This window comes from Oenanthe melanoleuca, chromosome 1A (genome assembly GCF_029582105.1).
Source record: "Oenanthe melanoleuca isolate GR-GAL-2019-014 chromosome 1A, OMel1.0, whole genome shotgun sequence".
Lineage (NCBI taxonomy): Eukaryota > Metazoa > Chordata > Aves > Passeriformes > Muscicapidae > Oenanthe > Oenanthe melanoleuca.
The window spans coordinates 13,049,929-13,194,107 of record NC_079334.1 but is presented as its reverse complement, the minus strand read 5'-3'; the positions used below and the strand labels follow the sequence as shown (position 1 = coordinate 13,194,107).

Genomic DNA, 144,179 nt, shown 5'->3' with positions numbered 1-144,179 from the left:
TTGCTATTTGCAAGAAGCATAGCAGGCAAGCAGAGGGGACTCAGGGCCAAGCAGTGGGGCAGAGGGATGGAGAGGGGATGGTTGATGCGATTACACTGTGTCTTTTTTCTAATTACTTAAGATCAGACAAAGTATCGCATCATGGATGGAGAAGGATACAAAGAGGCTCTTTCAGTCTCAGTTTATTTCAGGGCGATGGCGTGGCCAGAAAGAGGGCGAGCTTCTCCCCGAACCAGGTATTCCGGAAAAGGGAATGGGAGTGGCTTTTGGCTGGCTGCCAATGGGATGAGGACACAGAGGGGACTAGGATCAGCATGCCCGACCCCCGGTGGGTACAAGGACACAGGGGAAGGTCACAGGACCGGAAAGGAAGACATGAACTGGGGTTTGCAGGAAGGAGGTTACAGGGTAGGCTGATATAATTTTCTTATACCTCAGATACTGAATTACAACATCTCCCCGTTTTTTTGTTTTTAAGTAGGGGGATGATATTAAACTAATTTTAGTCTGAATTTATTATTTTGCCCACCATTTGTGATAAGCAGGAGAGTTAGATTGTTTTATATTTGCCATCTCTATATGATTGTCTACTGAGGTAGAAGAAATTATACCATTAATGGCTTTAAATATTAAATGACGAAGGATACCAAATGCTATTGCTACAAGGAAAAGAATAACAACAAATAACATAATGGTTTTGACTATGGAAGTCCACCACCCAGAAAACCCCCAGCCCTTGAACAGTTCATTAAACCAGTCTTTTGTTTCTTGCTTCACTTGTCTAATCAGGTGGTTCATATCTCGCAGAGCAGCGTGGACATTAGGAGCTTTTGAAGTCAGGTTCAGGCAGCAAAGTCCTTCCAATTCCTGGCATTTATGTCCATGTAGTAATAGGAGGAAATCTATAGCAGCACGATTTTGGAGTGTTGCCTGTCTAGTTACCACCTCATCTTCTAGGAGGGAGCTGATGGCAATTGAGGTTAAATTTGCCTGTTTAACCACCCAACACTCCAGGTGACCTAATTCACCCAGAGCTTTAGCTGCTGCAACCCATGGAAGAAATACAGACACAGCAATTCTTTTTGATTTAGCCCAATGGAAAATTTCTGCATCACAATTTGGGTCCAGATTTTCAGCACTTCTCTTTTGTATTTTATTACCTAATTTGCTTTTGTGTGTCCAATTACTAATTAATGTTTTGTTGGGTGCTAACAGGGACAACCGCCCTATAGTACATGGTCCTCCTAGCAGATTAAAAGGAATTCCAACCCAGGCCCGGTCCCCACAAATTAAAAACAATCCCTTTGGTAGAATTTTGGGACTTGAACGAACTGGATCTGTAGCTGGAATATGGCTTAAACTAGTACACCACTTGGTGGCCACAAATTCCTTGCGAAATTGTCGGATGTGATGGAAACCCTTAGTGTCAGCAGGTGTTGGATAATCTTTAAAATGAATGCAGTATGTTGCTGGGTAGGAACCAAGCAGCTCTAGCTCTTGGGGTTCCTGGTGTGCTTTGGGCAATTTTGGCAGCAGCTCTTTTATAGGATTACCTTTGACCTGTGTTGATTGCCTAGGTGATATAGTGAATAATTCAGGTGTTTTATTAGGCATGTGTATGTCATAGCTGCCTAAATACTCACTAACTTTTAGTGGAACTACCAGACAGGTGGTCATAGGGTCTGTTGCTGCTGCAGTGGACAAGCATATGTTTTCCTGCTTGAGTGTCTGTGCCAAGGTTACCCAGATGTTTTGATGTGGCTGACGGACGATCCATTCCGCTGCCAGACTGTTCAGGGCTAACAGGAAGACAACTTGGATGGGGTTCTTCACAGGGTTAACTGGAGGGTAGCTTTTTTCTAAAAGGGAAAACAAACATTTTAAAACATGTTATAAGTCTCTTTCTGCCGAAGGGTATTCCTTTATGAAGTTTTTGTTTCCTTTTCCTCTGCGGCGTCTTCTTCTCGAAGCAATGGTTACTTGCTTCTCATCTCCTTCTGCTGTAGCTGGAGTTTTGGGAACAAAAGGTTTAACCCACTTTTGAGGAATCCATCGGGGGCCTGAGGGAGTTGATACACATGCATAGCCTCTTCCCCAGGTTACTAGCTCATAGGGACCCCTGGTTTCCCATGTTTCTGGATCCCTAATCAAAACAGGTGGATGCTGAGACAATTTAAACTGTTTACTGCTGTTAAAATGACGGACCACAGGAGGACTCATATTTTCAAATGAACAATTCAAGAAATTGATTGTGAACAGAGCTTTACAGAGCTTTTGCTGGGGAGACATCCACACAGTTGAACTGCTTTGCCTAGCTAGAGCTTGTTTTAGTGTTTGGTGTGTGCGTTCGATCACCACTTGGCCTGTAGGGGAGTGGGGGATGCCTGTCTTATGTCCCAGTCCCCACTGCTGGACAAATTCCAGGAACTCCTTGGATGTGTATGCTGGTCCATTATCTGATTTTATTTCTTTAGGGATCCCCAACACTGAGAAGGCTTGCACTAGGTGTTGTTTTACATGTACAGCCTTTTCCCCTGCATGTGCGGATGCATAAACTGCACCTGAATATGTGTCTATACTCACATGAACATATTTGAGGCGTCCAAAACTAGGAATGTGTGTGATGTCTGTTTGCCACACCTCACAGCTGCCTAGGCCCCGGGGATTAACCCCCACACCCAGCGATGGCATGGCCTGGAGCTGGCAGCTGGGACAGGTGGCTACAATAGCCTTGGCCTGACTCCATGTTAGCTGGAACTGACGGACCAAACCTGCTGCATTCTGGTGGTATTGCTGGTGGCTCAGCTTTGCCTGTTGGAAAATGTCAGGAAGGCGTGCTTTTTCAGCTGGAGCTGCAAGGGTGTCTGCCATCCAGTTCCCTTCTGTGATCTCACCTGGCAACTCCGTGTGTGACCTCACATGCATCACATAGAAAGGATGTTCTCTGTGTGAAATCAAATAAATTAGTTTTGACAGCAGCCTAAAGAGCTGCTCATTATTGATATCTTTGAGCACTGCCTGCTCCGCCCTGGATACTATCCCAGCAACATAAGCTGAATCTGTTACCAGGTTAAAAGGCTCTGAAAACTGCTCAAAGGCTCTCACAGCTGCAGCCAGTTCTGCAATCTGGGGTGACCCCTCCACAAACTTAACATCAGCTTCCCAATGCTGAGTCTGAGGATTTCTCCAAGTCATCACCGACTTATGGGAGGCCCCCGATGCATCTGTGAACACTGTGAGTGCCTGAAGCGGTCTCCTGCTTCTCTTTTCACGAGGGATGAGGTGGAATTCCTCATTAAACAACTTATAATCTGGGTTGTTAACAGATATCTGTCCAGTGTAGCTATCCAGAGATATCTGGAGGCTGGCATTGCTCTGTAACAAATGCTCGAACATTTCTTTTGTTAGCCTTTCAGGAGAGTTTTTTCCCTCCATAGAAAGTTTAATTGGCAGGTGAATACATGTGAAGTCAGACCCAGACAGTTCACGTAGCCTCATTCTTGCTTTTTGAATCAACTGAGCAATAAGCTCCTGTGGTTGTGGATCTTTGGTGGGAGAGGAAGACCCATTCTATGATTAAGAGTGAGTCCCTCTGCCCCTCAATCCACTGAAATATTAAACCATGTAAGTGTGGCAGTTTTCCCAAAACAATGAATTTGAAAGGTAGTTCAGGTTGGTAGGGGTGAGCCTGCCTCTTAGACAGAGCTTGCTGTACCTTTTCAATTGCAGCTTTTGCCTCAGGTGTCAGCTCCCTGGGAGACAGTAAGTCCCTTTCCCCTTTCAATAAATTAAAAAGGGGTTGTAAGTCCTCATTAGTGAGGCCTAACCAAGGTCTTACCCAGTTCAACGACCCACACAGAGAGTGAAGATCTGCAAGAGTTTTAGGGTTACAATTAATTTGTAATTTCTGTGGAACAATGGTCCTGGCAGTGATCTGTAGGCCCAGATACTTCCAAGGTGGCATCCTTTGAACCTTGTCTTCCTGTAATTGAAATCCAGCAGAGGTTAAAACTTTAACTACTAGGTCAAGTGTGTGTTGGAGTATGGAGTTATCAGGAGCACACACCAGCACATCATCCATGTAGTGCAGGATTATAGCTTCCCTGCTTGGTGCACGCACAGGAGACAACAATGAAGCTACATACCACTGACAGATAGCAGGACTACACTTCATGCCCTGTGGAAGCACTTTCCAGTGGTATCTCTTCATTGGAGCCTCTCTGTTCAATGATGGTACTGAGAATGCAAACCTGGGAGCATCTTCAGGGTGTAATGGAATTTGGAAAAAACAATCTTTGATGTCTAATACTGCCAATTGCCAATCTCTAGGTAACATACTTGGACTAGGCATCCCAAGCTGAGGAGACCTCATGTCCTGAATTACTTTATTTATTTCCCTAAGGTCATGTAACAATCTCCATTTGTCTTTCCCTGGTTTTTTTACTACAAAGATTGGAGAATTCCAGGGGCTTATTGTTTCTTCTATATGATTTTTCGCTAATTGTTCCTCTACAAGTTTTTCAAGTGCCAGTAACTTTTCCTTTTTTAGCGGCCACTGTGTTGTCCAGATAGGTGTGTCACTTAGCCATGTTAGCTTTTGGACCCGGCACTCGACAGTGGCTGCTTCCAAAAATCCTGAGGGGTTTTTGGAATTATCATTTTAACTCCCCATTGTGACATGGAGTCTCGGCCCCACAAAGGACACTTATAATCTATTACAAACGGACGAACACTAGCCAATTTGCCGTCTGGTCCCTCAATTTGTACAATGCGTTTTGATATTTTTGCCAATTTAACTCCTCCTATACCCTGAAGTTGCCCAGCTACAGGTTGCAATTCCCAGTGTGAAGGCCAAATTTTTTCAGGGATAATTGTCACATCTGAGCCAGTGTCCAGAACACCCTGCACATGTAAGTGATCTGATCCATGTGTCATGTTGCATGCTAGAGAAGGTTTTTCCTCCTTTACTGTTTCTGCCCAGTAAACCTCTGGTGACTTATCATCTGCTGTGATATCTGCTGGAATAGGAAAGGCTTGTGCCCCTCACACAAATAGAAAGGTGCTTGAGGGCAATGGGCTAATATTATAACACTGGATATTTTCCCCTTCATGATCATAGGAGCTATTTCAATTTCTAAAGGTGTGTGTGCTGTGTCTCCCACAACAAAATACTCACTCTCCATGTGGCAAACCATCATGTCAATTAAGGGGCTTGAGATGTCCACTGTAATGATGGTCCACTCAGCAGACCTGAAATGAAAACCTCTGGTAGTCTGGAGCCTGACACGGCCACAGGACTGCCTGACCTGGTTAAGAGAACATTTAACATTTATATCATCTGTTATCCCCACATTGTCCCTTCCACCCTCCCCCTTTGTTTTTAAGAGAGAGGCTTTTGCTACAGTATAGCCTGCAGAATTTATATCCTGGCGCTCTATGGTGTTTATGGCAGGCCAGCGCCTCAGTTCTAGTTTTTTGGTTTGCTGAGTTTCTTCTGTTTCCTGTTCTGAGGACAGTCCCTAGCAAAATGTCCTTCCTGCTGACACTGGAAACAGGTGATCTTCTTTAGCTGCTGTGATGACATGTGCTGCTTCTTCATCTGTGGTGGTTGAGGTGCTGGAAGCTTAGGAGGTGCTGGACTCGGGTTTCTCTCAGGAGCACTGAACAGTTCTGCTTTGCGTGTGCATGCTTCTATCATCTGTGCCAGGGTCGGTTCTGGGTATAGTGGCAGGCTTAGGATGACTCTGTGACATGCTTGATTGGCATTCTTTTCTGCTAATTCTTTAATCAGTTCTGCACGCATGGCTGGATTCTGTACCTGGCGTTCCACCTGTGTCTTTAATCGATCTATAAAACTTAAAAAACTCTCAGAAGAATATTGTTTAATATTAACATAACTAGTAGTTACTTCAGGTGTTGGCAATTTGATAAAGGCCTTTTCAGCTGCATCACAAACCTTATTCAAAATAAATTTAGATAATAACCAAGTTTGTTTTTCAGGGCTGTGTATTTCCCCCTCCCCACATAAATGATTTAATGTAATTTCATTATCATCCGAATCTTTGGAATGTTCAGGATTTTTGTGAAGCTCTGTTAAAAGACTGCTTAAAGAACGTTTCCAAATATTAAGCCATAATTCATATTCAGCTGGGGTTAGCAAATACATGAAAAGGTCCTTTATATCCTGGGGAACTAATTCACTAGACAAAAGAGTTGTTCTTAGCATCCCTTTAAATATTTCACTTTGCCTCCCAAATTCCCTTTGCACCTTACAAATTTCCTTTTTATCTTGGTATGAGAATGGTTCGTAGCTTCTTCTACCATTCCTTCTACCCACATATTGAACTGGTGCTACATCAAAGAACTGAGGAGGGTTAGTCAGCAAGTTAGGGGTTAAGTGGTTCTGTGTCTCTGCCTGCGTTCCTGAAACACATGCTGCCCCTCCCCCTCTCTCAGCCCTCACGGAGTTTCTATTGTTTTCTGTCCCTGTGTTAGAAAGAGGGTTACAAGGCGGTATAGAAACAACAGCTTGGAGAAATGGATTGAAATAGCTATGAAGATATTGAGCAGAAATGGGAGTTGGATGCAGGAATGGATTATTGGAAGAAAAAGGCATATTGTTAGGAGTTAGTACAGGTTTTCCCCCTTGCACTGAAGAAAGGTGATTTTCTAAATTAGAATTTTCAGGCGGCAAGGCTGGAAGGCAGGGATACCCCAGCAAGTTTGTAGCAGCTTGTTTAGAAGGATCTAAGGCTGTATAACTCGAGGGATTTTTAGAATCAGTAGTTTCTTGAGGTATTTCTGATTTCTCTTTTAATTCAGGGACAGACGATTCCGAATCTAATTGTGATAAGTGTTTGTGAATATTTAGAAATATAGGCAAAAATAAAGCAGCCGTGATATCGCCTTTCTGTATTTTAGAAGTTAATAAATCTCCAACACTGTCCCAAAATAAAACTGAAGTGACATCTTGCTTTTCAAATTCTATAACTTCTCGAGACAACCAGCTAACAAACTTTCTAATCTGTTTTTTAGAAATTACAACATCCTGTGCATCTAACATTTCTTTAAGCTGAGAAATAATACTCTTTTGTTGTGCAGAAAATTTCCCCCCCATTCCGATGTTATAAACACAAAATGCACGATTCCCTGACTGTTGCAGAAAGTTACACAATAGCAGTTCGTTGCAAACCCAGGTGTGAGGGTGCTGGGCTTTGTTGCCACACGCAGCTGACGCTATGGCAACACGGGCGGTCCCGGGGAACTCCTCCTAGGGGAAAACCTTGCGCCCGTGCTTACGCCAATAGCGCAACACACGCTGGTAGAGCGGGCCGAGCACGTAAATGCCGGCGGAGTTGCGCAACACCGCCCACGTGCTCGCCGCTCCACGCAGGAACTGCCGCAGCTCCCAAGCCCGCGGGATACAAACCTCCCCACGCGAATTTGGGGCTATTCCGCCTAAACCTCCCCCCCCCCCCCCAGTACCTCGGGGCTAGATAGGGGTTCCCGCCTCCCCGAAGGGATATTTTACCTTCCTCAGATGGAGTGCGGTCGCCGTAACTCTGCAAAAGTTCCAATCCAGAACCGGCTCCCCCGACTTCGCGGAGAAGTTATCCGATTCACCCTCCTATGTTCGGGGCTGGCAAAAAGCAGCTCCGACCCACGGAGGTAGCTGAACAGCCCAACGGGCCTTTTAAAGTCCTAAAACAGGCACTTTAGCCAAAATGGGGTCTAAAACTGAAGTCCCGACGATTGGGCGCCAACTGATGCAATTACACTGTGTCTTTTTCCTAATTACTTAAGATCAGACAAAGTATCGCATCATGGATGGAGAAGGATACAAAGAGGCTCTTTCAGTCTCAGTTTATTTCAGGGCGATGGCGTGGCCAGAAAGAGGGCGAGCTTCTCCCCGAACCAGGTATTCAGGAAAAGGGAATGAGAGTGGCTTTTGGCTGGCTGCCAATGGGATGAGGACACAGAGGGGACTAGGATCAGCATGCCCGACCCCCGGTGGGTACAAGGACACAGGGGAAGGTCACAGGACCGGAAAGGAAGACATGAACTGGGGTTTGCAGGAAGGAGGTTACAGGGTAGGCTGATATAATTTTCTTATACCTCAGATACTGAATTACAACAGATGGTGGCACAGATGACCTGCAGGTTTCCTCCCTTTCCACATGATAAGTCACTATAAATGAGACAACACAAAGGCCTGCCTGAGCTCTCTGTCACCCACGTTCCTGTGGACATAGGCTCACCCAGGCAATGGGAAGACACCTGGTACAAAGGTTCCCCAGTCAAGCCTTCTCCAAGACATTCCAGTGCACAATGGGAGGCACTTAACCTGAGCAACCTCAGACCTATCAGCACTTTGCTAAGAAGCCCATGTGAAAGGCAGTTTCACACCTGAGTACAGCACACACAGACACAAAGGATGCTATTTTCCTCCCTCTGAACTTCAGTCAGCCACTGCCCACAGCAGATACAATACCTACCCCAGCAGGTAGAAGCTGCTTGCAGCTTCTCACACCTTCATCACAACACTTGGTAGGACCAGGGTAGCCCCACATTAGCTCCACCATAATGGACTGGCAGATAGCAGCTCCTTGAGAGAGCCCAGGCTTGTGGCTGTCCCCCATACCCTGCTGGCACAGGGCTGCATGGCCCCTTCTTCCTCTCCAGCTTTGTGATCCTGAGTAATTTCACAAAAATCCTTACCTAGACAGTAAGAATAGTGCCTCTCTCCTTCCTCTGTCATCTGGTTGATGTTTCTGCTCACTAGATTGCAAAATCCTATTTTCACCATCTTCTGCCCAATGACACTGCAATGCCAGCCACTGATTGAGGCACATCTGCCTCTCACTGCTGCTCCTTCCCTTCACCTGAACTGGCTGGGCCAGTCTCACACACAGCTGCCCCGGGGAGCAGAACAACAGCCTGGCCTTCACATGTACCAACAAGAGAGCTAATCTGGGGGGTGGTGTCTGGGTTATAACTTAATTGAAACCTCTCCTTCCTCACTGCTCCCTGCTGAGGTCTCCTCACCTGCTTCAACTTACACCTGAAGCCCCTCAGGAGATGCAGTGCCCTGGTCCTGCTGCTGAAGTGTTCCTTTTGAGGCTCAGGAACACATAAGCAGCAGGACCAGCTGTCTGGTGTGGGGGAATTTAATTTCTTACTTCTCTTCTTTGTTCTCTCTTTGTGGCGGGACATCTACACCCCCTCACACACAGATAATTGATGCAGAAAGAGATAACCTGGGCTGAAAAGGCCAGCAGGGTGTAATCTCTGGTGCCAAAAGGCACCTGCTCAGCTAAGAATCAACATCTCAGTCTGCAGAGCAGATGTGGGAAGAGATAAAAGAAATATTATTGACTGAGATACACTGTTTTGCAAACTATAAAAGACACATGAGTTACCACAGAGGCAGAACCTCTAACACACATGCCCTGAAGTATTTAAGATTCCTCAGTTTGGATACAGATTCTATGGTAACTTCCCTGGGGATTGAGGGAAAGGATCCCAATGTTTTTCCCCATCAGCAATTGGATGGTAAGATACACTGAATCCTAAATTATGTTATTTCTTCTCTAGCTGGAATATTAACAGGTACCTTTAACCTTGTGCTGTATATACCTACTAGTAGTCTCTTTTTGTCCTTATTCCTGTGTAGTATTAGTTTGTTTTAAGTCTTATGTCTGTTAATCTTCTGTCTATTAAATAAATAATTCATTCTATAATAAACCAAATCAGTCATTATTAAAGAACTTGTGAATGAGAGTGGGTTCTGGGGTGCTGGCTACCTCAATAAAACTGTTGCCAGAAGCCTGGGCAAGGAGCAGCAACTTATCTAAACCTCCACATCCATTTGTAACACTCTTCTGGAAAGTGTTGCATGGTTTTTTTAGAATCATGGCTTCCTCGAGTTGGAGCCAAGATGGTGGAACTGCCATTCAACAACTTTGACTCATTTTTGTTTTATTTACTGAATCAACTTGCTGGTTACAGATTCCTGCAATGATGAACTCACTAGGAAACTAGGAAAGGAGAAACATCTATTATTCCTAAGAGCTCCATTTCCCATCCCTGCAGTGCCCCTTCATGGCTGTAAGCAGGATGTTGCATGGTCACCCCTGCCTTACAACTCTGCCTCCTTTCAGTGCTTGAACAAGAAAGTATACAATGCAAAAATTTATTTAAAAACGCAAAACCAGTAAAAGACATTTCCTGTGGCTGCACACCTTGTTTCTCAGGCAGGCATGCTGATCTCACAAATCACAGAATCACTTAGGTTGGAAAGACCTCTAAGTCATCGACCAACCTTTAATCCAACACTACCCTTATTCACCACTACCCCACAATCATAAGTGCCACATCCAAATGTCTTTTGAAAACTTCTTTGGACAGCTGGTTTCAGTGATTTACCAAAATTTCAGCACAGGAATTTTTCCTAATGTCCTATCTAAAACTCCCCTGGTGCAATTTAAAGCCATTACCTCTCATCCTATCACCTGTTACTCAGCAGAAGAGACTGATTTTTTCAGTCACACCCAGCTCCCCTGCTTTTTTTTATGGGCTCCTTCCAAGGAGCTGTAGAGAGCAATAAGGGCCCCCTCTGAGGCTCCCTTTCCCCAGAGTAAACACTCCTAGCTCCCTCAAATTCTCCTCATAATATTTGTCCTCCAGATCTGTCCCCATCTCTGTTGTCCTTCTCTGGACACACTCCAACACCTCAATGTCTTCCTTGCAGTGAAGGAACCAAAACTACAGACAGGATTTGAGGTGCTCTGACTTCCTCACAACCCAGGGAGAGGTGTGAAAGGACAGACTTTAGATACTATGCTCTGACCTGTGCTGACCTCACTAATCAAGGCTAAGAATTTCTTCATTAATGCAGTTGGTGCTCCTGGGTTATCAATTAACTGTGTAGCCCCTAAAAGTGAAACATGTCACTTCTGAGCTGCTACATGCTACTGGAGCAATTCTAGTGATTCACTAATGAAAGTTTTATCGACCTGCCCAAGCTGTAGGAGCTCATTCACTTTTATTGACACATCCCCTTAATTCCTCTTTTGAGAACATTAGTTAACTGACTCAGATTAAAACAGGTGACCCCATAGAAGCAAGTGATTTCTAAATTTCTTTTCTCTGGTCACAGCTGTGCCACAAAGGTGTTTCCCTTTCTTCCACATATTATTTCCATTCCTGCTGGATGTATTCCAGGGTTGTCCAAAAGGTCCTCTTGCACAGAGCATGGGCAGCAGCTCTTTGCTACCAAAGACTGATCTCTACCCTAGCAGTGTAAGCAAAATTATTCTTAGCTCCTCTTTTTTTTTTTCTTTTTTGGCTGATAATAAGACCCAAGGGTAGATTAATACTTAGAGAATTAAAGTTTTGGATGGCTAAATGAAAAACTCAAGCAAATAATCACAAATGAAGTAAGAAGAATTAATAAGCCCATGAGGTCACTGCTCGTGATCAGCTCATGTCAGGAGGCAGGGAACTTGCAGTCATGCACACAGCAGCTGTCACCAGCCATGGAGAAAGGAGGGTGGAGTCCATATCCCATCAGTGAGTTCACCTCCATTCTAATCCTACACTTTCCATATTTTTGGAGCACAACTGCTGCTGTTTTAGCAGGAACTGAGCTCAGCCCTGCCAGCCAAGGGGTATAGGGGGTCAGGAATTTCCAGGCTGCTCTTCAGTCCAGTCCACCCCCCTAGCTGATGTCATTTATAAGTCCCTGTACTCTCTCTGCTTAAAGAGAAATCTAGATCCACCTACTCTCTGCACTTTCTGAGCTGTTGATGTATCACAGAGCTGAACTCAGCCAGCCTGGGAATCTGTCCCACAAACACTGATGCATGCACCAGTAAAAACTGGTTGTCATGGGTTAGGAGTCTGTGGGTGACTAAACCAAAGGGCAAATAAAAAAATCAGTAATATTTCTCAGACCCAAAGTGTATTAACCTGAAATGGAGAAACACTTACTCAGTATTCAGGGAAGCTCCCAGTTCTATTCCCTACTACCAGCCAAAGATAAAATGTTTAATATGCATTGTGCATTGCACTGAGTCTGGTTTGGACAGCAGATATCAGAGGGAGCTGTTTTTCCCACCTGCATAAGCAGTGGAAGAGCTTGTCCCCATGCACAGATGAGGAAGACCAGCTTTTTGCAGCAAAGTGTACAAAAGTGGGATTGGTGTACAGAAGTGGGCACAAGAAACAACACCCTCTTCCCATGTAGTTTTTTGGGCTGGTTTGGGGGGGATGGTGGGGGGTTTTGGTTGGTTTGGGTCCAGCAGTTTTCCAGCCTTCAGAGCTTGTCAAGTTTGGAAAAAGAACAGCCAGGATCTGAACAAAATTGTCCTTGTTCTTTCTTAGAGCCCCCTGCTTATTGTGCTGCTGCAGCAATGGGTGAGAGTACATGGGCACACAACTGCACTTGTGTGCTGCAGGTTTCCTTCAGCTAATTCAGGTTTTGCAAGTCTTGATGTGAGTTTTTCTCCCTGAAAGAGTAAAATAAAAAAAAGTCACTGATGATTTGTTCTTTGGTTCTATTTTGGTGCCAATGCATCATTTAGCACTACAGCAATCATCAATATCCATTCAGCCACCATCACACAACATTTCCCTGACATTCACTGCATCATTTGGAAAGTGATAAAAATCCCAGCTTAGAGTAGTATATTCTTTTGTGGTCCCCTAGTTCCAGCAACTTTTTAAGGTACTGGAAAAAATTAGCAACAAATTACTCTATGAATACCAAGGCCTTTTGTTGCAGTGTCCTGAAAGTTTGTAATACAGTCAGATTTGAATTAAATATGACAAAAATTAAGGTGCCCTGTGTGACTGCTTGCTTAGACGGTGAGGTAATTATAGATGATAAGGAGATCTGTTTAGCAATCACGCCTAGTCTCAGGAACCTCACACCACTATTGTGCTTAGCAAGAAGACACAATTGTTATATTGTTTTGGAATGTGAGAAACCAGAATTAGCAGTGGCACACCATAAACTTAATACATAGAGTAGCATTTTTGACATTGTAAGTATCAGTGAATTAATTGTTACCAATATTTTATTTTTTCAGGGAGCATGGTTTTGCACATGGGTTAAAAAACTGTAAAACTGCTCAGTAATTTGTACACTGTTCCTTCAGCAAAAATACCATTATGTCTAAGTTTTTGTTGACCAAAATAAAAATAACTTTATGGGTACTGGTTTTTTCTTGTTTTGAAAGGAGACTACAGCACAAAATAGTCATTGTCCTATCTGTACATCCCAGTGAGATGTGATGGCAGTAGTAACAACAAACATCCTGGAAGAGATATCTTCACCACGGAGTCCTGCCCCAGCAGCTCCCAGTGCCTTCCTTTAAGCCACTATGCTGTGGACTAAGATAAGTGGAGTGTATACTCCAGTTAATTTACAGTGACAGTGATTTTTTTATTTGGGCAGACTAATAGAAATGGAGAGTTCAAACACAATATTTCACACATGGCACAAGGACTTTTGTTCCCTCTGCCTGAGCAGCCCTGAGGGCACACACCCTATTTATCCCAAAGGATGAAAAGGGAACTTTATAAATAATACTTTAATTTTTTTCCTGTGTTGGTAAAGTGTCTTGTCCAGGGTTAGAATAAGCGGATCTATTTTGAGACTCTCCTTCACAAGCACATGGCATTTTAAACTCAAGGAAGCAGCTGGAAAAAAAAATGCCACATTCAGTTCTGTTCAAGACTGAGTTTTGAATCTTGGCTAAGTTTAACCAGCCAATTAAGGAATGTAAGTCAGCTTGCTGATCTGTGCCTTTGAAAAGGAAACAGCTCCAGCCTAACCACCTACAAAATAAACAGCCATGCTTTTCAAAGGGGGCAATACACAAAGCTGTGAAAGCCTCAGCAGAGCAGGAGGGAGGCAGCACCAGGAAGAACTCATTTGGTTCTGAGTGAGGGACTTCATGAAACATTTGAGACACATTTCAAAATTGAGAGTGAAAACACAGCAGAAACCTCTCATAGGGCAGCAGCAGCCAAGTCAAGCTCCCAAACATCTCAAGTGCAGCTCCCACGCTGGAACTGTGACACAAACCAGCAGCAGAACTATTTGGCATAGGCAGCATCTTGGAAATCCAAAGGTCAGTCTGTGGGAGAAAGTTATTGTGTGAGGAGGTGATGAGGTAGCCAGGAAAAGCACAAGAACACCAAGAAAAGAATTTCACTCAGGCACAAAGTCACTACTTATCATGCAGGAAAGAATTTGGTGTCACTGCATAGTGCCACTGGAACGTCGAGCCTGTGCTTCAGGAAGACTGAAAAAGCAAATAAGACACGGAGAACATGGGGAAAGGAAGGGCAGAGAGAACAGAAAGGAGAATCACTGTGGTTGTGTCTACTTCAAGGCCCTGTTGTTACACTCAAAAATGACACAGCACAAATAGAAATAATGCAGGAACAGCTGGATCACAATTCAAAGTAATATTTGTGTGGGGAACAGAGGCACCCTGGGACTCTTCAGCCTGGAGAAGAGGGAACTTGTTCTTCCATGTGCTGGTGGCTGCAGCAAAGGGCAGGAGGAGGAGATTCGTGGCTTCTTAGTATCTAAGACCTAAGGATATGAAATGAATTATCTTGCAACAGAACCAGAATGAGCGGAGGAAGCACGTTTCCATGTGGCACATAATTAAGCTCAAATACCGATAATTCTGGAAGCCAAAAGTATAATATGGTTGAAAATGTAATTTGACAAATTCATGGAGGAAAATCTATTATGGGCTGTGGAACACAAAGCCACAAGTCTCCAGCTCAGAAAATCCCTTAGTAACAGGGAGGGGAAAGTTTTATGACACATTAGACCCCTTCCCGCACTTCTTTTTTCATTTTCATAGGAAGCAGAAAATGTTGTCTCATCTGACACACTACTGCTATTCCAGTATTTCCAAATTAGCTGCCCAACATGCTGTCACTGGAGTGTCCTGAGACCCAGCTGTTTGGCTGGCTGTACCCTGCAGGATCTGTTGGGAAAGCTTCCTATCTCCTATCTGCAACTACTCTCCCAATGTGTAGGGTATGCCCTGTGCCTTTAATATCCCAGTTATACAAAGATTTTTCTACTCCATGAGGAAAATTATATAGATTATATTATAGAGTGGAATAAAATGTTTGTTTGAAAAGCTTGATCAGGGTCACATCCTAAATTAGATGAAAGGAAGATTCCTGTCCAAATCTTACAGATGGTTGGGGCTGGCATCCAGTCTGCCTCAGGTTTTAGTCCTATTTTCTTCAAGAGCACACTGAACTCATCATCTCATAGAACAAGGTTTAGCAGTGAGCAACTGCTCAAAACTCAGAGAAGTCTGCATGGATAGGAGGCAAAATGCAGTGTTCTTCCCCTGAGAGCAGAGCTATCACGAAAAAATGTAGAAGTAATTTAGTCTTTCTCAAAAACAAACAAGGAAACATAAAACCCTCCTCTTTTCTTCGATCATAGTGATCTTTATATAATCAGCTTTGGATGCAAAGCTGGCATGGAAAATTCCAGTCCAAATGGTGGAAGTTTGAGAAAGTTAGACACATGAAATAGATGTAACCAAGTTTTCAACTACCTCAGGAAGATGCAGTCTTCTAATTGAAGGGTGTGAAATCCATTTACTGAGAAGACAGCACAGCTGAAAAACCCCTGTTCTTGTGCACAGCACCCAGAATATGCAAATGCACCCTATCTGACACAAACTGCTGTGTCCACCCTGCTCTTCATCACATTTCACAATTGCAGGGTCTTATATATGGGTGTAATAAATATTTCAGATGGATTGAACTAAAAATGTCCTCTGAGGAACTTTTCACAATGGCAGGTAGTGATAGAACATGGGGAATAGTTTTAAACAAAAAGAGAGGAGAGATGTAGATTAGATGTTAGGAAGAAGTTTGTTACTCAGAGAGTAGGGAGGTACTGAAAGGGTTTACCCAGGGAAGTTGTGGATGCCCCATCCTTGGAAGTGTTCAAGGACAGGCTGATGGGGCTCTGAGCAATCTGGCCTAGTGAAAAGTGTCTCTGCCTATGACAGGGGGTTGGAATGAGATGATCTTAAAGGTCTCAGCCAACCCTAACCATTCTTTCACTCTGTGATTCTATGATTTGTAACTCCTCTCTTCTGTGTTCATCTGAAAATATCTGTTCTGCTTTTACACTGCCCAGAGACCAAGGGAGCACCTGGCAGACTTTCTACTTAGAATTAATTCTATATTACTGTTTCTCACTTTTTTTTTGCACTCCTTGGGCAGATTCAACAGGCTGAAAGGCAGCAGAAGCACTGTTTCTAAAAATACAACTGATAGATAACTGTGGTCTCCACAAGCTTTCTGTTGGGTCTTCTCCGATGTAGTAATGAACAGAATGGCCTTGCTGTAGAACAGCATTCTCCTGAAGTTTCTCCTGAATAAAAGAAGGAAATTGCATTTACCTGGTCATGTTACAGTGAGGATAAAGCACAGACTGAGTAATAAAAGAGATTCATATGTTTAATGCTTCCAGGTGTTGATGTGGTCTTCCTGCTTGAACTTCTTATATTTCTTCAATATCTCTTGTTACTGACTTGTTTTGTTTAGGTTGAATGTTTTCCTGATTCTCTTCCACTCTTTGCTTTCTTTAAACTTGTTAGGTATTGCTCCAGGACACAAAATAAGCAGGAAATCTTGTGAGGCATCTTTTTTATCTATTTCTGTAAAATGTAGTTTGAAAAACAGAGCTTGTGTCCTCATTTGATAGAGGAACCAGAGAAATGGTAAGTGGCATTTATAAACTGCACAGTTTGTCACTTAGCTCATGTATTCTGCTACCAGCACTGAATATGCTATCTTAAACACAAAAATTCAGGCCCCTAATCTCAAAATCTGTAGGTACTTGAATAAAAATCTAATCACTTTTCCTGTCAGTGTTCTTTGCTGTCTGAGTGCTATAAGCAAAGCATCTTCCTTATGCACCACTGGCATTAAAGGTCCTTCAAGAAAAAGTTAGGTTCTCCATTAAAAATGTGATTTATTTAATTTCCATGGGGGACATAAATAAAGTTTAGTACAATTCTCTTCCTGAATCAAAAGAGCATCTAGGTCAGTCATTTCTACTGTTGCTCTGTAGTGTTAATGTTTTTTATCACTTGGAATATGACTCAGAATTAGAGACAGATGATCTACTGATTAGGAAAGGGGGAGTTGCTAATTTAAATAAGGAGTCACTTAATGAATTAAAATGGTACTTTAGATCTAAGTATCTAAGCCTGTAAAAATTTTAGGAACACTATAAACTCTTGTATTTTAAAAGTAGGTTGGGTTAAGATTATTTATCCTTAAGGGATGGTATTTCAGCTATGCAGATGGAGAGAGGACTTTGAGCTCTAGAGAGATTAGTCACTGCCAGTAACATCACCGCTATACAATAAAGAAAGTATATTTTTGGGTATAATGTTACTGCTACACAGAGAGAGCAGTTCCATAGCTGAGGTAAAAGTTTGTTATTTTAATCAAAAATATTGACAGGGTAGGCAATCAAATATTTTTTCTTAAATATTCTTTTGTCCAAAATTTCGAACCATAATGGTTTGGACATGTGCAAGCTGAAACAATGAAGCTGAATATAGCATGTGCAATTTTTTATCCAAATATTTCTTCAGTCTGGATACTTGGTGACTATTATTAAAGAGTTTTAAAGTTTAACTGTACTTTGGAAATAAAATTTTTCTTTTTAAAGAAAAAACAAACCAAACACTTGCTAAAGAAAATATTTTTTGTTGAGAAAACCAAAACAGTAACAGATTTAAGCCTTGGTGCATGATACAGAATTGAAAACAGACATTTTCCCTAGGAATGTCCATTTCATCAAATTTTCCACTTTTACCAAGCTGTCGTTTTTCTACACACAAGGTGGGGAAGGACCATTTTCATGACCATGTTTCTATTACCTCTATTATAATTTCCTACTTTTCATATTAAGCCTGCCTTTGAATTGTGTTACAGAACTGCTGGCTGCCTCACCCCATCAGGTTTTTGCACCCGCCCATTGCTGGGAATCACAGAATAGTTTGTGTTGGAAAGAACCTTAAAGATCATCTTGTTTCAACCCTCTGCCATGGGCAGGGACACCTTCCACCAGACCAGGTTGCTCAGAGCTCCATCCAACCTGTCCTTGAACACTTACAGGGATTGGGCTTCTCTGGGCAACATGCCACGGCCTCACTACCCTCACAGGGAAGAATTTCTTCCTAATTTCCAATCCAAATCTACTCTCTCTCAGTTTGAGGCCATTCCCTCCTACCCTGTCACTCCAGGCCCACATAAATAGTTTCCCTTTATCTTTCTTGTCAGCTCACCTAAGGTACTGGAAGGCCACAATGAGGTCACCCCAAAGCCTTCCCTTCTTCAGGCTGAGAAATCCCAATTCTCCCAGGGTTTCCTCACAGCAGAGCTGCTCCAGCCCTCTGATCACCTTGGTGCCTCCTCTGGACTCACTCCAGCAGCTCCATGTCCCTCCTGTGCTGGGATCCCAGGGCTGGAGGCAGCTCTGCAGGTGGGGTCTCACCTGAGCGGGGCAGAGGAGCAGAACCCCCCTCCCTGCTGCCCATGCTGGGGGCTCAGCCCAGCACAGGGGGGTTCAGGGTCCCAGTGCACATGGCCTGGGCATGTCCAGCTCTCACCCTCCAGCATCTCCAAGTCCTTCTCCCAGGGATGCTCCATCTGTCCATCCCCAGCCCGGGTTAATAATGAAAAGGCTTCACTTGGAGCTTATTTATAACTTACTAGTTTTAAAGCAGGCTCTCTTCCACCACAGCTTGATACAAGCGTTTCCTTCACACATTTATTAGAGAGCAGATGCCTTCAGCTCCTCTGCAAGAGCAAAATCTTCAGTCAACTCTTAACTCCATTTGGCCACTTAAAATGCCACTTTCTTCAGAGAGGCAGGTTCTAGATTGCCTCTCATCCCCTCAGTGTGCTTTTCCACAGCACCAGGTTCTTATGCAGAAAGCTATTATATGAGGGGCTTAATCTGATTTTTTTCCAGCCATTCCTTGCAGTGCTGTGTAGCAGTAGAAGAGGTGACTGGGGATTCTTGGGCATCAACTACACCTGGTTCAGACTGGGATGTCTCAGCCCTATGAGGGGACTCAACAGTGGAACTATTCCTTTGTCATGGGCACAAGCTCAGCCAGGCTGCAGCAGGGACAGGAGGAGGGGAGTGAAAGAGAAAAGACAGGGAAGGCAGAAGCCAAAATTAAGAACCTATATGATAGCCCAAAACTGCAGTAAAAGACAGGATTGTGCCTAGCAATCTATTTTTAAATCAGCTGACAAGAATCCAATGTGTTGTTTGGGTAAGGACACTGTGCCGGTTTATAGCGGAGACAGTCGTGGGAGGGGAGAACAGTTCAAATCCCCAGTTTTTCTTCTGCTCATCTCTTCCACTCAGAATCCCAAACAGCAACACTGGCCTCCAGCTGCTGCACTGGGACTGAAGTGTCAGGTATTGGAGCCTCAGCTAGTCTGAGCTGGCCAGTCTCCAGGGATTTTTGGTGGTTGAATACAAGCTGAAGACTTGGCCCTTCATTACAAAAATCACTATGCTCTGTTAGCAATAAGGGGAGAAAAGGCATCCAAAAAAGAGGGAGGGCTGAGAGCGGATGTCAAGCAAGCCAGGCTGTCTAACATCATCTGGAGTTTTGACACAGGCTCTCCATTGTGCCAAAATGTCTTTTAATTTGTAATCATTCATGAAATGGGCTTTGGAAAATCACCATACATTTTTACCTCTCCTTACCCACATTTGAACTGCAAAATGATAAACATTGTTTAACTTTGAGGTCGAGGGAAGCCTGCAACTTTTATCATCCACCTTGGTTTGAAAGGTTTTCACTCTGTCACACATACACAGATTAACAGACCTGAGGTATTTGAGATGTCAGTGGCACTTCAGTGTTTCTGTGTCCTGCACATGATGGGTGTGCAGTAGAACAGCCCTAGTTACACCTGGGAATATGGACTCAGAATCGTCCTGGTTCTGGCTATTGCTGTTAACTGTGTCAACAGAGGCTGTGCTTGGAATATTTTGATATTTTATCTCAGTAGTTCCCAGGAATACTGCCACCTTAGATAAACGAGTATCTCTGTTTCTTCCCATGAGACTTTCATTGAAAATGAAATCACTTTTCCTGACCTGAGCAACTGAGATGAATCTCAGCAGGAATTTCTGCCAGGGATGACTTTGGCTCACAATGTCACTACCCATGTCCTACTCAGAAATCACAGCCTATTGTTGAAGCCTGTAAAAATGTAAGATGTTCAAACTCCTTGGAACATTTCTACCAATTTTATTCAGATCAGGTCCATTTTGTAATGCTCAAAGTGGAAATACACCGTAGAATATCTGACAGATGGACAGAATGGGAGCATGACACACAACTTCATCATGGTCCACATCACACAAGAACCTTCCCAAAGCCTGTACCTGTTGTCAAGTAAACACACCTGATGATTAGCACATTGCAGATTTCTCCTTGAAAGGTAAGTCTCAAATTAATTATCTGCAAAGGAGAATATTGGAACTTTATCTTTGGCTTCATGTATGACTCTTTTTCCATCTATTTTCCTTCGTTCCTCCATGTTTAGTTTCTTTACTGTTATTCCTTCCATTTACAAGCCTATTTTGAACTCCATTCCTCAGCGATTCAATTTATTGTCTCTTTTTTCTTTTCCTCTTTCCTTCTGGCCATGGACAACTTGGAAAAATAATTTTTGGACAAGTCTTTCTCTTATTGCCCAGCTACCCATCAGAGGATACCTGACTTTGCCACACTGCAGTGTTTCATATTTTGGTGGCCAGGAAGCAGCACAGCACCCAAGTTACAGCCCAACTCAGCCAGAGACTGCTGCCCAAGAGCCAAGCCTCACACCATGGCTTCCAGTTTGTTGGGTCCCTTTGCCATATGATAAGCTGGATCAAGAAATGCTCTGGCTGAAAATGAAATGCACTCAAAATTTGACTTTTGAGGGTCAGCCTCCTCCTGCCCAGGCCTGCACCAACACTGGGAATCTCCTTTGCTTGGTAGGCTCCTATTGATGGGAAGTGGTGAGTGGCACAGCTCAAGCCTCTGCTGCACATTGTTCGTGTGTTTGCCAGGAAATCTGGGAGAGAGCTCCAGGGTTTTACTGCTGTGTTTCACTGTAATGGCCCTAGTTTTGCAATACCTGGTGTGTAGTAGGCTGTGTAGTGTCTGTAACGTGAGGCTACAGCTTCAGCCTCTACAACCATGACCCTTCAAGAGGAAGAACTGTAAGAACGCAACTTGAATTACTAGAACTTAAGAAAAAGAACAACCAAAACTATAAAATATATATTATTACAAAGTCACAACATGAGCTTACTTTAGTATATGGAGCAATGTTATTATTGTAACTAAACCACTGTTACTGCTTATCACTTACAGAGTGGGTGTTAAACAGATCAAGATTGCAAACTTACCTTGCAGAAAATTCAGGGCAGTGGAGAGGAGCTGAAAATGTTTCGAAATCAGAACAAAATCATGTGACTTCAAAAATCAGTAATGGATTAAAATTTTCTTTCAACTTAATTTAGAACAGTGAACATATTTCCAATAATCCATTTGGATAATGTTTATCCATCTCACTTGAGCTTCTCTTATGTTAAATGTGATGTGTTAGTGGTTGTATTTAATATGAAACATGTTAAAGATACTTGAATATAGAAAGAAAATGAGATGAAAATGTGATAAAATCAAAACAATTTTATCTTATATCAAAAAATGTTTTGATATTATTAAAATAAATCAAGAAAGTAAAAATGAAATGTTTTGACTTTTCCTTGTTAAAAATATTTGTTGAAATTGACACGTTCTTGCAAAACATTTGGATTTCGACAAACAGAATTCTTTTTTATAGAAGAATTGTTTCCCTGAGCTTTAATTAAAAGCTGGCTAACTCACAGATCTCAAAAAATAGTTGTCAGTGGTGAATTATTACTGTGAGTCAACTACATGATGAAAGGGATTTGTTCATTGAAGAGTGCTATTTAATATTCTGATCTGTGATCCTGAAATAAATATAAAAACATTTCTGAAAAATTTCTTGGTGCTAAGGAGTTTAGCAGGGTGACCAGGGCCATCACATAACTGAGCAGTAAATGAAATGCTGGGAGGAGACCAATGGAGGAAGGTGGTGTCCTGCTCTGATACCAACATCAAAAACTGTGAGAGTGGGAAAATACACCAAGGAAAGGATAAGTCAAGTTAGTGCCCTTTGTTATTTTCTTCATGAAAGACTGAAAAGCGATGAGGGAAATGAGGATAAAAGGTTACTGGGGCTTTTTTAAGGACAGATTTTTAGAAAGGAGTTTAAAGCAGACAAGCTCAGGGCAAAAATGAAGCAGCTTCTTTTACAGATGAGTCTGACTGACTGTAGAAAAATGGTAATTATCAACATGGTAAACTCATCATTTCAGGATGTGTTTACTGAAGGCACAAGTTATTTTGGTTCAGCCCAGGAGAAGAAGAGGAAAAATTATCTAACCTGAGTTAGAGAAAAGAACAGAATAAGTGCTTTTAAAATATCCACTATATTTATAATCTATGGGAGTCTACACATCAATTATTTGCATATGGTGAGTAATCTGTAGATAGCCAAGATTTTTTAACTGAATCGAATTATGCCAAAAATCAGGAATTTATTATCAACACTGTCAACAGTTGTTGAAAGTGGATGCTTGGATTAAAAACATCCTGGACATAGTTTCACAAAATTATTTCTAACTCAAAATTTTGGTACTAAATCTAATGAGACTGAACTTTTAAGCTTTGTTTTAGGAATAGAAAAAGAGAGCTGATCTAGAATCACTGCCCTGGTGGCAGGGAGACTCACACAGATCCAAGAGGGATACATGCTTTCTTTCCTGATTCAAAGCTTCCTTGGTGCCTCCTCCATTGCCCAAGACCTCAGGATGTTTTCAGCAAACAGAACATTTCTGTAGAAACATTTCACTCTCAGCAAGCACTGTTTCCTTGGGAAAGAGATTAAAATATTGATCAATATAATATCAGCGTTTAATTCCTGATCATGCTGCAAAACTAATTGTGCAGAAATAGGCTTGCAGTTTATATTTCTATTATGTTCTTCTCTACATGTAAAATGGGAATCTGATCTTCTTCTACCTTTATACCCATTCTAAAGTCCTTAGGTGGAAGATTTCTCCCTGTGTGTGTGTACTTATGCACAAAGTAAGAAGCATATCAGTTCATTTGTAACGTAGAAGATGCTTGTCCTTCTACTGTACTCTATTTAAAAAAAATGAAGCCAACAGGAAGTGCAAGTCAGAGATCTTATCTGCCATCCATGTCTTGAATATTATATATTTAAATAAAATATTGAATTATACGAAGAAATGAATTAATTGTATGCTATATGTTTCTTTGCAGGACAATGTGACAGTGGGATAACATTTTGTAATTTCAAATAATTTCCCATAGCAAGGAAATTTGCCAGCCAGTTGGCTTCTTTTACTCCATTTAATGCACTCGTGATGGATACTGGTTAGTGTGTGAGACAAGAAATCCTGTTCTCTCTAGCTCAACAGAAAGCACTCTGGGAAAGGCTCAGCTGGCAGCGAGGTAAAAAGCAGGTCCTGTAACCAGACAACAGGTTGTAGAGCTGGCATGTGCTTGCCTTGTGCTTTTGGTTTGCTACAATCAACTATCTTCTTTGGAACCAGCAAGAAGATTTTGTGTGTCTTGGTTCCCAATTGCTACAGGTTAGGACTGAGGTTTTCACTAAAACACTGTCAACAACTAAGTCTAATAACAGATAAAGTGATAAAATTGTTGTACCATCTTCTGGTATTTTCAGTCTATATTTATAGATAGGTTTACATTGTATTTATTTTTTGTGTTATAGTTGTTAAACAGAATTGTATCTCCCATTTTTTTCTCAAAGTCCAATTAATCATTTGCAGCAAACCTCTGATTTAATCTTGCCACTTTATTCAATATCTCTTCCCCATCACCTTGGGTGCTCCCTTTTATTTTATGCTCCTGTTTTTAAACTCTCTACTGTCTCCTGTGTCAGAGCACCTTTTCGTTAATCCCTTTTTTTCCATTACCTGTCCCATAATTCTTTCTTTGTCATTCTCCTCCGCTGTGCTAGCTCCTCTTCCCAAAAGTGAGACACATTTTTCTTTTGGAACCTTGCAAAATGAAGATCGCATATTTCAATATCCCTTGATACTGTTATTATTATCATCTGTGATATATTAAGAAATGGCTTGGCACCCTGTACTCTAGTTTAGTTGACAAGGTGGTGTCTAGTGAAAGTTCGGACTCAATGATCTTGGTAGTCTTTTCCAATCTCAGTGATTCTGATTCCACCATTTTAGTCTTCCTCCTATACAACACTGCCTTAGACAACTCCTCTGTTTTAACCACAATCATTAGTATTCAGATAGGCCAAGATCAGAGCAAAACATTTTCTTGGTCTAGTGGATAAGTTATAGAAAATGGTTTTTCCTTGTGCAGAATTATTAGACAATATTCCATTAGTTTTCTTTGGTTTAATCTGTTTCTGAAATCTTGCTTCTACTCAGCAGTTGCAGTGAGGGACTGCACCTTTTGGGTCAGACTTAGAATCACAGGACTATTAAAGCGGGAAAAAGCCTCCAAGATCATGGAGCCCAACTTTTGACTGAGCACCACCTTCTCAACTAAACCATAAGTGCCATGCAGTCATTTCTTGAGCACTTCCAGGGATGATGACTCCATTACTTCCCTTGGCAGCCCATGCCAGCACTTGACACGCCTGTTAGTGAAGAAATCCTTCCTGGTGTCCAACCTGAAGCTGTCCTGGTGCAGCTTGAGGCCACTTGCTCTTATCCTCTTGGTGGCTGCCTGGAAGGAGTTGTGAGTCATCATGCATCAGTAGGACACACACAAAGGAAAAGCTTTTGTTTCCTGTGTAGTTCTACCTGCATGACAACTTAACTTGCAGAGGTGGGTGAATCAAGTTAGCTCTGTTTTATGCAGAAGAACCATAAAGGAGCTGCCAGACAGTTTGGTGCATATAAAACTCTGCCACTTGCTTGTTACCGGAATTGCTAAATCTGGACAAGTGTGCTGGGACAGCCACTGTTCCTTCTGCAGCTCTTAAACACAACCTGTTGCACAATCCAAAAGAGTAAAGACCAGCCTGTAGACCTCCAGACATCATTTTTCCAAACTTATTTTCAAGTTTTACCTTCAAAGCTTTACTGAATTTTGTAATGAGCCAAGGGAGCCCAGTGAATCCACGTGCAGAGGCTGGATTAACACTGAGACTTAGAGCAAGTTCAGAGTTCTCACATTGCCACCACAGCCCAGAGAAAAGTGGAGCAGCAGCTGCTCACAAGCTGAAGCTTCAGCCCAACTTTTAGAGAGTATCTTAAGTATTTAAAAGTTTTTTGTGTCTCCCTATCTCCAGTCTTTTCTTGTTATTTCACTGATAAAACCTGGGGAGGACATTCTGTTTTTATAGTGCAACAGGATTGGCAAAGCCCCACTTTAGAAAAGTGTAGGTTGTAGCATGCGTGACTAATGATTAATGATGCTCATTAAAAAATGAAGTTCTGATGAAATTCATTAATGCTTGGCTTAAGTCTTGCTAAGTTATGCAACATTAAGAGCAAGGCAATTACAGATCTTGGCTGCAACTCATTGAGAGATAAAAGAATACCCTTTTTCCTGTTTAACTCAATGTATGACACACTGTGCTACAGAAAAGTGCTGTCTTAAAAAAGCTTCTCCAACAATGAGACACAGCCTGCAGCTCCATTGCCACCTGCGGGTAAATGCTGGAGTCTATCATTCTGCTTTATTTCCTTGAGCACAGGGGAAAAAAAGATATCCACGGAAAGGAAGGATGAAAAATAAAAGCCATGCTTCTAACTTGCCCTGGGCAGCATGCCTCAGCCAGAGTTGATTTACAAGATGAATCCTGGGTATTGTGTGACTAATACCATTATTTAGCTAAAAATAGATTACAAGATGCTTATGCTAGCTCTGTATAACCTTGCATAGTTATCTGCAAGAAATGTAGCATTTTAAGAAACTTTCTCAACTGACATGAACAGAGAGTTGTTTGTAAGGTATTTTAGGGGAAATCCTCCCATTCAAGGTCTGGGCTCTGGCCAAGTCCTGGCCCCTGCTGGGCAGGAAGTGTGCCATCAGACCCAGGAGCTTCTGAGCTAAAAATACAATAAAGTCACTTTGACTTGCTGATTGGGGCCTATAAAAGCTGGACCCACTTTCTGGGTGAATTTGGAGACCTCACCTATGGGTGGATGCACTGTGTAGGATTTTCCCAATTGCTGGGAAGGGTTCTCCAGGTCCTCACTGTGAAACAGGGCTCCCCAGTGACTGCACTCAGGATGATGGTAAGGTATTTAGGCAATTGGTGATGTACCTATCTTTCTCAATCACTACCCTCTCTCTCTAATACTAATGATTAGGTGCATTACCTTGATTAATTGTTGAGAAAGCCAAGTGTGTAGTTTTATAGGATCTATCATTTTACTTTTGTGTTGTCTTTACATTCATAGTAAAATAAGACCATTCTTTCCATTGGCATCTGTGCTCTTTAAATCACTCTCATTAATTAACAGAACACCTGGTCAGCCAGAAAATAGTTTCAAGTAGACATCAACTTTGGCCTCTCAGGTAAGTACTATTACTTCAACGATTTTATATATTGATCCTTTCACACTCCTAAAAATCTAAAAACCAGATGAGCAACTTTATTCTAAACAGCACAGCAAGAGACCAGGATGAGGGTAAACTGCTGATTGGTCGTAGGGAATATTAACAAGAAATGGGAAGGAAACATATATAGATATAATTACTGTATCTATGTATGTTAAATACATTAAACTAGTCGTAGATAACATCCTAAATAACCAAAATCAGCTTTGTATTGTTATTAAGGCTAAATGTGCTATTTTGAATCCACTCAGGAAGACTCCTGGGAGCGCACAACTTTATTTAGCTGACATTTAAATATGCTAGGCACTGAAGTCCACTACACATGCCATTGTTTCCCCTCCTATTTCATGTCTTTACTTGGTTCTTCATCTACAGAAGAACTAAAAACTTATTCAGGACCCTATTTTCTGAGGTGGCCTTAAAAAACCTCATTACTTCCCATGGACAACTTCTATATCAGTCAGAGCTTACTCTGAATTTTCTGGTCAAACTGTGAATGAAGGATTTTTACTTACGAAAGAAAAGAAAGATTGCAGGTTACTTTGGATTGACTCATGAGCACAGATCTCCTGTCCACTGAACTACAAAAGTGAACAATGATTAGCCACAGCTTAGCCCTCTCCATGGAACTTTGAGGATTTGGGCAGTGGATGCCAGAGATAAACCATCTCTTGGCTCTAAGCAGCAATTCAGTAACCCCAGAAGCCCAGTCATAGTCTGAGTGTTTTCTAATAAATTGAAATCATAGAATGGTTTGAAGGAATCCTAAAAGGCCATCCAGTTCCAACTCCCTGCCATGGGCTGGTACACTTTCTACTGCCCCAGGTTGCTTGGAGCCCCATCCAATCTGGCCTTGAACACATTCCAGTTGATCTGCAAGCAAGTATCCAACCCTGTGCCACTGGCACTGGATGCAGAGCTTATTTTCACATTCAATCAGCCTATAAAATGGTCCCCCAGAGTTAATACAGCACTTATGAGGCATAAATTAAACTTCAGTACAGCCCTAACTTTTCATGCTTTCCTCCTTTTCCTCAATGACAGCGATCCCTCCTGACAGCCATGTTCCATCTAATTCCTGTCTCCTACACTAAATTTCAGCAGACAATGACCAAAGCCTATTTAATATGCAAAATTGTTAACAGATTGATTTGTGCAAGCCAAATTCTGGCTCAAAATATTTATTTTCAGCTGCATTGTCAATCCCATGGAGAGGTATGCATTTGGACACAAGTGAAAGCCTTTAAGAAGTCTTGACTATTCTGTATTGAGAGTTTTCAAACCTGGGGAAAGCAAAGTCATCACAATATATACTAACAGTGCCATTAGAAACCAACTTTATTGTTGCAGTTTGAAATTATTTACACAATATAAATCCCTTTGAAAGGTACATTACTTCATTTAATCAGTGGTAGAAGGCCTTAGAATAGTTTCAATCACATTTAGCTCAAAAGAAAAACAATTCACTCCAATGAATAAATGATGCACCTAAACACCACAACATACAAGAGGCATGGGGACTCTTGGGGGATGATAGTGCTAGAAGATGACAAAGGCTCTTTTATAAACTGAGCTTAGTTTACTCACAGGGCACAAGTGGACTTGTGTTTAAAAACACTGAAAAAATCTGCACTAACGAAGAAAATGACACAAAATGGAATATATTACTAATATGCTGTGGCCCTGTGTCTGCACGTGTTCAAAAGGTTTTGGTGAAGAGGCTTAGAACCAATGGCTCTAACTTGGAGTCAGACTTTAGAAAGATTGGATACATTCTCTGTGCTGAGACTATTCGAAGCACTTGTGTACAAAGCTGCAGCATTGACTACCACACTGTGATACAAAATGGTAAATGGAAACTTGCTACCAAAAAAACCAAAAAACAACTCCTTTACACACTGAAGACTGAACACTTTACTTTCTGAAAACACTTAAGAACTATTACGACCAAAAACTTAGAAACATATACTTTTTCTCCAGTTCATGCTGTATTTTCTATGATATTTTTCATGTTTCTCTTCCAAGGTCTCTTTCATTTTGCATGGGTCTCTACATGGGAAAAAAACCAAAACCACTTAATAGAAGAAAAACACAGTTGTAACGCCACAAAAATAGGCTGGTGCAGGACCCTAAGTTATTTCAGCATTTAGTGTCAAAGTTTGCTTGTTAGACTTCAAGTAACTTGTTTTACTTTCCTTTTTATTTCATTTCCATGAAGTTTCCCACAGTGTTATCTCTCTATCAACATCAAATCAAAGATATTTGGGAAGTCCATGAATTAAATTTCACATGACAGGGAAACTGTGATAGCAGCTTGGCAACTTTAGAAGGCTGCACAGAGTGCGAAACCTTGAACTAAAAATTTGGTCATCTGGTGACATCTGGCCATCTAAGATCCCAGTGGTCTTCAGAGCCATCCCAGTCAGTTTTCTGACATTTCCCACAGTAATAAAACCCTTTATGGAAGAATTCAGTGCAGACCACCATCCACACTATTAAATACTCAGAAAAGCCCAAAATACAATGTATTGCAAACTAATCAGCTACAAAGGTGCTTCCTTTTGTAGAAATTATTTTTTAACAGTCTCTTCCCTCTCTTCCCAGGTTGACAGGTTTCCTAATTACACAATCTCTACAGATCAGACTAACTGTAAAAGTCACTTTAAAAGAAAAAAAAAAAAAAAAAATTAAAAATCAAACAATGCCTTTTCCAGTGACTCAGCACTTCACTTGGATGGAGCACCTCCTTCCAATCAGCCTGTGCACACAGAGACCTTCAGTGGGAAGGAAAATAAGCCACAAAGTCTGGTGAAATCCAACACATTCCATCTGGAATGGTGTGATTTCTCACTGTTGAGAGCCCCTTTCCTAAAGATCCTGTGTTTGGCTAACAGAACATCTACCTTGCACAAGCTCAAAGGTTTTGGTTTTTCCAATCTTTCACAGCTATTGAAAATCATTAGTTTGCCCCTCAAAGTCATAAAGAGGGAGGAAAAATCATCTGCAAGACTGGTCCATATCAGCTTTGCGTTTCCCTTAAGGGCTGAAAAAAACGCTTTCTGCTCCACTACCATAATTACAATTTCCTTGGTGTGGAAGTTGACAGACAGCTGCCAAGTGCAGCAGTCTTAGAACACAACAAATAACAAAAACCATGAAAACAAGGGACACACAACCACACAACAATAAAACAGACGTGAGACAGGGTCAACCTGCTCTGTTAACTACATGAAGGACTGCCCCAAACACGAGATTGTAATGTCACTGCAGTTTAGAACAAAGTTTTATTTAGTCAAAAAGTTACCCAATTTTAAGATTTATTTTGGTATGAATAACAAGAGTATTTGTAAGCTTCTGTTACCTACCAAAGGCTTTAAAAAAAAAAAATCTGAACTTCATTCTGAAACAAACTTTAACCTTTATAATTCACTCTTGTCCTTAAACCATGAGAGTAAACAAGCATATTCAATACCTTGCTACAGCAAAAACTTGAGCTACTGAGTGAGTGATTTCCTTTTACTTACATTTACCAAGCCCATCCCTCCTCTTGACTAGTACTTCTTGGATAAACTCACTTCCCATGACCTTTGTAACCTCAAGTATCACCACAGGTAAGGCTGAGAGGTTGTACAAACTGCATCAAGATCAATTTGTCAGATGGAGAACAAGATTTACAAACCAGAATTTTCCAGCTGAGGTATTAAATACACCAGTGAGAAGAATAAACTAACAGCTTGAAGGACACTATGGAGTTCATAACAGACAGTGAAAGGCAACAGTGATGAAATTCAGTCAGGGAAAAAACTAACCTTCATTATGTCTATGTTTCCAAGGTTAAATTAAAGGCCTCTTCAGAAAGGGAGTTTTTATACAAAAAAAGAGAAGTCATGTACTGACAATGCAGAATATAATTTTAATCCAAAAGGACATAGTGATAAACCAAGTATGGAAAGGAAGATTTTTCGATTCATGTTAATCCTAAAAGAAGTAGGGTTGTGGGCACAAGGAGGAAGGGGAGGGAATCACACATAAGGAAAATATCTCAGCTATAAGTTTTAAATATTCTAAAGGGGTACCAATAGTTCTAGTGTTGAGGTAAATTAATTGACAGAACCATATGAGTGATTTGGGCACAGTATAAGCACTTACAAATTAGCAACTAATCCTATTAGAAGGCTATATTCACCAAGAGCATTTGAAAGACTCCTATCACAGCTAGCTCAAGCAGTGTCCCCATGGCAGCACACACTTCAGGAGTGCTTCAATCCAACACCCTTAGTTTAGAAATCAACAGCATTCAATAATGTATAGGAAATTTTTGGAAGTTTAAATTAACAATCTTAACACCTTTCCCTATCCCACTGGTACTGCATATACCTCTGACACATGGTTTGCCCTATTATGAGAACAGATTTTCTCTTATTCTAAATCCTGTATAAATCTCTTTATTCCCAGAATCATTCCCAAGAGCAAAATTTCAAAAAACTAATGGGGGAAAAAAAGACACTGGGTGTCTAAGGCTATAAATGAATATCTTAACATGAAAGTACTATGCTCCATTATAAATCAATTTAACAAAAGGAGTCTGCACACAGAGTTAGATTTCTTCTTTACATCAAGATTTCTACAAAATAGGAGAGAATACAATGCAATACACAAGTCCATAAACGCAAGGTAGAGTACAATTCACACTAATTTACAAATGGTTATTTACACTGTTGTATATACACGTTCAGTCAGACCTGGTTAATGCAAATTTCGTACGTTCTTTTAAAAAGCAAATCAACAAGTGTCAAGAAAGGTATTTAAAATTATGTGACAGAAGACTAGTGACCATTCAGAAATCTTCAGTGCTTCGGCAACCTAAGAAATTAGGCCTGGATTAGCCAGATCTGACTGCAGAAAAGAGGAGGAAAAAAAAAAAAAATTACACTATTCTGCTTTACAAAAGCAACCAGGCCACTACAGTCTATTGACTTGATGCTATTTCTGCAAGAATGCCCAGATTAATAATCCTCTACATATTTACAATATAGCTTTAACTACAGAAAGAATTAATAATTTTGGCATTCATGCCCTTAGCTTAACAAAGGCAACAGAGTATCTTCTTGGCAAGTCACAGTCAAAACTACTACAGGATGTTTCTAGAGCTCAGTCATTTTTTTGTCCTACTTCAAATATCTTCATGTTGCTATTACAGAGACAGAGATAAATTAAGTGAAACAAGTACATGTTCTCTAGTACTTAACTTACATTCAGAATGTCCTGTATTCACAGTTTCAAGCTACCTTATCATCTGCAATGCAAATCACTGCTTCCAACTTAATGCATCTGCAGATATTCCTCAGGAAACAAGGATATCCGAGTGCTACTGGCTCAAACAGATGTGGAACAAGGCTCAGGGTAACTGGCATTTCATTTTGGGAGATGTTCTACAGTATTTCCTTAGAGCTGATCACAAATGGATTTAACCTGCATTTCTCTTGAGAGAAAGCTGATACAGAGCAGTTTTGAAGTGACTGAAGTGAATTCCAACGTGCAAACTTAAAGCCTTGACCAGTACTGCAAAGTCAACCACTGTAACCTGTGACAGTCCTTGTGCTCCTTCAAAGTGGCTCAGGAAAAACTTGGACTATTTGCTACCTGCTTCAAAGTGCTTTTACAGGATTCACTCCACAAGGATAAGACTGAGCTGCACTCAGAAAAAGCTTTGGTTCTGCGGAAGCAAACTTCCACTCCTGCAGTTATTGCTACTTGAGCTATACAAACAAAAATACTACTGACAAAAATTACAGTAACTCCAAACCTAAGTAGTACTGGTACCTGAAAAGGGAATGTGTTTTGCAAGCCAATGGGAAACTTAGGATCTGTCAAATGTTGGATTTCCCAAGACCAAATGAACTTCACAGCCTTCTTTCAAAGTATTTTGTAAGTACAAAGCAATGCTGTCAGAAATAACGTCACTCCTTGGAAGAAAATAGTAACAAAGAGTTCAAAAATCTTTAGCAATCTTAGTTCCAAGGACATCTTGCTGAACTTAAAGGAAATACAGGACAGCAGGGTATTATTCATCAAATATCAATAAAGTTCATAGGGAGAAAGTACAAAAGGTTAAGGGTCTTCAGCGCCTTCATGAGCTCTAGCAACATCCTTGATAACTGCTACAAAGTAAATTATAAATGTCTATTTTAGCTATTTGTTTCAAATCAAAGAGAGTTTGTCCTGTATAGTAGCCTCCAGCTAATGAAAATGGTTACCTCATTTCAAGTTACAAAAAAAAAAAAAAAAAAAATCCCAGTTTTCCCATTTGTATAAAGATTCTAAAGGTTTTGACTGAATAAAAATAAAATTGAAACAGAGATTAATATAAACAAGAAGAAAAATAAATCCTAAACCGTGCTTTTGTAAAACAACAGGATACCATTGGAAATGGTCTTTATTGGTGAAGATCTGTCATTCACATTAATTTTCTTAGTCTTGAATCACTCCAAAGCTTTCGTAAAGCACATATGTATGTACTTGTGTACATACTATACACACATACACACACTCCCATGTGCCATAAAGCAATTTTGAATAAATATCTTTGCTGGAGTCTGTACAACAGACTCCTCACATAAGTTTGGGTTTGCATGTGCTCACGCACATGCACAGACTTTGTACATGTGGGCACTTATGTGACCAAAGTGCAGTTTTTCATCAGTCAAGTTCATGCCTGCCTAGCCCCAAACTGCACCGCTGGGCTTGAGTCTTCTGCTATGGGTTCCTTCCCATCTCCTGCCCTCCAATCCAATCCTCCCTTTCGGAGTTAAAGCCTCTTTTCCACACAAACTTTTGCATTGTACCATTAGGTAAACATGTTCAGTTAACATTTTGCAATCCAGACCATTCTTGGTATAACAGCTTTAAGAAATAAGAAGTGTGTGATAATACCAAAGCCTCATTGCTCAAATCATACACTTTTCCATACTGTCCTTCAAACTGGAGGCTTTGAAAAGCAATTTGCTGACAGAAAAAAAAAAAAAGAACCACCAGACATACCACAATCTGCACAACTACAGGACCAGGCATTTAAGTCTTAAGAGTCCAAGGTTAGAAGATGACAAAGAAGAAAGTTGTCATCAATACAGGAACTGTAAACCTGTGTCTTGCTCCCCAGTGCAACAGGATCTCTGCTCTCCTATCTCCAGTCCAACAGTCCATTCTGTCACTGGAGCACAACAGACAGACACCAGAATAGTATCCAAATCTAGAATCAAGTTTCAAAAAAGAAGAGAGATTTGGAATAGTGGTCTTTTGATTTTAAGAGTACACTTAATAAACAAGCAGCTTTCCTACAGAAGTTAAAGATGGCAGGCTGTCCACCTAACACCAGCAATTGGCACAATATCCTCAGAGAATCTTGTGGTCACAGAACCTGAACATTTCTACAGCTCAATCTAGACCAAAAAAAAAAAATCAAAATGTTGTTTATCATTTCAACAAGCTGCTTGATTCTTGTGCAAAAGAAAAGTACCATCATATGGAAAGCTACCTTTAAAAAAAAGGGGTAAAAATAAAGATCATCCTAACCCTTCTCCCTAGCTATACCACACTAGAGATCTCACAAGCCTATTGTCACTCCTTTTGCTCATAGGCCTCTAAAATAAGAATTGTCTCTGACATGTCTTCTTTAGCGTAAGTGAATGCAACTTGAATAAAATAAGTTGTTAAATGAATCCTTTGGAACAACTTCACTGTCTGCACCCAACTTTAACAAAAACTGATGAAAGCAGCAACGGAATCATGTTAAACGTATAATAAATAATTCACATACAACATATGTTAAATTACAAAGAAGGATTAATTTGCCATTTCTACAACTTTTTATAGATTTAGCAAGTTTCTAATCTGTTTTATATCAACAGCAGTACGTATGTTCTTCATAATAAATTTAACATTGAAGGACTGTCTAGAGGCATTATTTATAAAGCAAGAACCACCAAGTGAGCATTACAGCACTTCAACAAATGTTTAGCTTTTTTTCCAGTATCTGTTCTCAGAAAAGATTCAGGGGTTGTCTATCCACTTGGTAAGAGTCCTCCTCTTCATTACTCAGGAAGAGTTAACGTCATGACCTCCAGTTTCATTTTGAAATACTGGTTAAACCGAACAATTGCATACCTGGTCAAAGGGAGAGAGATATTCCAGGTTAGGAACAGCTAACTCTTCACATGACAACAGCAATGCTAAGTAGGACAAGTCAAAATTCCACTGACCCCAGCAACCTGTTTCCAAAACTGACTCTTAGCAGCTGCCAAAGGAGAGCAATGATATCACCGCCACAACCCCAGCTTGCAAAAGAAATGATGCTCCAAGATTATCAAAGGTAATAGTGGTGTAGTGCTTAATTGTTCTTAATGGACTGTCCAACAACTACAATGCTACAGAAATTTTATCTTGATGGTTAAAATAAATGTGCCAAAGCTGACAATTTTTTGGGGTTTATCACTGGTGTTTTCACTCCATCTAGTGGTGACTGCCAGGCTCTGTAGCCTGAGATAATTAAGAAATCCACATCGCTCTTATTCACAAAAATGACATAATTAAGCCCAGTAAACTGGCTTAGTCAGTGCAAAAATTCTGAAGTGGGACCTTTTGCCAGGTAAAATAATGTATTTTATCACCTTTTTCAGTCCCCAACAGAGAAATTAATTCCTCTGCTTGTTGCCATGAAAGACCATTTTAAAATGGCCAAAGACACAGGTATCTACCTGAAACAGAACTTAACATTCATTGGAGTCACAAAGACTCTTTAAAACAAGAATAGCAACTTCCAGGATCAACACTCCATGCAATAAGTAATCAAGCTCTTTTATACTATCTTTGATTCTCACTGATGGAAATGTAGATCTTGCATCTGATAGGCAGCACAACTCACTGACCAACTTTGGCTTATATGCCTTTGTCTCCCAAGAAAAAAAAAAACACTTAATACCCAAAAAGTATTATGCTCCTTGCTTGCAAACCATGTGTTTTAGCACAAGGGCACATAATTTAGAGAACTTACAGCAACAAAAAACACTGACAGACAGCTTTTACTGCCTTGTTTTCCCTTAAAATTGAAGGGTTTTATTGTATGATCAGAGAGGTCAGGTGTGTTGCTCAGATCTCAGTTTCTGATAGCTGGGGCTTTGGACTAAATGGCCCCACAAGTCCATTCCACCCTCTAGTATTCCATGACTGCACATAGCAAGCACACTTACCCTAGAAAATCAAAATCAATGGTGGAATATTTGGCTTGAATAAGAGCCCACAATCCCCAAAAGAAGTGTGAAGCCTGAAACAAAAAAAATTAGCAGCAAAAAATTAACCTTGTCTTAAATCTAACATGCAAACATATTCTCACAGACACAAAACTTTAGCTATAACAGAACATCAAAAGCCAATCTTTTTGTAAAGTTATTTGATCTCTCTTTACCAGAGAGATTTATAAGCAGTATTATAGAATAAAATACTCACAAGCAGACAAAGAAATCCATTGAAGTGTAATTCCCCATGTGTCAAACAATGTTGGATTTATAAACTATGTCACCTATTAAGTAGATTGTTGTATGACTATATACACCATGCTAAAAAAGTGCACAGAAATGTAACTACCACCTATGGCTGCTAATTAAATTTCTATTATTCCACATGTATTGAACTCTACTGCAAACAGGAAATTCCTTTTGAATTTTCAATTACACCCTTAGACCTCTATAATTATACTCACTTTCACTGCTGACTTGGACAAAGAGACATGTAATGTTCTAAGAAAACCTCTAATTCATCAGCATTTACACAAATTGCTCATCTCTTCCAGACTTGCTTCCATTAAGAGTCCAGATAAGTAGTCTGGAGGCCTCTGTGCACTTTCAGTTTGGAAGTATGGATTGTATAATGAAGCTATATAATGATATGGCTGTTAACATCCTTCAAAATGAGCATGTAATGGCCATAAGCCAAGCTTCTTTGTGGAAGACATTTCTGGACATCCAGGTTGCAAGTGACAGACTTGGAGCTTCAGGAAATGACTGCTCATATTAATTACCAAGCTTCCTGAAGCTTGCATGCAACACTTGACCAGGAATTTAGTAGACATCCACGGACACACCTGAAAATAACTCAAACAGCAACTAATCTGTGTCCATGTGAATCTTGTATCTCTAGTTCAGATAACTTTGCCAGAGAGTTGCAGTTCATCATTTTACATCAACAGCCACTAACTTTATGTCAAGTTTTCCCTTAACAAAGTTTCCCACATGAGCTGACAAGAGCCACACAGTGTTTGTGCATCAGGGGTAGTCTACAGGCAAGTCCTAACCTGTTCTCTAAACACAACTCTATCCTCTTAAACATTACTATGACCATTGTTTAAAACTGACAAAATAGTGCTATATATTTTCAAACAGACCACCAGCCTGCTTAATCACAGCTCTAACTTTCCTAAATGAATGGGACAGCTGAATTTAACAGTAATAACTAACATTTTAAGAGAATAGCAGCACACAAGCAATTGTTTTTAAAGCTTAATAATCATCTTCCTGTTAACTATACTTCCTCACTACAACCAGCAGCTTTTGCCAGAAAACTGAGGGTATTACAGTAACAGAGGTGTGCTTGAATTAATAGGAAAGAGGATTAAAATAAGGCCAAAGTAGCTACTTTAGCCTTAGTCCTCCTACAAATAACTGGGAATGTTATTCTTCATAAGAAAAAAAAAAACCACAAGCCCTTTTGCTGTAACATTTCCCATCATGTCATCTAGGCAAAACAAGGTCAGCAAGAGACTCTAGAGTGACCTATTGATCTGCAAAACAAAAAAAAAAAAAAACAAAAACAAAAACAAAAAATATTCTAGTTTAACAGAATGTTATCATCTTATTTTTAAAAAGGTTAAAGCTTATAACTCTTCATGAAGCACTACCTTGTTCTTCCATCTTCCTACCACAAGCAAAAGTTCAAAGACACACCATAAGCTGTGGCCAACTTAAACTTTCCTGACCAAGTAACAGCCAACAGAAATCCTCACCCAAAGCTCATCTCCTTGTTTTCTGAATGTGCAGTGCCTCCTTCACTAGGACTATTCTACAGATAAGATTTAATATACAACAGAGAAGCAAGTTTCCACAGAACAGCAAAGTTTTATTTCTTACGGAAGTTTTCTTTACATGACACAACATTTAAACTCAAGAAAATAGCAGCTACATTTGTTCAAAGAATATCAGGTTTCCCTGTATAATTTAAAATATTCTAATCAAGTGTTTGTTACTTACCAGTGCAAACTGATTGACTTGGACATACAGAACTTCAACCTCTTTTTCACTGACTTCTGTGCCAAATCCTTTATATTCTTTGTAGGCCTCAAGGTAAGATCTCAGCCACTGCTCCTGTAATTTCCTGTTGGGATAAAGGCTGTAGTCTACCTCATTTACTCCTAGCAAAAAGAAAATAATCCTATTAGAACCTCATGTTGCATAAAAAGACCATTAGAAACCCTTTAGTACTACCATTAGTAGCCTTTTACTGTACCCCTTCCCAACCCAATACACAGTCACAGAGTGATGTGGACAAATAACCACACTTTTTCCTTGGACCTGACCTTATAAATTATATGTTGGCAAGAATACACATACAAATCAGTGTTCCACCTTGCAAATTTATGTGTTTGGCCTGATAGAGTCTGCTTGCATATTGGGATTCAACACCTTGGGCTTTGAGAAAAAGCTTAAGAAAAAGTATTTGCTTTATGAAACAAAAACCCTCACAAATAGATCAAATATTACATACTTTGTAAGGTAAGAGACTTGTATGCCACAACATCCCAAGCCAAATTCAGATGCATATCCAGTTATCACTAAGCTCACATTTGAGAAAAACTTATTATGAGTCTGCTTCTCTCCTTCAAGGACATTGGTAGAATTAGGAGCTCATAACCCATTTTTATCCTGTTTTTCTTCCTATATTGGAAGTGCTTGGTCACAAGGCTTTAGAGAGTCTGCTAGAAGCCCCAAACCTGGATGACAGTTCACTTCCATTATCACTCCTAGTGACTTTGGGAATTCTCATTAATTCTTATATTACGAACATTGCAATCCCCTAGCACCTAAACTCTTCAGTGTGTTAGATACACATAAATTTAGCTTAAAAAAATAATTCAGATTTTTACTGGATAGACAGAGAATAAAAGTGAAGCACAACTAGTCTTCATATGCAAAAAATGTATTAGTGTATTTATTCTTCATATTTATGTAGTTACATTTCAGAAGTATAGGATGAAAAAAAATCAAGCTTTCAAATATTATTTTGCTAAATAATTTAACTTGCTTTCCAAATATTTAAATTGCCAATTACACAACTCAAATTACCAAGCACACTTTTTTTTAAAGTTATCTAAACTTAATATTTTTTGTGAAGGAACTGGTAGAATAAGGCTCTTCATTTCACCACACTGTGCCTTCTACCTGCTCTAATCATTATGTAGGTTTTCCCTGCTGGCTCTGAAATTATACAGCATACACTTGAGGTAATTTCTCCCTTATGGACAAAGTGGAATGGGCATTCACCATAAAAATTTGAACTAGTTAATAAGTTAATCTAAAAACATCATACTCCCAAAATCCCACCTTTTTCCTATAACACAATCTTAGCCTTTATTTTCCATTTTAAGACAGACCAAGTACTTGGCACACATGTTCAAAACCACCAAGAAACATAACCCTGCCTTTTGGCACTGTGGAACCACACAGAATATTGTCAATACATATACCTCTAGTGTGATACCCACAGTATTTCACTAGAATGGGCTCTCTCTGCTGTGTCACTTCACAGAAGGACAGGGTGAAAGCTGCGTGTTCTTAGAACTTATCTAATTATATTAGAACTTAGGTCATGATGTTTCCATTTCTGTGTTGGAAGACCTGTAAATGAAGGGCATAACTGGCCTGCAAAATAAGACACCAAGATATTCTGATACCGTGAGCTGACAGCTGTAAGCATGCAACTAGATATACAAACAAAAAAAAAGAATGCACGAAAATTGGTTTGTGTGGGCTTTTAGTTAAAACCAGTCAACTTTTGCCTCAGAAACCCAATTCTTACCTGCAAATTCATTGAAGTGATTTCCAATGTCATAAGCCAAGTAGTTGTACCCAGAGTACTCATAGTCTATGAACTGCACATCACCTATGTGAGAGACAGCAGCAACATTAGAGTCCAGATCAAAGCAAGTAACAGCCCTAATCCTTTGGTGTCCTTTGAAGATTTTTGGGAAAAACAAACCACAAACCCAGTTGTGTGCACTCAGACATTTCAGGGTATGGCTGTGACTTCTACAATATGAGATTTTTATGAGTAAATATTCATTCAGGAAAGCTCTTAAATTTAGATCTTAAAATTATCTCTGCTTCAAGTCTGACTAGGAGAATTTCAATTTTAACTTCTACCACACGAGGGCCTCCTTTGCTCTCAAAAGGAGAAGTACAGTAGCATAATCTTTATTTAAACTTCATGTAGAAATAGCAGATCAATTTCTCCTGACATAAAAAAATAACAGTCCTGTTAATTCTTACACAAATACGCAGCCACAGTGAACTAACACATCACAACATGCTGATACTTCCTGCTTCCTCAGCCATTCCTACAAAGCAAGATTATTCTTAATTGCTGTTTTGTTAAGCTGGATTCAAGTAGCCTTGAGAAACTATCAGACAATCATGTTCATGTAATAAGGTTCCCAATGCTACCAAACTATGTAGCATTCTGTAAACAAGGGTTGATAAAGCAGCAAAACACAGCTTCAAACGTTTCCAAATTATATTTGCCTGCAGTGAAGCTGGGGAAAACGCATTGAAGCCGTTCAAGTATGTCTACGGCACATAAAACAGTCAAAATATAAACAAGATGGATTAGGTAAAACTAGAGCTCTTGTATTTTAAGGGAAACCAGCAACATTACTAAAAAAAAAAAAAAAAAAAAAATCAGAAAATTGAGCAATGAAATGCTTCAATGAATCTTAACATAAGATGGGTTTGCATTAGAACATTAAAAAGTAAAACGTTACATTCTCACAGCTACACTGAAATATCTGTCACCATTGCACTCTCTATACTTTTCTTTTATTACTACCTGCATTATTAAATTAACAAAAACAGTCATTCCAGTGAAAAATCTTTTAGCATGACTTAAAACTCCAGGCTAAAAAGAAAATCAAGAACAATGTTAAAATTAAGTACATTACGCATTTCCTAGACTAAGGATTTTATGTGTCTACTACACGGCCTCAAGATTTAGGAATACTGTACATCCCAAATAAAACAGTTTTACCAATGTCCTGACCAACTAAGCACAGAAGTTTGTTAGAAGTGTTCTTTTCAATGCAGTTTATCTTCCATTTTTGAACTACTAACACAATTATGTTTTCCAGATGGATATCTTTTTGTCTAAACACTTAAAATGGAAATTAAATTCTACAACACAAATATAATCACATAGTCACAAATCTTCCAGGTCTGAGTTTACCCTTACTTCCACTAAAACAGAGGCTCACTTACCAAGGTTATGATGTTAAAACTTTTAGGTTCTATAAACCAAAACAACCCTGCAAAGTGGCAAGCTCCTTCCAGGAAATTCTGTTGGCAGTGGAAAAATTGAAGTTCTCTAGAGCTTTGAACAAATCTTGCAGCAGCTGCAGGCAAGATCTTATTGTCACAGATGAACTACTGATATTGCCTGACAGAGTCACAGGCTTGCTCTTCCTACCAGCTCTCCAGTGCTGCTTTTCAAAACAGACACCTCCAAAGTTACAAGCCAGTTCGAATTCCAGTCCTGGCTAGACAACTGATCTCCTGAACCCCTTCTGCCCCTCAAACATTTAATATTGCTTGTATTAAGAGAAGTTTTATTTCTTCCTTCCTCACATAAAATCCAAACACAGTAGGTAAAAGTCTGCTAGTAAAATACGCACATAAATACTTTAAAATTTTTCATGTGCGGATTTTACCTAGAACATCCCTATGTATCATCATGAATTTTTAATTACAGCTTTGTTTTAGTAACTTTTTAAAGACGTACTTCCAGATATAAAGAATTTCACATGCAAGCAGAAATTAAAGATAACAAGCTATGGGTGGGGCTGTTACTAGGCACTGTCCTCACAAAGAAGGAACAAGGGCATACCCAGCACTTGGGTACCAGATGGAGAAAACTCGGCAACCTCCCACTTGCTAAGACCAAAGTTCAAAGCAAAAAAACTTTGCATTTATACTAAACCATTTCAGACTCATACTACTGTGAAACTTAACCTTTTAAGTTAATTTCTGCACAAAAGCTCAAAATAAAAGATGCACAGTTCTTTCTGTGGAACTGAAAGAAAACGAAAACAGAAGTTTGCTTCTTCAAAAATGTGCAACATATAGGTCCTTATATGTAGACATACATACATCTATCCTGCTTCAGAAAAAGCAGGAGAAAGTTCGCAGTCATTGTTTAAATAATCATTGTGTATTAAGATTTACTGCAGCTCATATGAGAAAGCCACTTCTAAAAGCTATGGCTTACATTACTGGTTTAGCAGGTAGCTGCTGCTTCAAGGTTTCTAAAAGGTATCCACAAATTGTACATCCCATCAATATCCCTGAGAGCAGGCAGATCAACAAGAGACACTGGTCTAAGTGTATTTGAACTTCATTGAAATGAGAAAATTTCAAAACAAGCTCTGCCATTTCTCTAGGGAAGCTACTGCTATTGACAGGAATAGACACGCCAGGAGTGTGGAATATTTCAAGTTGAAATGCATTTCTTTTTCCCAGGCATTTCCTAGGGCAGACAACATGCAACACACTCCTCAAAAACCACAGAAAAATACAGAATGGAATTCACTGTGTTCCATATCCCAGAAATCTACTTTTAAATAGATCAAGTAGTAATCAACACAGCATCTGCTAGATCTCCTCAGGATTTTGACAGGAGGGTGAAGACACCTCTCCTTCTAGCTGCTTTTCCTTTTTAATGGTTTAATAGGGAAAGCAGTTCCCCTATTCATGTCTTGGCTTTAGTTACCACAGCTGAATGATGTATCCTGAATTCTGTCCCATCCTGCTCATCAGGTGAGCCACTGAGCCCCCAGAAAACTTTCAGAGACAATGATCTGTGCTAAGAACATACTTGAAAATTCACAAAGAGATCATGCACCCAAAGGATAATTTTAGATATAAATACCCAAAAAAGCTCTACAAAACAAAACAGGTTTATAGATCAAAACCAGAAGCCTAAAAAAAAGGCCTCAGTCTTCAGAAGTACTAAGCACCCACAGACTCCTACTAAAGATCATAGAAAACATTGGGTAGGCAGAGGGAATAAACAGAACAAAATTATCCATCTACCTACACACAGCTCCCTGCCAACTGATTTTCATATATGCAAAAAGTGCACACATAGAAACAGAAAAAAAAAATCTTGATACTTGATCTTGTTGAATAGCAAGTATTTGAATACTCTTAAAATATCAGGTATTTTTGGAAATGCCCAGGTCACACTGGAAAAAAAAACCCCAAAAAACACAAAAACCAAACAAATTGAAGAACATCAGAACACAAGCTCTATAAATAAGCAGTATCAAGCTTCAAACGTATCTTGAGTATTCTTGATATCAAAACTGCAATGAAAAGCAACATGAAGTGCTGAACTATATTTTCAAAGGGTAGATGACAGCGATAATTTTAAGTTATGTAAAGCAACACTTGCAGATTTTCATATCCTGAGTAACTGAGAATGGACATTAACAAAACAGCAAGAGGCAGAGCTCCCTCAGCCACAGCAGGAGCAAATTCAAATCAGATGAGTGAAACTCCATTAAATGAAGTTAACACTCAACACGCTCTTCCAGGCTCATAAATAAGGACAAGAGACTGATTTTTCTTAAAAGCAGTATGTGGCATGACTATGACTTTTCTTTCAGGTCTGAGAACATAATGTGAATTTAATGCAAAGCACAAGTCTAAGCCATAATTATTCATACTTCATTTGACACAAGTTCTAATATGTCCTGAGAGTCTGTAGCTTAAACACACATCCACATATCCCATCCCCCCCTCCAACACTAACTAGTAAACGTGCAAATTAAGCACAAAATGACAAACACAGTATTACTACAACAAATAAATTTGGCTTTCTTTGTGCCAGCTTCTGAAAACCCAGACAATACTACCAGTTTTCCACAAATTTTACTGAGGAATAAGGAAAAAAATAAGGTAGGTAATCTAGAAAATTCAATTCTCCCTTGTTCTTAGTTTAGTGTCACCAAGGTCTTTTGGATACATAGAAGCTTTTCTAGATGGAAGAGTGAATTTAATCAGAGTATTGCATTCACCAAAGCTGTTAACTACCTTCAGATAATGTGAAGCCATTCCTTGTGAAGCTTATCCTTAAAATATTATATTTTGTGGTCTTGCAAAATTATCTTTATACTAAGAAAAGCTTTTGCTTGGCTAAACACAATTCTAGTTATATAATGTTTCTTTCCAGTTAAAGCTGAGCTTCCTGTTCATGCTCTGTAAAGTGTGCTACAAAAAACAGCATTCAAATGACAACCATCCTTTTCCACAGATGGCATTGAGGTTTGGTTACCATGAAAATTGTCCCTGCTGTACCCAAATTGCACAAATTTTACAACACAGTACATATACACTATTCAAACATAAGTATAATAATATATTTACTTCATATTTCCAAGTGGTTTCCCTCAGCTGTTTACAGCTTGCTTGAAGCCTAAGTACTTTACACACCTTCTTCCTCCCCACCCAGCCACCTGAACTCTAAACATTCACACTCTTGTTACTGGTAGGATTGCTCACAATTGATGCACTACCATTGTTTTTTTCCTCCATTCTGTTTACAAAAAGAAAAGCACATAGCATTTGCTTTTCAATTAGGAGCTTCAAGCCTATTGACCATAACACTGATGCTTTTAAAGGAATTCCTCAGATTTTTTTCTCTTTGCTGCATGGTTCTACTAAGAAAAGTGACTACAAAAATTACCACAGTGGGTCTGCTATGGAATGCTAAAACTCAAGGTAATTTCAGCACTAAAAAAACCCACATGGTGAAAAGAGATTTATGTTTGGTAGTACAATATCACAACACCAAGTGTGCAAGACCACAAATCTGGTCTTACACCTTTCATGCTTTCCCCTTTCTCTTTTTCAACAGAACTATAGTCCATTATTGAAAACTCAGTAAAAAAAAAAAAAAAAACTCAAGCTTGGTACCGAACTAACAGAATTTAAAATTTATGTTAATAGCATTGTTAGGATGCATATGCACATATAGGCATATGTAACTAAAAGTACTAGCAATTCCCTTCAGAGGTGATATTACTCAGAGGGAAACATGTATACAAATCACCAAAAGAGTTTATTTCCTCAATTCACATAGTGATGCAGAATTCACACAGGATGCAGAAATACATTAGCACATACAGCCAATTTTCATACTAGAACCAGCACCAGCTTGGTTTTGTTATTCTTTTTCTTTAGAAGTTAAGGCCATTAACTTAGATACCAACAATCTTACTCAACTGGTACAAAAATATGCAGCTACTAGAAGGAATGCGTCATCCTTATTTCAAAAGGAAACCTTCTAATCTGATTAGTCACATTTAGCTGAGCTCAGATATTCGCAATGGGAGGAAAATTGTGTATTTTTAATGCACAATGGTCATATTAGTATCAAAAATTTGCCTTCTTTGTTTTCATACCTGGTTGACGCACTTAGTAACTGAATCACAAACCACTAAAATCAATAAGCTGTAGGTTTATATGGAAGCTTTAACAGATAAAGTTCATGTAATAACATGAACTATAAGTTAAATGTACGGTAACAGAAACATAAAAGTAATTCATATTTGCCACGATGTGTGCTGCCTACAACTGTTTAAACAAAGCATGTATTTGCCAAATAAATCTTTTAAGATATCTGTGTACCTCAGGCAGAAAACAAATTGAATGTAGTAGTTAATATCATTTAGGATATTTCATACCAGGACAAAACATTGCAGGAGACAATTTTCATGTTATTTTCTATATTTGAATTATTTTCTTTTCTTCCTAAAAGCTTTATACAACCAGAATACAATTAACATTCAGTTACATACTTTGAAGCCCAGGCATACAGGCAAAACTGGGGATTAACAAATTCATAAGTTCATTAAAGAAAAGCAAGGCACACTGATTTTATTCCTCTGTACAGTAGCATACAGATGAGAATTACCTAATTAAGCAACTTAGTATTTGCACAGGTATCTCTACCATTACACTGTGTCTTAAAAGCTCAAACTAAGTTCACCTCAACAAGTGAATAAAACAATACCACTGATGCAGCACTTGCAATTACAGCACAGATAAAGCCAGTCACTACTCACTGTTTAGTTCAACACCCACCTCTTTTCTTGTTGTAAATAATATTCTTACACAACAGGTCGTTGTGACAGAGCACCACTGGTGATCCTAAATTTGACAGTCTTTCCTTCATCCAGGCCATCTCTTCCTGAAGAACTTGAGGACTTGGAATATCACTTAAGAACCTTTTCAGGTATAAGGAAATAAAAGTTAATGTTTCCTTTCCTCTGTATTCCATATCAAGCATTTGTAATGAAGTATTTTTCTCTACATTCTTCCTGCAAAATAGTTCAACAGACCCTCTCCCAAACCAGGGCATTCTTTCCCAAGGCACAACAGCAGTCAAGTTATAACAATCATTTCCCTGTCCTCCTCAGAAAACAATTTTCTGAATGTTATCTGTGCTGTAAACACATTAGTCCAAAAATCAGGAGTAGAACATGAATACACTCCCACACATTTTAAAGGTGCAAAGATTAAAAGAATTATCACATGAATTTCGTTCACATTACAGTACTTCCTCCAAGAAGAATACACAATGGTATTAGGTACTATTTGTATTTATACTGAGGAAAACACTAATTTTAAGTCTAGTCACAGTACACACTTAGACAGCCATTTTGTCCTCTACATTTTCAGTTACCTATTCATGTTCTCTCAGTTTTTTTAATAATTTGATGCTGTAAAAGTAAAACCACTTTGCTAGAGCATTCTTTAATTACAATGCAGCAAGAAGGGTCTCCATGATTTCAAAGCCACATTAAGAATATTTTTAAGCTGGAGTCTGCTTTCTGAGTGATGCAAAGTCTGAAAAGAACATGATGACACACCCACCTTTTATTTACTTCCTCATCTGCAAATTCTGTGGGTATGAGAGAGAAGTATTTCCCCATTTTCAGCCACAAATTGGATTTAGGGATCCATCCATTGTGTGCATGAATAGTATGGATTTTAGCAAGTTGTCTAGCTATGAGTCTAAAAAAAATTAAAATTAAATTAATGTTTTATTTAACTGAAAAATTCTAAAAAATACAGCTCAGGAATTCAAAGAGGGTTTAAACAAGAGCAGCAGAGCCATAGGTAGCACATTTCAAGACTCAGAAGTTCATTAGGGTCATTACCTGTGGGAAGGGAAGAGGGACAGACTGGAGTTCAGTTACAGCAGACAAATTTCACCTGCATTTACAGGCTACTCTTGCTTATTTTTCAAAGTATTGATTTAAATTAGCTGCTATTTTTAGGCAAATATATTTTAGTGCACACAAAATCTTAAGACATCAGCACTTTCTGTTCACTGCTAACAGTTTAAAAAAATAATTTCTCAATGGAACTTTCTGGTATCTATTCACAAAAGTAATGTCTTAGAAACAGTTGGAAGTACTTTAACCAAGTCCAGTCCTCTGCAACTCAATGACCTCTGCAATGGTGATGTGCAAGTGTTAAATACACTAAGCAGACCTTTAATGACTACAGCTCATTAGCACAGGCTTACAGAAATACATATTTCCTGCTCAAATTCAACTCAAAAAGTCCTTTAGACCAGGCAGAACTTCATAAATGCACACCGAAATTATGAGATTTTAAAAAAATAAATTTTTAAAAGCTTACCTGAAAATGTCTGGATTGCACACATGCTCTGGATCCAGGGCTTCTCCCTGCATGAACTCATAGCACAGGCCATTGTTAAAGGTGCAGTAGAGCTGGGGTGCACAGCCATGGGCCTGCAACACACGGAAACTCTTCACCTCCTCATCCCGATCCACCAGCAGCTCAGTCTTGTTCCCATAGATCCGAACTAGAACCACATCATCTGTTATGTCACCCATGTAGCAGCCAATTAATTTATTGGTGATTCCATCGGTGAACAGCTGAAAAGCAAAAATAATGCAATAAACAACTCAACTTTGCATCTTCAACAAGAAGGAAGAGAATGCTGAGTCATCCTTCAGTTCCTAAAACAAATGTTTACTACGTTGAGCATTGAGAAGATAAATCTTTAAAACAGAGCAATATCATGAAGAAAATACTTGAATATGAATGGGGGGGGGGGAGGGAGGGAGGAGGGGTTTGCATTTGCAGTCATGTCCTTCTTCTACTCTGTGCCCTCAAAACCCTCATTCTTAATTCAAAAAGAATAAACCCTCCTACAAAAGATCCTCACAATAAAACAAGCAAGCAGCAAAAAGCTGCTTCAAGTTGATTAACAAACACTTTTTAATTCTTAATAGCAATGGGGTCAGAAAGTCAGCTGAAGAAAAAGAGAAACCTATTTATCAGAATCAGGATACCAAGAGTTCAACAACAATGATTTGATTTCCTTATTTGCTCATGCCCAGTCACGCACCCTTTGATATGACTTCTGCCTCAAGCCCTAAGTCAGGCCCAGAACAAAAATACTGACAAATGCAGTGAGCTGTTATGTGTCAGACATTATTCTGAGCCATAATAATTAATGAAAAAGTGTTTTTGCTAAAAACACACATCAACAACAAGAAACATATCTACAAGCATCATAATTCTTTAGAACCTTGGACAGTTTGGGTCCAGGTGGGGTTTTGCTATGGGTTGGAGGTGTTTTGGGCTTTTTTTTGTTTGTTTTATAAAACAGTAAAACACAATTCAGAAAGTTTGACTTCTATTCCCCCTCTCCCTTTATGATACAGCATTTATTTTGAAAAGTAGCATCACTCAAACACAAGTGACAGATCATTTCCAAATCCCAGGGGTTTCGAAAAATTGATAATTAGGCGCAAATTCTTTTAATTACTAAAGAAAAAGAAAATCTGAAGTTAGATCAAGTCTCCCTGTTTAGGAAAAGATGAGACATTTACAGTAGATGTGTTTTAGCTCATATGCCTCACTTTCCCCAACACCCCTGATTTGATGAGGTCAACAGATTCATCAATAAATGCAGAAAAGAAGGGGGAAGTTCCAGTTGTCATCACAAATCAGAAGAAATAGCTCAAGCTCCTGAGGAAAGACACAGAAGATACAAAGGTACCCTATTTTCTTGAACAGTTACACTCAATCTTGAACAATAGGTAGAGAAAATTACATAACTTTCATTTAGACATGGTAACCATAAATTCAAATAACGCTGCTTATAAGGCCTCTTTGACACAAAATTAAGGCTTTACAATTTATGGGCACATATTAGCTATTACTTTAATAACTCAAGATGAATAATAAAGAATCTTGAATAGTCTTCACAGTAACTGCTACAATGTTAAGCACTGCAACTAAGAAAACTAGTTTAATTTAGCACCATGAAATACTGAGCAGTATTTCATGTTTTTGAACAGGCAGCACTTAAATGCATTTCAAAATGCTTGTAAATCACAAATTACACCCTTATACTATAAATGCATCCATTCATAACCTTCCCAGTCATAAGTGTGTGGTGACAGAACTGTTCAGGTGAGGAAGGGAAATCCTGTGATGCAGTTAAACCTCCCTGATCAAGCAGGACCAACTAGAGCCAGCTGCCTAGGACTGCCCAGGGAAATCTCCAGGAATTCTGGAGACTTTATCACTTGTCTGGCAGTATGCTCCAATGTTTGACCACCCTCAAGGTAAAAAAGCATTTTCTCCTGTTGAGATAAAATTTCACAAGTTTTATTTTTTTTGCCCATTGCCTTGTCTGTCACTGGGCACTGAGACAAGTCTAAACATCTCTTCAATTCCCCCTCACCAGGTATTTATACATGTAATATCATCCCTGCAAGTCTCCTTTTTTTCCAGGCCAAATATGAAAGATCCCAGGTCCCTCTGTAACCTTCATGAAACTGTTGGACTTTCTCCAATGAGCATGTGTCTTCCTTCTACTGGGGAGCCAAGAACAGGACACAGGCACTTAAAGATGGCAAATCAACATACAAGTACTGATTCTTATACCTTTTATCATAAACTCAGAATTAATTTGTTAAGTACATATGAAGAGCACTTTGCAGAAGTGATTCCTGTTGAGCTGTTCAAGTTTAAAAGTATCTTGTCTGCCACACTCAAGTAACTTCAAAAATGTAGTTTAAAATTAAAAAATGTACTATGAAAAAGACATCTCTAAGGTGATAAGAGATAGTAATACTACCAAAAAATGTTAATAGTGCTGATGATGCAAAGAAACACTAAGAATTCAAGTTATACTGTTATTCAGACACTGCTGGGCACATTACACCTTCTGTCATAGGTCTATTATCCCCTTAAAATAAGTTTCATTAGCACTAATAAAAAGAAATCTGCAACAAGGAAATTGGATTCCCTCAACTGTTAATTTAGGAACTCTGCTTATTAGCATCTATTTGTAATGTGCTGCTACAAGTAATTATTTACACCCAGGAGCATTTTAGCTCTTGCTTCTTAAAAAGGCAGAAGGGTTCACTTACTTTTCTAATAACATTATTCAAAGTAGACAATTTCCATATTCCATCCTAAGAAAACATCTAGTGTTTACTACCACCAGTAAAAGAACATAATAGTCACTTTATTCTTTTATTCAAAATGTCTTTATCATTTAAAGAATCAGCTTAGAAGGCCTTGCCCAAAACATAACCTGAAATGAAGTAGAGCAAAACAGTTCTATAGGAAAAGCATCAGTTGAGCATCAAAAGCAGAGAACAGACTCTGATTATGCGGATCAGATAATCAGTAAACTATCAAGGCCATGCAGAAGATGATAGAAGAATCTATGGAATGCAATGAAAATACAAAATTCTGTGAATAAATTAGAAAAAATTAGAGGCAGAAGTTAAGAACACAGTGCAACACAAAAGTACTCCAGCAGCAAGATCCTGACACTACTGTAATCCACAGAAGGCTAATTACTGTGATATGTGCTTATCACAGTTTAATACATACTTTCAGATGTGGTAATACAAAGGTAAAACTAAATTCAGAAACACTTCTGGAAATTATCTTTATACTGTGCACAATCAGATCCAGCTTGAATCCAAGGCTTCATAGAAAAAAAGAAACTGTTTAATGAAATGCAGATTTAAGGTGAGAAAGCTACAAATGAGCCTAAGTTACTCAAGAATCAGAGAGTAGCACATGGTACAAACATGACAGGCCAAGGGAGCCCAGCAAGACCAACTTTAACCAAGACATGATGCATCTTTGAGACAGTTTACCATAAAAGCACTGTTATTAGGCTATTAGGTTCCTGGAAAGGGCATATGATGCATATGCTCCCATCTAATAAACAGGTGCTTCATGAAAAACTTCTACCTAATGCTATTGTTCCAAGTGTTCAAAGGAATGAGAAGAATGAGCACAAAATTGCAATCACATGTAGCAAGAATGAACAGACAAAAATAAAAGTGTCATAGGGCAAAGTAGAAAGTACTTATGACTCAGAAGAGTCAATTTTTCCCTTCTAAACTGAGTTATTACATCCATAGGTGGAGCATGCAGGAAACAGTACTGTAGTGTCATAAAAACACAACAGTGGTGTGAAGTCACAGCATAAATAAGTAGGAATACCCCAGATTCTGCTACTGAACCCCAGACTGACTTTGAGATCTCCAGAAAAGAACAGACTTAATAACATGCTTCTTTAATGCTCACCAAAACTTCAACTTTATATTGTAAACGTTAAGTTGATCTTTTTTCTGGAAAAGTATAGTCTACACAGACACATCCACAGGTATAGAGATCAAGAACCTTCTTTCTTGAAACAAGCCTAGTTATTTCTCTCTCTGCAGCCATTGTAGCTCTCTTTCTGTAGCTATTCATAAAAGAAGGACAAAGTACAACTACTGGAAAATGCCTTGGGTAAATTCTCACATGATCAGCAGGGCTTACAAGGAACCTCATTCAAAGGTCTCCAAGCTCTGGAGCCATATCCTCAAGTTCATTACACTCAGCAGGTGAAAGTCACTGTCTGCATGATTTAGGTGGTCAGATGATCAGGAGCAAGATCATTTGGTGTTAAAAATAAGACAAACAATTTTACAGCACTGTTCTCTGCTAAGTTTGGCGAGAGACTGAACTAGCAGTTTCTTCTGAACTCTTGGGGTGTTCTGCATGACAGCAGCATGGAGAAAACAATGCTTGGAGCAAAGATAGTGCTGGTACAACTTTTACATGGATTTTTTTGGGCTACCAAACCGTTAACACTTCAGCTTCAAGGTGTGTGTGGGTTTTGTTTTGTACAGTTTTGGGTTGAGGGCTGGTTTTGATTGAAATGCATGATAACATGTGAAAGTTTTTGGTAGGTTCTTTTTGTTGTTTTTGTGGGTTTTTTTAATGCCAGAAAAAAAAATAAAAGTTACTTATTTTTCACCTTGTTTCTGAAGAATATTCTTCTACCTGAAAACAGTCAGGATCAGGTAAACAGTTAACTCTTGTTATAAAAGTGATGAATTTGCTTTACAAATTCTGTGATTCTGATTAAAACAGCTACAGATTTTCAAATAATAATAATAAATTTTTTTTAAAGAAGCTAACAGGAAAGGAGCCTAAAATTTTATTCTAAATCAAATAATTAATTTGCTGTTCCTCTCCCTGGAAGAGTTTGACATGAATTGCCTAGGGGCTGGAGAAGGAGGGGCAGAGGGACACAAATAAAACTGTCTTGGATTATTTCTTCCAAGCCTGTAGGATAAATTATATGCCTTTACATGAACTCATCCAAGCTGTGCCTAAACAAATATTGATTCTCTGTAATCTGAACCCCAGTCACCAATAAACACACCTCTATCATGCCCAGCTTAATTACATCAGGCACATATGGGCATATCACTTAAATAAAACACCACTACAGTTTTTGCCCCACACAGACACCACAACAAGCTTTAGAAACAGGGGACTGAGCTCCATCAGAAATGGAAAAAGACTGGAGAAACCAACCCACCTCCAAAGACATCCAATACCTGCTGACATTTCCCACTTACTGTGACCCTGCTTTCAAGGCACACCTCAAGTTACAGTTTTTCCACAAAACATCAGTAATGCAGCCCGTTCTGCAGCTCTCACTTTTCTTACTCTTTTCCTCACTTCTCCATTTGGAGGTATCAGCATTTCTCTGTGGATTCAGTCCTTCCTCTTTACGTGGCAACTGCTTTCCCAACTGCTGATGCGCCAAAACCACCAGAGCAATAAACATCTCGCTTGAAAAATGTTACAGCACTCAGATACAAAATAAAGTTAGTTCACTTTGTTTCCCACAAACTAAGGCTTTCAATTATTTCAATGCTTTTAAACCCACACTCAGTGTGTTTAAATAAACAAAAAAATATTCCAACAAGTTTGGAACACTGAACCAAATTACAGTTTGTTATAAAAAGAATATCAAGATCAACACAAGCATATAAATTAGATCAGCAGCCAGAAAATACTGCCTAAGAAAAGCTACTGAGTGCAAGTCAGGATAAAAAAAAAAAATCAAAGAAACAAGGACAAAAGCTAATCTGGTAAACATAAAAGTAGCCGGGTGGTGGTTTCACTGGTGAAAGTAACATTTTTCATAAGCTTGAGTCCATCCCATTCACATTCCATAGCTACAGGAACAAATCTTTTCAAATTATAAAGTGTTGCAGTAGTAAAATCATGCAAAGTGTTGGTAAGTGCGAAGACATGTAAATCTCAGGGGGAAAAAAACAAAACAAAACAAAAAAGCAAAAAAAAAAACCCCACAGCACCAGAAAACAAGCAAGGCCAAATTATTTCAGAGAATTAAAAAAGCAAATTAATCCAACTTACTTGGAGATGATAGTTGTTTGCAGGATTTGCAAAGGGGTGTTATGTGTGACTCTACGAAAAATTTAATCTCCTTTGCAAAACAGATTCTTTCCACCTCTCCTCAGATTTCATCCAGGACAGGAACCGTGTTTGTCAGCCTAGCATTTTCATTATTTTAGATCTTTGAATGATTCTTCAGCAAATTTTTTCACATATATATCATTCTGGTCTACTCAAACAATGGTATAAATTAATATTATTAGCATTAAGCCTTTTCACCAATAAAAACAGGCAGCCTTTATTCAGAATCCTAAATACTACTTTGGAATGGTAAGAAATGCTGATGGTTTTTCCTGGGCTGTAATATTACACTGCAGAGAAGAAATTGTGTATTATCCTACTGAATCTTTCTTTGCCACCAGACTTACAAGAGGTGGACAGGTCGTGGGATAAAAGAATCCTGAATCAGCACTGCTGAAGTGATAACTAATTTTCCCATACTGTAAGCAAACATTGATCTTGCTTGAATTGCCAAGAAAGAGAAAAAATAAGGAATTCATAAGGTGGGCAACAAAATACAATCTGTGAGTATGTTCTTACATTAGGAAGGGTAATACAACCTTTTTAAAAGAGTAAAGAGTTAAAACAATTATGCTTTTATATTTCATCAAGAATCACGCAAAATATAAAAATTGGAATGCCCACTGTCAAAATTCAGGCAGCTTACAAAACTCAGAAGTCCTGTTTTGAGTTAGAATTTCGAATGAAATTTTAAAAACCTTTTTCTCATGTTCATAACATCAAATTTCTGAATTTAGCAAGCAGTGAGTTTTTCAGCAGAAGTTTGGGGGAGAGAGACCTCCAAAGATGCCTTCCAACCAGAACTACTCAACATTGCTATTACTAAGAAAACAACCATTCCAGATTCAAAAATGACTACTGCAAAAAACAGAGAAAGCAAACCTCAAAAATTCAGGAGTTAGAAAACCAAGCACTCAATTCTATACAGTTCCTAGCATCTTTTCGACTGACAACTGCACAAAATACATGAAGATGAACATTTAGACGGAAAATCCTATTTCTCCCTAGCAGTGTAGAATAACTCAAACATTTGTACTTCCCTGTAAGGACAAAATTCACATATAGCTTGATATAAATGAGATATCTGCTTCCATTTCAAAAAGTATTGGGTAATGCTTCTGATGTTGTAGCCTATCTGATAAATAATGCAATAAAAGAATAAAATAAGCACTGAAGATTTTAATTATTTTTATCTTCCATCCTACATTTGTGTTTTATGCTATGGTGTAAAAAATAAAATCTAAAAATAGATTCCTGATTTGAGGTACTTATAAATCTTAGTGAAAGTGAGGATTAAACATTAACATATACTAACTACAGTTTCAAAACTGTTTAGCTGACTAAATAAATTATTATACAACAGTAAATTTTTACAAGAGAAGTTAATTAACTTTTTCAAATCAAACTCTGGATTATTCAACTTATTACTAATTGTTCTGACCCAAGAATTACCAAGTGCAAAGGTAGCAAACGGCAGAGTTCACCAGAGGAATCAGCAGTTCATTAAACCTATCACTGTCCTTTGTCCATTTTGCTGTTTCAGATTAGTCAGGCATATTTTCCACATCTAAAGGGAGGACTCCAGGGTATCCTGCTGTTCACTCCTTGGTCTTCACAAAACAAGCCACCTTCCATTTCAGCACCTTTCTGTATTCGATGCATGAACAACATGAATCTGTAACAGGATGTATTGCCATCACTGCTGCTGGAACCTGTTTCAAGCCACATGTATTCCTGCTTGTTACACACTTACAGCAGCTTAAACACAAGCTACAGAGTTAAAAATAAAAGACCATTTGAAGAGCTTTGTGAATAGAATATTCTTCCACTGTTTAAAAGGAAAATACCAAGCTGAAAAGTTGTGTTCTTAAAGTAATTTGTTTAAAACTAAACTCAAGAGATTTTTTAGACAGAAACCTCTAACCACAGACAGTAATCTCCTACTTCACTTCTGTGTGACCAGTCAAAAATGTCCCTGTTCCACACCAATGGCACTGATGTTTTTCATTCTGTTGCTTCTTGCAAAAGGAGTGGCAGAAGGAAGCAACATTTTTTTCTCTTAAACCTACTACAACTCTTCCCAAAGAATAGTCATCCTTCCTTAACAGGATAATGTTTCCAACAATGCTGAATTAAAGAAAGAAAAACATTCTGCTGAATAAGTTAGTCCAGCAGCTCTCTGAAGAGGAACTTCATTGAAATAAGACACCTCCACGTAACAACAACTGCTGAATAACACAGTTGAGCATATAACAAAATGCTCAACTAACCACAGGCTGAACTGCTATTTTAGCCAGGCAAATTGGCTAAAGAGTTTTTAAGTCCAGGGGGCCATGTTAAGTATATTCTAGAAGGACAAAAGCAGCCAATCCTCCGGCAGATGACTCGTCATAAGTACAAATGACTGCTCACCTAGAAAACACCAGAGCGAGCAGCGGTACTTGCGCCAGGAGCAGCGAGCAAGGGCGTTACCGGGGCTGGCGCGTACCGACACCGCCAGCCTCAACCCCAGCCCGGCTGCGAATACAAGACAGACATTTATTACATTTGCTATTACAGGAAGCACCCGACAAGGGCTCCACGGCCCGTGGGAGCGCCCCAGACGGGCAGCCCGGCGAAACGCCCTCCTCCGATGGCCTGTCCCTTGCTCTGCCCCCGGCTTACAGACACGCCCCAGCCAGCAGCGACACGGCGAGGGTGACGCTCAGGAACACCTCCTCTTCCTTCCCTCGCCCCCGGCTCTCGAGCTCTCCCTGCTGCTAACGCGGGCAGCCGAGTTCCAGCGGGGAGGGCGTGGGAGGAGGACGAACGCGGGCGGTGGGAAGGAAGGAGGGAGGGAAGGAGGGAGCCGGGGATGCTGCCGCGCCGCCCCGCCCCGCCGCCGGGCCGCCTAGCAAATGGGGCTCCGCGCAGGGGGCTGCGGCGGAGAGCGGGGGAAGGAGGGAGGGAGGGCGAGAAACAAGGCGGCAGCTCCCCCACACAATGGCCGCCCGCCCTCCCTCCTTCCTCCCCGCTCTTCCCCTCCCTCCCCGCGCCCGGGCTGCCGCATCCCCCGCGCGAGCCCGGGCGCGGACCCCGCCGTACCTGCAGCGTCACCTCCTCAGGTCTCCAGTGCGGGCGCAGCCGACGCAGCAACTGCAGAGCGCCCTGGCGATACCCGGGCCCCTCCCGCTCGCTGACGGTGATGTCCAGCTTGGGCACCTCCGGCGAGCCAGGCGGGACGTGGATGTAGTTGGACATGACAGCGGGCAGCAAGCGGCGCGACACGGGGAGACGAGAGCAGGCAGCTGCCGCTGGCGTTCCCTTCGCGGCGGAGCCGGCAACTGACGGGGAAATTTCCACTTCGGCTACCGATAAAGCGGCTCCACCTCCCCCGGCTGCTACGCGGAGCAGCTTGGGAGAGCGGGCGGAGCCGGGCAGAGCCCTGCCCTCCGCCCCCCTCCCGCTCTCCTCACCTGCCTGCCCCTTCCAGCATCCGCCTTCCCCCCGCCGTCCCCTCGGCGTCCCGCTGCCCGCGCCGGACCCGCGGCCGGGGAGGGGTTTAACTAAACGTGTCCGGGGCTGGTGAGGGAGAGCGGGCGCGCAGGAATGCGGGGCCGGCAGCTGATCCTCACCGGGCTTGGAGTTATCTGCTGCCCTTGATTTTCTTGTCTTTCAGTTGCGTCCCGGCTTTCGAACCCCTCACCGCGTCTTCCCTTTTGTTTGCCCTCCCCTGCGGGGCGCGCACCTGCTCAGCACCTTGATCCGCTCCTTCCACGCAGCAGTTACATCCCCTCGTTTTTTCTTCTCACTTATTTTATGCTGGAAATCTTGTTGCCTTGAAGTTATTTGCGGCGGGAAAAAAAAAAAAAAAATACACACTACGCCACAGTTTGTACCAACCAGAAGAAAAAAAAAAATCCCATATTTTTTAGAAATATTTCGATGCTCCCGCTGATAGTCCTACGAGTACCTGCCTCCTTTCACGTTCTATGATCTTCCCACGTAGGAAACACTGAACAAGAAGTTCTTCTGTAAAAATAACTGAATTGAGTTAGATGAAGACACAAAAACTATGTAAACAGAGTAATGGTCGGGCTCTCCGCTGAAGAGCTGTTACTCTAAAACAGAGCCAGGTCAGGGGATCTTTAATCTGAGTACTCTTATCCGTCTAAAGTTTGATTTGGACCAAGTATTTAAAATCTTCAGAACCAGGAATCTGTCTGTGAGAGCTCAATAAACAAATTTTCTTTCTGCTGTATTTTAAATTAAAATTTAATGTTTATGGGTTTATTTTATTAGTGTAAGTATGTTATTCTACATTAATAAGATTTTTCTATCAAGCATTAAAGGGGAAAGAGTATCGGGGTCTGAATCAAATTTCAAATGACATAATATTACACCCATTTCTTCCAATAGCCCGTTTCCCTTTTTCTTCTTTGAAAGTAAGGATATTTTGAAATTTAAATCCTTTGAAGAACAGATTTCTTTTAACACATTCCCCTTCATATACTGTTTAGCCCTATAAGTCAATATTAACATAGAGGTATGATATCACTCTACCAGATCAAGCATGTGATTCATAGTGGCCTCTGCTTCTACTTAGGCAGTTTGGTAGATGATAAACTAAGATTTATTTATAGATTAAGGCCAAACTGAAATTAAATGGCGAAGGTCAAATGCTCCAGCTTCCAAATGTTAATTTTAACAAGAACTGGTCTAAACAGAAATCCAATCTTGCTAACACTGAGAATAATAAATACACCTACCAGAAGGTCTCAGTTATTAACTCTGAGAAGCCTTCTGAATTTACCCAAGTCTGATTAGATTTCCATAAGTTGTTTGTGAGTGTATTTTTAACATAAAAGGGAGAAGTTGGAGCAGTTATGGTTCTTAGATTGTTTAGGAATTATGAGAGCTGAACTTCTGTATACTAAATATTTATAAAGTATGTGAAAGGGCCTTGAACACTTAGACAGTAGCACTCTCATATTTCTGGTTATGGTATAAAGACACATCCTTTTGGCTTGTCCTCATGGTGCATTAGTAATTCTTAATTCTTGGGTTTTTATTTTTTAAAAAATTAAATTCCTATTTTTCTTAATTCCTGTTATTTTAATGAATAAATGTTACGGTTAGCTACTCACCTGGTTTCCTTCCCTTTTTACCTTTTGTTTCCTACAAATATTTTCTGTGTCCAAATCAAACCCCAAAAATGTGTTTTCTCGTAATACTTGATACATTCACAGGTACACCACACCAAACTGAATTCATTCCAAGGCTGGTCAGAGATGTTCACAACAAGGAACTGAAGAAAACAGGTTGCTTTGCTTCTCTGCCAGGTCTGTGCTCTACCAGTCAGCCTGTCTGACCTGCTTGTCCTCCTTGTTCTGCCATTCTTTTCCTTTTCTGCTAATCTGGAACCAGGATGTGCCATTTAATTTATTCCTACACTTTTCACCTTGCCTTTATCTCAGTGCTGGATGCTTTATAAATGCTTTTTAAAAAATTTAAAAAGGGATAAACATAAAGAGCAACATCAGGATCAGAACCAGTTTGAGCTTCCCAGGTGCAGTTCACCTGGCTGCTTTCCAAAGCCAGTAATTCAGTAATTGCTTCAAAAGGACTCATAGAATAAATGTGCCTAGAAATAGGATCCCTTTAAGCCATATTAATTTTAATAAAATTTTGCATAGTAGTGTTTCAAATTTCTTTATATTGTCCTAATCTCCCAAATAAAACAACTGAGTCATCAGAAGTTTTAAATCTGCCATTAAACCAGACAGTGGGCCTGGACATAATTTTCTGATTTCCAGTCCGGTCCTTTGATCACAGGTTTTTTTCAGTGCATTCAAGCATATCATTTCTGTTCATTGTCCCACATGTATTGTGTCAAGATGAATCACGTCTCTGTACTCATGGTAAGCTAACTGTAAGTCAGCTCTTATATATTTATTTATTTATTATACTAACTTTTGAAGTGCCTGGTGGCCTAGCATCCATCCAGCAGCACCCAACAGCATCCTAGCAACAGCTCTTGACACACAAAAGTTGCTCATTCTGTTATGTTTATTGTATTCTGTAAACAGATTTTGTTATCATCTCGGGTAAGATGAGCTTGAAATAGTTTGTTTTATAAAAATCTTGACAGTTTAGAAATTTCTTGGAGATGGATACTGCCTGGTATGTTGTTGAAATGGTAAAAAGTCCTCTCTTGTGCAAGATGCTTGACACAATAATAAGTTATAGCTTTTTCAAGTATATTTTGAAAGCTATATGAGACAGAGTAAAAAGTCTCAAGGCTCATTGCAGTCTTACAGCTTGATTTTCTAGTAGGCTCCCAATTATTGACACTCACTTAATATATTCCACATGACAACCTAGTTCCTAACTATCTAAGTCCTTTTTCCAACATGGGAGTGGTGTGGTGCATAATGTAATGTAGCAGCAGATATGATTACAGATAAGAGGTTTCCAGTTCCTTCAACTGTTCAGGGTTTCACATAAAAATCTCAGAAGTTTCTAGAGGAAGTCTAGACATCTGTACAAACTAAACAAACCCCTTAACCAGGCCTGTTAATTAAACTCAACACCAGGAAGAGACAAAACCTGATAAAACCTGCCTAAAAGAGTAGGACCAAAGACATGTTTACACTCAAGCAGGTGCTAAATCGAAACAAGCATCTTAGAAAAGAATTCTGCAGTTTCTCTGTTTTCTCCATGCTGTAGTTTGTTGAAGGCTATTTATGAAACAATTAAGCCACTGAGTTAAAAGAAAGAAGAAAAAAAAAATCTTCATATTAGTCACACTACTCAAAAAATACCTATACAAAAATAGGGACTAAAGAAAGCAACACAAAATCATAATTAAGGCCAGTGCCTGTATTCATTTTAATAGATAAAGCTGTATTTGAAAAGTAGTTACAAGTTGACTGATCCTTGACTAAACTTGAATTCTACATGTGTCCAATGATTTACCATAACCCGGTGTTTTTTCAAGGGCAACAAGTACACAACTTGTATTAAGTACCCAAAAAAGAGTCTACTTCAGCAGATTTGAGATCTCTTGCATTCAAGAATAAATTCACCCACAACAATACAGGAGGGGGAGTTGAATGGCTTTTGTGCTTTCTAGAAATTTATGCTTATCTGACATTTTATTGACTAATCAAACATCCTCCTACAAGGGAAAGTTATAAACATCAGCAATTTAAAACACAGTCTGTGAAAAGGATAATATCAAATATGCATTTAAATGTCATGTGAGCTGTAAAAGAAGCCTAGAATACTTTTCCTCTTTCTAAAGTACTATCAGAATGTCATTGTGTATTCTCTAATGAAATCTCTAATCAATTTTACAGTATAAAGGGGGGCAGAGAGGAGATGGCTGAACTAAATTAAAACAATTAAAATTTGTGTAGGGAGTTATCTTGAGGGACTGAGAGCACAGTTATCACATATAAATGGCTGCCACTTTACATTCAACCTGAGTCAATGAGAAAGAAGAGAGAAACCTGGAGGATTGAGAACTGTCTGAATGGCGGGTCTCAGATGGTTGTGATCAGAGTCTCATTGGAGGCCTGTAGCTGTGGTGTTCCCAGGGTCAGTCTTGTTCAACTCATTTATCAGTGACCTGGATGATCACCAGCACATTTGCTGATGATGCAAAGCCAGCAGGAGTGGCTGCTCCCCCTGACAGCTCAGCTGCCTTTCAGTAAAACCCAGACAGGCTGAACAGCTGGGCACAGAGGAACCCAGTAAAGTTCCACAGGGGCAAATACCATCCCTGCACCTGGGGAAGAAGAGCCCCAGTACTAGCACAGGTTAGTGCCTGTGCACAGGGATGACCTGCTGGAAAGCAGCTCTGCAGAGAAGGACTGGGGAATCCTGGTGGACAAAAGGCTGACCATGAGCCAGCATTGTGACCCTGTGAAAAGAAGGCCAGTGGCATCCTGGGGTGCATTGAGAAGAGCAGGAGATCAAGGCCAGGAGATCAAGGGGGCTTTTATCCTCCTCCTTTACTCAGCCTTGGTGAGGCCATCCCGGAGTGCTGTGACCAGTTCTGGGCTCCCCAGGTTAAGAAAGGCTAGAAAATGCTTGAGACAGCCCAGTGGAGAGCTGTGGAGACTATTAGGGGTCTGGAGTTATAAAGAAAGTCTGGGAGAGATGGACCTGTTTAGCCTGGACAAGAGATGACTCAGAGGGGACCTTATAAATTCTTCTTAAGGGCAGATGTCAAGAAGTGCTGGTGCTATGTGACAGGAAAACAGACAACAGGCACAAACAAACACAGGAAGATCCATCTGAATAAAAGGGCAAACTTTACTTTGAAGGTGACAAGGCACTGGACAGGCTGTCCAAAGAAACCATGGGGTGCCCTTATCTGGAGATACTCAAAGCTCACCTGGACTTGATCCTGTACAATCTGCTCCAAGTGAGTAGAGCGGTTGGAGTCTGGTCCAGAGATCTCCAGAGGTGCCTTTCAACCCCAATCATTTTGTGATTCCCAGAAAGGCAAAGAAGGATGTCAAATAGGGGAGATGAGATGCAAAAAGGAAAGAACATGAAATTCTGCATTGCAATTCTGTGTTAATGAGAGAAAAAATTACTAAACTGGCTTAAGTGTCTTCCTCACAAAAACACCATTCCCAGCAGCTTTCTTGGTAGTTTCAAGAAGTCAAGGACTAAAAAAACCAGAAATTATGCAAAAGTTGAGCTGCATTCTTGTGCTTATGACCAGTTCCTTTATATTAAATTGACAGATGGCCAGGAGGACTCTGGGCTAACACCACAACATCCTTTTCATAAGCATTCCAGTTTGTGTGCTGAGGCCCACGTGTCCAGTAGACTCCAGGCTGGATGTACTTTTGGTGTCTGTGTGTGCGCCTTTTCTCTGGGTCCTACCTTCAACCTTGTTCATAGCTCATTTCCTACAGAATTAAGGTTAATGTGTCCAGATTTTGTGTCTGCCCTTGATTAATGATTTAAGGAGCAACTTTAGAATTTCACTAGGTCACTAAATTCCAAAGCTAGTTTTAAATCCTATAATTGAGAATTACTGAACAGCAGGAGCCTACAATCTGTAGGTCATCATCTCAGGCTGCTTTTGAAAGCCCTACAGATTGTTATTATTGTTTTCAGGATTATTTCATTATCCACCTTCGAGATTTTATTTACTCCCAAGGCATTGATTCTCAGGGGGCTGGCGAAAGAAGTATCGTGGGCATAAGAGAACAGCTCAGAACAGCCTGATATTTAATCATAGGTTGTAAATATCTTTTACAGACTTGTCTGCAACTGTCACTAAGCATAGAAAATTACTAAATTAGTCAGCTTCATTTATATTTTTCTTAAGAGAGATCTTGGACCATTAGTTAAATTACATTTTAAGGATAAAAAAGCTATGTATTCCACTTGGAAAAGTAAAACAATATTACGTTAGAAAATAAATAAAATATAATAAAATTATAGCAATTATATCAAAGGTAAAGGGCCAAACTTTGCCCAATTCTCTATCTTCTGTTCCATAGGGCTACAGGGTTCAACAGCCACAGGAAGCACAGAGGACTGCAGGGGAGGAGAATTGTTTCCCTGGCTCCTGCAGCTTGGACAACCAGCGTTAAGCAATCAGGAGGGTAATCAAGGAGAAGGTATCAAGAGTTGCTACAAGAACATTGTGTCTTACTAGGAGTTCCCTAGTGCTAGCGTAATTCAGAGTTTAAGTTTTATCAAAACATCTTGAAAGAGAACTGGAAGCCTCTCTGCAGTGTAAGCAAACATGTAATCTTTACCAGCTTTCCTAAATTCTGGTTCTTTCTCTTCTTCCCTTAAAATATTTTGGATTGTGTAGCAGATCCAACTCTGCAGTCTTTGCACTTGAAGATGTGACACACTAGTAAGGTTTGTGGTTTTTTTTAATCCACCAAGCTTTTAACATGTGAAAAGCAAAGAACATTCATTTTGGCTTCCCCCCTCAGCCCTCCCACTTCCTCCCCCCAGAGGTGTGGAGCCATGCCTCTGATTCTTTCTCACTCATTGGAATTTTGCATTTCTATGTCAGCTGGGCCTCCATGCCAATCCCTGAAGGCTGAGGTCCCCCAGAGTGCAGAGAAAATCTTGTGCAAGCGATTGCAGCTGCCACATTTTGGTTTTTTGTGATCCGTGTATCTATTGCTTCAATGTTATTCGGATAGTTACATTTTTATCTAGATTTCAAGTTTCTACATTAGAAGAATCTTCGTTTAGAAGATATTCTTTTCCCTAGTATTTGTTACAACTGGCTGTGTTTCGAGTATGTCAGGCGCTTAGTCAGCTGTTCCTGCAACTGAGACTTGTTTTTCTTCTTTTCATCCCTTTCATCCAGTGGAAAAAGTTTCCTGCTGCTCTCCCTACTGATATTTGATATCGGATCTCCAGCTGATGTACATATTTAACTTTTAAAGAACAGCATGTCAGCTAGCTCCACTAATTAAGATTCTTTCTGGTTTTTTTATTGTTTGGTTTTCTTTTGGTGTTTTTGTTTTATTTTTGTTTTCATTGAAAGATTATTTTGGAGGTATTACTTCTCAGAGGAATGACTTTATCTAATCCAGCTCTCTCTTTTTAACAACAGTAATTTTCAAAAATCACTTGCTCATGCTTTGTAGCAATGTATTTATTTAATCTTCGGCATAAAAGGAATGCTTAGAGGGAGCAAAGTAGCCAGTCAGCAGCTTTTTTGAATGTCTGCTACAAGTCATTATAATGCAAAAAAGTAGGGAACTTGAGCGATTTGCTTTTAGTTTCTCTAGAAGTGTTTCACATTCTAACAGCATTCCTGATAATCATCTTTCCTCCTCCTTTTTTTCCCTTTTTTTTTTTTTTTTTGTTTTTGTTTTTGTTTTTGTTTTTGTTTTTGTTTTGTTTTGTTTTGTTTTGTTTTGTTTTGTTTTGTTTTGTTTTCCCCAGGAAATAATCTTTCTGGCCCCACCAGTAACTACTTACAGTAGAAAGTAACAGTGGAAAGCCATTAATATGTAGTTACTGATCATGTTATCAAAATGTATTACTATCAGAAAGGTGCTAAAAGCTGTCCACTGATGTTTTTTATGGTGACTAAATGGCAAAAATGCTTCCAAACCACACTGAACCCCATGCTTACCCTTACAAGTATTTGTTTCTTTGGGAACAGGAAACTCCAGGTAGTAAAAACCCACAGGTACGCAAACGCAGGATATTGAAGGAATGTTAGAAGGTAGATTGGCTGATGCTGTCATTTCATGGATTAACTGCCCAGACTTATGTATTTATATAAAAACCTGCAATGCTGTTCACAGATCCTCAGTGGATCCAGGTGGACAACTGGAATTCATGAGATAGCAGCTCTAAGACAACCGCTTCTAGTTGAATAAATCATTGTCTTCCTTTGCTTTGCCAAGTTGCATAAAGTCATTGGTTCAAGGTCAATTCCTGTATGATTCTTAAAATGTTCCCAAACCAGCTCTGACACAGCCTCAATCAGATCCTTTTTTACAAGACAGCACGACATTGTGATGAAGAAAGTAGAATAAACTCAAATATCTGAACCTTCAGAATCTATTTTTAAAAAGTCACTTTTAAAATGATGAATTTAAGGTCACAGCTTATTGGTAGTTCACTTTCTGCTGGTCAGGGATTTACATTTCCTCCACCAAGGAAAGCCTTTCTACCACGAAAGTTGATGCCAAAACCTAAACCTCTGGCCAAAAGTATTTCCCTTATAATAATATCTCCATTGCTTACTCTTTTATAAAGCAAGCTCCTTAATTGCTTCCAGAAATATTCTGGGCTTCTGATCCTCTCTGGTGTATTTTAATTTGCTCTTTTCATCTTTGTGGCGTTTTTCAGCATTTTTTCCTCAGTTAGCTGCTCAAAAAGTGAGGCTTCTCCTGGACAGCAAAGATCACAAAAGAACCTTGTGAAATCTGAATTTTGTATTGGAAGAATCACAGAGTAGAATACAAATACAAGAGCAATGTACACTTTTGATGCTGTTGCCGAAATCGTAGTCAAGATCAGAAAAATATTAGAAAATGAAATGTAATTAGTGCAGGGTTTGGGGTTTTGAATACTGTATTGGGAAACCCAATCTTAATTGGGCAGGGTGGATGATAGAAAAGCTACATGATAGAGAACCTTAGGCTTGAAGTTCAAGAAGCAGCTGAAATAGGTACAGAAGCAGCCATGGAGAAGCACCTCTCATGTCTATGACCCTCTTTTACAAACCCCAAAGGTAATTCCAGTTTTACATGAGGAAAAGTGGTGCCATGTGAACACAAGGTGAATGAAAGCAGTACAGGCATTTAAAAAATAAGATAAGCTGTTTCCATAGGTGCAGTCTGTGGAAACCTTTTCCGAAAACTAATTATTAATTCTATGACCCTTATCAGCAAAACAGGGAATTCATGCAATAAAATTTATGTCCAATAAATTTAGAATAAATTAAAGCTGAGATAGGCATACAGAAAATAGTGCTTTGGGCAGTTTAGGTAAATTGTGTGGCTGAATAATTTTAGAGCTGATAGTAATATATACAGTTATTGCGTGCACCAAGTTAAGGATAATTAAGATAAGGGTGGTTAAATCTCATTCTCATATAGTAGAAATTAAATTTTCAAAAGTCAGGAGGCAATTTTTTCTTCCAAACTTTTTTATTGAATATTGTATATTTTTAGGGAATTTTAAAATGTGTTCACCTGTTTTTGGAAGCATCTGCTTCTTGGATACAGCTGGTAATAGAAGAGCAGATCATTGATATCATCTGGCATTAGATTATTTTTTGTGTGTATGGTGGAAAGCCACCGGGTCTGCAAACACACCTCTGCAGAAATTTGCAGTGAGAGCCATATATTACATTTCATTTAGTCATCTTTAGTATGTTTTAAATTTCCTGGTTTGCTGTTCTGTAAGAATTAGAACTTTTTCCTACATTGAGTATTCAGAACAAGGGCTGCTGCACATTGGCATGGAGATCTGAGGGAAACTGTCCTGTCACCAAGTCTTTCTTCTGCCTTAATGAGCTCCCTAGCCCTTCAGGGGCTGCTGAGGAAATCCAGGTCTCCAGAGAGATAATTCTCAGTGTTTTTTTCATGCACAAGCCCAGCTGTCCATCAACTAGTACCGCATGTGTAAAACACACATAGATTAGGTTTCAGTTTCTGTACTTATGATTTTATAATTGCACTGTGAATGGGCATTACTCTGTTTTTTATAAACCTGTCTTTTTCACTAATATGATACACTTGCCAAAACGGCAGAAGGAATGTATCCCAGGATGTATTAGGAAAGGTAGTCACAGCAGAGACTACCTGCAAATCCAGAGGTACATGGGCTTAAAGAAGCAGGGGGACTCTAGCACAAACACTGTGGAGACCTTGTCTGAAACACCATGTCCAATTCAGGTCTCATATATTTAAAAACAATCCAGGAAAACAAAACAAGTATGGATAAAGGATAATAGCACAATAAAGTAAATGGTGACTCCCATCCTCTTGTAAGAGAAGCCTGGAGCTTGGCTAGTTCCACCTAGTACCAGAGGAGCTGTGTGTGGACAGAACCATCCATCACAAGTTTCTGCACAGATGCATCCTGAAGGCAAAATAAACATTTAGGCTACAAAACAACACTAGTGTGCAAAAAATAAATCAGGCATAAACTGATACTGGAGTTCTAGCTGGAAATTTCTATTCGTGCACAGAGGTCCTAAAACAGACTTCAAATATGAGCAATGGGGACAAGAAATGTTTCAATTAAACAATAACAACAATAAACCACCACTAAAACACACACACACACACACAAAACCCTCCCAAAAACAACAACAAAAACCAAAACCCCAACCAAACAACAAGCATGTTTAAATCACAAGAATCTTAATCACTGTGTCTTTTTTGAGATTGAATCAAAAATAGCAGGCTTCTTAATTCTGGGTGGTGTAATATCTGTAAGGAATACCAGACATTCCCAGGAATGCTAGAGCTGTACTTCGAAATCAGCATCCAAATATTTTCAGTTGTTGCAATTTGGAATGAGGAGAGTTATGCAGAGAAGCATAACTCAGTATACAACCAGCCCATCCCCAGTTAAGAGTTTTGATATTTCTGTGCATCTGACCATAGGGTTATAACAGAATTATTCTTTTTCCAGATTACTTTTCAGCTGCACCAATTTCAACTACCTGATTTTGTTCATCACAATTTAGATACTGCCAGTTAACAAAGCTGTGAGTGAGCTTTTTACTACATAACAAAGTAATTTTCAGTGGCTGTGTGGAAAAAAAAATCTACCACCATAAATAGAAAATGAAACTGACACATATCTGGTTTATGAGGTTAAGTCTCCCTTTCCTCTGGGAGCCACTCAGTATCACAGAGAGATTTGAAATACAACTTCTCTGATAACGCAGCCTCAGTTAGAGGCTGGGAAAGATCAGAGCTTCAAAACCTGCATCTGAAAGACTGAGCTGTTATTTCTCTGCTGCAAGTAGATAACAAGAAGTGTCAATGGAAACAATTTTTATGCTTATCTAACAATCCCTGAGCAAAAAAACCCCCAAAAACCTTGAAAGCTGTGAATTACAAAGGACAGGCAAATATCTAAAATGGCAGGGGGGCCTCATCATCCTTTCCACACTTTTCTACTGGTTCCCCACCTTGGTAGCATCAATCCCAAAGATATTTTGCCTCTTAGCTCTCTCCCATGCTCTCATCTGTCTAAGGCACCACACTAAGGATTCCTGGCTCAGAGGAGTATCAGAGTCCATGACAGTTAAACAGTTTGTGTGTATGCATGTCAAACTTCATAATGTGTCCATGAAAATTCCTATTCATGGACAATAAGTTAGACACTCCTAGCTAAGTTTCCCCTAGGCCTTAACTCAGCTCTTGGACTATGAGTAGTCTGACTACATCAACTAGCAACCTCACATCAGTGGCTACATGTAAATTCAAATCTATTTGTAATACAACTCATCTCTTGGGATGGTTCACATGTTGTCTTACCTCAGAGACAGCTAAAAACCAAAACCAAGCCCTACATGTATATATTAAGCAAGATTGTACATGACAGCTATTCATGAAAAATGTTTCAAATGTTGTCTGAGACAGTTTGTGTATTTTTACACTTGAAGATCAGTGCTATGAAGTTCTTTCCCCACACATGCAAACAAAAACAAGGTTAAAATAATATTATATCTCTCTCAATTTCAAAACAACCCTCCAAAATTAAGTGAAGGTTGATGAAGTGATTAATCTATTGATTTGAAGCACTGAAATTTACCATAATGCTTTGAGATAATCTCTGGAAAGGAAAGATATAAGAAACTCCACGTAATAGCAGTTAATTCTTCAGACTCAGAATTAGGCCTTCACACAGATCACAGCTATGCTTTGTAACAAAGTCTTGGAATGGTTGTCCTTTGCAAACCGACAATATACATTTCTTCACTGGAGGGTTCAGCACTCACAGCAATAAGATCAGGAAGCCCAGTAGGCTTTCATACTACTGAAAAATCATCTGTGAAATATCTCAAGGCTGGAAGTGTAAAATTATGGCATGAATTTAGTGAACATGTTCAAAAATGAGGATGGATGTACTGGAATATTTTTATTTCTCCTTGCCTTTTTCAGACTGCTAAAATTAGCAAAGGATGGTCTGTTCTTAGTCCTTATATTAATAACAGCAAGACAGTGGAGATCTTTCTTACTCCCAGAGCCTAAATTGTAGGATACAGCTCTTACAGGATGGCAGTCACATAATTGTGTACATGAAAACTCTCAGCTACTGTAGAGAGGGATGTTTTGTTACTACTTAAAATATAGTAGTGTGTCTCCTTATTTTGGTTTCATATTAGGGTTTTTTTTTAATTTTGGCAGAATTTTCCCAGCTGCTAGGTGCTTTGGTGCTGGGAAGATGCATAGTTATTTTGCAGAATTCTTCTGTATAATTAGCAACTTATTTAGCAAGAATTTCTCAAGTCGTGCTGTTCATAATAATCTTGGCTAAGAATATCAAAGCAGCATCTGCCTCAGCCGCTATCAAGAAATAAATCCAAGGTGATGATCATAAATCTTCCATACATAAAGGCAGAGAAAGGCAGTACAGGCCTGATGAATGAGAATTTTTGTGCTTTGATGGCAGTCTGAAGGCATTGTCCTTGCATTTCAAAAGCCCCATAAATTTCTGTTAACAGAGTCCAATGCAATATTGAAGACAGCTCTGCCTCGAATGAATTAAGACAGTACTCAAAAAACAAGCACCTATAATAGGTTTCTCCTTTAGCTTGATTTTACTGGACAGGAATTTACATTGGAGAATTAAAATGGTAAGTAGTTTGAGATTGTTCAAATGTGTAATAATGAAGAAAGTGAACTAGATTAATTCCAGTTGGACATTAAGGAATGATCAGTACCAAGACCATCTGCTTTCCACTGTACCTAACTGAGTTATATGAACACACAGTCATATATAAATTAAGAGTTTTTAAAATGTTTGTGGGGTTATCCTGCAGTTCTTGAACTTTGCTGCTTTGTCTGTGAATGGGTATTTCCATCTGACCTCAGGTGGGAATGCATTCAGGAATAAAGATAGGTCTAAAATAATTATTTGCTTTGTTATAATTATTATTCTTGTTCCATTATCCCATCAGCCATGGATAAGAAGACTAAGAATTCAGACCCTGGGCCTCTTCAGTCTCCCTTAGCTTGGCACAACACAAACCCCTTTGTATCATGTTTTGACAACAAGTAGGTATCACTGTGTAGATACAAGCTTGAATTCCACTTTTGTAAGAAGATGGATGTGAGGCATTACATGCTTCTAAAACTAAAACTCAGTGGTTTGCTTTGTCAATGAGTTTTGGTTTTTATATATATAATACTTTAACATTTAATAACTCACATCACTATGTGCATTTCAAATGGAACACATGAAGCAAAAGCATCACATAGTTATTAATAAATGCACTCACTCCATGTTTTAGAATATAATGATTTATTGTTTTGATTATAATCCAATTTAATGTCTTTAATGCACCACAGAATATCTTGCATATCTTGTAAAGTATCTTGAAGACTATTCTAAAGATAGTTTATGCAGTTACTACAGTTGAAACAATCTCCTTGGTAGCACAGACTGACCTGTGGAGCAGCATTTACGCGCTCTTGTTGTCTGTGCCATAGTTGTTGATGAGACAGAGACAATGGCTTTAATAAGCATTCAAATACTTCAGAATTGCAGGATCATCACCTTTTATCATGACAGCAATTTCAATATATAAATATATACATTCATTAATATATCCATGGTTTGGTGTGGGACCTGAATAAATGATCTATTTATAACATTTAGGCAGGAAAAAGGAAAATACCAACATAACATAACATAACATAACATAACATAACATAACATAACATAACATAACATAACATAACATAACATAGCCAGCAAATGTAACTTTTAATAACTGTGGAAATGTCATACATATTACTGACACAAATATCTCATTTGTCTCGACTCTTAAAAGGGAAAAAGATAGAAATTCTGGAAGTGTCACTGAAAGACTTTATTTTCTTTTAATGCTATAAATACTGCTGCTGACAACTACATTTAATTAAATTATTCACTAGGTGTTGACTAATTAACTAGGACTTGGTACATGGGAAGGACTCTAAGTAGCTATTATTATTCTACTGCTTGTAACTCAATATCTTTGCTAGAACATGTGCACACGGGTTTTTGTTCAGTCTCTGTGAACTGATATCCCAATTATGCCATTGCTACTCACAAAAAACACCAATCTTATATCCCTCACAGAACTGTGAGAAAGAGAAATTATGTCAATTTACTGGCTGAGAATGTGGCATCAGATTCAGTTGTTTGATTCCCCCTGTAGGCAATTGCATTCTTTCCTTTGTTAGTGAATATTTATTTTATCCAACTTCTTTCAAGTTTAGATGGAAATCGAGACCTTCAGACAGCAAATGGTATAATGAAACAGAATGACAATTATTATTTTTACAAACTGCTTCATATGGACAAAACTATGAACTGCTGAAGTCCAAAGAAGATTGACGAGTGGACTGTTGGAAAGGTGTCACATTCAGAAGAATACGAAATGTTGAGATCTCATTTCCAAAGGAAGTAATTTCATTTGATATACAGAAAACATGTGTAAGTAAAAAAAACCCCAGAAATATAATTTTAGGACTATGACATATGGCTTTTATTTTTACTCACTTTAATGTAAGCCTTGAGAAAAATTCTTTTTTTCCTTAAAGGACAACCAGGTGTTATTCAATTCACTAGATCTTCATGGGAATATTGCTTCGAATACTATTGGAATAAGTTTCATTGGATAAGCTTTTTTTCATACATATTATGGGATATTTAAAAGACACATAGATGTGAAATTAGGTAATTTAATGGTAGAATTGGCAGTGTTAGAGTGATGGTAATTAAGAGTCAAAATGAAGTACATATTTCAAGTTTGAATTGGTACTGCTCAGGTTTCCATCCTTCTCTTACCACACTGTTATATTAGAGTTTCTTACGGTAGCAGGATTTTGTTCCAGTAGATAGTAACAGACATTAGTATTGCTCTAATCTTGTGTTTAAACAGTCTAACTACAGTGAGCTCCTCTGGCATAAATCAGAAACCACAGGAATGAAGCCTTGTTCATAATAAACCCCATCTCTTCATTTCAGGGTGACATTTTCATGTTATTGATTTTATTGAGAGAGGATTTCACTCCATCTTTTAATCTAATGAGAGGGATTAGGGTTGCAATGTCAATCAGATACTTGCAGGTAATTATAAACAGAAGTGACTGGGATTTTTCCCTTATCTCAGGATTTGCCTACCCACATCCTTGCAGTGGACACACAGCACAGCACATACAGAGCAAAAGGAATTTTTTTTTTCTGGGATGCAGAGGTTCTTTACCAAGGATCCATGACTCGAGATACAGAACTCCTATGAGCACCATTAAAAATATTTTTGGATTGGTGTCCACCAGATTTAAGCTGGATTGATTTGAAACATGTGGTTAGTTTTACAGAGAAATACAAGGGTTTTTCCAGAAACCAAAATCTGACACTACAATTTCCTGTATTGATGGTAGGTAGCTGAAAGATTCCTATTTCAAAGACTACTTATGACAGTAACTGCAGTAGAAATGGAGCCAGTGTCTTCTGTGGACCAGAGATAAAGAGCATTTTTTCTGTGTTTCAACAAACTAAAACCTTTCCAAAAAGTTTTTCATTCGTTTCCGCTTAAATCAACTGAAGGCAATCTAAACCAAAAGCAGTTTTCCCTGTCAATAAGAGACAACCCGCCACATTCCAGGCCCTGCTGTAACCTGAGGAAAACCTAGACCACCACCTCCTAATCTATATCTTGAAGGGTGGTAAACCAATATAATTGAAACCTACCCTGATGTGATGGGTCAGCAGACTGAAGTTACAAGGAAAACCTTATCTTCGAAGTATCAATTTCCAAACTAAGGGTACAACATGCATATCTATCACAAACTCTATCTTACTTAAAACTGAAAAAGAAGGAACACATGGATCATTACATTTAAATGGCAAAATCACACACAAAAAACTCTCTTATTTTTCTGACACTCACTGTTCCACACGAGATGTCTTTAATTTAGTAATTAGCAATATTATTGGTTGTTTAGTTTAATTTAGTTACCATGCCATTTAATACGTAACAATACCTTCTCAAACAAGATAATGCTGTTCTTTAAGCATAGAGTAGTTGAAACTACTTGAGGACTTCTGCTGTGAATTACTAAAACATCATTTCTAAGCAGAAGGGAAAAAAGTTCCGCAAAAAACAATCTAGATACTGAAATGCAAAGTCAGATATCACATCTCTTTTTTTCCTTATTATGAAAATACATCTTTTAGTATTTTCTGTGGAGTTCTGGCATGCATATTACTGAGCACGTACATACTATAGCTTTAGTTTCCAGTATATCCATTACATTTGCCAAAAACTGATGGAAATTTAATGCTATTTTGGAAGCCTCAAGTAGTTTATAAATTCTAGGAGTCTGAGTATACTTTCAGCTGAGTCCCTGCTACCTTTCACAAGTCCCTGCTGGCCCTAGAGAACTGGAATGTTATTGGCAGGAAATGTGGGAAGTAGCATGTTAATTTATGGAAAGATAGGTTTCATTCCGTCAGTATAGAAAATCCTTAGCCCCAAGGTAGGTCTAACACACTGAGCAGGTTTCTTAATGCATTAAATCATACTTAATTCATCTTTCCAAGTACCTAGAAACCAGATTGGAACTGGTTCTCCAAAGTGTTTCCTGATTTCTACTCCCTTGACTAATAGAATCTTCCATTGAAAAAGCTGGATCCACAGAAATATTTCAAGAAAAATATGCATTGCATTAATCCCTGTATTTCATAATTTCAGAGAACAGGAGATGTTCACTAGGCAACATTTGTGAAGCCAGTTGGCAAAAGAAGCAAATAAGCAGAAAGTTTTGTCAGAAATAAAGAATACATGACAAAGATTACTTTTATGTCGTTTTTATTTGTTTGAAGTCCAAGAATTTATTTTACATTCCCTCAATCTCGGGCTCTAAAACAGTACACCAGAAATGAAAAAATGCCAAGCAATGCTGAATCTAACATGGACAAGGAATATTTGGGGTTTTTTGTAGTCCCATCTGCTGGTAGCTTTTTACAGTAACAGGGAAGTTATAAATGGTTGTGTTCACAAGTAGTGTAGTGGATCAGTGGCCCGATTTTTAGGGTGAAGCAGTGCTGAGGACCCACCATCCAGACCACACATAGTTCTGGTGGGTTATTTAATACTGGTTTAGTTTGCGGCCCCCACACCACAAATGCCCTAAAACGCCTACAGAGTGTATTTGATGTACTGCTACCTTACACTTTTCAGCTCATATGCGAGATCAGGAAATTCCACTCAAAAAGTTCATTTCTGGTCTAAATGGAACCCTTAACATTAGTAGCATGTTTTCTGATTCTGATTTCCTTCCTGGTTCTTTGCTCTTCACAGCTCTTTGTCTTCACTGCTGTCGGGATTTAGGATTTTTCCTTTTGTTTCCTTCCCTCGTGGAATTTCGTCCAATCAGTCGCTTCGGAACCATAACGATCGGTACTTAAGAGAGACAAAAGAAGTTGCCACGGGTGGGGTGCAGCTGGCTGTTAGCTCAGCCGGGGGAGTTTCTCTTGGAGGAGCAGGGAGACAGCGAGGTTTGCGCTGGGGAAAAGGGCTTGTGAGCAGCTCCTTGCTCGCTTCCTAGCGGAAACAGGCTGAGGTCGCTGCGGGGAGATTTGCCCACCACTGCGGGCTTCCGCCTCCTGCCGTGAGTGGAGCTCTGCTTGTGGGAGCGCACGTTGCGCTGGAACCTTATTTACACCCTACCTCACTAAAAAAGGACCCTTTCACCATCTGCTCGGTAACTCAGGGAAACCTGAGTGCCCGGAACCCCCCTCCACAAGAGCCTCTCCCGGCCGTGCTCAGGAGCCAGGCTGCCGCTGCCCAGCCCCGCCGTTTCTTTGCCACGTGTCCGGTTTTTGCTACACTATAGCCACGCACCCCCTGCCCGCCGGGACACCCCACGGCTCCTGCCACCCCTGCCGAGTTTCTGACACCTCTCGCTTGCTGTCCCGGGTGAGCGGGCCCTGCCGTTCTGACCGCCGCTCCGAGGTTCCTGCCGCAGCCCGTTTGTGCTACCCAGCCCGTCCGCCATTACCACGATGGGACGCGGCCGAGCCAGCGCCGCAGCGCCCCCTGCAGCCGCGAGGGAATCATCGCACCCGAGCCCCCAGCGCCCCTGCCGGCTGCGATCGGAACCGCACCGAGGGGAAACCGCTTCAGGAGCGGGGAGAGATTTCCCTGGGGTTTCCTTTCTTGTTCGGTGTTGCTGCCGTTGTTGTTTGTTTGCCTTGTTACGCACACACACATACTAGTAAAAAACTGTTAATCTTTTCCCCCATGTCTTTGCCCGAAAGACCCTTAATTTCAAAGTTATAATAATTGGAAGGGACGGGGGTCATATTCTCCATTCCAAGGGAGGTTCCTGCCTTCCTTGGCAAAAACCTATCTTTCAAACCAAGACACCTGCATTAGTAGTCTCAGAATCACAGAACCATTTAGGTTGAAAAAGAGCTCCAAGACTGAGTCAAACCTTTGACCCATCACCACCTTGTCAACTAGACAGGAGTACTGAGTGCTACATCCAGTCATTTCTTGAAAATTAAAATCCCAAGTATGAGGATTCCCTCACTTCTCTGGGCAGTCCATTCCAATGCCTCACAACCCTTCTCATGAAGAAATTCTTGATACCCAAACTGAACCTGCCCTCAGCTTGAGGGCATTTCCTCTTGTCCTGTCCCTGGTTTCTTGGAGCAGAGCCTGACCCTCACCTGGCTGCACCCTCCTATCAGGGAGTTGTGGAGAGTGAGAAGGTTCCTCCTGGGCCTCCTCTTCTCCAGGTGAAACACCCCCAGCTCCCTCAGCTGCTCCTCATTGGACTTGTGCTCCAGAGCCTTTCCAAGCTGTTTCCTTCTCTGGACACACTCCAGCCCCTTAACATCTTTCTTGTCCTGAGGGGCCCAAAACCGAATGCCAGGTTTATGGTGAGGCCTCACCATTGCCAGGTACAGGGGGACAATCACTGCTGTGGTCCAGCTGGACACACTATTCCTGATCCAGGTCAGGATGCACTGGCCTCTTGCCATAAGGGCACAGCTGGCTCCTGTTCAGCTGCTGTCAACCAGCACACCCCCAGGTCCCTTCCTGTTGTCTCATTACAATATTCTATTTAAACACGGATGGATGAGTTAAAAACAAACATTTACCCTGTTTATAATTTACTTGGATATGATGAATATTAGCAATAGTATGGATTGTTCCAAGGGTACATTCCAAGCAAGCCCAAGAGATAAAGCGCTGTATTGGTGGGACTAACTGCAGGTAGTCTGAGGACAGTCAGCCAAAGATCCATTATACCTTAATTCCCTATTCCCTCTGCCACACACTGCTGCATTTCAGTCACATGATTCGTTTGGAGTATCACATTCCAGCCCATAACATTATTTAGTCTTTTTGTAAGATTAGAAAGAAGGGAAATAATCCCAGCAGATCTACTATTTGGCTCAACACCTGGCAAGTGCTTAACCAAAACACAAGGGCTCTTTTATGTTCCTGCTCCTGACCACACCAGCAGCACAACACACATCCCACAGTATCTCATACAGCCCGATTCCATAACCCCACTTGTAGGAGCATACCTGATCCAACTCCTGGCCCGGCTCCTTTGCTTTTTGCCAAGCTCCCACAGTGCTATTGCCTAAACAAAGAGCTTTTTCAGGCATCAGAAAGTTACAACCTGGTTGCAAGAACCATATCAAATCCTATTTCTGATAAATAAATTCCATTTAATCTATCCATAATCCTTCAAATACTGTAAATATTTGTCTTTCGATTAAGAAAACAAAGCAAAACCCACGAGGAGGGGGGGTGGGGGTGTTGTATTTAAACCCTTTACGGGACACTCTCACCGAGTGTCTGGGGATGCAGGCGTGCTCCAGGCTCCCTTTTAACCGGTATTTATGGGAACAACTCCTCCCTTGGGGAGGCAGAGGATCCCGAAGGTGCATCAGCTCCTTTCTCTGGAAGGCAGAGCATCCGGAGGCTACTCCAGTGGACACAAGCCGGGATGCAATCCCGGTCCATCCCACCGCTGCCGGGACCGTAACTCCCGGGCATCGATGACTCGGCGCTCAGGCTGCCCCGGGCAGCGCCGCGCTGCCGAACCCATCGAGGAGCAGGAGCTCGACCTTCACCGGCGGCGTTCCGAGGCCGCGGGCGCCATCTTGGAGCTTGGCAGGGGCCACACGGGCGCTTTGATAAAGCCAGGTTTAGGGTCCGGACCTGGGGAGGGAGGGACAACCCCAAATACCAGCACAGGCTGGGGGTGATCTGCTGGAGAGCAGCTGTGCGGGGAAGGACCTGGGAGTCCTGGTGGGTGACAAACTGACCACGAGACGGCGGCGTGTCCTGGCAGCCAGGAAGACCAGCGATATCCTGGGGTGCACCGGGAAGTGTGGCCAGCGGGTCAAGAGAGGAGATCCTGCCCCTCGGCCCCGCCTGGAGTGCCAGATGAGGCCGGTGGTGTGCCGGTGAGGCCTCATCTGGAGTGCTGTGTCCAGTTCTGCGCTCCTCAGGGCAAGACAACAAGGAGATACTGGAGAAGCTGTTGCGGAGGGGAATAAAGATAATGAATGGTCCGGAGCATCACTAATGAGAAAGGACTGTGAGAGCTGAGCCTGTTCATTCTGAAGACTGAGAGGGGATCTCATTAATGCATATAAATATCTGAAATCGGTGCCAAGAGGACAGACTTTTCAGTGGTGCGTAGCGACATAACAAGTAGCTACGAAGTAGTTTAACCTCAAAATGAGGAAGCGCTTCTTTACACTGAAGGTGGAAGAGCCCTGGAACAGCTGCCCATGGAGGGCTTTTAGTCTCGCTCTCTGGAGAAAGTCCAAATCCCCTTGAATACGTTTCTATGTCGCCTGCTCTGGGTGACCCTGCCTGGGCAGGGAAATTGGACTGGGTGATCTCCAGAGCTCCCTTCCAGCTCTAATCATCATTCCCCGATCCTGTAACTCCTTTCCCGCTCCCCGCTCCGAGGGCGGGGCGGCCGCAGAGTCCCGCGCATGCGCAGCCGCCGCTCCCGCCGGTCCATGGCACAGGCGCGGTCGCGCTGTCCCTGCAGCCGCGGGAGGAGGAGGGGAGGGGAGGAAGAAGATGCCGGGAAAGCTGAAGGTCAAGATCGTGGCGGGACGCCATTTGCCGGTGATGGACCGCGCCAGCGACCTGACCGACGCCTTCGTGGAGGTTGGTGGCGGGGGGAGCGGGCCGGGCGCGCCGGGCCCGCGCGGCGGAGGCACCTGCCGGGCCCGTCCGGCGCCTCGGTGCTGCCGGGAGCCAGCGGCGGGGCGAGGGGACAGTGCCCTGAGCCGCACTGTGGCGGGTCTAGGTGGGACATCAGCGGGAACGTCTTCATGGAAAGCGTGATCAGACATCGGAACGGGCTGCCCGAGGAGGCGGTGCAGTCGCCGTCCCTGGAGGTGTTTAGGGCTGGCCGTGGAGCTCAGTCTCATGATGTGGTTGTTATGGTGGTGGTCGGTCATAGCTTGGGCTCGGTGATCTCAGGGGACATTTCCAACCCTAATTGATTCTGTGATTAGACAGACGTGTTGCAAGGAGGATGGAAAAGCAATAAAATTATCTTTAAATAAGTTGTATTGCTGAATACATGAGTGGTTGTACAGGCTTTACTTTTAAGTCAAATATTCATATTTCCTTTTAAAACATTTGAAATACTCAAAATATTTTAAAAGAGGCCTTTTAGTCAACAAATACTTAATATTATTTGCGTGTTTATATCACACTATTGCACCCAGAGTATCTAACTTCAGCCTTTTTTGTGGCCATGTAGTTAATGAGCAGTATGTCGGGTCTTTTTAGGGAAGGATTGTAAAATAAGTTGAATTGCAAAGTAAGTGGAAGTATTTAAGGTCCAGTTGGATGGAGCTCTGAGCAACATGATAGAGTGGATGACATCCCTGCCTATGGCAGAGGGGTTTGAATGAGATGGACTTTAAGGTCCCTTCCAATCCAAGCCTTTCTATGATTTCTTTTACATGATCCTTATGGGGTTTTTTTTATTCTTTTTTTCCAATATGAATAACTTAGAACATTTCAGAAGCATTCTATAGAGTCAGGAATCATACTCTCAGAAATATCAGAGCTATTTAAAAATTATGTGCTATGAAAATGTGTGTCTTGTACCACAGATAGTGATTGAGGTGTACCACAAATTAGTGGTTGATTAAGGTATGAAGACAGAATGTCTTTCTAGACCTGCATACACTGAAAAATATGATATTATAAAAATAAATTTGGGGTATATAAATCCTGATTTAATTTGGTGCTTAAAAATTTGGTTATACTCTAGAGGCGTTACTTAATGGGAGAGTAAGCTGGTAGTAAAGTGAAGATGTATTTCATCTTTGCAGTGGAGCTAAAATAGTACATAATTTCATTTTATTACATGAAACAGTGTTTCACTGTTTTGTCAGCTGTTCCACCAGTCAGGTTTTAATTTTTAAAAGCTTCTCTTGTAGGCTGACTGTTAATCGAGTTTAAAATTACAACTCTTGCAACTAGGAGACAGGGAAAACAGGACATGGAAATACAGTTCACTGAGTTTCATTTGGCCTGTTTTCACTCTGTGTTAGGAGAAACAGCTCTCCTTTTCTGTGGGTTGCTTGTTCCCAACTCTTCTGTTGGTGTAGCAAAGTAGACTTAAAATTCATATAGAAATATACTGATGGGGGCCTTGCTTTTAGGATTGTTACTTTGGAACAGTGTGAAATAACTTCCCTTCCCATGTGTGGAGTAGGCAAAACAGCAGGTGATATTTATTTCAAATTAGATTGAGCTTGAAAACATTGTTTTGTTTTCTGTGTAGGATTGCTGAAAAACTTTACAATGTGTTTTTCCTTAAATAAAAATGAAAAGTAGATGTTAAGGTTCTAGTTGTTTATTAACCTTAAACTTCCTCCTTACTACTGTAATATAAACTTAGAACTAGAAAATAAAATGAGAAGAGACTTAAGAGCTCTTACTTGGCTCAGGTTGTGCAAAAGTTGGACTTCGCTAGCTTGAGTACAATTATCCTTGTCCCAACTCAGAATATTTTGTTACAATTTCTTCCATAAATGTGCTTTTAACTCTGAGCAGTGAACGCTAGTGTGGTGTTTTATTATCTCTACAAGCTTCAGTGAACTAGGTGGAGTACTGAGGAAATTCAGTTCTAACTGCCTGAGGCTCTAAGGGAGCTGATTTACTCCCAAGATAATGCATTAAAATAGGTTGGGTGGAGCTCAGGACTGTTGCATCTTGGCAGCTTCTGGAGTTAGAACTGTATTTCATTGGTAGCTCCCTTACAGCCAGTGCTAACATCACTTTATTGTACACTTCATTGTAAGTGCAAAATCTTTTCAGAGTTGGGCTATGCACCCGTGCAAAAGAATAACTATATTACTAAAATGTACAAAGCAGTCACTTAATGCTGTCTTGAGCAAAAGTGTTAGAGTAGTTGCTATACAGTTTTCAAATCCAGGCCTAAATTTAGTTTCCAAAATGTGTTTAGACTTTTAAAAGAAAAAAGCTATAAAAATCTACACACTTCTAACTCCAGCATTTCTTTTCTATCAGCCTACTCATTATTTTTCTTAAGAATCCTGAATAAATTTAAAAATGTAATTTCGAATATTTGTAAGAACTGAGGTGAAGTGCTCATTGTTTTGAGAGGAAGCATTCAGAGAACTGCAAGTGTCTGTAAATGGTTTGGAATGAAGGATGCAGTGAAATAAAGGCTCTTACATGGTGCTGTGTGCCTTCCTGATGTACGGAGCATCACAGAAATTCAGTTTCACTTTAAGAAAGCAAACAAGAAACCCCCGCAAACCCCAAATGGGCTTAGCCTGAAATAGATGCCTGTGGAGATCATGTGGGTACTGCTGAATTGGGTTATTATGTGGTTGAAGGTGCAATAAGCAATACAAGTATGGAAAATTAATTTTTAGTAGTCCTGTTTCTATATATTTCAAATCCAGTGTGTTTTTATATTTATTTCATCAGTTGTCTGTGAAGCTGATTGAAACATCCTAGAGAGAAGAGTAATGGGTTATAAACTATCAACATTTAGAATATTTTTCCTTATAGAAGGCAAGGAGAGTATGCAAAGTGACTTTGAATAGCCAGTATAATGGTGAGTGATTTTTTTGCCTCTCAAACGATTGAGGAGGAAAAGAAACAATTTTGGTACTATGATAGGATGAGAGAGAGATTGATTGGAAATGTCATTGATACATGGATACTGATATATTTAAATTGATTCAAAAAGCCACTCAGTGAAAAGAAAATGATTTGTTGAAATATGTATTTTAAATTATTTGTATTTGTCAGTTGAATGAGTTTCAAAATTCTTTTGTTAATATTTGCAATTTATAATTGAATGTTTGTATTTTTAGGTGAAATTTGGAAATACAACGTTTAAGACAGACGTGTATCCCAAATCACTTAATCCTCAGTGGAATTCTGAGTGGTTCAAATTTGAAGTAAGTATTTTTTAAAAGTTTGCCTATAACTATATAGACACTCTGGTTTAGGTGCCCTTAATTAAATAATTGCATTTCAAGCAGAAAATTAGTTTTGAGCACTGAAGTGTATTTGTGTTTAAATACACAAGGCCTTTTCAGCAAACCCAGCTCCAGTCAGACCTTGTTTGCTAAGGGCGTCTCATTGGATTTTTAGGAGTGTTTGTGAAGATAAAAGCTTGCCAGATTGAATCCAACTTAAATGTTGTTCTATTAGAAAAGAGAATATTACAGTGAAGGTTAGGGAAATGTAGCAGGGCTTTTTCAGGACAGCTATCAGTACAAGTATGTATAAATAAATACATATATATGAAAGTACAGGTATTCTTTCATATATATTGTAGTGGGTTTTTTTATTGTTGTTGTTTTTTTGTTGGTTTTTTTGTTTGTTTGTTTTTTTGGGTTTTTTGAGCAAAGAAAGTTAATTGGTGTTTGAAGTCTTACATTTCGTTGCAAAGATAATGCACTTGTTAAAGGAGAAAATGGAAAATTTCTATGGGAAGATAACAAAATAAAAAGCTTGGACAACGATTATTGGACACTTTTTCTTCCCATTTCTTTATGTAATAATGAGGGCACTCAGCATTTTCCTGTAATTGCTTCTTGCTTTCCAGGATCTAATTTGTTGATGTCCTTTGACATATGCCCTGAACAAGTGTTTACATGTTTCTTTTTAGTTACTATGTTTTTTTACTACTTAAAAAATGAGAATTATGTTTAGAATAAATTAATTATTGAAACTCTTAAATGTGTAGTTCTGGTTAATTTACTGTGCTGTAATCACAATTCTGCAAACACTTACATGAGTCATTCCATTGCAGTTAGGAAACTTAATTCTTGGTTTGTGACAATGAATACAAAAAGCTTTGAGTGTCTCTCTTAGTCCTAAAAGAAAATAGTTGTTATCTGTAGATGGATTATTGCATTTGTTTAGGAAATTGCATATGTAGAATTACTGAATTTTTACTGCAGGGTGTGTAAAATACCTTCTTTTAAGCCACTGACCAGTGATGAGAATGCCATAATCTTAACTTTAGAGTATAATAGTTCTCTGAGGTATTTTATCTTAGATTCCCTTCCCTTCCCTTCCCTTCCCTTCCCTTCCCTTCCCTTCCCTTCCCTTCCCTTCCCTTCCCTTCCCTTCCCTTCCCTTCCCTTCCCTTCCCTTCCCTTCCCTTCCCTTCCCTTCCCTTCCCTTCCCTTCCCTTCCCTTCCCTTCCCTTCCCTTCCCTTCCCTTCCCTTCCCTTCCCTTCCCTTCCCTTCCCTTCCCTTCCCTTCCCTTCCCTTCCCTTCCCTTCCCGGAACTTCCCTTCCACTTCCCTTCCCTGAAACTTCCCTGAAACTTCCCTGAAACTTCCCTTCCCTTCCCTTCCCTTCCCTTCCCTTCCCTGAAACTTCCCTTCCCTTCCCTGAAACTTCCCTTCCCTTCCCTGAAACTTCCCTTCCCTTCCCTGAAACTTCCCTTCCCTTCCCTGAAACTTCCCTTCCCTTCCCTGAAACTTCCCTTCCCTTCCCTGAAACTTCCCTTCCCTGAAACTTCCCTTCCCTGAAACTTCCCTTCCCTGAAACTTCCCTTCCCTTCCCTTCCCTTCCCTTCCCTTCCCTTCCCTTCCCTTCCCTTCCCTTCCCTGAAACTTCCCTTCCCTTCCCTTCCCTTCCCTTCCCTTCCCTTCCCTTCCCTTCCCTTCCCTTCCCTTCCCTTCCCTTCCCTTCCCTGAAACTTCCCTGAAACTTCCCTGAAACTTCCCTGAAACTTCCCTGAAACTTCCCTGAAACTTCCCTGAAACTTCCCTGAAACTTCCCTGAAACTTCCCTGAAACTTCCCTGAAACTTCCCTGAAACTTCCCTGAAACTTCCCTGAAACTTCCCTTCCCTGAAACTTCCCTTCCCTGAAACTTCCCTTCCCTGAAACTTCCCTTCCCTGAAACTTCCCTTCCCTGAAACTTCCCTTCCCTGAAACTTCCCTTCCCTGAAACTTCCCTTCCCTGAAACTTCCCTTCCCTGAAACTTCCCTGAAACTTCCCTTCCCTGAAACTTCCCTGAAACTTCCCTTCCCTGAAACTTCCCTTCCCTGAAACTTCCCTTCCCTGAAACTTCCCTTCCCTTCCCTTCCCTTCCCTTCCCTTCCCTTCCCTTCCCTTCCCTTCCCTTCCCTTCCCTTCCCTTCCCTTCCCTTCCCTTCCCTTCCCTTCCCTTCCCTTCCCTTCCCTTCCCTTCCCTTCCCTTCCCTTCCCTTCCCTTCCCTTCCCTTCCCTTCCCTTCCCTTCCCTTCCCTTCCCTTCCCTTCCCTTCCCTTCCCTTCCCTTCCCTTCCCTGAAACTTCCCTTCCCTTCCCTTCCCTGAAACTTCCCTTCCCTGAAACTTCCCTTCCCTGAAACTTCCCTTCCCTGAAACTTCCCTTCCCTGAAACTTCCCTTCCCTGAAACTTCCCTTCCCTGAAACTTCCCTTCCCTGAAACTTCCCTTCCCTGAAACTTCCCTTCCCTGAAACTTCCCTTCCCTGAAACTTCCCTTCCCTTCCCTGAAACTTCCCTTCCCTGAAACTTCCCTTCCCTGAAACTTCCCTTCCCTGAAACTTCCCTTCCCTGAAACTTCCCTTCCCTGAAACTTCCCTTCCCTTCCCTTCCCTTCCCTGAAACTTCCCTGAAACTTCCCTTCCCTGAAACTTCCCTGAAACTTCCCTGAAACTTCCCTGAAACTTCCCTTCCCTCAAACTTCCCTTCCCTTCCCTCAAACTTCCCTTCCCTCAAACTTCCCTTCCCTCAAACTTCCCTTCCCTCAAACTTCCCTTCCCTGAAACTTCCCTGAAACTTCCCTGAAACTTCCCTGAAACTTCCCTTCCCTGAAACTTCCCTTCCCTGAAACTTCCCTTCCCTGAAACTTCCCTTCCCTGAAACTTCCCTTCCCTGAAACTTCCCTTCCCTTCCCTTCCCTGAAACTTCCCTTCCCTTCCCTTCCCTTCCCTTCCCTTCCCTTCCCTTCCCTTCCCTTCCCTTCCCTTCCCTTCCCTTCCCTTCCCTTCCCTTCCCTTCCCTTCCCTTCCCTTCCCTTCCCTTCCCTGAAACTTCCCTGAAACTTCCCTGAAACTTCCCTGAAACTTCCCTGAAACTTCCCTGAAACTTCCCTGAAACTTCCCTGAAACTTCCCTGAAACTTCCCTTCCCTGAAACTTCCCTTCCCTGAAACTTCCCTTCCCTGAAACTTCCCTGAAACTTCCCTGAAACTTCCCTTCCCTGAAACTTCCCTTCCCGAAACTTCCCTTCCCTGAAACTTCCCTTCCCTGAAACTTCCCTTCCCTTCCCTGAAACTTCCCTTCCCTGAAACTTCCCTTCCCTGAAACTTCCCTGAAACTTCCCTGAAACTTCCCTGAAACTTCCCTGAAACTTCCCTGAAACTTCCCTGAAACTTCCCTGAAACTTCCCTTCCCTGAAACTTCCCTGAAACTTCCCTGAAACTTCCCTGAAACTTCCCTGAAACTTCCCTGAAACTTCCCTTCCCTGAAACTTCCCTGAAACTTCCCTTCCCTGAAACTTCCCTTCCCTGAAACTTCCCTGAAACTTCCCTTCCCTGAAACTTCCCTGAAACTTCCCTTCCCTGAAACTTCCCTTCCCTGAAACTTCCCTTCCCTGAAACTTCCCTTCCCTGAAACTTCCCTTCCCTGAAACTTCCCTTCCCTGAAACTTCCCTTCCCTTCCCTGAAACTTCCCTTCCCTGAAACTTCCCTGAAACTTCCCTGAAACTTCCCTGAAACTTCCCTGAAACTTCCCTGAAACTTCCCTGAAACTTCCCTGAAACTTCCCTGAAACTTCCCTTCCCTGAAACTTCCCTGAAACTTCCCTGAAACTTCCCTTCCCTTCCCTCAAACTTCCCTTCCCTCAAACTTCCCTTCCCTCAAACTTCCCTGAAACTTCCCTTACCTGAAACTTCCCTGAAACTTCCCTGAAAATTACCTGCCCTTCCCTTCCCTGAAACTTCCCTTCCCTGAAACTTCCCTTCCCTTCCCTGAAACTTCCCTTCCCTGAAACTTCCCTTCCCTTCCCTTCCCTTCCCTTCCCTTCCCTTCCCTTCCCTTCCCTTCCCTTCCCTTCCCTTCCCTTCCCTTCCCTTCCCTTCCCTTCCCTTCCCTTCCCTTCCCTTCCCTTCCCTTCCCTGAAACTTCCCTGAAACTTCCCTTCCCTTCCCTGAAACTTCCCTTCCCTGAAACTTCCCTTCCCTGAAACTTCCCTTCCCTTCCCTGAAACTTCCCTTCCCTGAAACTTCCCTTCCCTGAAACTTCCCTTCCCTGAAACTTCCCTTCCCTGAAACTTCCCTGAAACTTCCCTGAAACTTCCCTGAAACTTCCCTGAAACTTCCCTGAAACTTCCCTGAAACTTCCCTGAAACTTCCCTGAAACTTCCCTGAAACTTCCCTTCCCTGAAACTTCCCTTCCCTGAAACTTCCCTTTCCCTGAAACTTCCCTTCCCTTCCCTGAAACTTCCCTTTCCTTCCCTGAAACTTCCCTTCCCTGAAACTTCCCTTCCCTTCCCTTCCCTTCCCTTCCCTTCCCTTCCCTTCCCTTCCCTTCCCTTCCCTTCCCTTCCCTTCCCTTCCCTTCCCTTCCCTTCCCTTCCCTTCCCTTCCCTTCCCTTCCCTTCCCTTCCCTTCCCTTCCCTTCCCTTCCCTTCCCTTCCCTTCCCTGAAACTTCCCTTCCCTGAAACTTCCCTTCCCTGAAACTTCCCTTCCCTGAAACTTCCCTTCCCTGAAACTTCCCTTCCCTGAAACTTCCCTTCCCTGAAACTTCCCTGAAACTTCCCTGAAACTTCCCTGAAACTTCCCTGAAACTTCCCTGAAACTTCCCTGAAACTTCCCTTCCCTGAAACTTCCCTGAAACTTCCCTTCCCTTCCCTGAAACTTCCCTGAAACTTCCCTTCCCTGAAACTTCCCTTCCCTGAAACTTCCCTGAAACTTCCCTTCCCTGAAACTTCCCTTCCCTGAAACTTCCCTGAAACTTCCCTGAAACTTCCCTTCCCTGAAACTTCCCTTCCCTGAAACTTCCCTGAAACTTCCCTTCCCTGAAACTTCCCTTCCCTGAAACTTCCCAGTATGTATTGTGAAGATAGGTGAACAATCTAGGAAGTGTGACTTAAAATATTGTGGGATTTTAAAATGAATAATCATTGTAATCTTGCTTTTCTGTTCTTCTCCCAGTGATAGCTCTATTTCCAGTATCTCACCATTCTCTGAAGGATAAAATCAAAATGAGCAGTTATGTTGTTTAGCTTCAGGAAACTTAAATTACAGATTTATCTGTGTCAGGTCACTGTTCATAACTAACTCTCTTCTGTGTTTATTTTTCAACAGTGTTTCCCTACACATTTTTAAATACTCAGATTCCAGGTTAATATTTGTTTTCCAGGTAGATGATGAAGAGCTCCAGGATGAGCCTCTCCAGATCACAGTTCTTGATCATGATACATACAGTGCCAATGATGCCATTGGCAAAGTATACATAGATATTGATCCTTTGCTCTATAGTGAAGCAGCCACGGTTATTTCAGGATGGTTTCCAATTTATGATACCATTCATGGTAAGATTTGCTAATTTGAAACAGTCTTTTGAAATGTAATCTGCTTCTTATAATCTTGTAAGCTGTCTTCAGGAATCTGTAATAACTTTAGCTTAGGAGTTGGAAAACTACTTTCTTGGCTTTTTTTACCCCTTATTTTCTGACATGAGAGAATTTCTGGCATAGGAGTAAATTCTGGTGATTGGCAGAATGCCTTCCATAAGACTTGTGACAAGTGGAAAAAAATCTTTACTAGTTACTGCAAATTTCAGATTAAAAAGAAAAGACTCAGATACAGTTGTCCAATTACCACATGTGCTAAATTTCATATTAAAAAAAAAGACTTAGACATAGTTGTCCAATTACCACATGTGTGCTAAACGAATGTAATTTTGCTGGAGTTACTTGAAGTGTGCCTTCCTGGGATTTGGGATAAACTTCAATTGAGATGAAGGGACAGGATGTGAGATGCTTTCAACACCATGAAATTACTTTTTCCTGCAGTAAGTGCTCTCAGTGCTAGGTGGATTTTCATCAGAATGTCTTGAAGCTATGAGAAAATAAAGTTAAGGGTATTTTTGCTTTTGATTTTCATGAAATAGCTTTTGTTTTAGGGAGCCAACGTTAGTTTAAAGCAATTAACTTGCTTCTTGAATACCTTAGTGTGGAACATCTGTTGGGAAATAATTAATGGTGATCACCAGATGCTCATCATAACTGATGCAAAGTATTTTTTGCATTTAAATCAGTTATAGCGAGCAGAAATATTGAGAAATATTGCATGTGTTTCTTAAATTGCCTTTTTGTCCTATGCACATTTTCCTATCACACACTTTCTTCTGGAGCTAAATGATGCGAGCACTTGTTTCAATATGTGTACAGCTGATAAGCTAGAGAGAGTTAGATTTCTCTATTTTTTTTCCAGGTATGTTGGAATTTCACAACTTTTTTCTATTTAATTTAAATTGGAATTCTCCTATTTTCATGCTCATAGCCCGAGATTCCAGTTATCTTAACTCTTGGCAGCATTAATTGATGCTGCTTTAAAAAATAATAATGTTCATAAGTTTGTATCTATTTTTTTCACCTCGACATGATTGTGAAAATATATAAACATGAGGCGTTTTCTTTTGTAATAACTTATAATAAGCTTCTTTCTACTGGCATTTTGGAAGGGACATGTGGCTGATTTTATTGCAGTAATATTTGAGTTGAACAACAAATCCAGTGCTGCGTTTCAGTGTTATATACTGATGTGATAAAGGCTTCTGAAGACACTAGAGATCAGACTCATCAGGATGTTTAGTCCTCAATATGTCAGAACCTATACGTGAAATGATCTTGTTACTGGGCGGGGAAAAAGAAGAAAAAGCTCAGAACAGGAAAGTAGAGAAGTCAAAAAGGAATGGTTCTGTGTTAGAAAATAGTCCTTTTCTAGTAAGGTTTAATCATAGTTGAAAATTAAGCTTTGTCTAAAAGGTCTACAAAACCTTATTTTTTTATATATTTCTTGTTGCAGTTAAAGTATTTTGCAAACACTTCCTGTGCCACTATGTGGTTCTAGAAAAGACCATAAATCTTTCTCTTTGGGTTGAACTTCAGAGAGGAGCTTTATTGCAATTTTGAAATAGTTTCAGGGAGGAAATTCAGCAGAGAGGGCATCCTGCAGCAGAGGCCACTGCAGCATCAAGAGGCTGATCGCTTCTTTCCCCAGTCCCATCTTTCTTATGAAGTTCTGTTTGGTGCAAGTGGGCATTTGAGTGTTGCTTTCGTGGCTTCAGCCTCAAAGGCTTGGCAGAACTAGAATCTTCCTCTGAGTCAGTGTCTCTGCAGCAGACTTGAGAGGCAATGATATGGCTTCCTGCTCTTCTGGCATTAATTACTAATAATAGGAAATAATTTATGGGTCTAGTTTTGTATTGATACAGTTATATTGTTATAACTTCTGGTATTTGTTGGTTTTTTATTGATAGGTATACGTGGGGAGATTAACGTGGTGGTGAAAGTAGATCTCTTCAATGATTTAAACAGATTTAGGCAGTCATCCTGTGGAGTCAAATTTTTTTGCAGTAAGTAGAGGAAAAAAGTTTATTTGAACAAAAAACTTTTTCCCTCCTTTCCTTTCTTTTCCTATTCTGCTGGTCTCTCTTCTCTTACCAGCTCATTGCATAAGCCTAGTGGAGATAACATTGACACAAACTGCTTTTCTTTTTTAGCATGTTTTTATTTTCACATTTCAAAACAATATAAATAAATGATGGAATTTTTTAATGTTCCTAAGTTGCGTTTCAGTGCCTGTGCATACACACATGGTGTTATTTTGGGTCCATACCCTTTTAAAGAGGTACAAAGTGAAAAGGTTTTCCTAATGGTACATGCTGTAACTGGTACACTGGACAGTTATCTTATCAGGGTTCCATGATATCATGAGAAAAACTTCCTAGGTATGTCCACATTTTCACAGAAAATTGTCTGGCAAACTTTCTGAAATCACTTTTATGTGTAATTTTATGCTTTTCTTGCTATCCTTGGCTCATAGACCTATATTTTACATCTTTTATGTATTTATTTTTTAACAGCTACATCTATTCCTAAGTGTTACAGAGCAGTCATTATTCACGGGTTTGTGGAAGAACTTGTAGTTAATGAGGACCCAGAGTACCAGTGGATAGACAGAATCCGTACTCCCAGGGCATCGAATGAGGCTCGGCAAAGACTCATTTCACTCATGTCAGGTATTAAACATGTGGGCTGTAATGGTTATTGCTACTTGTAAAAATGTTCAGGGTTTAAATAATTCAATATTACTGCTTAAGACTGCATATGAGTTTTGTTGTTAATTATGTTGATTTTTTTCTGTTTGCAGTGTCTGCTATTTCTGTGAATTATGTATTTCTAACTTATGGACAGTGTGACTGCTTTGTATTTTTTTTTTCACTTCTTGGTGAGGCCATGCTGCTGTCTAATTTTTTGGTTGCTTTTAGCAAGGTCACAAAAACCTGTGAAACTTTTTTGAAGATATTTTTAACCCATATGAGGAATATCACTAGAATTTTGACTCAAACAATTAAAGTAATGAGTTTCACCCTCTTTGAGCCTTTAAAGTATGTGAACAAATACGCACTTTCTCGAATACAGTGTGCATCAATACTTAGGGTACTCATCCCATCTCTTTGAAGTCAGGCTTGGATCATTGTTTCTCAAGCATCTCCTGTGAGGAAAGAATTGGAGAATTTGGATTACTCAGCCTAGAGTAGAGAAGGCCTTTGGGGTGACTTCGGTGACCTTCCAGTGCCTGAAAGGAAGCTACAAGAAAGATGGAGAGGGACTATTCGCAAGGGTGTGGAGTGATAGGACAAGAGGAATGGCTTAAAACTGACAGAGAATAGGTTTAGATTGGATATGGGGGTGAAATTCTTCCCTGTGAGGGTGGGGAGGCCCTGGTGCAGATTGCCCAGAGAAGATGTGGCTGTTACATCCCTGGAAGAGTTCTAGGCCAGGTTGGATGGGGCTCTGAGCAACTTGGTCTAGTGGAAGGTGTCCTTGAGATCTTCAGTAAATGGGGCAACATAAAGGATTATGGAGATGTACCTCCATTGGGAAGGCCAGCACTCTGTAAGGGAAAAAGTGAAATAAACTGTTGTCATAACTAACATGAAGACATTTTTTACTATAGCCCCCATACTAGTTTACAAAATTCACATTTGCATATTTCTTGCCGTGCATAAATAGTGCAGGTGGAGAAAGTATTCTGCTAGATTTTATTCATGGCATAGATAAGAGGCTAAAAACCCAAAAGAACTCACAGCAATACTGTTTAATCTCATGTGTGGTATACAGTGCAATACTGTTATTGGTGGTCACACATAAAGAATCTTGAAGAAGTCTCTAACTTCTGACAGATCTTTGTCATCACATGTTGAGTTAAAAAGAAACTTTCATACTCTATCTCAACCATAGAGTTTTTTTCAAGACTGTACAGGCATGGTTTCAGTTAAGAAGTTTACAATATTAACCTGTGCTGGTAATTTTAGAATCAAACTTCAAGAAAGCAGTAGAAGCTAGAGCTGGGATTTGGACTTAAATGATCCTTGTGGGTCCCTTCCAACTCTGGAAATTCTGTGATTTTGTGGCCATTTCATTCCACATTATTTCTCAGCAGCAGTGTCATTAGGACTGTTAGGCCATCCTTTGTGACAGTGAGAATTTTTCAGTTTGTTAACAGAGGATTTTGGAAATCTTTCATTTTCATAAGAAGAGAGATGATATTTTTCCATCTTAGTTATTACCAAGGCAATCCAGCTACATAGAACAATTTTCTAAAGATGTTCTCCTAAAAAAGCATCAATGACAGACTTATAGCCAGTCTTTCAGTCCTTGTGTGCAGTTAATAGAAGTGGTAGTGTCTTGTTTGCAGTAGAGGGGCAAAAAGTAGGAATTAAGTTGAAATATGCTTAAATAAATTGGTAAATGAAGAAATTATAGATGCTTGTTCATATAGATTTCAAAGATATTGCATTGTTTTGAGCTATATGAAGTATTTAGAAACTTACGTGAGTTCCAGAATGGATCTTGACCTCTCTCTCTCTGAAAAAGTAGAAAAGAGATTTTTAAAGCCTATTGAAAATAAAGACTAGTGGAAAAAACTGAAAACCTTTGAAATGACAAGTTTTGTCAATCAGAATGGATTTGGAGAAAAAAGAAAAGAAGCTGTGTAAGTCGTTGGTATCACACAATGTTGTAGGAGACAGAAATTGTGACTGGCTCTTTGGCCTTGCTTTGTAGGATTGGATTTTTTACCTGTTCTGCTGACTTGGCTTGCACTCCAAAAGCAGAGGTCAAAGGCCACAAAAGAGAATAGAAGTTCACTGTGACTATGAGCCCTTTACCTTTTGTTTTGTAGGTGAATTGCAAAGGAAGATTGGCTTGAAGGTGCTTGAAATGAGAGGAAATGCTGTTGTTGGTTATTTGCAGTGTTTTGATTTGGAGGGAGAGTCTGGACTCGTAGTGAGAGCCATAGGAACAGCCTGCACGTTGGATAAATTAAGTAACACATCAGCATTTTTACCTGCATGTAACTCCCCATCCAAGGAAATGAAGGAGTAAGTATGAATTAGTAGCTTGTAGGGAAACAAGTTTCACCTCTCTTCTTTTCATACTCATTCAGTTTTTCATACTGGTGTGATTTCTTTTTTTTCCCCCAGAATTTGTTTTTCTTTTGTAGTTTTATTTGTCTGCAGCCCAGTTTTATATTCCACAATTCTGAGATGTTTTAAGTTGGATGACTTGTTATTTCAGTAGAAGCTGGAGTGGTAATTCTTACTTAAGATGACTTTCTTTGTATTTTTTAACAATAGCACTACATATCCTTGGCTTGTAATCCATCAGTTTAACTATAATTAGTTCTGCTTTGATGCTGTGTTTGTGCAGTGAACATTTTTGTAGGACTTCTCACAAAACACCTTTGGTTCAAGTTTAAATGTTTAGGAGCTTATAAAAGAAGATAAATTTTGAATTCTGATGGTTCTGTCAATGATTTAGACAATGACCCCAAAGAGATCTCATCTTTTATTGTGCTTTGCTTTTCACTGTTGTAAAACAAGTAGGACTATGGCAAGACAACTTGCAGAGAAATCTTTTTACAATGAGAAGTAGAAATTTGTGATTTTTGTCAAATGTACTGCAGCACCAGACTGTTTGAATGCAGTATTTTGGTATGCATACAAATTAATAGAAATATACTTGTGGTCTTCTTGCAACTGTTGCTACTTTTTTATGTGGATAAATTAGTTATTTTCTGTTTGGTAGAGCAATCCAGGAAGGAAAAAACTGCACCAAGAAGTGTATTACATATCTTGTATTTCTAAATGTATTAATTGAAGTAGCCATTTTCATTAACTTGAACTGTTGTGTCACTGCAATAGAAATGAGGCATGTTTTTTGTGCAGGCATCAATTGTTCTGCAAAATTTTGCAAAATATGAACTGACCTTTAAAAATTACTGTTTTCTATTTCATGGCATAGCTTGTTTGACTTGTCTTGATTTTAAAAGAACTTCTGGATACAGTGCAGCATAGAACAACAGTGTGGTGGTTAAAAACAAAAAAGACCTGGTAATTATCAACTTAAAAAGCACCCATAAATAAACCAGTGGCTTTCATCTGCAGCAAAGTATGGAAATTCCACCTCCCAAATTATCCATGTTCAACTCGGTGATGGGTATTGCCTCAGTTAAAAAAATGGGACCATTTCTCTAAGGCAGCAAAATCAACTAATTTGATTCTTCTTATTCTTGGCTTTGCTAACTTAATGGCCTGTTGCCAAAAATCAATAATGCAAGCAAGTGCTTAAGCTGTTCCTTTCCCTCCTTTCATTTCATCTGGACTCTTGCATGCTAGGAATTGAAATTCTTAGAGTCTGCTTAGAGTAAGAGATCTCCTCTAGCTAAACTTCCCTGAAATCATTGATAACATAACTTTGCAACCTGTTTGTATGTATTGTTTTCTTTTCTTCCACCTTGGCTGCAAACTCTCTCAGGTCTCCGCTGGTTCATCCGCCAAGCCATGGATGCCGCTCGACTCACAACAGTCCAATTCACACTGCTACTGGCTCACGACTTACTCAGAACTTCTCTGTGTCTGTTCCCACTCTCATCTACACTGGTATGAGACTGCTCACACTCCAAAGTTGGGGAGAGGCAGCCCACAGGCACAGTGGTCCCAAAGGGCAGGCAGGCAGGCAGTGTAGGCAGGTACCATATTTCTTCCCTCATTTCCTTGTGGACACACCTTCTATTATCAGGGAAGAAGCACCCAGGGTGCAGCAGTTCAAACAAATACAGAATAGTTTCTTGGACATGCCTCGGAGTCTCTTCCACAAAGCCACACTCTTCACTTTAACATGCTCTTGCTTCCTGTGAAATTAAGTAAAAAAATGAGGTGATGTAACTGGGAAACATTGATTTGATTAATTGCTTTCAAACATAATTCAGATACAGTAGGTTTTACAATGGTTCTAGGAAGGGTCTGTGCCATTTGTGGAAGAGATGGTTTTAGAGAGCAGGTAAGTCAAGCTGTGTATAAGCAAACTGTTTGTCAATAGAGTTGTTCCCATAAAGATTCTCCTCTTTGCTCTGTTTTTAGCTGTGGCATGCTGCTGATGCTATAGGATAAGGAAACATATATTTTTTTTTTACCTTAAAATGCATATGTGTATATACATAAGTGTATAAATATGTATAAACACAGCTATAATTTGAAATCACTTTTTCTTTATTAAACTAACTCAAAGCATTGTGTATTTGATCAGATTTTTAAGCCATAAACTTTTCAATTTTTTTATTTTGCATATATATATCTATAATTTTTTGTCACATCTCATGCCTTTCATTTGGCTTAATTGTTTCATTGTAGATGAGGAGCATCTCTCTGTAGGATGCTGAGAGGGTAAAACAGCATTTCTTTGCCTCTGGCCTCATTCCCAGCCTCGCACCTAAGGAATAGCTGCTGGCCCTGCCCCAGTCCCATCCTGGTGTTTGGATCATGCTGCTGTCAGCCAGGTCCTTTGGCACAGGATTACTGAATATGTTTCCACCTTCTTCTGGCAGGATTCCTTTCAATGAAGATCCCAATCCCAATACATATTCATCAGGACCCTCCACCCCTCTGAAAAACCAAACCTATTCCTTTTCACCTTCCAAGTCCTACAGTCGACAGTCCTCTTCTTCTGACACAGATTTGAGTTTGACACCCAAAACTGGTAAGGCACTTCCACCCACCTTTTGTTTAAGTTGTGTTTCTCTTTTTATATTTTCATTCAACCCCTTCTTGCTTTTTGGCATTTAAGTTATCAAAATGATGTGAAAATTGGAGACCTCATACAGCACACCTCAAGCTCAAAAGTGTTTCTGCAGGGTCAAAATTTCAATCCTGCCTGTATTTCCACTGTCCTGGATAACATGAAAATTATTTTTGTACCACAACTATATTCAAGTCAAAACATCTCAGATCATGAAGGGAGTCCTAAGTAATTACCTTTTTCTTATTTCCTCCATTTCATAAAATAGATCATAGGAGTATATTTCTCACCACAGTATGTTAAGGATGGTGTTATTAAAACTATGTAGCCTTCAAGCCTATTGTGTTGTACCCTAAGTTTACTTCATACATTTGTCTGATTTTTAACTCCCTTTTGCAAATTCAAGACTAGACATGTAGCAGCCACTGTCTTTTTATTCTCTTGGTATATGGAAATAGTTTTGCATACACAGTATACACTTTCAAAGCAACTTAAATTACATTAGACGTAATCCAGCCATCTTCAAAAAGCATTTTTCTTTCTCCATTGCTTTATCATAATTTTTTCAACTTGTTTTATCCTCCCTTCTTATTTTTTAGTCTGTGGTTAGAATCATGTCAGTAATAATGTCAGCACAACTCAATTATTGTATGTTTATTTTGCTTTGTGTGACCAATGCTGTGAATTTTGCTACCATAGGGCAAAGTATTTTGCAGAATTGTTTATAGAAGTGTGGTTAGTTTTTTAAATGATATTTTAAATTGTGCTATTCGAAACTCAGAACATTCTTGGCTCCATCTAATTAGACAATTTTTAAGCATATTAAAATAGTTGATTCAGTTTTACTAGATAGCACCTCTTTCAAGAATTTTTCCTAGCAGATAAGTTGAATATTGCATTCAAATGGAGTTGTATTAAATATTTCATCAGTTTATTTCCTAGCTGTGTTAAAAATATTCCCAATTAGGAGGCAGTCTTTCTTAGCCCTGTCTTCTCTGTCCCATTTTTAAAACAAACAAGCAAAAAAAGGGCACTTTATACTTTTTGACCTTTTTAAAGGATGCCTGTCCTATGGGTAACCTATGGTAGTTGCTTATTTAAAGAATCTACAGATAAAACTGTATGCTTATTACTTAGGGGTGCCCCAAATTAATGTTTTTAGTTTACTGAATATTTGAAAACCTGTTTCTTTTGATCAGATTTTCCATGGTAAAGATCATGTCATGTAGAAGATTTAAATGTAACATAGGTGGTCATCTTTATAGATGTAAGTGCTGTAAATTTAGGCATTTGGCAACTCACTGTGAATGTGTTAAGGTTTTAAAGCGGCAGACTTATATATTTCCTGGCAATATTAGGTAGGTGGATAAACCCTGTTGTCTTTAGTTAGCTCCTTCATAACTGAAACAGATTATGTAATTGGTGCCTCTTATTTGTAGTATGTAAAAATATTTTTTAGCTTTCTAGTATTAAAACAAACTATATGCATAATTTTGCTTGTTAGCACTGTCTTTTTGGCAGTTTTTAACTCTGCTACTGAAACTTGTCCAAAGAGGATTTGCTAGTTACATTTAAAAATTCTGTATCTTGTTATGATAAACTCAAGTTTGAATCTTAATAGATTAAAAAGACAATATCGCATTAGTCATTTGTTTTACTTTATCACCAAAATTTGATGACATCCAGAAGACACTTCCATAACATACTAAGTTCAGTATGTTGTTGCTAACAATTACTGTATATGTTTAGACCTCTGTTTTAATTTCCCAAGGCTGTTAACAAGTTCAAATATCTCAGTGTGTAAGTTAGTGATCTTAGTAGTTACACAAAGTTAAATGCAGACTTTTCATGTGACATATCAAACATTACAAAATTTGAGATGCCCATCTCTTCTGCAGTATATTATATTCTTCTTTATTTCTCTGACATGGAGATTATTGGTGCAGATACCACAATTTACCAGTATGAGTAACAAAACACTGGAGTTTGAAACTTGGATCTGCTTAAGCATCTAATTTTCAATAGTTCCAGATTTTCCAAGGAGAATGTTACCTTGATACCTTCTGTGAAATACAGTTGTGCTTGTGTTATCCATTCTGGTCTATAAATACATTTGCTGAGTTTTGGTTTGAAGTTAGAATTCTGGGAGTAGAGATATATTTTATGCCACTGCAAATGAACAGAGTTAGGCTAGCAAAAAGCATGATGTCTTTTAATCAGATGATACATTCTAATGTGCCATAGCATATGTTTGGAGGAAATGGAGAAGGTGGGAACTCCTTTTCTTGGTGGGAACTTAGAATTCTACAAGATTATTACTCTAAAAAATCATAAAACAAATCCATGACCTCTTTGGAAAATAACCTTTTCTACCAAGATATGGAAGTAATCACATTAAATGTGTGCAAAGACTCTGTTGTTTGGGTTTTACTCCATACTATTTGCTATCAAATTTTGTTTGACGTTTAAAATGTTTAATTACCATGTCTCTAAAAAATTAATTTCAAAACAAATTTGATCAAGTCATGATTTTTAAAAACATGCTTCTCATGCACGTTGTGGAGCTGTATTGTCATTCCATTTCTTTGTATGCAGAGAAATAATTTGCAGTAAGTGTTGATTCATTCAGAGAAAACAAAAATGCTTCATTTTGATTTCTTTTGTCCGTTTCTTTAGTCATCTTCTGAATCTACATCTTTGTCTCTATTACTTTCCTCCACAGCACCTTCCCCACAGGGACCTAGGATTTTCCTGTTTCCCAGCTCCCCTACACTCTCTTGTGATTCCCCACATCTTAAAAAGTCCTGTCTCCTCCTCTCGGGGTCTAGCATTAAACCTCTACACTCTAGCCATGTCAGCCCAGTTGTTCTGAGGAAAAGTGTTTCTTTCACTGAAGAGCTGCTTCTGGCTGCTTCTGGTAGGATCTATCTATTATGGCCTTTTAAACAAACTTTTAAGGAAATGTTGTTATTTGATTAACACGCAGATGCTTCTATAACCCCGGGTTTGCTCAGTTAGCCTCTGAAAACTGCTGGCTACATGACTATTCATTCCATCTCTCACCTCTGCCCCAGAAGCTTGAAACACCTTCAGAACTTCTTAGAGGATTTGAAACAATGTCATTTATGCTAAAGAATTTTTTCTTTACCCTTGAAAAATATCCTTTGCTAATTGGACTGAAATAATTTACTTCATTTGTAATCCCACGCATTTTCTTCACTTTGTTGTTCCTGCATTTTGCATGGAGTAAATGCTCATTTCACTTGCTTGTGAGTTCAGTCATAATTTGCTGAAATAATGGTTATCAGATGCTACCAACTCTGCTTTTTAATTTAACCTCTTGAACAGAGCCCATGGTTTTTACTTTTATTGCCCTCTTTTTCATTTCACTGACATGTATTATTTTCATAGATTTCAATTAAATAGTTGATATTATTGCACTTTTTTTGTAGAAACTCTTTTGGTTAGTTTGTATTTTTTTTGAGTTTGTTTCATGTGTAGTATTTATGCTATGTTTGTCTGCATTTAATATTGTATAGTCCCTGACAGTGATGTTTACAATCAATGCTAAATAGTAAAAGCAATTTAATCTTGTTTAATGGGACTATACAGATACTAATATTTTTGTTTCCTTATCCAAGAACAGCTAAAAATATTCGATAAAAATTGTAGTGTTTATTAATCTAATTATATGGTAATGGTAGCTTAATAACTCTTAAAAATGAATTAATGAGTTTAGGAATGAATTTGCATACATTATTAAGTCTAGTATTATTTCTAGATCTTCCAGTCTTTGGTTAAAACAAATAACTGCACTTTGATGTATATTTAGTTATGTTCATCTTTGTCAGATGATTGATCAGAAGAAAAAGGATAGTAGCAAGAAATTACTATGTTGAATTAATTCCAAATTCTGGAAAAGTAAATCTTGGCTTCATTTCTAACTGTTTGCACTGTAGTGTTTGTATTTCATCCTGCTCCTGACACCTTTTTGTTTTTTATGCTCTGCTTTCCTCTACTACTTAGGGGGCTTATTTTTGCTTTGTCGTGTTAGCCCTGATGTCTTTAGATATACGGAATAGCAATGATAATGTGTTTTTAGGCATGACATTACCAAGAAAATCTGATTCTCTATCATTGTGTTTTCTTTAGGAAAAACACAATCTTGGTATGTGTTTACTTCAGTGATTTTTAACCACAGAACTCATAATTTCCTGTCAGACACATAACCTGCATCTCAACACGCTCTGTTAAGGGGACACGTCCTTGATAGCAAATAATTCAACAACAATGATGTTAGTGAATCTGATAAACTTTCTCTGCACAAAAACTCCTGTAGTTAGAGGGTAAGGTTGGAGGTAAAAATCTGAAGGAAAGGAAAGAGAAAATTATCATATTGTGCAAAATTGGAATTTATCTCATGTTTGTTTATAGAAAATCTGCAGGTTATGTGTGTGCAAATACAGTAAACAAATAAGTGTAGTTTTAAATGCTGAGCAGTAGTAGCCCTTAACTTATTTGAATTAATCTGATGAGTATTTCATTGCATAAAATAATTTGTAATTTTTTCAGAGTTTATATTTCAAATCAAAGGATATGCATTGCCTTTGTATTTTCTTCTTGTTATTAATCATGCATTATGTAACTGCTGCTGTAATTATGTGTACAGTCTCCTACTAGTAGTTAGGGAAGGTGGTTTAGTTACCTGAAACTCTCTGAAAACCAGCTTTTTATTACTTCTGTTAAATATAAATAGTGTAATAATATTAATGAGAGAGACACAACTATAGAGTAGTCTGACAGAGAGACTTTTTGATAAGGGCAGATAATCTGGTTATGTAAAAACTTTATGTGAAAAGTAGATCTATACTTAAGTCTTAGGCACAAGACTTAACAAGAAAATAAAAAGTAGTTATGTGTCATAGGAAAGAATTTTAAACTCACATCTTTAAGTTTTTATATTTAAAAGTTGATTTTAATTCAGCAGGAAAAAATCTTAGATTGGGAGGGTTTGTACAAGTACTGAAAAATCACTGCTAGTCATGTGAAAAGGAAAACCTAGAACAACCTTCAAACCAAAATTAAATTTTGATGGGTGTTTTTTTTCTTAAGTGGGGATAATTTGACTGTTTTCAATGACTCATTTTTATCTATTTTGAAATCACCCTTTGATTACAAATTATAATGTATGTTTCTTTGAATGTCATTTGTACTGATACTCTTCAGGAATGGGCAGTGGGAGTGCTGGAAAAGAAGGGGGGCCATTTAAAACTCTTTTAAGACAACAGACTCAGTCAGCTCTGGAACAAAGGGTAAGGCATTTTATACTTCCATTTCTGGTCTACTGAAGTGAAAATTTATCTTGTAGTAAGTTAAATGTTTGCTGTCACTTTCTGTTTGAAAATGTGTTATTTTAGTTTTGAACTTACTATAAGTGTTGACTGTTTAAAAGCCCTTTTAATACACAAGTTATTTAAATACTAATATATTACTGAAGCATTAGGAAAAGTGGAGCAATTAACTGTGCACAGCACTGAAGTAATTCTGGTGATATGAAGAGGTTAAAGGAGAAATTACTTTTGTGTGGTCTCTGTAATGTACTGATGCATGTTAAGTTTAATACTTAAGTGAACACATGATGATAAAGTTTTTACAGAAGCCAAATTCAGAAATATTGCCATAGCTTTAAACAAATTGAAAATTCCATTTGGAATTGGGAAAGTTTTCAGTTTTGGGAAATTGAGTTGATAACTTGTGCTCCATTTCGTGGAGTAGAAGGTAGCCTTTAATTGAATCTGAGCTACTTGCCAAGCAGTAGAAGACACAGATTTAAACTTTTCCTCTATTGGACTAAAAATGCCATCTATCTACTGAATGTACTATATGATGAAAACGGTGTTTTTAATTAATTGTTTACATTTGGGTGGGTAATTGCAACTTTTTTTACAAATTGTATACAGCTTTGATCAAAATGTTAATAATGAGGTGTCTTGAAGGAAGAAATGTGAGTATATTCCTACTCAGAAATAAATTAAATTGCAATTTCTGACTACCTAAACTAGTGACATACGAGCATATGTGTTAATTGGGAACAAAATCACTTGCATCTGTGAAATTTAAGTGCTCAGCTGCTATTTTGAGTAAGTGGATGATTCTCTTCTCATTTCTTGTGTTATCCATGGCTAAGGGAGGATCACCTCATAGGTTCTGTAGAAGGCGGGTATGTTGAAAAACACTACGTGACTCCTTTCTTGTATTTGGGATTTCTAAATCATTATCTGAAATTTTTATTTTTTTTTGGTGAGGCTTTGCAGATTTCTTTGTAGTTTCGTTTATGCAGAAATTTTTTAATTTGTTGTTTTGGAGAGCGTTTTTTAGATTGGTATGTTTTGCATGTTGATACATTTCAGTTAAAATTTTTATTTAGGTATGAATACAAATCCATGGCTTTTTGCTTTTAATTTTTTAATTTGGCTGAAGGAATGCTTTAAAACAAGCCTTTTTTCTGTTTACCTTTGATTTTGCTAGCACTTCAAATATGGCTGATCTTTTTATTTCCTTAGGAAGATTTTTAAAGACAACAAAAATGTAAATAAAGAGTGTATTTTTAGAATTTAAATTATTTTCGTAAGGTCTTTGTGTTGTCTAGTAGAAAAAAATACTGTAAAATCAGATGGAGACATGTTGAGTCTGTTATTTATGTAACAGCAAAGCATGTGGACAGTTAATCGATAAAAAATATGTTCATTCTGTCTTCTGAAAATTTTGTATTGGATGTGTTTTTGCTATGGTGTTACCTCTTTTGGTTACCTTCAAGTTGAGTTAACTAGAATGAACAACATTTATAAGTTATTTTGTCTGTTTTAATATGACACACACAAACAGTGCACTGTACTTGTCTGGATTACTTAGGATAGCAAGTATTTGGGAAAACCAAGAATAAATTAAGTGTATATATAATATAGTTTCACATGTATTACATAGGTAATCAAATCCAGAATACTTTGAGTTTAAGAAATCTTAATGATCATTTCATTCCACCTATCCTGCCATGGGCAGGGACACATTCCACAAGACCAGGTTGCTCAAATAGTTCTTTTGAGTCTTAGATTATTCGGGTATATGGTAATGCTTAGGTATCTTAAAATAAGTTCATTTAGTAGCATGTCTCAACAGCTTTTATTAACCATAGGTGTTTTTGGTGTATTACTTACCCTTAACTGCAAGCCGAACAGAGTTTGTAAGAAGGGTAATATTCCTATTTCTTCCCTGAAAATAAACCAGTATAAAAATAGCTGTGGAAAACTCATGTACATGTTACACTGCACATTAATAACTGTTAGCACTTCCCTGGACATCTTTGGATAGCAAGAGTAAGTGTAGCTATCATTCTGTATATTTTTAACTAAAAAAAATAAATGCTGTATTTCCATCAGTAGGAAAATTTGAGGTTATCTTACTTCTAAAAAATTAGCCTATGTTTTTGTAGAATTGGCCAAAAGCTGCTCTCAATGGTATTTTTGTGTCTCTCACTTCCACTTGGACAAATTCTGTTTTTTTACATTCTGCAAGTGCTTGAGAGATCTTTTCTGCTGCCTTTTCAAAATGGGAATCTGGTGGCCTTCATCTCTGAAGGGCACTGCAGGAAGTCTGTTGGGTTAGAGTGCAATTCTCTGGGAGAAGATTTGTTTGGCTGAAATCCTGACTTAAGCATCTTTTCTTTCCAGTGACTTTCTACCCACCCTCAGTTCAGGTCAAGAAAAACTGTAAGGTTTGGCCACCCTGTGAGGTGGCACAGTAAATGTTCTTAGAATAAAAATAATTAACCAGGAAATGAGCAATATCTTGATGTGGACCAATTCCCTGCTCTGGTTTAACTCCAAATGCACTGTGAGCATACCCGAGCATTACCTGAGGGAGTGGTTCCACGATGGGAATGAGTGAATGGCTGGAAGGGAATCAGAGAACTGGTTCAGCTGGCAATTACACAAAAGGGTGTGTGTGTAGCCTTGTTCCATGTGCTGCTTCATTGTTTTGTGTGTCTTTGAATGAAATGTACTTAAAAAGGAAGAGCACTAGCAATACATGTATATGTATACACATTTTTAAACATTGTATTAAGGAAGTATTTGAGGATTTGATTGTAACTTTATCAAACTTCCCCCAAACACCAACTCTAAAAATCTGTGTAGTTTTGAGGATTAGAAGTGACAGTTCTTTCATGGTCTGTGCAATCAATGACTGTGAATTGGCATTGATAAAATGATAGACCATCTTCAGTTGTAGCTTGGAAATCATCCTGGTTTGTCATATACTGAAATACTTTGTGATTACATTACCTTGATGTAAAGGAATTCTTTGCAAATTGCAGAAATAGAGGGGATTTATAAATTGGAAACTGCATCTAGTTTTCCCTGAAATTTCTGTTTTACCTGAAATAACTGTAGATTTTTAATTTTGAACTATTACAATTTACATGTAATTGAGGCTGGAACTTGTATTTGAGTAATATAACAGTAAAATTTAAAAAAACTCTCAATGAGATAAAAAAGAAAAAAGTCTTCATATGAAGTGATGGATGATCTGTGTCAGAATGAATGAGAGATTGTTAATAGAACTGTGTCAGAATGGTTCAGGAAGTCTGTTATCCAGATTTATCTGTGGCTCAAGCTAACTGATAGAACACCTTATTTTGTCATGTCTCATAATTCAGGCTTGGAAGCATTGATATAAAACCATGTTGTTATTATTTGAGGTTTTATTCCTGGTTTCTAGTGTAGGGAATCAGGCGAACTGGAAGTCTGAACATGTTAAAATTACTTGTAATACACAGCCTTATGGAAAGGGACAGAAAGTGGAAAAGCTTCTGAATTTCCATATAGATTAAAAAAACATTGAACTTGTTTAAGCGTTAGAGCATGGAGTATTGTTTACTTTGTTCACTCCATACTGCTTCAACAATTATAAATGTGTGTGTATTTATATAAAATGTAAACATAGTATAGACTTAATGGAATTTCATATAGGTGGCACATTCAGAAAACTTCTTTATTGATTTCTGCAGTCTGCAAGTATTTTGAGTATTTTGACTATTCTGATAACTTGCAAAGCACTTTGCAATCTGTTAGAACTTTCTGGAGGAATTTGTATTGTATCTGTCTATAAAATCTATTGCTGCTCCTGAAGACCTATCAGTTAAGCAGGTTTGCAGAATCTTGGGGTGAAATCTTCCTACTTTAAAATTGTATCATATGGCAAAACTGCAGGGTTTGGGTTTTGGGATTGGTTTGCTTTTTCATCTGGTTATTGATACTATGGTTGCTGATTTCAAAATTTGCCTCTTAATTTTGAAATTTTGAGCCAAATGAAAATCCAGAAAACTTGAAGTTTGAAGGACCTTTTAAAAGAAGTTCTAAGAGTTCTTATAATAAGATGGCAAGAATCCTGAAGTAATAATTTTTAAACTATATTGGGCTTTAGTTTAAGATGACTTTTAATGCCATGTATTGCTGGAAGAACCTGATCCTTGCTAAATCTGCAGCATGTGTGCTCTTCAGGTAGGAGCTTGGTTGAATTGTACTTTTTCCAAGTATGTGAGAAAGGAATCTATCCTATACTTTCTCACGTATAAAAATATGGTATTTATTTGTTCCATTTAATCAGTTACGATTATACAAATCATGACTGCATGATTTTTCTTTTTTTTTTTTTTTCTTTCACTTTCTGCATTTAAAATTGCTAATTGCCTTTCCCCCATAAGTGTGCTATTATGTATATATTAGATATATCACAGAACGTCTCTGGAGAAATTAAAATCTAGTTTTGGGCTCAACTTCTTTGAATATGACTTTTATTTCATCATTTGTGTCTTGAGAAATTGCTGCTATTACTTACTTTGCCTCTTTTATGAATTAAAGCTGGCATAGTTGCTGAAACCTAACTCTTCATTTTACTTATGAACTGGAAGTGAATCCCCTTAGATTCAGAACTTACAGTTGTGTTTCAGAACCTATGCTTTATTTTAAAAGATGCGTATTTCCTTGTTATATTTAGAGCTTATGAGCAAAGCAGTCCTTTGATATTTTTTAGGTGTGCTTTCTTATAATAAGACATTCTTGCAAGACTTCAGTTTGTTTCACCCTGTGCTTCAGAATCAAACTGCAGTCAGTTTGTAACAAGAACACCTAATAATAGAGAAAAACATTTATTTTTTATCAGCTAATGAAAGAATTCTGGTGTTTAGCACCCGTGGTAAAAGTGGATCAATAGAGATTTTTGTTAACTTCTAGATATATAAAGTTTTGATTATTTATCACTGTTGTGCTGAGAAACAACTCTGAGGGAAAAGTATTCTTTCACTGCCTAAGAGCCTCCCATTTTCTGATACAATGGGTCGATGAGGACATGTGGTTCTGAAGTGCTCAGTAATCCTGAAGGACATGTCTGGCCCAGTGTAACTGCTTTACTTGTATTTCAGGGAAGTGATCAATTCATTGCATGTTATCTGACAGTCAGCAGTGGTTGGTAAGCAGTCATTTAATGTTTGTTTTTAATCATAACAGGAATTCCCGTTTTTTACCTTGACGACCTTCCCACCAGGATTTCTTGTCCATGTTGGGGGAGTGGTCAGTGCTCGCTCAGTGAAGCTCCTGGACCGCATCCACAATCCTGGTATGTCAGCATAGGATTGACATCTTGCACAAGGCCTGTCATCTAACCTTTATAACATATCAGTGCTTGAATAGATCTGTTCTACAAAGTATATCAAAAGCAGAGTATTTCAGATAACCATTTAAGCTTGAAAAATAAGTTACTCAAAGGTTATGTTTTTAGTGAGAAACATTTTAGCAAATTAAAGTAGTAATAAAAATACCTTGAATCAGTAACTTTGCATTGAAAACTAGCTTTGAATTATTGAGCGGTTAATTTTTTTGCCACTTTTTGTGATTAAAAATTGATGCATGTTTTCCTTTGAAATAAAATTGAGATTAAATGCTTGATCTTAACTATGAATGTTTTCCCATTTTCAGCTTCTTGAAATCCATAAGGACTAATGCCTACAATTTAGCTCACAATGTGGTTTTTAACCTTTACAACTTTGTTTCTGTTCTTAAAAATCTTTACTCAACCATACTTCAAGGTTTTTATGTGATTTTTCCTGAGAACCCCAGTAAGAGAACATGTATGTTTTGCATGTACTAGTTCTAATGTTAGAACTGAGTGACTTTTGACTCTGAAGACTTCATTGGTTTAATAACTGAGACCAGATGAGGAATGCTTTGGAAAAAGTTGGAGTTGACAGTGCATTTAAAAATGCAGAGGAGAATAAAAGTAGCACCTATAGTGGTTTTGCATGCACTAGTCAGGAGTAATGAAAGGAAGTTTATGCAAATACATCCTTAAAAACAAGTACAAAAAACTAGTATTTTCCTTTTCTTCCTATGGCCCCAGGCAAGCAATTCTCCATGCAGGTATATCAGATTGCTGCAGATCTAAAGAGTTACTAAATTGGCAACATGAAATTAAATCCAAGACTTAATTTGAATTACATCTTCCTACTTTAAGGGATTTTTTTTCAAGTGTGTTAGTACACAGTGTTGCTCTTTTGTTTTCCTATTCTAAGATCTATTTACACAGTGAAGAGAAAATTAAAAGAAATGTCAAAATATAATTCATATATGACTTTTTCTTTGCCATGAAGTTATTATAGCATTCTGTATTTTCAATAGATTTCTGATACAGGTCTCTTATGTGCAAAATTTACTATGTGATAGATGTTGGATAGAATGGGAAAAAAATCTATTTTGCTCAGAAGTTTTTTTAAAACTAATTTCTTGCATTATGCACTCCTTCATTTTTATCAGCTGACTGGAAGCAGTATAAGACATAATGCAAAATAGAGATGTATGTACATCTGCAGTGTTCCTGTGAGACTTCCAGATTGCTCCTGACGAGTGAATGTAAAATGCTTTATCCTTGGAACTCGTATTGCAAAGTAGTGGGAACAAAAGGGGGAATGAAGGTGCGTGGCTGTGGGAGGGAAGGTGGAGAAGTAGAAACAAATTCTGATATAGTTATGATTGTGAAGTATTTGAGTCAAATAAGTCTGTAAAATATTAAAGGAAGCAAATAAACTGGCAGATTAATAAATCAGGAGAACATGGAAGAGGAGAAAACATTTGAAGGTGGATTAAGAACTTGCTAATAAGACAAAATTGCCGTATGCTGTCCACTTTGGTCACCTAGTGCTAGATTGCTATAGCATGCTCCTTTCTCCCTTTCTATTTCAGCCTCTTATTAACTCTGCTGTCTGTGTCTTTCCAGTTCCTGTGGAATGGTGTTGTCAATTGTGTTCTTGTTGGTAGTTTTTTTTCACTATTCTGCTTCTATAACTGATCTACTAATTTGCTGTTTTGAACTCAGCCTTTGTCGGAATTATGGGTAACACAAGATCATACAAACTGCTAGACTGGAATAGTTTCAATTCAGGTATTTTATTAGTCATTCAGTACTACATATGCTGACAGAAATTATGGCAGCTCAGTGAAGTTATTAGAAATGCTCTAGGATGTTTAGGTTAATGCTTCAAATTTAAATTTTAATCATCAAATGCCTAAATGTCATGTTTTCATGTTGTTGAAGACTTTCTTTAAAATTATGAACCATTGTTTTAGTATGAAGTAGTATTGCTAAGAGTAATTTAGTATCAATCTGGAAAGCTGAATGTTCAGATGTTGTTTAGTAACTACTTTCAGCTCAGCATCCACGAAGGAAGTAATTTAGTGTTAGAGAATGGATTCTTCCTTACACAGTTGGAATCATTTCAGGTGTGGGTTTTTTTTTGGGTTTTTTTTTTTTTTTTTTTTTTGGTTTGGGGTTTTTTTATGTAATGGATTCTTGGGGTTTTTTTTGCCTATTGGTTTGATTTGGGGAGACTGGTTAGTTATGTTTCGTTGGTTCGTAAATCTTGTATTGTAAAATGCAACCAGTTTCAGGACTTAAAACATAATCATTTGAACTTTTTAATTACTTCATTACCTAGCTTGAAAAAAACCCCAATATTCTCATATTTTTATTCAGACTTAGTGTAATCCAAGTGTGTAACTTATGGAGCTGTAGAAGGTGAGTTGATGCTATCTGGACGAAATAAAGACTTCTCTCTGTCAGTGTTTCCCCTCTGGGGAGATATCGTGCTGTGGGAGAGAGGCAGGCATAACTTCTCTACATATAGCATCCGAGCCAGTGGACCTTGTCAAACTTTGATATTTTTAAAACTGGCACAATAAAAAGGTACAGAGCTGACCTCTGAGGGCTTGTTTCCCCTAGAAACTTTCCTTCTTGATAATTCACTGTTGCCATCCAGCTCTTTATCATGCTCCAAAATTCAGTTTAAATGTACAGGTTTTAAAAAACAGACATTTTTCATTTTGCAGATTGTTCAAAAGTAGGGAGAATCTAAAACTATTGGCTCATTTTTGTTGTTCCTTGTTACAGTAGGCATCCTTTAATATTATGATTATGAGCTTTTCTGATTTTGTTGGTTTTCTTTGCTTGTTCTAAAGTGATAATCTTTTAAAATTAACTTTCCTTATGAAAATAACATTATAAAATTCTCAGGTCTGTGGCTGGTATAGCATAGTTTGATCCAAGGTGTTAAAAATGTGTTGAAATTTTTGTATGTTGGAATTCAATTATAGCTTCTTCCAGATTGTTTAGTAGGATGCTTTTATTGAAAGAATTTTATTAGAATAAGGGAGTGAGTTTATGTGCAGACACTAAACATGCCTTGAATTAGGCTATAAATTTATGCTCAATGTAAGATTAGGAAGCGAAGTGAAAGTCAGGAGTTCAGTTCTGGACAGAATATCCAAAACTGTCATATAAATCTGCCATCTAAATTTTTTAGAAATTGCAGGAAAATGAATGTGCATATATATATGTATACAAAACAGTTTACCCAGAGGTGCTTGTTACCTAAAAGTGTACGTTGGAGTAGAGAGGTCTAAACTACACAGTAGTTGTAGAGTTAATACCTCCCTGAGAACTGGCTGTGTTTCTGTAGCCTTGGTGTGTCAGTAAGTCTGTAGGAAAAGCTGCTTAATCCTACTGGTTTGGGACTGAGCAGGTTACATTAATATTCCTGGAAGTATGGGGGTTTTGCATTGCTAGATGTGCTGGTGGACAGAGAATGTAATCGTAGCCATAAGTGGGCTAAAATTTTTTTCCTTTTGAAAAAAACGTTCAGGCTTCATTTCCACTTTCTTAGTAACCTAAGCGCAGAAGGATATTTCTTTTTTTCTTTTTTTCTTTTTTTTTCTTGCCAATGGTTTAATTGTGTGTAAGATACAACAGGAGCATCCAGTGGTAGGGAAATATTATAGATTTGAAGGTGCTTGAAAATTAAATGGGAAGTAAAGACTATTTCATGAATGGGAAAGTAGCTGCTTAAATTTCTGGAAATTGCATATAGTTCAATAAGGAATTGTTTAAGTGTTTGTAAAATATGAAAAGGTGGATATGAAGATGAGTTTGCAAAATAAAAGTAGGGAGTTGAGCAAAAATTCATAGAAAAGAGGGCACATAATACAGTGAAAGATACCCTCTGGTGCTGTCTCTGAGAAAGAATGAACTAGTAGTGTAAAAACATGCAAGGAATCCTCAATTCATTTTTGTTGAAAGTTTGGCACTGAGGTTAAACACAGACCAGAAAGGTAGGAAGTGCAAGAATTTGTTTAATAGAGGCTGCTTTTCCATATGGGTATTTCATAGTACCAACATATTGTTTCTCACATAACTAAATTTTAAACTTTTCATTCAGGAAGCTGCTCCAGCAGTGCATCTTCAGCTCCAGTAGTTGGAAATGGGGAAAGATAAAAGATTATTAAAAACTTGCCCAGCATTTCCTGAGTTCATTGTGTGATATCCAGTCCTGCTGTTGGAGTGTGAAATTCTTCAGAGTTAGTTTTGCATAGGAGGAAATGCAAGAGGAAAGCTTGGCTATATTTTGTTTCTGTGACTGAATGTTTTTCTTCCAAAGAAATACAAACACAGAATGTGCAAATTACATTTCAAGCTACTTTCTGGGGTGTAAGTGTTGCCCATTTGTAGGAACACAGCAGAAAATGTCAGTTGTTTCTGTTGATGTCTGATGTGGTTAGATCAAATAGTAAAACCCCCAACATTTTAAGGTTGACTTCTTGCCTTTTCTTGGAGAATTTCCAGGTTGACTTCTTGTCCATCATTGTTTGATGAATTAAAATGGGAGGTTAAGGCAGTTGTCAGAGATTCATAAATAAATTTGCCATTTAAAATCTTTGTTTAGAATTCTTTGCCCACCTGAGTAATGCTATTTAATCTGTTCATGCTGCTTTAAAGCTCTCCCTAAATTCTGGCTAATGGTGTGGATGCCAGTATAAACTTTTCCTTGCACAAGTGCTCCAAAAAAGCCGCTGTTTATTGCGCAACTACACTTCATGGTATGTAGTCTGGTTTTGAATTGATAGTACATAGGAGAGAGAACATTGGTCTTACAAAAATTGTATTTTTGCACATGACTCATCCCAATTTCAAAATACAGGGTTTGACTAAAACTATTGTCTTCATAAAATTTCCTTCATGGATTGCATTGAGTTTTTTCAGCTTCTGTGGTTGCAAACATACAGTTGTAGAACTATTTGCCTGGCTCAAAATATATCATTGTTAGAAGAAACCAGAATGATTCTGGTTGAATCAACACCTTCCTAACTGCTACATAATTACAGCTAAACATGGCGTTGTAAAATGTCTGCGGAAGTTTGGTAGGAAAATATGCAAACAGAGAACACAAGTTCTGACTTGACTATGACAGGATTATAGGAATAATTGATAAATGTCAATGGATAATATGAAGTACAAGAGATTTTCTTTCTAAGTCTCCTTGTATCCAGAAGTTAAATGAAGCTTCTCTGCCTAGTTTGTCCTAAAACAGAATAAACAGTTATGAGTGTACAGAAATAATGAATGCAAAGGTTTTGCATTCCTGAGGAGTGCAAACAAGGAAGAGAAAATTCAGAGACAGTGTAATTTCATACCAAATAATGCCATCCCTGCCCTGCAGCAATAAAATAGATGAAATGTGGTTTAGAAAGCCTTCTCTTGTTACAGCATAGTGTATCCACATTCACTTTGTTGTAGTCAATTGAAGCTTTTCTTTGAAGATTTCTCTTCAGTAAAGTAGGTTGTATTTGTTGTGCCAAGATGACAAAGCAACAGAGACATAAAATAGAATAAGTAGTTTCTTTATTACCTGCTGAGTCATCATTCTAGGATGAATGACTGAAATAATCACTAAAAGCTGGAGTAACAAAGGCACATATTTATTCATGGAACTGATTTTCCAGAGGCAAATTTATTTCCTATATTTAATGTTTTCTAATTTCTGGGCAGTATTTTTGAGCTTTTAAAATGCTATATATGATCCAATTTAAACTTTCATTTTTAAGTATTTTAAAGTGTTATTTAATACTTTAATTTTCAATATATTCTGAATGTATTTTTTTCTTCAAATGCCTTTTATTTTGACATTATGATTTTCATTTTATTTAAGTTGTATCACATGGTTTCTTTTATCTCTACACTAAATTATTATTGCTGCTTTGACATTATTGCAAGATTATTTTCTTTTCAGACGATCCATTTTTCAGCTTGTACTCTTCCTATCAGACTTTCATCTACAATTAAAAGTTATAGCCACTGTTGTGGCTGTATTAAGCCATAAGGGGAACAGCCTTTCTGGCTTCTCCATCTTGGAGTATGTTTTGGGATTAAAGCTAACACTCCTCAACAGTGAGCTGCCATTGAAGAGAATGATGTATGGAATTTTCTGTATGGTTTCTCCTGGAGTCTTGTAGTGATTTGACTTGAATGACCCAGTAGAGAACTGCTCTGCACATGAAAGTGTTTGTGTTTAATCAGCCAGCCAATATCTCATCTTGTAAATGCAGTTTTAATCCTAAATGTTCTTAAAATTGTTTCCTTAGTAATTGAAAAATTTCTTCAACTTTCAAGTCTTGTCTTGCTCATCCAGCAGTTTGGGCTTAAGAAGTGAGATGTGTGCTGCCCTCTGATTTCATCTGGCAGAAAAGCACTGGTTATCAATAATATTTTGCAGGCTGGATGTTTTATTTGGAGTTTAGCTTTGTAAGGATAAGTGTGCCTATTCTCTTTGGGTGTGGTTACACTGTTTCCTGCTAGTTTAGAGTATCCTAATTTTCCTCATATATATCCTGATAATCTACTTCCTTCACTTTCTCTTTTCATTTGTACATCTTTTAGTCTTAAAGATGACTACAGGGAGTAGTATTTTTAAGCAAGGATGGAATGCCTTGGAAAATTTTTTGAAAGTTTTAGGTTAATCTGGTGTAGGTTTAGTTATTTGCTACATGAATTTTGTGTTAATCTTTATGCCAGAGGATTTGTGTTTCTGTACAGTTATTGAGTTGTAGATATTTGTATCTTAATATTTATATATGTATTTAAATATTATAGGAAATTTATAAAATCAGTGTTTATGGGATAACCAGAAAGGATTAAATGAAACTTCAAGGTCCAGGGAAGTTTGCTGTTAACCTAACAAAGGTGTCTGTTTAAAAAGAAAACAACCAGCCAAACCTACAGAAAAATACCACAATTTCTTTCTGTATAAGGTGTTAGTAGGTTTTTCATTAAGAACATACAAAAATAAGGGAATATTGGATGTGTGGATAATGGCTTTGCCTAATGAAAGATTCAGTGATTGATCTGAAAGAATATTATTGGCCTCCATTGCCATTTTTGAAACAACAGAACAATGAGTCATTTATAGATCATGAAAATTTTCCTTGGATGATTGTCCTCCTCCAGTCAGAGTATTGTGTTACATGTGTAAATATTTACTAAATTATACAATGTAAAATTGGTTGAAATGAATCAGACAGTTCAGCTTCGGAGTAATTTCCTAGGCTGTCTAAAGATTCAGCTTTAAGGATATAGCAACTTTGGGGTATGAGCTGTGTTACCAGGAGGCCATTCTTCTTCATCTGTCTTCAGTTTTAAAAAAATCTGTATGGACTAGCAAAATGCAGCTTCTGGCTAAATCTTGCTCGTGCAAGTGAACTGCTAGGAAGTAACTTGGGAAAGATGTTGCTTCCTATGAATCAGAAAGTGATAGTATCTAGGTGAAAGATTCATGCAGGATATTGTCCCATGGATTGTAAAGCTAAATCTTGTATTTTAAAGGTGGTGGGTGACTTGGTGATGTGTAGAGCTAACTCAAAGAACATTCCAGGTACAGAAGTTTGTGTCTTACAAAACTGCTGAATAAAATCAGTTTGGAAAGTTTCAGTTGGAGGAGGTTTGAGTTGGCACAATTTTGATAGAACATTGTACTGTTGACAGCATTGTTTCTCAAGTCCTTAATTATAGAAACAGTGTGCTTTGCTTCCACTTGGTTATAAATATCCTGCCAATTTGGAAACATTAAGAAAGAAAGTTTAATATTCAGCCTTTGGTTTCCAACAAAGGGGGCATAATTAGCAGTGGAATTTCCTGCTAACTTTCCTGCTTAAAGTTGTAGAGAAACCTTGGTCCAAACTACTCGGTACATTTGCTAGAAAAGCTTGTGACTGAGTGCTCTGTATGCTTGCCTTTTTGCTTCCACCTAGAATCCAGGGCCATTACTTTCTGTAACCATTTCAGTGAGCTGCCATAGTTTTCAGTCTGTACTGTCACCTGATCCAAGCATGCGCCAAAATACCCACCGTTTCTGGCTCCTGTCTGCTGAATCTGCTTTGCAAACCCTTAGTTCTTAAGCTTTTGCCTTAGCAAAAAAACCAACAGGCACTCTCATGGAGTGTGCTGGACACATGCCATCCTGCTTCCCTATCTCTTCTAATTGTTTATGTAAATCCTTAGCTTTACTAAACTTGTAAATGCTACGACAGCATCCCCATGTGAAATTGTGTGGCTCATGTGTCAAAAAAGGCTGCTTGTGAAAATATTTGTCAGAAGAATATGAATGCTACACATTGCACTGCATTCAGTGTTTTGTATCAACTTATTATTGCAATGTCATGGTGTTTGATTTTAATTGTAGACAATTATTTTGTGTTTTAATATGCAAAGGTAAGTTCATGTTAACTGTGAATGTGCAGTATTTATATCTAAACGTAATAATTGTTATTTTTTGGCCTCTTTCTGGAACAAAATATAGACAAATACCTTAAGCAGAGGTCCCAGTCATCTTTACAGTTGTTTATGCATGACTCTTACAGAAATATTTGTTCTTGTGCAATTAGAAATTGTTGGATTCTTTGAAAGGTATTGGGCCTGATCCTATTAACTCTGAAGACAATGGCTGGAAAATACTTCTTACTTCTAATAAGAGTGAAAATGTTCCATTAGATTTTTATAGTTAATAGTTTTGTTAGTTCAGATATTGAGCAGATTGTTAGAATAAAGGGTTAAATGTTGATTTAGAAAGACACAGTATTGAGCAACTTCCAACAGTATGTGTTTGCCATAATGGTAAGGTATTTTTGTAGATGGTAGGTAAGAGGATTGTTAAGTCTCTTAACTTCAACAGTTTAAACTATAAATTTTTGTGGAGGAAGGTTAAATGTTTGCATAGAATTTGGGACCCGTCACTATTTCTACCTTTTATGTGCACTTCAAGGATCCCTGTTTCCTTTCAACATCTCGTTCCATTTCACTTTTCACTGTGGCTACATTCTTTTTCAATGTCATTCTTGTCTTTATCAATCTTTTTATTTCACAGCACGTTTTTGTTTTCATCCTCTGTCACTTCACCTGTTGCTAACTCTCAAATCTTCATCATGACTTCCCATTTTCTTGCACGTTGACATAGGAACGTCACTTGATAAATAGAAGCAGTTTTTGCCACATGGAACCTAAAAGGTGTAAAAAGTTACGATTTTAAAAATTGGTGCTTTTTGCCTAGAAAAAAGACTATTTCTTTATGGGTGTTTTTCTGTGAGGTAACAAGAATTTATGTGGTTGTTTATTCAATGTTTATGACCAGCTGCCTGTGATCCAGTCTCATTGAGCAGGTGTTTTTCTGCATGGTCAGAAAACCACTTTTGCTGCTACCTTAGGCTTTTCATCTATAAGGAGAAACACATTGCTTATAAAAACAATCTCTGGCCCATGACTGGAGGTGGAAAGAGGAATTGCTCGCAAGATCGTTGTCCATTTCACCAAAAAGAGTTAAGAGAGAACTTTCACAGAATGTGCTTGTGTTCTCATGTCTTCCATACACTCTGTAGCCTGGCCTTACCATCCATTTCCAAAGATCCTCCCGTGATTCAACTACCACTGCTGCTGTTACCTGGTGGCAGCAGAAGCAGCCTTTGTCCAGAAGTGTACATGCAAAGAGAAGACATTTCCCAATATTTGTACCACAGATGGTTCAGAGAGCTGAGCTGGGGAGCTCCAACCCTGTATTGTGATGGATTATTTCTGTAGGAACCTGAGTTTCCAAAGCTGAGAAGAGATGCTCCAGGAATCTGAGTCAGGATTGCTGAATATCATCTTAAGCATTTATTTTCCCGGTCGCTGAGAGGGTTTAAACAGTGTTTTCACACTGAGAGTTAAGTGCAGCACCTCAAGATTCTGCCAGTAAGACACTGCAACCTGCTAAAGGGAACTTGGATATAACAGAACATGATTGATACAGTTCATAGAAATCCCTTGTTTTATGCCCTAACATGTACATTTTTGTTGATTGCAGAGAACATTCCTAAGAACTCTCACTGTAAGTTTTTTTTCTGTTCGGTGTTTTTTTCTTCAAAGCAAAGGTTGAATAAACTTCAGTCTGAGCATCCAGGCTGCTGCTGGTCAGTGTAATGCTGTGAGTTGCATGAGCATTGCCATCTAAAGTTAGGTAGAATTGAATACACAGACCTCTGTGCTCTTCCTTTTTATTAGAAAATGATTAGTTTAAAAAAATTAAAGCCTAGTTCTAAATGCAAAGTTGAGGTAAAGTCATGAATGAATACATCTTATTTTACAATATTTCTTTTTCAGTTACTTTTAAGTGATGTGTATATCTGCATCTTGCATTTTTGTTTGTCATGTTGTCAGAGAACCAAGTGTATGATAATATCATACACTGTGTTGATTAATATTTCTGGTAGTACAAAATTGGTTCCAAATAAATTTCAGGGTTTGACCTTAATACTTAAATTATGATTCAGCAAGGAAAACTCAGTGTCCAGAAGTTTGTATCTGTACTAAGTGCAGTTAATTTCAGGGAAATTCCAAAAGAATCTCTGTACTCAGAGCCCTTGGTAATATCTAAGTATGGATTGTTTGTTACTGATTTTCCCTTTTTGTACCAATAATTAACACAGTTGCCAACTACATTCATTGAAACAGGTAAGTTTTGAGAGAAAAAACAGCTGACAAATTTTAGTTGTAAATTCAGTATTTGTTGGCTCCATATATAAGAAGCTTGCAATACAAGATTTTTAGTTATGGGAACTCATTGCTGAGCAGTTAAAATAAATGGATTGCATGAACTTATTCTAGCAGCACACTTTTTTGTATTTTTGTATCTTGTCGTTTTCAAGAAAAGCAGGCAGGATATATTTATATAACCTTGAGGACAGTAAAGGTTGAATTCATAATTTGAATCCATTCATGGGCATGGAGGGAAGGTGCAGTTTCCAGCATATTGAAGTAAAAAAACCACTGACAACATACATCCTGTACTTCTTCATATTATAAATGTAGAAATACTTTCAAATCCCTATGGCTTCTCACAGTTAGAACTGCCACAGAACTGTCTGATTAATGATACAGTTTTTAACAAATATTTTTAAACTCTGGTTAACAGAACTGCTTCCAGCAGGAAAAACAATTGGGTTATTTCAAAGATATTGATTGTACAGTAAAGTAAAATATTAGTTTACTATTACAAATACTGGTTTGTTACTCTTAGTTTTTCAATGTTACAGAGTACCTGTGATGCTTTGTTGCAAGTTACACTGCTGTTGTGTTGTCGGAAACTGAGAGTGTGGTTTGGAACTAAAAATGGGTAGAGATTGGGACAGTATCTACGTCTTTTAGTGTTATCTGTCGTATGGACAGCTACAAGAATGCAGTAATTTGTGAGAACCTGCGCACATGGGAAGAAACAAGATAATTAGTGAAAAAGTCCCATTAGTGTTTCCTTGAGGTGCGATAAATAGGAAGTGTCCATATTCAAAGCACTTGAATATGAAAAACTCAGCTTTTCAGGTTAATTGCATGAAGCTTTGTGTCGGCATAGTACAGAATAGTGAACTGATTTATACTTTGTCTTTCAGATGAACCAGAAACACGAGATGCCTGGTGGGCAGAAATCAGACAAGAAATAAAATCCCATGCCAAAGCATTGGGTTGTCATGCTGTAGTGGGCTACAGTGAATCAACCAGCATTTGGTAAATCATGATGATGATTTGATTTTCAAAATGCCACAGAAAACTTATTTAATCATCAGCATTAAAAATTAACTATTCCAGTGCAGTTTTTAGTGCTGTCTGTTCTATACTTTACAGAGTTTAAGTGAGATTATGAAATTTCAGTATTGGGTATTTTTTACATATGTTTAGATCTGGGTTTTAAGTTTTTTCTAATGAATGTTACAATTTTTTCTTTTAAACTAAAGCTTACAGTTTGCTTTGTAGTAACAATATTAATTTATCCATGAAGTTTTCTAAACCTAATCTTCCTAAATAATTAATACTGTTAATAATGTATTGAACTTTCATTATTGGATAACAACTGGCAGACCAGAATTTGTATGGAAAACTTCACATTTCAGGCTCAGAAAAAGCTTGCCCTGGAGCCAGGTGTGTCTGATGATATTAATCAGATAATTACTCTGGTTCACTATTTTGAATTGCATTTGGGAAGTAACGAGCAAATTCAAACATCTGAAATTACTTTCTTTCAACTTGATTTTCTCTAAATATTTTACAGTAAAAGCACTAAAGAGTTGCTTTTTTAAGGAAAGAAGTTGGAAAAGTTTTGGTTTACCATATCTACTTCAATTACACCATCACTGAGGGATGAACACACCAAAATGAAGCATTTATTCCTTTGCTTGTCAGTCTCCTTGTAAAGAACATGAAAGTTTGTATTATTTTTTCTGCCTTAACTATGGTTGGTTAAGAATGTACAGAACATAGACAGGCAATCAGTTATTGGGTTATTTGATGTTTGCGTTTCTCTAAAGAAATTTAATGTGGTTGTGTTTGATTATTGATGAAATATTTATTGGAATTCCCATACTTATTGCCAGTTCAGCTTTATTCCATGCTTAAAGCACAAGCTTGTGTGTGTAAATACTGCTAGACATGTTATGTATGAAAAATTATTATGGAAAGAGAAACAACAAATGTTTAAAAATAACACATGTATCATTCTAGAAAATGTGGGAAAGATTTTCTCTTTTTTTTTTTTTTTTTTTTTTTTTTTTTTAGTGTAGTATTTTATACTGAATGCTAGAGGTTCCTTATTTAACAACTTGAGAATTATTAAAAGCTCTGTGGTCATTCTGAGAGCTTTTACTCTGCTAAATCCTAAGTATGGTTGTTTACTTTACATGCAAAATGTACCATTATTTCAGTTTTTCCAAGTAAAATTTTACTGGTTTGCCACTTCTTATCCTTCAAGAAGCACCCTTGCCGGTATTGGGTTCTAACTTCATTTTGAAAATTGAGTACCAATAAGATGCTGAGGCTCTCAACTTCCCTTTTGCTTTGGTAAAAAATTATGCGTTGATTCTTTTTTTTTAAATGTTTGTTTGGTTTGCTGTATTTCTTTGCGTTGTTTACCATAGAACTGAAAACCATGCTTAAATCTGGTTAGGCTTTCTGTTCTATTATTTGTAACATGAAGCAAAGCTCTTAAGTCTTTCCGTTCAATCCTTCTTCATCTTGTACTTACTTAGTGGTTATGGTTTAATTACCAGAAGAGGATTGATTGTGGGTTTTAATGGATAGAATTGCACAAGTGCACAAAGTCGTCGTGATGCTGAACTTCATTGAGATTTGTACTAGCATTTTAATCTGATAATTTTATATAAAAGCACTCACTAAGTAGTATGAATTCACTCTGTTGTTATTCTTTTCTCTTATAGTGAAGAGGTCTGTATTTTGTCCGCATCTGGCACAGCAGCTGTACTGAACCCTAGGTTCCTTCAGGATGGCACCATGGAAGGCTGTTTGGAACAAAGGTTGTCATGGCAGCCTGGCTTCTTTTCCATAGGGTCAGAGAAGGGAGAGGTTGATTTTTTTCCTCAGAGCCAAGATAGTTCTTCTCTATTAGGGTAGGTTACAGTGTTACAGTGCAGGATGCGGGACCAACCACTTTACTGCTTTTCACTAACAACCACCACCACAGGAGTAATGGAGCTCTCCGCCAAATTAGATACTCTGTTTTTATTTCTAACAGTCTCAATAAGGTAACACATTTGACTACTAACACAGATAACTCAGTTTTTTCCTTAGCTGCTCTTCAGGTCCCTTTTCTCAGTTTTGTATCACACAATAAAAAATGCCAGATTTTCCCAAAATGGGTATGTGTTTGTTGAAATTGATGAACAAAATCATGAAACTGAAGGCCAAACATGAAGTTTCCCTTTATTTCTGCTCTTGTGAATAAAATTTGAAGAATTAATAATAATGCATATTGGTAATTTATCGTGTATTCATCATGATATTAATCAAATATTTCAAGGGATTATTATAGTTGTAAGCAAGGCTATTTATTACACTTTAGCCCTTGCATTGCTTTTTCTATAATAAACCAGTCAATGTAGTATTATTTATTATTCTTTTACTTCGTTAGCAGAAGACCATTGTCTTCTGGTTTAGATAGAGTTTTTAAAACTGTAGCCAGAACTAAAATACTTGTTTTTGTAATCACTAATGATGGAGAGAAAGAAACACCATGTTCATAATATAAAGAAAATAGCACTTTTATGAAAGTATGTATTTTGGTGCTACTAAGAGTCTTGGCATAGATTAGAAGTGCCAGAGGGAGGTAAAACAGGTAAACAGACAAAGCTCATGCTCAACACAAAATATATTTGCCATAGTCTTATGATAACTAATGTTCTGAATCTGTCAGATTTGTTTATAGACCTCTTCAAAATCACTGAGGATTATTTACATGACACAATATAAATTTGCATTGATGCAGTTGGCCTGTGCTTTTCCTGCTCATATATTTATGGTGGTCATTCCTGGGTATTGCTTATGGGGGGAGAGAAACTGTGTGTTCTAAGCAAATAATGAGTTTTATCTGATACCTTATCCTAGGAAACAATCTTGCAGTTCTTCTCACAATGTTAATATAAATTATGTTGCTTCTCAGAAGGATGATTGGTTTATTTTGTATATTCTGCTCTTACGGGATTTTGGACACAATGAATGTAAAAGAGGTTTTTTTTGTTTGTTTGGTACAGAAAATTCTTTGTACAACTCTTGTTGGATCATATTTAGAAGTTACACTGCCTAAAGCCAGTTCAGTAATGTTACAGTTTTATATGAATTCTTGGTAACTGGATGTCCTTTTTTCTCAATCCCTGCATAAGAAGTTTCAATGCAGGTTTTATTGATAGCATTTTAGCAAGTAGTGTGCAACCTTTTCTTCTTCTAGTTCAAATATTGTAATACTTGTCACATTGGTATAATGGAGCAGAGTTTAGTGGTGTATGATTCAACTAGGTCTCTGTAGGTGTTTACACACATGTGCACTTACTGACCATGGTTAACAAGATGCAAATATTTTAAGTATTCTATCCATAATGTATTTTTAGGATTGAAGAAGCTTCACCACCAGGTTGTGGATTTTGCCATATTCCATATGATGAATTGAACATGCCCTTTCCTGCTCACCTCACTTACTGTTACAACTGCAGGAAGCAAAAAGTTCCTGATGTCCTTTTCACCACAATTGACCTTCCTATAGAGGCAGTAGTTGTTGGGAAGGGATGTCTTATTCAAGCCAGGTATCTGTAAAAATACTTCCTTAATCTAGTAAAGTTTTGGAGATCTTAGAAAGAATTCCTGTTGTTAACATTCAATGTGTCATCAAATCTTATATTACAAAACATACAATTGGCAAGTGTTCTTGAATAAAATTTCTCTCTGAAAATATCAATGCACTGGTGTGGGCTTTGAATTTCAGCTAGTAGAACTAAACCCGGAGAGTGGAAGATGACTAATGTATAGTCAGGGATGGGATTGCTATGCTCTTGTTTTTCTTCTTTTCAGACAAATATGGTTAATGCTTTAGTGAGGGCATTTGGGTTTGGTTTGATTTTGGGGCTTTTTTCTTCCTTCCAATATGTGTCTTGAGTAACTGTATTAATAGGAGTTTTAAAAATTCTGCCACCAGAAATTGTGGTAGTAATTTTCTGTACTTATGCCTGAAATGTTTGAGGCTTGCAACAAGAGAAATAAATGTTTGCATTGGGGGTCTTACTAGGAGAAAAGCTGAAAATAGAAGTTTTCAGATGACACTGTCTCAAGGAGTTCTTGTAAAGAACTGGCATTTTATTTTACTGTTGCAGCAATCTAAAATAATTGAAAAGAAGCTGAATTAGGTTATTCAATGGGAAAAAAAATTCAAGATACCTTGTGATGGCTTTCAGTCTTCAGAAATCCATTAAAGCTCTGTCTTTGCTGGTTTGTGTTGCCAGGTTGTGCCGTCTGAAGAAGAAAGCTCAGGCTGAAGCAAATGCAACTTCTATCAGTAATCTCTTGCCATTCATGGAGTATGAAGTGCACACACAACTGATGAACAAACTCAAGCTGAGAGGAATGAATGCCCTCTTTGGGCTGAGAATTCAGATCACTGTGGGGGAAAATATGCTGATGGGCTTGGCAGTAAGTACAGGGGTTTCTGGGATTCTTTTGCTTTCTTACAGTATTTTTTCAGGGAGACATGTAAGTTGTGGGATTTGGGGGTAACCAGACATATTTAAACCATCATTTTAAGAGCAAGGTGTCTTAATTATTGTAAAATCAGGACTGACTTGTCTTTCATAACCAGTAGAAGATTTAGATCTCTTGAAAATGGTAGAAGACAAGATGATTAAAAAGGGAGTGAGAGGAAAAGAAACTTTAAACAGTTTAATGGCACAAATTGTAGAAAAATGAGGGTATTATTTCAAGGTCCTGTCAAAGAGATCCCTGTTCTTCAGATTGAATTGCAGTTCCATGACAATAAGGTCAATTAAGTCAGTAAATCTTTTGGTTATTTGGCAACAAGGGAAAGGTCTGTTGCCTCTTCTTTGATGGAACTGAAGAAAGAAATGGTAGATTTGAGGAAGTCAAGAAATATTCATTAGCAATATTTTCCAACCCCTTTCTTTCATTCTAGGATAGAATAGTGAAATATGCTGCTTCCTGCATCAGAGGGTGCTTGAGTAATTCTGGCTGGTATCTTCTTTTGTCCTTCGTGATCTGTTTCCTGTAAATAGAAATAGGGTTGTCACAATCTCACTGATGCTGTTAATGGTTTGGCCAAATTTTAGATCTTCAAAAACTGTAAAAAACTATTTGCTTATGCAAAACATATTGGAGCAGAGGCTTTAATTTTTAGTTTGTTTAGAATTTTTAGACAAGTTTCAGAGTTCCACCATGAAAAATGAAAAGGAGGGGGTTTTTTAAAAGAATAGTGAAGTTTTTTCATAAGTGAACAGAGGAGAGAGATCCATTTATTTATTTGTAAGACATGCTGCTGTAATTTGCATGTTACAATGCTGTTTTTGCATAAGCATTATGGAAAGCTTTATGTGAATATATTAGGAATTAATGTCTTTTTCTTTGTGGCTTCTAAAAAGTCTGCAACAGGTGTGTATTTAGCAGCTTTGCCAACACCTGGAGGTATTCAGATTGCTGGGAAGACTCCAAATGATGCCACTTATGATCAGCATATATCCCATATGCAAAAGAAAATAAATGATACAATAGCAAAAAACAAGGAACTTTATGAGATCAATCCACCAGTAAGTAAATATTTTCTTGTTAAAAATAAAACATTCTGTGCACTTTAGACGCATTTTTTCCTACTGAGTCATTCGGAACATAAGTCTATTTATGAATAGAGATACAGAATATTTTCACTGTATTTTGGAAGGCTGCTGGAATTTTCAGATCTCTTTAGTCACATAGCCAAATCATGATTTGGTATTATTTAGATATATTTAGAATAATTTTCAGAATGATCTAATTCTTAGAAATGTTAACAAATTGTGTGGAGTTGAATTACTTTTAAGCTAGGCAGAACACCTCTTAATTCTTCCATTTTTTTTTAGGAGTTACCAGAAGAAATTATTGGGTCTCCCATTCCAGAGCCAAGACAACGTTCCAGGCTATTGAGATCTCAGTCAGAAAGCTCTGATGAAGTTACAGAGCTTGACCTTTCACATGGGAAGAAGGATGCTTTTGTCTTGGAGGTGATAAACATTTTCACTACTCATGTTCATACGTTCCTTCTCCTGAAATATATATTTAAAAAAAAAAAAAGTTTTCTTACTCATATTCGAGAACATTTCCTAAATTGTGTATGATTTTTTCCCTTCTGTACCAACAGAAAAAATGAAGTATTAAGATTTTGCTTTGTGTCTCTTTCTTACTCTAATTGCTTAAAGCACAGCTGTGTACAGACTATCTGAAAAAAAATTGCCCTGCTGTTCATGAATGTGTAGCAATCTCTAGAAAAATAATAAAGAGCTGCTAAGAAATGTCCTTCTGCTTGCTTCAAGCAGCAGATCAGACTAATCAAAAACTTTAGTCTATTTTTATAAACACTGAGGTTCTATGTTGCCACACTTTATATTTAGTGAATAAGATTGTATTTTTTTCCTGTTTCAAAGCTATTACTATTGTAGATGAACATTCAGAATTATTAGATACGTATATACAGAATTACAACCCAGAATGGGTTGTATTCAAAGCATTCAAAAAACTGCATGTGCCAAGAGAGCACATAATAGATTTTCTGAATTTCAGCTATTGCTTTTCACAATTTAAGAATTCACAACTTCTGACAGTACCTTCCAGTTCTTTCTACAGCTGCAAATAGAAAGAACCACACCTACAGATAAAGTGCATAGATTTCTTTTACCTCTCTATTCACTAAAATTCAAAGATGTGATTGAACATTGTCCATTTTGAAGTCTTTAATACTCCAGCAAGTGTTAAAGAAGGGCTGAAGTTTTGATCATCTTGTAGATACAGGTAGTACAAATAACTATCACTTCAAAATACAGCCTGTAATTGCAGCCTAAGGTACATTTAAGGCTTTGTTAATCTTCACAAATCACATCTTCATAGAAGATAATCTGGAAGAAACGTTGTAGATAAGAAGAATATGGGAGCACTGTAACAGCAGTTTGTTTGAAAACTGAGGTATGAAAGGAGAGTGGAAAAATAACAGTTGGGGTAGTTTGGGATAATAAATTTAGATTGGTCGGTGCATTTGCAAAAAGGGTCAAATACCTTTGTAAAAAAATGAGGATTTTGTAAGGCATTTATAGAAAAAAATTACTTATCTGTGGAATCAATTACTACTGTTTTATTTGAGATATTGGATATTTGGTTGATGATTATTGGATATCAGAAACAATATTCCAGGTGATTTAGTTAAACTCCTGACTATGCTTTCTGGAGTAAAATCATTGTTCACTGAAGCTACGTAAGAAAAAGTAGTAAAAATTTCATTGCAATGAGGATATGCTGAAAGAGGTGGAGAAGGCAGTTATAAGCGGTAAAGATATATCTGTTGGTTTTGTTTAGTTTTTGGGTTGTTTTCTGAAGAAAACAGAGACATCCCCTTTTACATAGAGAGTGAGAAGGAGACACATAACTTGACAGAAAACTCTTCAATAGTGGAGTTAAACTATAAACCATTTCTAAAACACTTGGTAAGAAAATGTTGGGAGTTAGAGGTAAATTTGGATTTCTTGCAGGTCAGTAAGACAGGATGAATGTAAAAGACGCACCAGAATTATTTACAGACGGTAGCAGGGCTCTCAGTCTGATCTCAAATAAGAGTGTTAAAGCTTCAATGAAGTAGAGGTTATTTTGTTTCTTTCTTGAATTTCTTACTGGCACAGCAACGTGATTTTCTCAATTATTCCCTTTTTGCAGATTGATGACACAGATGCAATGGAAGATGTACATTCTTTACTGACAGATGTTCCACCACCTTCTGGTATAGTTACAACGACATTTTTCTAAATTATGCTGTGGGCTGCAAAATGACAAAATATGACTAGTTTTATTGAAAAATATTTTAAAAGTTCAAAGAGAACTGACAATATTACTATTTCTGAGTATTTTTAGACTGAATTATGAATGTAGGTTCCAGGTAAATGAAAGTAGAATAGAGACCTAATTATTGCCTAATTATGCTATTTATCATTGTATAGCTATGTCATACCTTCCCCAACAGGTCTGAATAAGAGGCAAATATAGTTGTCCATTATATAGAAATTACTCTGGAGATTTGATTTGTCCTTGTCCTTCCTCTTGTCATTGTGAATTTCCCTGTGTTTCTTCTGAGAAAGTCTTAGTTTCCTTCTTAGTAACTGATATTAGTGTTAGTAATTTTGAGTCATGTCGAGCTCAGAACTATCCTTGTTATCTATTACTATCACCAAATCTTTTATTCCTTACTGATTATCTAATTCTGCTGCAGTTTATTTTATTGCCCTAAATTAAGGCCATCAGCAATCATCTTATTTTATCCTCTTCTGAATGTAAGTTATGAATGTGTTTGAAGCACAAAATCCAGAATTACAGATGTCTTCACTGTGAAAATAAATTAAGCATTTTTGTCCCTCTTTTCTTAATCTTATATTTGCATTTCATTTGATGATGCTTCATTCTTAGTTTCTTGAAAGAGACCTTTGTGATGGATCTTTCCAAATGCTTCCTGATATCCAAAGTAGGTGGTATAAGTCAGGTCTTTTGTCTGTATGCTTTTTTTTTTTTTTGAGAGCTTTCTTGTTTTTCCATCTCCTCATGAATTCCCTTTTCTGAAATAGTTGCTATGGATCAGTAATAGAGATACCTGTACTAAGGAGATTAGTAGGACCAGTCCTTTATCACCTTATTACTTGAAGATTAAAGAATGTTCTTCTCTGGTTGTGGAGTAAGTTAAGAGCTCAGTGTGAATTAGCTGTTCGATCCTTTGCCTATTCCGTGGTTTATAAGAATCTTTCTTTTTCATTTGCCTTTTTGTTCTATATCTCCCTCAGACACTTGTTCAGGACAAATAAACAAGGGACTTGTTTTTTGCTGTTATGGAAAGCTCTATTACACTGCTGTAAAAAGAAAAGCGTGTTTTCTGCTTTCATGTTATTATTTCTGCATATCCTTTCTAAATCTTATTTGATTCTTCAATAGAATTTCTGCTTTTGATGTTCTAAAAGATAGTCTATTAATATTTATACCCTCTGCAAGCTGCTACACAATTTCTTTTCATTTTCTGCTTTTATATAGACCCTACCAGACTGGCCTCTTTTCTGCTTATTTAACTATGTCTTCAGGCTTTCAGAATTGCTGATTTGCTGTTAGTAACTTATTTTACTCTGCTGTTTAGTCATTATACTTCTGATTTTTATTTGCATTCAGTCACTACGGTAGTTCCTTTACAGCCTTTACTGTGCTTTCTATTAAAGGTTGGCTCTTTAGCTTTTCATATCTCACCTTTTTAAAAAAAGATGCCTCATTTGTGCATATTTTATCTAATAGAAATAGGTGGAGTGATTGTGAATTTGGGGTGTTGACCTCTCCTGCAAGAATTCTGTATTTGTTTTTTGAATGTTGATCTCATTTCTGGTGTATTATTCAATATTCAAAACCACATGAGGGAAAATACTTGCAAAGCTGTGTCACGTATGTTTTCTTTACAAGTATTTTTATATTGCAGTGTATAAAATAGATTTCTTCCCAAATATTTTCTTCACAGGTTTTTACAGTTGCAACACAGAAATTATGCCTGGTATAAATAACTGGACACCAGAAATTCAAGTAAGGTTATTCAAAACTGAAACTTTTTGCTAAATTGTATTGATATATGAGGTAGTAATTTAAATGTATATCTTGAAAAATAAATTAAAGGACACCCTTGTGACTGAGATAAAAGTAGTATTTTGGTAAGAACAGTAAGGTAAAAGAACCTGTTTCTTTGTTAGTTTTTTTTTTAATGCTGTTATGTAACTGATAACCTAATACAGAAATACGAAACTAATTACAGTAAATATGAACTTCAAGGTTTTGGTTTTTTGAAAGGTTTGACTAGGTTTGAAGCCCCTTAAAGGGAACAGATTATTGACTGTGTTGCTTAGCTAACATATTTTTTTACTTAGTTAATATATATGTTAAGATATTTTACATTATTTTCCTTCTTTATTAATTTGAGTTTAAAACACTGGATAAAATATATTGGCATATGTTGGCAAAAAAACCCCATGTTTGTTTCTAATTCAGATGTTCACAGCAGTTAGAGTGTCCAGATTAAGCAACATTAACCCAACAAATCAAACACTCAATAAGAACTTTAATGATCTCTGTGAGAATCTATTGAAGGTAAGAATCTTATTTCTAATACTTTTTTAAGTGTTCAAATAGAAGCCAAGTAAAATTCAGCTACATTGAAAATAACATGTATCTCGTAATATTGAAAATAGACTGCAAGGTGTCTTTAATTAGCTTGTGAGTTTCTGTAAAGATAGGCTCAGCCTTTTTTAGTGTATTAGGGATTTCCAGAGCTTTTGGAATCTGAAGGAGTCCTTTGACTGACAGTATACTCTAGAATTAGAAAGACAGCTCTACAGTAGATTGCATTCTGTCCTGACTTTTCACACATGTAATTCTTCTCCAAGAAAAAAATTAACATTATTAGATGACTTCTACTATGAAAAGAGTTTTGATTCTTAATTTCTCTAAAATAAACCACACTTTTTTTCCTGAGTAACACAAAATAATGTCCTCTCTTCAACAGAGTTTGTATTTTAAACTCCGGTCTATGGTTCCCTGCTGTCTTTGCCATGTAAACTTTACTGTTGCTCTGCCAGAGGATGAATTAGTTCAGGTAAGTGAATTGCTGCTTTTAACTTCCAGTACATAGGCATGGCCCTAGAGTTAATGTTTGCTGCTCAGGGTAAACTGGGCTAGGATTTGATTTACTGCTATGTCTGGTGAATTCTTAGATTTTTTTTTTTTTTCCTTATTATGATTCTATGTAAAGAACTGCTTGTTTGCAAAATTACTTTTCAGATTGCACAAGAGATCAACTTACCTAATATGCCAAATATTTCTGATTTGCAGATTGCAGTCACAGCTGTTGCTATTACATATGACAAAAACCAAGCACTACAAGCCAACAAAGCACCTACTGAAAAATCACAGCAAAGAGGTAAATATTGTCAGGCATCTTTCCTTTTTTTATCCTCAGTGCCTAACGTGTCTGGGTTTTAATTTCAGTTACATACACAGATACATATACAGACCACAGAATATTCTGAGTTGAAAGGGACCTACAGGGACCATCAGGTTCAAATATACATATTTTTCAGGGATGTTCTTTCAACACATAGAGGTTTTTTAGAGTTCATGTACTTGACCTCCAGCATGATGACTTACTTATCAAGTATTACGTATTTATTTTACATAATCAATGAATTTGTAGTATTTTCTTATTCTGTGTATGATACTACTTTGATTGTTTTTCTCTAAAAGATAGCTGTAACAGATTTTGACATTTCTGTTGTATTTTGGAACATGTGGTGTAAATCATCAGAGAATACTTGTTCTTATAAGTAGAAATTTTGTCCATACTTTAGGAAGATGGAAAATAACTTCATAATACTTTTAAAAAACCCCAACCTTCTGAAAATCCTTAAGCAGGACAATAATAGTTTTGGAGCTCAGTGAAGCACATGGAGGGAATAGAAGAGACTATTGTGATCTGCATATGTCACCTTGCTAATGAAGTACCATCTTATGTTAGAAATGTATGTGTGCAGGCTGGAAGTAGAATTCAGACAGAACTCTGAGGATACTCAATTCTTCAGAATGGAATTAGATAGTAGAATAGAGCCATGTATTTCTAAAACAGTAGTTATGGCTGACTTCTTCAGTGGTAACAGTGAAGTGTTTTCATGTGAGAGAAGTGCTAATTTTTATTATAACAGCTGACTTAGATTCAACTGCAGAATCAAAATAAAAATCCATGAATGGACTTTATTTTTTCCTAAAAACTTCAAATCCTTTTCAGTGGAACACAAGTTCTGCTCAATGTTGCAGCTGGATTTGTTGTCAAAAAGCTGTTTCTGCAGAACTTCATCATTTCATGCAAATGCTGAAAATACCTGTTCAAGTCAGACCTGACTAAATTGACTCTGCTTGTAATTACTGGCATATCGTATTTTGGGGATTAATTATCAGTTGGCCATGTTTTCTTTTTTGAAGCATCTACAGACAATGAAGAACAGCTACAATTTCCCTTGGAACTTTGCTCTGATTCCCTTTCTTCTCAACCATTCTCTCCAGCTAAAGGTCAGTTAAGGGGAAGAATGTTAAACTGTTGTTTTTTATGGATTTTGAGGCTTTGAGTACAATATCTGTACTTTCACAGGCTTTAGATGTGCTTTGCTGCCTAAGAATAATGGATATGTTTACTCTTGTTGTCAAATATTTTGAGAAGCACAGAAGATGGCTTGGCTGATCATTCTGTCTGTATTTCCTGTCTTTGCATTTAGAATACTGAAGATGCTGCAAACCACTGGATGTTGGGTGTCATTTGACATAACTGTCAATTACTTAATAATTAGGCTTGTTGCATACTGTAAATGGCCCATTTACTGTAAATGTAAATATAAAGTACCTCCATGTTTTCTTAGCCTCACATAATTAATCTCATTGTTTTCATGATGGGTAATACTGTATTTACCAAATACTGGTTGCATGCAAATTTCTTTTAAGTGAAAGGAGCCTAAACTTGTATAGTAAATAATCTGTACAGTGCAGCACATCATAGCTGTTAAACAGCTGCTTTATTTTCTGAGATAGAACTGTATTTCAAGAATGGTTGTCGCAGTTCTTCTATGACTGCATTAGAAATTCAATTTATTGAAATCAGCTCTCTTTAATTCCTTCTCCCTTGTTGGATTATCTACCAAAATAGTTACTGAGAGGAAATTAAATATCTGGGAATTACTGTAAATATTTGAGCTCCCTTTTTTGCCTGTTACATCAGTTGTGTAAAGAAGGGTGCTTACCATACTTACTTTTGTATTTTCAGAGGCCAGATTAGTTTGAGCAAAAATATCCTTATTGATTTTTATTTTTTTAATGCTTAACTTTCAATTTAACTGCTATTTTTGTTTTTATTTTAAGAAAGAGAAGCTATGCAGAAATTTCTGCTGGTGACTCTCTACCAATTACTGGACTGTGCTCCCTGTGTGCTGGGCATTGACCAGTGGAGGGCAGCCTGTTCCCATGTTCCCCTTTTCCTGATATTCTCCACATCCCATATCATGCTGTAGACAGAGCAGTTCAGCCAGACAATTATTCCATCTGTCATTTCTTCACAACTTCATTGCAGTTACATTTACTTAGCAGGTTATTTAATATATTTTTACTTCTGTAGGATTGTTTTAAAAATATTGATTTACAATCTTATACAGTAGTCATCTTTAATAAAGAAACATATTAAAATTTAGTAAATTAGATTTAGTATTAAAATACCTGTTATCTAAGTACATAGTATACTGTGTAGAGGGTGGGGTTTTTTCATACTTGACTCTAAAATCTTTTATAAGGAGTAGTTTGGGTTGGAAGGACCTTAAAAATCATCTCATTCCAACCCCCTGCCCCAGGCAGGGACACCTTCCACTAGATAATATTGCTCAGAGTCCCATCCAACCTGGCCTTGGACACTTTCAGGGATGGGGCAACCACAACTTCCCTGGGCAATCTCAGTCAGGCCCTCACCATCCTCAGGGAAGAATTCCTTCCTAATATCAAATCTAAAAATACTGTCTCTCAGTGTGAAGCCATTCCCCTTTGTCCTGTGACTCCAGACCCTTGGAAATAGTCACTGCCATCTTTCTTGGAAGCTGTTGTCCTGTGCTACCTGACTCTGCTTAATAGATTATCTGAACAGAATTAATTTTGTTTTATTAGAAGTCCTGGAGGGTGCAAGTTCCCACACAGGTATTCCTGCTGCTCAGAGAGGTGAGTTTCCTTGTTTAGCCATCTGCCAGAACAGAATGAGCATTCTTGGGATATTGGTATACTCTTTTTGGATGTGTCTTAATCCAGGAAGTGTTTACTGCTTAACTGAGAATGCATGCTCTGGTGTGGCTTAATGATATCTTAATATTTTGATGTGATTTTTCATTATAAGAATTAGATTTGTTAATAATAACAGCTTCTCTGTCAGGTACATTGATATAACTTTATCTGACAGAAAATGAGTTCCTGGGAAGAGAGCTGTTTTGCCTGTGTTGATTTGAGGTTAGCATGTGTTCCTCCCGTTTCTTCAGGATAATGAAGAAACGGTGTTTGCAATCCCCCCCCCTTTATTTTTTTAAAGATATGCAAACACCCCTGCAACTAATACCAAAAGTCATAGCAGAAACAACTCTTACTTCTTGTAATGATAATGGGAGGGGTGTTGGAGGGAGGATGTTGGGGCAAGGAAAACTGTTCTGTAAGGAATATTCATTTGTGTTTAAAACAGAGGTGTTGTTTCAGTTTGTGACTCTTATCCTCATCAGCAAAGCTATTTTTTTCAGTCTGTAGGTTAGTTATTGATAAAGACAGTTGGGAAATTGAAATCCTGATCAGCAGCTCTTTGTAAGGAAAAAAACCAATGAAAATGAAAATTAAAAAAGGCTTAAATTAGGTTTTAAAAGCCATAACTTACAGCCTAAATTGAGATTAAAAAAACTAATATAGCATAAGTCCGTAATGACTGTATTTGCATGTTTTTTCAGTGCTGAAGTCCCACTCAGGCAGTTGGTTCAGAGCTGGGACATCACCAGAAATCGGTACTTTGGTTTGGAGAAGTCCAAACCTATCCTGTAACTTTTCCTTTTAAACAGACCTTCAAACAGATGGTTGTTCTCTCTCAGACACGAATCATTGCTTCCTCAAAAAGGAGCATTGAGATGAGCAAGAGACATCATCCATATATTTTTTTCTGTTTTTTTTTTTTCTTTTGTTTTTCTGTCTGTGTTTCCAGCAACGTCAGTTGATTACAGTTCCTTTGCAGACAGATGCAACAGCTGGATAGAGCTCATTAAACTGAAAGCTCAGACCATAAGGCGCGGATCAATTAAGACAAGTAGGCGGCTGTTTCTACCACGTTCTGATAATCTGAGACATATCTCTGATTTCCCAGTGGTGATTTAGTGGAGTGCCCTGCCCAACAGTAGCATTGCAGATCACGGGGAGAATGAGTTCCCAAGTGTGAAAACTGCTGACATTGTTCTGTAACCTCACGTAGGGTTGATGAACCAGTAGCATAAAAAGCAAAATAAAGTTGCTGTAATTAGTTCTCCATACATGTGTACGCCTACTAATTGTATAACATCCACTGCATGGATGTAGGTGTGTGTGTGATCTTGGAAAATTGGGGGTGAGAAACAGGAAGCAATCACCAAGGGGACAGTCAAGGCAATGGTCACTAAATTAGCAAGTGGTGAGTTGGTTTTCAGTAGTTCTTTGGCCACAGGTCTGACTATCTTGCTTAAATTAGCAGAGATTAATACCTGTTTTAATGGAAAATGCTGCACTGGGGAAACAACTTTCACACTTCCTATAATTTGTTCTTCCAGCAGAATACATTTTTCAAAATGTTGGCACTTTGTTCTTTACCTTCACATTATAACTGATGGTTGTATGTGCAGCTGCTCGCCTCAATGTTTTCCTTTTGCAGGAATGCCACTCTTTCAAATAAATGCCATTTCAGCTTCTTGTCTCCTTTTGCATGCTTTGCATGATGATTTCCTTTCTCACGTATATGGCTGAGCATCACAGGCAGCTGAATGTTGTCACCAAGCTATTTGGAAAACCATAAAGAAGAGTTTTTGTGTTTTGAGGAACAGTGATGCATCTTGATAGTTATTTTCTCCTGTTTTTTTCTCATTTTTCAGCTACTTCCCTTGAAAAAGCAAGTCCCTTGGCTGAGGGATACTTACGGCACCGTTCTGTCCCGTCATGCACCAATTCCACTGTCTCAGTTGTTAAGATGACACCTCTTTCCTTTCTCCCTGGGGCCAAAATAACCAAATATCTTGGGATAATCAACATGTTTTTTATACGAGAAACCACTTCTTTGCGTGAGGTGAGCTTTATGGCAGGGATTCATTTTATGTCAGGGAATAATTTTTTGTTAATTGTAAGAATCGAGAGATTTGGGTTGAGGTGTGGCACTGCCAGGGAGTAGAATTTGTGTCACTTGTGCTGCTGAGTGCAGAGCAAATTCCATTGTACTGCTTTTGTCATGGAGCACACAAAGCTGTTTTGTGTTTGGCACCGTTAGGAAGGTGTTAGTAAACAATTGCCATTGCTGTTTGAATTGGACAGAACACTAAACCAGCGAGTTCTTAAACAGAACTATATGGAAAAAATGTGTCTTTGACTAGCTGTGGTAGAAGTTTGGATTATTTGAATTCAAATTAAATGCTAAAGAAAAAAATAAATAATCTATTCTTCTGTCATTCAGCAAACCCAGTGGTGAACTTTCATAGTGTGTTTGGATTTCAAAATTCTTTGGTTAATATAATATTGCCCATATCATAGATAATGTTATCCTAATTTTTAACACTGCATTCTGTGCATTCTTTGTAACAAAACTTCGTCTGATGAGCATCAAGATTTATACCATGAGTCTGTAACTACACAACCAGCTTAGAGGTGACATTCAAACCCTTATCTTCAGTCTTCATTGGGAAAGCAAATAATTCTCTCAGCATGTCAAAATGCAAGCCCAATCTTCCTTAAAATTTTCCTGTCCTTTTGGGAAGTAGCTTTATCTGTGCTTTTGGCCACAGAAATAGAGTGTACCTCTTGCCTGGTTTGTCAGTGCTGAAGAGTTTGCTGTTTTTTCCTGATTACACATTGCTAAAATTACAGACCAGATGTTAATAAAAATTATTAGCTGATAATAAAAATTTTAGCTGATTACACATTGCTAAAATTACAGACCAGATGTTAATAAAAATTGTCAAGTTTCCTGAAAATGGGCTGTGAGCTCTCTAGAGAAACTTGGATCAGACAAACGTTTTGTTTGGATCTTGCAAGTTACTTTTAACTTTCCCTTTTAACTTGAGAAAGCCATGTGTGAAAAGGACAGTGTTTTCAAAAGGATGTCAGAGCAAGGAAATGGTTACAGGACATTCCTGTACTACATACACATTCTGTAGGTACATACTCAATAGCTGATAAGCTTTGGTATCTGTGACAGCAGATCCCAACAAGGATTTGTGTTTGATTCAGCTCTTCCATGAAGCTGGAATGTTGCACAGTCCCTGGAATGCTGTCACTGTGCTGTTTCCAGCACCTAGGGGAGCTAATTTAAATTATTTCAGCTACATAGGCAGGGTCACAAACTACTCTTACTACAGGATGGCCTTGAGTTATAATGGAGTCAGCACGGAGCAGTCATTATATCCAACTCCCTCTCTGTGGTTCAGTTCGTCCAAGAAAGTAATGACCAGCATTTTTGATTGTATTGCTTTATGTTTTGCTTGTGGTAGTGCTGAAGTACATACCAGAAGAAAAAATTAGTGATAATTTTAAGTCATATTAATCCATTGTTCTTAGGCTTTGTTGTTTACAGGTGCGTGTTTACAAATGTTTTGTTACCTCTTGCCATCCAATGTTGTGTTAGGTTTATAATGCCTATTTTTTCCCCATCAGTTGCTGTACCTTTAAAAGACTTGGACAAAATCAAAATTCCATTAGAATTATGAACTGGTATTGCATTTTGATTTCTTGCTGCACTTGACTTCGTTCCAGCTTTATGCTGGGTTTGATAAGATTATATCTTTCCTTTTTGTTTGTAAATTTTCATCCAAGATTTATATTTTTTTATGCCTTTATGAGTCTATTCAGGGAACATTATACTTTCAGGAATGAGCACAGCCCATGGAAATTCAAATTAATTCAATCTCTTCTTCTACCTGCCTCTTCCATTTTTCCAGTGGCACACACACACACAGCTTTATGTGGGAAGTCTAGTGGTCTTGCCTTCCTTTCACTTGAATTTTGAAGTTTTATATGTATATTGAACCAACAGTGAGCTCTGTTTTGATCAGCTTCTTTTCTCAGCATTTTCTGTGGATTTTTTTATTTCTTTGATTGGTTGCCTGGCTTGTGTGCAATAGATTTTTCCCCACAATGTAGTTGCTCACATTCTTTCATAAGGATTTTTTAGAAAAATCCATACTTGGTAGTTTTGCTTCTCCTTTGATATCAATTTAAATTCTTCAGTTTTGCACCAAAGAAGTAAAAATGCCCCACAAACACCATCAAGTCAAAATAATAAATGAAATGAGATGGCTAGAAGTTCCTTTGCGCTTCAGGGGTGAAAATAAAAAAAATGAATGGCTTGGATAGCTCAAGTCTTTGCTCTATCCCTTGCTTCCTTTTTATTTTGAGGGATCATTTCTTTAGTGGGTGTTGAGAACTAATGACAGTCTTTAACATACATGAAGTGGCAGTGATGGTAATCCTTGAAGTAATGATTACTCCTTACTGGGAATTTCCAAGAATTTCATAGAACCATAGAATGGTTTGGATTGGAAGGGACCTTAAAGACCTTCTTGTTTCACCCCCCTGCCATGGGCAGGGACACTTTCCACTATCCCAGGTTGCTCCAAGCCCCATCCAACCTGGCCTTGGACACTTCCAGGGATCCAGGGGCAGCCGCAGCTTCTCTGGGCAACCTGTGCCAGGGCTTCTCCACCCTCCCAGGGAAGCATTTCTTTCCAATATTCAATCTATACCTGTCACTTTGAAGCTATTCTGTCTTGTCCTGTCACTCTAGGCCCCTGTAAATGGTCTCTCTCCATCTGATTTGTAACTGTGACTCATTAGACAGTGAATGGCTTTGAAGTTCTCCACACCATTTAGGATTCGCTAAATTATTCAGCTGAAAAATATGTAAAAGAAGTACTCAGCATCTTGTAGCTAGACCTAATATAATATGTAATGTATATTTTTTCCATTCTAGGAGGGTGGTGTCAGTGGCTTCCTCCATGCTTTTATTGCTGAAGTGTTTGCCATGGTGAGAGCTCATGTTGCAGCTCTGGGAGGGAATGCAGTTGTGTCATACATAATGAAGCAATGTGTTTTCATGGAGAATCCAAACAAAAATCAGGTACATTAGGATGTGAAATAACAAGTGCTTTTGTCGTTAGTATGATACAAATATACATTTTATGTCTTTAAAAACCAGCAGTGCTGTAGAGCCATATCTGCACAACATTTCTTGATATCTTGATATAATGTTTGAAGAATCCAAGAGTGTTCCTGTATTTAAAAAAAAAAAATTATGAGCATGCTTCATAAATACCCAGATTGATAAAAAAACCGAGTTTGCTAGAATGAAATAAATTGCAGTTGAAACAGTTGCAAAGTAGTGCAGAACTTACTTGGTATTTCTGATGTTGCAGTGTAGGATCTCCATGTAAAAATACCTGGAGCTGCTGATGTAAAATGCTTCATTTGTACATAAAGGGACAAACCTTAATTTGTAAAGACAATAACAATATTGAAAGCAAGTGTAGATATCAAGATATTTCATCTGTGGTGTCTTTCAAGAATCCATCTGCATGTTTGGTAGCACACAAGTGAGTGGATAGAAAAGAAAATGTGGCACAGGTTGCCTCACCAATAAATTTTAATAATTTGTCCTTCTCCCAATCTCTGTTGATTTTTATGTGTAGTTATATTTAGCAGATATAAGTAAACATATTATTGTTTAATGTTTGGTAATTGGGCATTGTCTTTTTTCCAGGCTCAGTGTTTGATAAATGTCAGTGGGGATGCTGTCATCTTTGTCCGTGAATCTGAGCTAGAAATGCTGCCAGTGCAGCCTTCTACAGTTGCTCCTCAGCCCACAAGTTCTGCAGGAGATGTCACAACATGAAGGCAGAACAAGTGAAGTAGTCTCTGCTAAATATAAAGATTATTTAAAATGTGGAAATGTTTCAGTTTGCATCTTCAAAGTCAGTATCTCTCCATGACATTCACAACCAAAATCCAGGACAATCACTTTTTTTTTGTTGTCATATAATTTCCATAAGTCAGAGCAGTGAACTGGCAGGTGTGCTCTGGTTCTTCTATTACTATTCCTGGCCTCTGTGAAACCAGGCAGCAAGTGAGGCACTGACAGGAAAACATGGAACTGTGGATGGAAAAACTCTATTGTATTTTTGAGCTGTTCAGTGGCACTGTGATAAGTTGTCATTCCGAACCATTTCTGAGTTTGAGTGTTGTCTGAGCTGATTCTCAGGCCAGGGTGGGAGGGAGGTGCCTGAGAAGTCTGTGTTGGAAACCTTTGATGAAGAAGGGAAAGATTTGTGTGTAGGCCAAGAAAACATGGGCTGGACTCTGAAACTGCATTACACTTTAGAGTGTGAAGAGGGAAAAGCAGTACCAAAAAGTTACAGTTTGAATTTCTGCACATTAAAAGTATTTTTTCTTGTTTTGTTGTTGTTTTTATATTTGGTGGCTGGGGGATGTTGTCTGTTTTTAAAATTGTTTCTTAAAAGCTGCCACACCACAATGCTGGGTGTGATCCTGGGCACCCATGTGGTGGGCCAAAACAACCCCAGAACACAACAAGAAGTTCCAGGGTATGTCTGATGCTATTACAAGATGTTCACTTCAGTACTGATAAAGCAGGTCTTTTTGTTATTTAAGACTTTGTGAAAGAATTGTCCTAAGGTTCATTTTCTTAAGGCAGGATCTGTTTCAAGCAAGATCTAAACAGTCCCCCAAAAATCAGTTGTGCAGAAGTTATTCTGCAGCCTCCTTCCTGTTTAAATGCCTGACTAATTGGAGATCGATGTATGTGTGTGACACTGGTTCTCCTGCAGGTTGCTTTTGTGTTTGGGGTTTTGTTTGGGGTTTTTTGTTCTTTTCCAGTGCTGTAACTGGGAAATAAGGGTACTGCAGACAGGAAATTTGTCATTTCCAGTAAAAGTCTGAAAGGTGGTGATACTCTATTGTAAAAAACAAACAAACAAACAAAAAAAAAAAAGTCAAACAAAAACCTTTGATTTGAAGATGCATTCTTGCTTAATTCTGGCAATATTGTACATGGAACTTGAACAAAGATGTAAACTTGAATGTAAATATTCTGTTTAATGTTGAAATTAAGCAATGGCATGATTATTTGTTAAAATTAATTATTTCATTGTAAATGAGCATGAAAATCATTCTTGCACAATAAATATCTTTATAAAATTTAATGTCTTAATATATGTGCGTTAGGTAAATGCATAAACTGGATGTACTAAATGTGTACTAAGTGTCCCACCCCCATTCTCCTTAGAGGAATATTTTTTGTATAGCATGTTACAACCTCATCTGTATCCTGGACTGAAAATTGTATCCTAAGCTATATCCAAAGTCCTGTGAGCGGCAGGGGAGGGGGGATTCTGCCTCTCTGCCCCACTCTGTTAAGACCTCACCTGCAGAGCTGCCTCCAGCCCCGAGGTCCCAGCATAGGAAGAACATGGAGCTGCTGGAGTGAGTCTAGAGGAGGCTCCAAGATGATCAGAGGAATGGAGCAGCTCTGCTGTGAGGAAAGGCTGGGAGAATTGGGATTGTTCAGCCTGGAAAAGAGGAGGCTTTGGGGTGACCTCGTGGTGGCCTTCCAGTGCCTGAAGAGTCTGCAAGAAAGGTGGAGAGACTGCAAGGATCTGGAAGGGGAAATGGCTTCAAACTGACCCAGAATAGGTTTGGATTGGATATTAGGAAGAAATTCCTCCCTGTGAGGGTAATGAGGCCCTGGCAGATGTTGCCCAGGGAAACTGTAGCTGCCCCATCCCTGGAAAAGTTTAAGGTGAGGTTGGAGGGAGCTCAGAGCAGCCTGGTCTAGAAGGTGTCCACTCCCAACATGTACCAAACAACCCCTAAACAGCCTCCTCAACACCTCCCCCATCCTCCCACCAGATGAGCTTTTAAAGCTGTTCCAACCCTAACCATTCTATGACCCTGCAATTCTGGTATTCTGGGAGTTAATCATCCTTTATATTTGAAGTGTTTGAATTTAGCACTTACCAGAACACATCATCTTGCAAAATTCTGTAGCTCTTACAACCAAAGCTGCTGTGAATTAATTGGCCTCTAAATAGCTGCGGCTCTTGATTATTTTGTGAGGCAAATCTTGTTTCCCTTTGACGCTAATGGCAGAATGTGAATAACTTCAAAAGATCTTGGATCTGGCACAAAAGGTTGTTTCCAGCATAAGTATTCAGCATGAAATATCTGAAGTACCGTGCTAAAGTAGCTGGTTTTGATTATTTTTCCTTTTGAAGGGTGGTAGTTGCTTCTATGGAAGCATTAATGCCATCTTTTAATTTCTAGCTGTTTAAATGTCACAGCTTCCTCTAGTGAGTTTCTTTAGAGCTAGAAACAAGCCCGCAGGAGTCCAGGCCCACGCTGGGTGTTGAGTTAGAGCGCAGCAAGAGCCTGACTCAGGCAGAAAACAGCAGGGCTGGGCACTGGAGCCAGGCTTCCACAGGCGGCTGGGAGGTGTTCCCTCTGGAGAGGCCCAATGGATTCAGGCTTCCCTGGAAGCATCCAAGCAGGTGGTGAGAGTTCCTCCCCGTGAGGACAGGTGTTGAAATGGTTCATGGCTGCTCTTGCGAGAAGAGGTTCAGCCTCGGTAAGGAGAAGCAGTAGAGGGCAAAACTCCACAGTGGCAGCGAATCCTCTGGGCAGGAGCAGTCTGGCACCAAACCGTGGAACTGTCTCCACTGATCCCAAGGGAGGCCTGAGCCCAACTCCTGACTCCCAGCCAAGTCTCTCAGTATCTCTGCACTTCCCAAGGGAAAATTCCCCTCAAATTTAGGCAAATTTAGGGAGAAAACCTCTGAATGGGGTCCCTCTAGGAAACATATTCAAGCAGTCCCTCCCTGAACTGGTTCAGGAAACTATTTTCCTCAGAGAGAAGTGGGAAAAAAACCTGTTTATTTAACAGGCAAAGCACTTCCCAGAACAAAAATGAACAATACTAAACAGCAAAACCTGTTGCTGCTCCGAAGAGACGACAAATTCAGAAGAGTCCCTTCCATGGGTCACAGCCTGGCTCACTCGGGCTGTTCTCAGTCCCTCCAGCTGGGAAATGCTGCGGCTCAGGCCAGGTGTGAGCTCCTGGTGCCCTTCTGGGTTTTCAGTCCAGAGCAGGTGGGAACAATTCCAAGAAAAAGGAAAAAAAAAACACAGTCCAAGGAGCTTCTCTGCTTCAGCTGGCCAGAAACTAAGAGCAAAGGAGAGCTCTCTCCTGCTGTCCACTGCAGACAACAGAGTCTGTGTGAAGGACTTGCGGGGGAGCAAGTGCAGTCTCTGATGATAAACTCTGCACCCTTCTCTCCCCCTTCACACCTGGAGCCAGCCTTAAAGTTGCTGAACTCAATATTCAACACCAATAGAGCAGATGATTGGGGATACAAGCATCAGAAAGTCACCCCAAGACACCTTTTTAAGCACCATCTTTTAACTTTCTCACAAAATATTTATTCTGATTTCCTTAAAGCTTGCAGAAGATGTGACACTATTCATCTTGAACAAACTAACCAGACAAGGCACTAAACCTATGCAGTGAGTGGCTCTGTGGCCCTCAGCTCAGGTTGGGGTTAAACCACAGCACTGTCTTATGATGCTACTGGAGAAGGAAAAAATATACAGTCCAATGACAACCACAGATATTTTTGGCTGGCTAGACACAGATTTAATTCATATGATTTGCTTGAATGGTATAATTATGATATTAATTTTCATCATGTTTCCTATATACAAATGCAAGTGCAGAAGCAGAAGACTGAATTGGCAGCCAATGAAATGCGGTTTACACACAGGAAATATCTCAGACTAAAGTAATTTGCAGATCATGAGATTAGGTGGAAGTGAAGCAGCAAGAGAAAAGGAAAATATTGTATATGGAGACAACAAGAAATCAAATGAAATACAAATTTTAATTCTATGCATTTTACCAGCTATGCTTACTTTTCCTGTAAGAAAATCTCATATTACATTAGCCCCGACTACCTTAATGACAGGGAATTCAAATATTTTTTGACTGTTCTCTGGCATCATGTCCAAAATAAGTCTAAGGTTGCTAAAATGAGGGGACTGAAGGCACCTGGAGCCAGAATTAGTGGAAAGAACTAGTGGAAAAAATGCAGTCATGCAAAGAATAGAAGTATGTATGGGTGGGATGATGAGGGGAAATACCCATCTGCTGATACAACTTCTGAGTAGTGACATCTGAGCTGTAAATCTTCAAACATCTAGAACAGATTGGAAAATTATCATTTATGGGATTAAGGAAACTTCTGAAAATTAACTCTTAGTCTTAGATGGATGAGGCAGTAAAATATTCACAAAATCTATTTGCTTCCTTAGCTTTCCAGTTTATCAAGGGAGGGATTCTGCCCCTCTGCTCCCCTCTGGTGAAACCTCACCTGCAGTGCTGCATCCAGCCCTGAAGTCCCAGCACAGAAAGGACCTGGAACTGGCCCAAGTGCAGAGGAGGGACACCAAGGTGATCAGAGGGATGGAGCAGCTCTGCTGTGAGGAATGGGATTGCTCAGCCTGGAGAAGAGGCAGCTTTGGGATGACCTAATTGTGACCTTCCAGTACCTACCTGAAGGCAGATGGAGAGGGACTATTGACAAGGGCCTAGAGTGACAGGACAAGGGGGGATGGATTCAAACTGACAGAGAGTAGGTTTAGATTGGATATTGGGAAGAAATTCTTCTCTTTAAGGGAAAGTGAGGTGCTGGCACAGGGTACCCAGAGAAGCTGTGGCTGCCCCATCACTGGAAGTTCAAGGCCAGGTTGGATGGGGCTCTGAGCAAACTGGTCTGGTGGAAAATGTCCCTGCCCATGGTGGGGAGGTGGAACTGGATGATGTTAAAGGTGTCTTCCAGCCCAAGCCATTCTGTGATTCTATCAAATACATTTGTGCTATTTCTGGATGTACATAATCACGAATATAAATGAGCAGTGCAAACATATTTGTGCAGTGGAAATTCCTACCTAAAGATGCAAGCATGTGCATCTGATTTAACAAGGTTTTAACTGTTGAGAAATTCTAATTAATGCTTGGAGGTGACCCAGCAAAAAGTTGAGAGACACAACTGGGTGGTTTGTGGAGAAACAAGGACAAAACCCGCTGCTTCTGAAAACAGAATTGAAGACATTGGAAATTACAATTACATTACAAAACTGAAGACATTGGAAATCAAACTCTGGTCTGACACAGAGGTAACACAGAAGCCAGTAAAACAGCAAATCACTGATATAATGGTAATATGTTATTTTTTAAATATTTAAACTTATGCTTGTGTTGATTCCTGTCCTATGAGAGAATGGAGTTAAGTGAGTTGGTTAGGATGCTGCTGTACATTGCTCACGTGCTCCTAAGTCAACAATCAGGAGAAAGAAAATTTTAACAGACACTGAAAATCAAATTAAACTCTAAAAGCTTCCCATTTTTTTTCTACATTTGTGACAAATATTTAAGAAGTTGGTAGAAGTTGGTCTAAAAGATCCTTTCTTTATTAGAAGGGATGATGAGTAGTTTGCTCAGAAATGTCTTGCTGAATTTCTCTAGTTTTAATATGAACTTCCTATGGTTTTATAACAGTATTTTAGAGCTACTGAATCATTTGAGTTGAGAGTATTTAACCCCTCTGGAAATCTGACACCTGAGGGCATTTCTTGTTAAATAATCACAAAATGAATCACTGGAATTAGGCAGGAGAATATTTTAAACTGATCATCCAAAAATTTGGGGACACTGTTTAGTCATACACTGACTGAAAACCAAAGGGAATCTGCTGCTGTGATCTGTGTCATGCAGGAAAAAACACAGTTTTTCAATTAATCTAGATGGCACCCAAGGCAGAACAGCAATAGCTATAGCTAAATCCTATGGCTGAAATTTTGCCTGACTGTAGCCTTTATCCATGCTCCAAACCTAACAATCATAAAGCCTCTGACCCAAATGTCAGAACATCTTTTGTTACATCTGTTCTGTGCTGATGAAAAGCATCACTTGCAGATTTACCCAGCTGTCCTTCCACATTCATTTCCTCTTCAACCTCCATTAACAAACTTATCCTTGAAAAACTACAGATGCCAACAAAGCTCCCAAATTTCTATCCGAGGATTTATCTGTTTATTCAACATTCACAATTTCAAAAATCTGTGGAAGGAAAAGAAATGCAAGATGCTTGGAAGATGTTTGATGTTTGTAATTATTGCAAATGCAAAATATAGCACACTATTTGTTCCAGTAATAGGTCTCAGCAGCAACAGACTGTCTGCCTGTCCTCCATGTCTCAGCTGAGGGAAGTATTTTGACA

At 38.6% G+C, this 144,179-nt stretch overlaps 2 protein-coding genes and 1 long non-coding RNA gene across 16 annotated transcripts; 1 reads left to right on the top strand and 2 right to left on the bottom strand.

Annotated features, from left to right (window-relative positions):
* Positions 1–28,100: 28,100 nt before the first annotated feature.
* ETNK1 (ethanolamine kinase 1) lies at positions 28,101–57,785 on the bottom strand. The gene is made up of 8 exons (XM_056512722.1): positions 57,038–57,785; positions 47,804–48,063; positions 47,030–47,170; positions 46,238–46,380; positions 39,903–39,986; positions 38,078–38,238; positions 36,026–36,099; positions 28,101–34,943 (listed from the first exon to the last, which is right to left on the bottom strand). Exons 1-8 carry the CDS (start codon positions 57,191–57,193, stop codon positions 34,871–34,873), a joined length of 1,092 nt encoding a protein of 363 aa, XP_056368697.1. The 5' UTR covers positions 57,194–57,785; the 3' UTR covers positions 28,101–34,870.
* Positions 57,786–74,481: 16,696 nt separating this feature from the next.
* On the bottom strand, positions 74,482–75,712 carry LOC130265864 (uncharacterized). Its single transcript, XR_008842691.1, has 2 exons — positions 75,590–75,712; positions 74,482–75,092 (listed from the first exon to the last, which is right to left on the bottom strand). It is a non-coding gene; the product is annotated as an uncharacterized LOC130265864 (long non-coding RNA).
* Positions 75,713–77,798: 2,086 nt separating this feature from the next.
* On the top strand, positions 77,799–139,052 carry C2CD5 (C2 calcium dependent domain containing 5). 14 transcript variants are annotated; one of them, XM_056514760.1, is made up of 27 exons: positions 78,664–78,842; positions 82,049–82,135; positions 87,570–87,741; positions 89,694–89,789; positions 90,300–90,455; positions 92,624–92,822; positions 95,327–95,478; positions 98,240–98,434; positions 100,744–100,829; positions 106,080–106,188; positions 117,861–117,975; positions 119,679–119,774; positions 121,362–121,553; positions 122,247–122,433; positions 123,393–123,557; positions 123,867–124,007; positions 125,704–125,767; positions 127,529–127,590; positions 128,050–128,148; positions 128,564–128,653; positions 128,890–128,977; positions 130,033–130,119; positions 131,749–131,799; positions 132,812–132,913; positions 133,725–133,915; positions 136,808–136,954; positions 137,594–139,052. In XM_056514760.1, exons 1-27 carry the CDS (start codon positions 78,753–78,755, stop codon positions 137,723–137,725), a joined length of 3,351 nt encoding a protein of 1,116 aa, XP_056370735.1. In that variant the 5' UTR covers positions 78,664–78,752; the 3' UTR covers positions 137,726–139,052. The 14 variants fall into 14 exon arrangements, 12 of the variants coding, with proteins under 12 accessions (XP_056370703.1, XP_056370686.1, XP_056370735.1 ...); XM_056514711.1 differs by lacking the exon at positions 98,240–98,434 and having other exon boundaries at positions 78,663–78,842; XM_056514695.1 differs by lacking the exon at positions 98,240–98,434 and having other exon boundaries at positions 119,679–119,867.
* The last annotated feature ends 5,127 nt before the right edge of the window (positions 139,053–144,179 follow it).

Coding starts and splice junctions, on each gene's coding strand:
- ETNK1 (XM_056512722.1), bottom strand. CDS start 57,193: ATGTCCAACTACATCCACGTCCCGCCTGGCTCGCCGGAGGTGCCCAAG. Junction 47,171..47,803: donor TGCAATCCAGACATTTTCAG/GTAAGCTTTTAA, acceptor AATTTTTTTTAG/ACTCATAGCTAGACAACTTG. Junction 46,381..47,029: donor GATGAGGAAGTAAATAAAAG/GTGGGTGTGTCA, acceptor ATACCTGAAAAG/GTTCTTAAGTGATATTCCAA.
- C2CD5 (XM_056514760.1), top strand. CDS start 78,753: ATGCCGGGAAAGCTGAAGGTCAAGATCGTGGCGGGACGCCATTTGCCG. Junction 87,742..89,693: donor AATTTATGATACCATTCATG/GTAAGATTTGCT, acceptor TTTTATTGATAG/GTATACGTGGGGAGATTAAC. Junction 90,456..92,623: donor ACTCATTTCACTCATGTCAG/GTATTAAACATG, acceptor TTTGTTTTGTAG/GTGAATTGCAAAGGAAGATT.